The sequence below is a fragment of the Quercus robur genome, chromosome 8 (genome assembly GCF_932294415.1).
Source record: "Quercus robur chromosome 8, dhQueRobu3.1, whole genome shotgun sequence".
NCBI lineage: Eukaryota > Viridiplantae > Streptophyta > Magnoliopsida > Fagales > Fagaceae > Quercus > Quercus robur.
This window is the reverse complement of record NC_065541.1, coordinates 40,649,310-40,793,488: the sequence shown is the minus strand read 5'-3', so window position 1 is coordinate 40,793,488 and position 144,179 is coordinate 40,649,310. Positions and strand designations below refer to the sequence as shown.

Sequence of the window (144,179 nt, the reverse complement as noted above, 5' to 3'; positions counted from 1 at the left end):
TCAACTGGTAACTTTGTTGATAGACATAAACATAGGACACAAGAAAGATAGAGATAAGAAATTTTTTTTTGTAAATTTGTAACTTTTTTTTGGGCTTAAATCTTAATTAATTGGTATAAGATTTACAAAAAAATTGAAAATTGATTATGAATTTTGGTTTTTGGAGCTTATGTATAGATTGATCACTTGGAAATTTATTCACGTGGTTGATTTGGGATTTATCGGTGTTGAGGGTTTGGATTGAAAACTTTGTTATAAATTTGAGATTTCAAATTTATGGTTCTCGGAATTTTGCATTGAAGAATTTGGTTGAACCATAGATGTAGTGTTTATATACTTAGTTAAAGAAGTACTACGTTCACAATATTTTTACAACAAATCATAGATGGTAAGTTGTTATTGGTTCTAATTTGAATTTATAACTTAAATTACTTTTTTATCCACCTATAGCAACCAATAACAACCTATAATTTAGGATTTATTTTGAAAGTATTGTGGACATAGCATTTCTCTTATTGCTAAGAGTTTTATGACTTGTCTCTAAATATCATTGTATTTACTATTTACAACCTTTTGGTCTATGATTTGAAATCCATTTTGGTTAGTTTTTTGTGGGTGATTTTATTTGTATAAGTTCTGGTCAAATATTTTGTAGCATTAGCATCCTTACATATTTTTCTATTTTGTCTCAAGAAGATAAAGGAAGAAGATTGATGTGAAAATCCAACTCAAAAGAATGATTATGTATTTTTTCACTTGAATTATGGAATCATGTCCTCGACATGATAGATCACATTTGTATCATGCTTTAACCTTGTAATTCAATCCTTAGAGGACACCAATACTTCGGTCATAGATTCATTTTCCTCTCTCAATGTCCTCAAATAACTCTGTTATTTTCTATTGTTTTTAATTATCTTCTATAAGCTTTTAATTAAAGTCAAACGACACCGTTTCAGCTCTCTCCCTCTCTTTCTCTGTGAATTTGGTGGTGTTTTCTGATTTTTCTGTTGGGTTGGGTTGTGTTGTGTAAGAATGAGGGCTTATTTGTCGTCGTCGTCTTGGTCTAAGGAAAAAGAACTGTGTGTTCAGATCGCGGTGAGAACATTTTTTGTTTGTTGGTTGGGAAATATGATGAAAAGTCATTTTTCTAGATGAAAGTGGAACGTGTTAAATATCATTAAAATGCATGTAGGGATTGATGTAGATTATTGAAGAAGAAACCATATGGTGGAAACGTTGGATGGACGAAACAAAAATAAAATGGGACAATGAGAGAGATACCATTTTGAGGGGCTTATCCAAATTTTGAATGGCCTACCTATGGTTAGAATTCTATGCCATCATGGCCCCATTATTTGAATTTTTTCCTAAGATTTTTGTCCTAAGTTAAAATATCCAAAAACAAAAGGCTTATTATGTTGGGATTTAAAAGGAATATATAAAAATAAAATCGATCCCAAAAAAAAAAAAAAAAAACCGGAATATAAAAAAGTTGAAAGATTACAACTTGTACTTTTCGATTTGAGGGTACGTTGACAATGGACGGGTTTAAACTTTATCCTTTTGGTTGGATTTGAACTTATCTTATATTTTATACGGAGTATATTTTAATCTTGTCTAGTGAAAAAGAAAAAAGTAAAAGAGAAAAACAAACATTTTTTAAGTTGTTAAAATCCTTTTAAACCTTTCTAATTTATATAATAATTGATGATGCTTGAATCGTCAGTAAAGATGTTCGTCCAGACGGGGGTCATCCGCAGCTTATCTTGATTTAGATCTAGAGACAAGTTGAAAAGAAAATACGATCACCAGTGTGGCGCCTACCACAGAGCCTCCGATGCCAAAGTTAGAATAGTTAGAGTTTGAAGAAAGTAATGTGGATGTATTAGGAAGTTTTTTAGTGTACCTTTTTGTCAAGTTTTATCAATGGACATATATAGGAGCTCTCTTCTTAGCCGTTGGCTTTGCTTTAATGGGGGAATCATTGCCGAAGTTGTAACGCCCATGTGGGGTGTTAAATGGACGGAATGATCTTCCAACGGTACTGAAGACCATTATTTATCTATGTAACGCCTCGTCATAACTGAGGGACAATGGTTGAGTCTTTGTCAAGCAGTTCTTCCTGCGCTGGGCCGATTCCAGCGTCGTGCATTAATGGTTTTATGGCGGCGTGGCACGCATCGTGGCCATATGTCCTTTTCTGATCAGTGAGCAGTTCTTGTTTCCGGTGACTGCCTTTTTAGTTTTTCCCGCATTTTTCAAGGAAAACTTTTTAACTCTTTACCTTTCATTTTTCATCTTTTCACTTTCCTTTTGCGTTTGATTTCTTTGACTTCTATCCTTTCTCTCCACTCTCTCTGCATCTGATTTCTCTAAATTCACTGTTGCTGATGCGTATTTCGCTCCCAACCTTTTCGGTTTTCCTCCTTATTTCCAGGTACGTTTGCCTATTTCTACGCTCTTTCTCGTTTTGGCTGTACTGTATTCTTCTTTTTCACATTCTTATTTTCCTTTTTGGGATTGTGTATCTTTCCTTAATGGTGGATTATACTGAATTTAGGCATATTTCTCCCTCCATCGCCTTTCTTTTTGCTCGCTTGGGGGGGGGGGGGGCTGTTAGATTCTTCTGGAGACCGATACCCACAAATTGGGGGTTTCGTTGTAGGGGGTAGTAGCCTTGATTTAGTGTTAGGTGACCCCTATCCTTTGTTGCATTAGTCTTTGTTTTGGTTTAAATCAGTTCATGGGGTCCTTAGGAGGGAAAATATGGGATCTGAGTTGGGATCGAGTGATCAGGAGGGGGTTCGTCTTCTGGTGTGGTTACGGACAAGGCTATTAAGGACACAGCTACCTCCGTTCCTCCTCCTTTGTCTGTCCTTCCTTCTACTTCTGCAACTCCTCGTCCCTTTCATGCCTTCAAGGAAAAGTGTACCTTGAAGGTGGATGTCTTTAATAAGTTTAGGGATAGGTTTCAGTTTTCTGATGAAATTAGGCCCCGTCTTCCCAGGAAGGGCGAAAAGGCTTGTGCCTTTGCCCATGGTGAGGTTTGTTTTTACGAGGCTGCTTTCTCGTGTGGCCTGAGGTTTCCCGTTCACCCGTTCATTATGGAACTTCTAAATCACCTACATATAGCCCCCAGGCAACTTATGTCGAACTCTTGGAGGATCGTCATAAGTTGTATGGTGATCTGGATGACCATAGCGGATGGAGACATGATCACTCTCAACGAGTTTACTCATCTCTATCGTTTAAAAGAGTCCAAGGAGTTTGGATATTATGAATTTGTTCCCTGGGATAGGAGGTCTCGCCCATAGTTGACCTTCCTTCGTCCTTCCGTTATTGGAAGTCCAGATATTTCTTTGTGTCAGGAGATGGTTGGGAGACTTTGTCATATGACTTTTGAGGGAATGTCCCTAGGTTGTTGCGTCGGTGGGAGACCCCTCATATTGGTGCGTTTGCCTTTTATGTCTCTTTTTTCCGGTACTTTGGCTGATTTTGATCGTCCTTCTTACAATGTGTTTTTTTTTTTTTTTTTTGGTAGTGAAGGAGCGTCCTGATCTTGAGAGCCAGTTTGAAGAAAGAGTTCAAGAGGCGATTAAGTACGCAAGGACGATTGACAACTTTGACGAGCTGGTCGATCTGCGCACCTTGGCTCGTCATTGTTTGGGTCCAGAGATGTTAAGGATAACTGACAAAGAAAAAAGAGAAAGAGGCGGCTGAGAAAGGTTCGTCCACCCCCACTTTGGATGAAGGACAGACAGCTTCTCCTGCAATTTCTATTGAGGAGGTCCTTGCCCCAAAGAGGAGGAAAACGGGTACAAGGGCAAGGAAAAAATGGGTTCCACCATTTGAGCTGATGCTAAAGTAGCCATGGCTTGGGCGAATGAGTTCTTAACTCCTGAAGAAATGAAGGAGATTTCCCTGGTACCCACCCACGAGATGGTGAGTCAGCATGTTCAAAAGCTCGTCCAGGTAATCTTCCTCTTACCCTGTTATTCCTTCCTTTGTTGATTCAAGTTTTGACAGTACTCTTTACTGTTAGGTGTTGGGAGAGACGATGCATCTTACTACTCAATTTTTGGCGAACAAAGAGAAGGCTGTTATGGCCACTTCAAAAGTGGAGGCTTTGGAGGCTGAGGCTTCAGGGCTGCGGATGGACTTGATTGTTGCCATGGACGCACATAATACTTCCAAGGAGCAAGTCAAAGTTCTGATCGAGCAGCTTGGAGCCGAGAAGTTGTTGGTGAAGTAGAAGGACGAACTTCTCGCATCGACCGGCCAAAGGATGAAAGCCGCAGTCGCTAAGGCTATCCTTGCCTTCCAGACGACAGAAGAATACAACAGCATTTTGTTCCAATGGTACTTCAAAGGTTTCGAACTATTGAGAAGGTACTTAATGAAGCACGGACCAAGAATCGATCTGGAAGACTTAGATTTCGAAGCCGTGGATAAGGAGATTGAGTCGGACGAGGCGGCCCAAGTTGCTTAGGCTCCTGGCGAGGATCCCCCTGAGGCAGACAAGGGTGGTGACGATGCTCCTCCGACTTGACCAGGCTTCACTTTTAAGACTTTTTATTTTTATTTTTATGTGCCCTATATGTTTTGGGGCTTTTGGACTAACAATCTTTTTGTTCCCTATATGTTTTGGGGCTTTTGAACAATTTGCATCTTTTTATATATGATATATTTGTTGGTATTTTCCTTGTTTGTTTCAATTGTGGACGCATTTTCTTCGTCCTTATGGGGACTTAGGGAATTTTTGTTGAAGCAATTTCTTCGTCCTTCTGGGGACTTGGAGAATTTTTGTTGAAGTATTCTTTTTGTCCCTATGGGGACTTAGAGAATTTTTGTTGAAACATTTTCTTCGTCCTTCTTGGGACTTGGAGAATTTTTGTTGAAACATTTTATTGTTGTCGTCTTTACTTGGATGATGTACATCCATTTAAGGAATTTTATCATCTTCTTGGTTGGGACGATGTACATCTATTTAAGGAATCTTATCGTCTTCTGATTTGGATGATGTACATCCATTTAAGGAATTTTATCATCTTTTTGATCGGGACGATGTACATCCTTTTAAGGAATCTTATCGTCTTTCTAGTTTGGATGACCATTTTGGTCTTTTGAGGAGGAAATAATTAGAGCGCATGAATTGCTGGATAATATTTGTGAAATGTTGAATAACAACTTACGAAATTCTGAATAATCACTTATTACATAACTTGTATTAAAGAGCACGAAATCAAATTATGTTAACTACTTACAATCAGGCTATGATTCCCTTTTCATAATACCTCTTTAGATGTTCGACATTCCACAGACGAGGTAGCCTTTTTCCTTTTAAGTCTTCTAGGTGGTAACTTCCCTGTCGTGAATAGTGGACCATTCTATAGGGTCCTTCCCAGGTTGGACCTAGTTTGCCTTATGCTAGATCTTTTGTTGCAGGGGTCACCTTCCAGAGGACTAGATCCCGGATGTTGAATCTTTTTAGTTTTACTCTCTGATTGTAGTATTTGGCCATCTTCTGCTGGTACTTGATCATTCTTTGGGAGGCTTGGTTTCTGACTTCGTCCAGGCAATCAAGGTTCAGCTTCAATTGATCGTCATTGCATTGTTCGTCAAAGAACTCCCTCCTGAGGCTAGTGAGCCCTACCTCGACTAGGATGACTGCTTCTATGCCGTACATTAGATTGAAGGGTGTTTCTCTTGTTGGTATTCGTGTCGTTATCCTGTAAGCCCACAGGACACTCGGTAATTCCTCGGGCCATGCTCCCTTCGCCCCCACTAACCGGGACTTGATAATCTTGAGCAAGGTTCGGTTGGTTACTTCCGTCTGTCCATTGGCCTGAGGATGTCCTGGTGATGAGTATTTGTTTTTGATACCTAGGCTCGAGTAAAATAACCTGAACCCATGACTGTTGAACTGATGACCATTGTCTGAGATGATCGTCCTTGGTATCTCGAACCTGCAAACAATATTTTTCCATACAAAATTTTGTACCTTTGCCTCAGTGATCGTTGCAAGAGCTTCTGCTTCGACCCACTTCGTGAAGTAGTCGATTGCGACGAGTAGGAACTTCATCTGTCTCTTTCCCCGTGGTAGGGGGCCCATAATGTCGATCCCCCACTGTGCAAACGACCAGGGCGAGGAAATGGTCATCATTTTTTCCACTGGGACTCGTTGAACATTCCCATACCTTTGGAAACTGTCATATCTCTTCACAAAATCTGCTGCGTCTTGCTGCATCATGGGCCAAAAGTAACCTACCCTCATGATCTTCCTGACAAGGGACTTTGGCCCCATGTGATCTCTGTAAACTCCCCCGTGTACCTCCTTCAGGACATATCTGGCCTCTTCCTCTTCTATATATCTCAAGTAGGGTTGGGAGAAGCCCCTTTTGTAAAGCTCATCATTTAAGACTGTGAACCGGGCAACTCGCTTTTGGATCTTCTTTGCTTCTTTAGGATTTGGTGGTAATTGTCCATCTCAGAGGAACGACAAAGACTCATCCATCCTGAACGGGTGTGCATAGGGAAAGTTTGAAACTCTTTGATGCTAGGAGAGTTTTGTTCTTCCAGCCTCCAATCATTTATCTTGTCCTGGTCATCTGCTGACGTACTCCGTGCCACTTCGTTAGCTTTTGCATTTTGATCCCGTGGGATCTGAACAAACTCTGCGCGATGAAAATTGCTTACCAACTGATTTGTCAATTTGAGGTATTCTTGTATTCTTGTCTCTTTTGCTTCATAATCTCCTCTGACTTGCCCTATGACAAGCTTTGAGTTGCTCTTAAGCACGATATTTTCAGCTCCAAGTGCCTGAGCTATTCTTAGCCCTATCAATAAAGCCTCATACTCCGCTTCGTTATTGGTTATAGGGAATTTGAGCTGGACCCCATACTTAAGAACGTCCTCTTCAGGGGAGGTGATAACGACACCCGCCCCGCCTCCTCTTTGAGTAGACGATCCATCTATATTGATCGTCCAAAGGTCTTCCTGGTTGCCTGCATGCTATGAAATCTGCTAACGCTTAAGCTTTTACGGCCGTCCTTAGGCGGTATTCTATATCAAACTGGCTGAGTTCGATGACCCATTGTACCATTCGTCCCGTGGCCTCGGGTTTGCTCATTGCTTTCTTTATGGGTTGGTCCGTCATTACTATGATAGGATTAGCTTGGAAGTAGGGATGAAGTTTTCTTGAAGCCACTATTAGGGCAAAGGTGATCTTCTCTATGTGCGGATATCGGGCTTCAACACCCTGGAAGGCTTGGCTAACATAGTACACAAGGAGTTGTACCTTGTTCTCTTCTCTAATCAAAGCTGCACTGACTGCCGTGACAGATACTATTAAGAGTGGGGGGTTGCTTAGGTAGCGCTTCAATTCTTGAAAGGCTGTCTCGCATTCCTCTGTCCAAACAAATGCTTTCTTCAAAGTCTTGAAAAAAGGAAGGCATTTGTTTGTTGCCTTGGAGACGAACCTATTGAGGGCTGCCACTCTTCCTATGAGTGATTGTACTTCTTTGATCGTCTTTGGTGAGGACATCTTGAGGATAGCCCTCACTTTTTTAAGATTCGCTTCAATTCCTTTTTGCGATACCATAAACCCAAGGAATTTCTTTGAGGAAACCCCAAAAGTACATTTGGACGGGTTTAACTTTATGTTGTACTACTTGAGTGTGTTAAACGTCTCCTTGAGATCGTCTAGATGATCCTCTTCCTCTTTGCTCTTGACTAGCATATCATCAACGTATACCTCCACATTTCTCCCGATCTGTTTTTTGAACATCTGATTTACCAATCTTTGATACGTGGCCCCTGCATTCTTCAAACCAAAGGGCATGACCCTGTAGCAATAGAGTCATTGGCTAGTGATGAAAGCAGTTTTTTCTTGATCTTCCTCAGCCATTTGTATCTGGTTATACCCAGAAAATACATCCATGAAAGTGAGAAGTTTATGTCCGGCGGTTGAATCTACCAATTGATCAATTCTGGGTAAGGGAAAACTATCCTTCGGGCAGGCTTGGTTTAGATCCGTGAAGTCGACGCACATTCTCCATTTCCCGTTTTCCTTCTTAACCATGACAACGTTGGCCAACCATTTAGGATAGTAGACTTCTCGAATAAAATTTGTAGCAAGCAGCTTATTTACTTCGTCCATCACTGCTTTGTTTCATTCAGGGGCAAAAACTCTTCTTTTCTGTTGGATTGGCTTCTTCTCTGGGTCTACATTCAGGCGGTGTTGGATGATGTTTGCTGGGATCCCTGGCATATCCTCGTGGCTCTAAGCAAATACGTCGAGGTTATCTTTCAGGAAGTTGATGATCTTTTCCTTCATCTTTGTACTTAGATTCGTCCCTACTTAGGTCGTCTTTGCCGGACTTCCCTCGACCAACTCTATTATTTCTAGCTTCTCTACGATCTCGGGGGATTTATCTTCGATTATCCACGCGTGGTTCTCTTTTGAGGCCAGGACGGTCTGGTAACACTCCCTTGCCAACACCTAGTTTCCTTTAATCTCTCCGACCTCGTGTTTTGTTGGAAATTTTACCTTCAAACAGTATGTGGAAGTAGCAACTCTCCAGCGGTTGAGGGTAGGTCGTCCTATGGTCACATTGTAGGAGGAGGGTGAGTCTACCACCAGAAAATTGTGTTTATTGGTTACCTGGAGGGGGTATGAACCGGCCGTGATTGTCAACGTCACTATTCCCTGGGGATACACCTTGTCTCCGCTAAAACTGATGAGGGGTGACTCGAAAGGACGAAGCCTTTTAGGGTCCACTTTTAATTGCTAGAAGGCGAAAAGGTAGATAATGTCCATCGAGCTCCTATAGTCTACCAGAACCTTCCTTGTATTGAACCCCTCAATCATGATCAAAATGACCAAGTGGTCGTCATGAGGTTGTTTTACTCCTCTAGCATCTTCTTCTGAGAAGCACATGTCTTGGTTCATCTGTCTTTGTTTCAAGGGAGTTAGGCTGTGAATACTGTTTACCTGCCTTTGGTGTGACTTTCTGAGGGACTTGAACGATCCTCCTGTGGTTGGTCCTCCCGTGATAGTTTTTATCTCCCCTAGTGCACTCTATGGATGAGGTGGTGGGTGATCTTCATTTCTTTGGGAACCTCCGTGCTGATCCTTTTTACCATATTTGCTGAAATCTCCCATTTTCACATACTTCTATAGTTTCCCTTTCTGTATGAGTTCTTCTATCTGTTCCTTCAGATCTCGGCAATCCTCTGTGTAATGCCCATGGTCTTTGTGAAAACGGTAGTATTTTTTCTTGTCGCGCACACTAGGCGATGAGTGGAGTGGCCTGAGCCATTTAAGAGATGGTTCGTCTCTTATTTCTGTTAAGATCTGGTCAACGAGCACCACTAAAGGTGTGAACTTCATTGGTCGAGGATTTTTGTCATCTCTTCATCTACTTCCTTCGTCATTCCATCGGTTAGCTTAATCTCTTTTTTGCCATCTTCGATCGTCTTCTTTTTCCTTCTTCTTCTCTTTTGGTTTTTCTGCTCCATCTATGGCTGCTAGAGTGTCTTCAGCGTTCATATACTTCTGTGCTTTTAACAGCGCCTCTGCCATCGTTTTGGGTGGATTTTTTGCCAAGGAAACCACAAAATCTCTAGACTTTAATCCTGCCTTAAAAGTTGTAAGTTGCACCTTATCATCCGACTCGTCTACCTCCAACATTCCTTGTGTGAAGCGCGTTACATAGGATCTCAAAATTTCCTTTTCACCTTGTTTGATCGTGAGCAAATGATCAGCTGTCCTTTTCGGACGTTGTCCACCAACAAAATGACGAATGAACGAGTTGCTTAGCTGTTCGAAGTTATCAATGGATGACGTTGGCAATTTGGTGAACCATTCCCTGGCTGCCCCTTTAAGGGTAGTAGGAAAGGAGCGGTACAGAATCTCATCAGGAGGTTGCTGAAGACCCAGGGTTGTCTTGAATGTGTTTAGATGGTCTAACGGATCTTTTAATCCGTCAAAGGGATCGAGCTGAGGTAGACGGAACTTGGAGGGTACCGGGCACTCCTGGACTACTACTGTAAAAGGTGAATCTGTCTTTCTGACAATTCTGTCCAAACTTTGATCTGTCTTTCCCTTGATAGCGTTTCTCAGTTTGTCCATCTCCTTCCTCATTTCCCTAAGGAAATCTAAATTTGCTTCTTTTGGAGTGCTAGTTCGTCTCCTGTGACAATCTTCATCATCGTCCTTGTTGATTCCTGTGTGGTTATCTTCTTGCTGCAGCCGCTGCCTTATCTCTTGGTTTTGCTTGGTGAGTTCCTCCACAGTGGCTGCTAGTGATTGAATTTGTGAGGCCAATGCCGCAAGATCTGGGCTAGCGCTGGACTCCATCTGAACTTATAGTTTGGAATGGAACTGTGTTCTTGAACTGAGTGCTTAAGAGTCATTCCCCACAGACGGTGTTAAACTGATGATGCTTGAATTGTCAGTAAAGATGTTTGTCCAAACGGGGGTCATCCGCAGCTTATCCTGATCTAGAGACAAGTTGAAAAGAAAATACAGTCACTGGTGTGGCGCCTGCCACAGAGCCTCCGATGCCAAAGTTAGAATAGCTAGAGTTTGAAGAAAGTAATGTGGATGTATTAGGAAGTTTTTTAGTGTACCTTTTTTTCGGGTTTTATCAATGGACATATATAGGAGCTCTCTTCTTAGCCGCTGGCTTTGCTTTAATGGGGGAATCATTGCCGAAGTTGTAACGCCCATGTGGGGTGTTAAATGGACGGAATCTTCCAACGGTACTGAAGACCATTATTTATCTATGTAACGCCTCGTCATAACTGAGGGATGATGGTTGAGTCTTTGTCAGGCAGTTCTTCCTGGGCTAGGCCGATTCCAGCGTCGTCCTTGTCTATCATCCCTTTCGGGTGGACGAGTATATTTTCAGAACCATCAATAATAATAATAAAATCCTTATAAAATATCTATACATCTATGTAAATAATGAAAGTTCAGTTGCTTGTGTTTGATAAAAGGACTTATTTATGAAGGATTTAAACGGCAGGCTTTTATTTATATAAAACGTAATTATTTATTTATCCTTGAAAAGTAGTGAAGTCTTAAGTGTTGTTGGGTTTTTTTTTTTTTTTTTTGGTATTTTACATGTCAGCCCCATGAGACCACTGCGTCTTCTTATCTCTTTGTTAACTTTTTGTTCTACCAGTAGCTTTGTTAATAGACATAAACATAGGACATGAGAGAGATAGAGATAAGAAAAAAGAAAGAAAATTTGTAACTTTTTTTTGGGCTTAAATCTTAATTAATTGGTATGAGATTTATAAATAATTTGAAAATTGATTATAAATTTTGGTTTTTGGAGCTTATGTATAGATTGATCACTTGGAAATTTATTCACTTGGTTGATTTGGGATTTATCGGTGTTGAGGGTTTGGATTGAAGACTTTGTTATAAATTTGAGATTTCATATTTATGGGTCTTGAAATTTTGCATTGAAGAATTTGGTTGAACCATAGATGTAGTGTTTATGTACTTAGTTAGTATAACCCAAGTATTGAAATATATTTTCTTGTTGGTTTGTAGTGCTGATGGATATGTTGATTTGCAAAATATTCATTTTTGTTTCATTTATCATGAATCATAGCCTTACCTGATTGACATGGTTAATCAAAACCTTTAATTTTCAAGTTTTCTACACCTTCAGGTTCTTTTATTTCAACTTAAAATTTTTTTTTAAGTGATTTTTTAGTAATATATATATATATATATATATTTTAGGTGAAATAAATCCTGAAATCTTTACAGCAACGATTATTGTTAGAAAAGTGCTACGTCCACAACATTTTTACAACAAATCATAGGTGGTAAGTTGTTATTGGTTCTAATTTGAATTCACAACTTAAATTACTTTTTTATTCACCCATAACAACCTATCATTTAGGATTTGTTTTGAGTGTTGTGGATATAACATTTCTCGTATTGCTAAGGGTTTTATGACTTGTCTCTATCATTGTATTTACTATTTACAACCTTTTGGTCTATGATTTGAAATTCATTTTGGTTAGTTTTTTGTGGGCGATTTTATTTGTATAAGTTTTGGTCAAATATTTTGTAGCATTAGTATCCTCACATATTTTTCTATTCTGTCTCAAGAAGATAGAGGAAGAAGATTGATTAGAAAATCCAACTCAAAAGAATGATTATGTATTCTTTTCACTTGAATTATGGAAACATGTCCTCCACATGATAGATCACATTTGTATCATGCTCTAGCCTTGTAATTCAATCCTTAGAGGACACCAATACTTCGGTCATAGATTCATTTTCTTCTCTCAATGTCCTCAAATAACTCTGTTATTTTCTATTGTTTTTAATTATCTTCTATAAGCTTTTAATTAAAGTCACTCGTTCTAGAATTACAGTATTATTTATTATGAACCTTTTTTTATATAATATTTGTCACGTGCATTACACGTGCCTCAAAACTGGTTATTAATAAAAATCCTTTAAAAAAAATTATAAGATTCTAGGTTTTTACTATCACCCAGGCTTGATTTTAGTAGTAAATAAATGAATAAATTATATTATATAATTTTTACTAAAATATATCGACAGAATTCTATAAACTAATAAATATAAATAAATGGATATATATTATATATTTTTCACTAAAGCCTGTCCATGCCTGGATGGTTTCAAATAACACTCAGCATTTTTTTTAAAAATCAATTAAATTTTGTTTAATCATTTTTTAAATTGGTCCATTCATTATTGTTAACTAAAATTAACCAAACATCAAGTAATTTATGCTTGGCACTTATCCAAGCATTGACAGACCTGTTTCATGAACACAAGGTGATATTTTATTGCAGGAGAAGAAACTTGCAAAATGTAACCTTCACTTGTCTGGTACAATATTTTCTCATCATTTTAATTGAAATTTTTTAAAATTTGGGGTTAATTTGAACCAGTCTCAAGCTATAGAGAGAATTATGTAATTTTTCCTTAATAAATATTACAAATTTTCAATATAAAATGGTAATCCATATGAGTTATTTTTTATTGATAAGAAAGTAACACCTGACCCAACTTTCTATACACTACATTATTTTATAAGAAAACTGGAAACCCAGCTAAACGATCTCTGAATTGCATAAATCACATATCAATAATAACCAATATTCAATATACTAGCTAACATTAATCAATTTAAGTGCCTTCTTCTATTTTTATGTAGCCTACATACGCAACTATTAATGTTAAATACTATATTTGATTTCGTGCACTAAAGTTTAGTATGTTTTCAACCTCATTTTATGACTAAAATTATTACACTAAATGTACAACCAATTGTTTCCAAATTCTTATAGTCTTTATAATTCTTTTTAATCTTACTGTCACATTATTAAACTAAAAAAGTTTAAATAGAACCTAAATGAGGTTGAAAACATAATTTTAGTCATAATTTTAAATCAAAACTACCCAAGAACAAGACCCATAAATCCCAGACATAAGTCCAACTCGAGCTAGAAACCAAATGAAACCCAAACTAATAAACTATAATCAACTTGTTTATCCAAATCCCAGAACCCACTATTCAATCCCATTAGCTATAACCCAATACCTAGCAATAAACCAAGTCCAACGGTCCCAATCTACAAACATCCTAACCAAATACCAAAATATATACTACATCAAGCCCAATAATTAACTCAACTCATACCCATTAAAGAAAACTATTAGCCTAACACAAAACCCAATAAAGAACCCATTTTCATTTGTTGGATCTTTAGACTCTTGGGCCTTTTGCAACAATTGAGGGTTAAGGCCTACAATGCTATTTAACAATAGGTATAGGTTATACCATCAGTCTCCTCTTTCTGTTGACAGCTTATTTTCTTTCAATAGGAACTCCTCGATACAAGTATATTTATGCATTTGAGTCTGTTTAGTCGTGCCTATCCCCGAGAGTGACTCCTTCACTCACTTTATTTCCTTATTTGTGTGATTATGTGACACGTCTATCTTTGAAACTATTTCCATCAGCTAAAAGACTAAGGATAAAGGTGGGGTGTAACTAAACCGGCTTAGTTCTGAGAGTACTATGACCCCGACTCTGTTTATCTATCCCTTTCCCGACTTAGTTAAGGAGGATCGCTAACCCAACTCTTTGAATCTCTGACTAAGCCTGTTCCCCGAGTACTGCTTGCTAACTACACGGCTAACGGAACTTGGTAACCGTTTCCTGCTCTATCTCACCACCCCCTATCCCTACAGGGTTTGATAAACTTTTTAGATTTCACTCTTGCCTTTGGTTTATGCTTTCTAGTTCAGAGATCCATTTCTTTATCATACGAGATTTAGTAGGGCTAGGTTCAATAGAGACAATCCTTTTATTCATAGTAGCTGTCCAACGGGAAAGTGGCTACCTTCATTTCCTTTCTAAAGGTGCAGTAAGGGGCGGGTGAGTGCAGAAGGGCACCCTCGATTAGGTGCCCGAACGAAAGGCCGTCAAGAGCTACCGAAGGAACAAGCCAAGCCTAGCCGCTTTGCGGTCCAGGCGCCATTATAGGCACCTAGGTTCGGGCACCCCTTATTGAAAACGGCTGCGCATTAGCGCCCCTTACTGCAATCAAACTCAAGGAAAGCCTTTTGACAACCTTACTAATAGAAAGGTATGTAATTCTAGTGCCACACTCAAAACCACAACTTTATTCACAATTTTTATACGTGGCAAGCCATCTCACCACCTTGGGTCCACCAACATAACACAATACTTAAACCTCTAGTTATTTCAAATTTTCAATTATAAATCTCACTGTAACTTTACTTCTAGTCTTCTTCTCCCTCCCAAAACCAATATGTGAAAAAGCTTGAGCGCCAAAACAAATTGTAGTGACTGGAGTCCTAGAGTGACGGTGTAAAAAAGGAAAACTCACTCTGGAAAACACCATCCCATGCCGAAAAATAGAAACCCAACCTTGAGAAACATTATCTCTCCACCCAAAACCCAAAACCCACTGCTCCCTAAACCCACAAAACCATAGTTCGTCTCAAATTTGCAGCTGTTGGAGTACTGGCATGGTGGCTTGTAAACGGAAAGCCCACACCAGAAAACGCCATCCCACATCGGAAAATGAAAACCCATCCTTGTGAAACATTAACCCACCACCGAAATCAAAAACCCATTGCTCAATGAACTTACAAATCTTGTTTGTGTTTTAATTTCATCCAATGGACTTACAAATCTTTTTTGTGTTTTAAATTCCATCCAAGTAAAGGAATAACTTCAATTGAACTAACTTTTTAGCAACTTTTGGACAGATTGTTGCTACTCTTATGATCTTGACTAGGCATTAACAAGCTTAAAGGAAGAAAATGATTGCATATCATCTATAAGGTTGCTTTGGTATAAAAGGAAGTTGGATAAAATATTAAAACTTGTTCTTTGTAATTTGTAAAACATTCCTTTTGTTTGTTCTTTGTGTGAGGAGTTTATGGCTCAATTGCTTGTTGTTATGTTGATTTGCTCAAAGTGTTATGCCAAGGATGATGTACTATTGTGTATTGTACAAATACACAAATTGTTGTTGTTGACTGTCAATTGCTACAAAAGAACTTCAAAATCCTTAGTCCCTCTCTTCAACCTCAATTTTTTTAATAAATATAAAAATAAAAAGCTAAAATGCAAAACTAACATTCTAACTTTCTTCAGATTTCATTTCAGTCTTCTAACTTTGCTTTCATTCATTTTAGTCTTCTAAGTTTCAGATTTATTCAATTAACGTCTTTCCATTAACTTTTGTTAAAATTTTTTGAAAAAAAAAATCTGGAAAATATTTTTCAATCATTAATTGAATTTTTTTAATTTAAAATATTTGAATAAAAATTTATAAAATTGAAAAATTAATCACAACATATAACAAAAGTTGATGGAAAAGCCTTAATTGAATAAACTTGAAAGTTAGAGAACTGAAATGAACAAAAGCAAAGTTAGAAGACTAAAATGAAATCAGAAAAAACTTAGAGGGTTAGTTTTGTATTTTACCCAAAATAAAAACTCTCAAAAAGTTAATATAACACACCAAAGGCTCAAAACACCCAAAAAAAAAAAAAATGGTGAGATACTTGTTTGGAAAATGAAAATTTTTGTTTGGATTTATGAATTGCTTTCATTGAAACAAAAATAAGCAAATTACAATTGGAAACCAAAACCTTCTTCTCTTGAGTAATTTAAAAAAAAAAAAAAAAAAAAAACTTAAAATAAGGGAGATGGTAAAGGTTCCCACCTAATTACAAAAAGATACCCAACACATTATGATGAGGATAAAAAGGATGCAGAAGGTTTCACCCTACTACATCGGCTATAAGCAACGGTGCTTTAAGCTTAAAGTAATAAAGGGTGACGGTGCGCAAGGAGACGGACTCTCCATGACGTTTAGGTGAAAAGTAGACGGATACAAAGTGGACGATGGAAATGCCACGTGGCATCCACATGGCTTGAGTAACCCCTAAGGAAGCCTGAATGGAAATATCTTGCGCTCTATGATTGACCATAGTCAAAGAGTCTCTATATGGGAAGAATCCCACGAAATATGTACATTTATTAGGATTTTTCTCCATAAGGAAGTATCTTCTTGGCCAAGAAACAAAAGTCGGTTCTACTCTACTATAAAAACCCCAAGCCCTCAAGAAACGAAGTACGCATAATTCACCCTAGCTCCAGCACTCTAAAGTGGCGAAAAGGTTTCTAACTTAACCTTCAGAGGGACTTTGGCCGGTACCACACCGGTACTCTCCTAGGGTTTTCTTTGTTTTTGTTTTGTAGGTATTAACTCGAGCACGTGAGTACTGTGCGACTAACTGACGATTTTCAAAATCATCAAGTTACATAAGCACTCATGTTTTCATGTTTGTCAGGGACGTTTTTGCGACAAGGGTTGAAAATGCGAGAACGGCCCAAATTTCCCCTTGGGTTCTTTAAAAGTGTTTATTGTGGAGAATCAAGCCCAAAATTTCAAAAGTATAATAAACAAAAAGTTAATGGTGCTTTGACAAGAGAGAATCAAAATGCTAATAACAAAAGTGCAGAAAAAGCATAAAAATATAACAGGTCTAAAAGTTCGACCCACAGTCAGCGAAAAGAGAAAATTGAGAGAGGTTGTGAGGAAGAGAGGGAAGGTTTCCCTGTACCCATATTTCCACCCCTATGCTTCAGAATTGCGAGAATGTTAGCTAGCTGAATGGGCTTAACAAAAGGGCAGAAAAAGTATAAAAACATAACAGGTCTGAAAGTTCGACCCATTGTCAGCGAGAAGAGGAAATTGAGAGAGATTGTGAGGAAGAGAGGGAAGGTTCCCTTTACCCATATTTCCACCCCTATGCTTCAGAATTGCAAGAATGTTAGCTGGCTGAATGGGCTTAACAAAAGTGTAGAAAAAGTATAAAAACATAACAGGTTTGAAAGTTCAACCCACAGTCAGTGAGAAGAGGAAATTGAGAGAGGTTGTGAGGAAGAGAGGGAAGGTTCTCCTATACCCATATTTTCACCCCCTAAGGTTCAGAATTGTGAGAATGTTTCCTAGTTCAGTGGACTTTTGCTCTCAAGTTTCAGCTCCATGGGGAAAACGTGGTTCCTTGATTTTTAGGCTGAAGAGAGACTTTTATATTGAGTTTGGGGTGTTGCTAATGACAAGTTTTTGGGTAATGGAAGAGGCTTTTATCCTCCATGATACTAATTTAGTGTTTTGGCTTGGGTTGCTTTTATTTAGGGAAGATTTGGGTATGCTTTTAGCATGATTTTGAAAATAAAGTGGCTGACTTTATTAGCTATTGTTTCCTTGTCATTGTAGGCTTTTGACAGCTACATTTGGTGGCTACAATAGGCTAGCTAATTAGTTTAGGGTCAGCTATGTTTTTTGGGTGGTCAGCCAGAGCATAAAAGCTCTTTTGGGGTGAAAATTTTGGGTACAAGACCTCTTCTATGAGCTTGAGATGCTACCAGTGTCCTTTGTCTACTTGGTAGTACATATGTGTTAGATTCATGCAAAAGGTCTGAAAGGAATCGACCCATACCTTCTAAACCACACTTCCTCAATTTCCCCAATAAGTCGCATGGGCTTGAGCTATACTTAAAAGAATAAAATAAAATATAATACATTAATTGAGCCCACAAAGAAGTCGGGCTTGGTTGAATCGGGCTTGTAGAAAATATGTCGCGAAAATGGGTATCAACAATGTCTAAAATACTTGTACATAATTATGGTCCTATCTATTCAAAGCAAACTAATTGCTTCTACCTTTCCATGAGATCACCAAAAATTATATTGTAGTACAATGTCAGCTTGTATCGCATGAACCATCTTTGTGCAAGCTTGGATTTTGTTTCTCTTTTCACAAAATTCATACGAACCTCTTGATAATGAGGACTCTAAAAACTAAAAAATAAATAAAAATTAATGATAATATATATTACAATAAATACACTCAAATTTGCTATAAATTTATAAAATCTCTAAAATAGTTAAGGGGGAAAAATTATACCTAAGATTCGTTATCAAATTTTTCATGAGATTCATATCAACCTTTTGATTGTGATGACCATACAAAATAAAATGAATGATAGTATATATTATAATAAATACACTCAAACTTGCAATGTAAATTTCACTTAAAATTTAAAAGTAGCTAATTGAAAATGTGCATACCTGAGGTACATTATCATGGTAAAAAAAATGATTCATGCTAAACTTTTGACCAATCATACTTGTTTGAAATGGAAAAGTTTCTCCTTGTAATATATTTTATTGGCTAAAATATGGAAATATCCCAGTGATATTAAGAATTTCACTCATGTTCGGCCACACGAGCGATTGGGGAAAAAATTGACAAGATTGTGACTGATGCATTTCAAAATCCTACATTTTATATATAATATAATTAACATTTCAGTATACTTTAAACCTATTAGCAACATCCTAATAATAGAAAACAAAAGATTTTACATTAAAGTTAAAACTCTCATGTGTTTCAAGCATACCAAATCCCATAGTAGAATTTGTACTATACACATTTTTGACCTTGGTAGAATCCTACAAAAACACAAAGTACAAAAGTTAATAATAGTAATAATAATGATTAATTTTCCAAAAAATAAGCAAATAATATAATTATAGTCTAACCTTCTAAAAAATTCCTCAAGAATTGAAGTCTTAACTTGGTTAACTACATTCCCTCTGTTAGTTACAGTCGTCATTTTCATTTTCATTTTCTTTTCCTTTTCCTTTTTTTTTTTCTTAATAGCTTGTTTGACCTTTGACATCTTCCTTTTAAATGGTGGTCGCCCTTTTTAACAAACAACCGTTGGATCAAGAATATTTCTAGCATCTTTTAATATTACAAGACCATTACCACATGAGGTGAAATCATTATGAATATCTATAGAAATAGGCTTATTGCTACCATAAGCATTTCCCCCTTCCTTGAGCTCTCCTTTCATTTCACATATTTGTGTCATCACATTCTTATATGCATTCTCAGAATATGCTACAAAATTAGCAACTTTGTAAAAGGCATTACACATCTTTTCATAGCAACATGCTTTAGGTTTCAAAGACCAGTTGTCATAACTTATTCGAACTTTAGTGTGCCTCATTTTTACATTTTCATTCCATCTTTTTAAGATGTACTTGTCTGGTATTCAATAAATCTTCCTATGAATGAAAACTAATATTTGATGCCTGCCTACTATCCCCTTGAACTCAAACAATCGGTATTTGCAGTTAACTTTATTGTTATCCTCATTAAAATACACATGGAAAATTACACTCTACTGACCTTCTCCATATGATACGTCTTCACGTACTTCATACTCTAAAAAGTTGCCATGTTCCCTGCATGAAGACAAACTACAACAAATACTTCCAACTATCTCATTTTAGAAATCTATAAATTTTCCCAAAGTGAAAGCACTCTAAAATTGTTTCTCCATCTCATAAATAATTATACAGGAAATGCGTGAATTGAAAAAATTAAAATCTTCAATAGTTTTATTATGCACCTTTGCTGCCAAAACATTCTCATATTGTTCAACAAATTGTTATAAAGTAGTTTTCTTATTAATGTATTTATCAAAGAAAGCATTCATGCTTTCACTTTGCTGTATTGTTGACTTTCCTACCCAAAACATATCTTTCACAAAGGCAAGCACCCAACGATGCTGCTCATCATACAACCCAAGTAACCATTCATTGCTTTCAAGTTGGTATATCTTAATGAATTTACCTCAACTTTCTTCAGATTCTTCTTTTGTCAATGAATCATGAACAACATTTTTCATATAGACTTTTATTGATTCATAGTCTTTGTACACTTTAAATTTGTCAAGCGGCTTATTCATGATATGTCACAAGCACCATCAATGTTGTGCATTAGGGAAAACAATTTCTATTGCTTTTTTCATGGCTTTGTCTTGATTCATAATAATTGCATTGGGAGGACATTTAGACATATATGCAAGCCAAGATTTAAATAGCCATATAAATGAATTTGTCTTCTCTTAAAATCAATTTACATCCTAGCAATGTTGATTTCCCATTATGGTTCACCCCAACAAATGGAGCAAATGGAATTTCGTATTTGTTAACCATATATGTAGTATCAAATGTAACTACATCACCAAACTCTTTATACACTGCCTTACCCCTTGCATCATCCTAAAATACATTCTTTAACCGACTATCATCATCAAAATCCATTGCGTAAAAGAATTCAAAATTGTCACCTTACATTTTCAAAAAGTAATGGTGCATTGCACTAATATCTCCTTCCCTAAGATGTGAATGTCTAACTTTTTCAATATTATTTCTACAATCTTTTTTTTTTTCTAGAAAAGACAAGTTTTTATGTCCCCCTGCAACAACAACAAATGAATTAAAACTCTTGTTCATTCTAATACCAACTTTGTCGTTTAATTCAAACTTTTTTTCACATGTGATTCTACTATTCTATTGCACTTGTAAAATCAGGTCTTACTTGGACACAATCCATGATTATGGTCAAGGACCATGAATCTAAATTACCACTTTCCATTTGGACATAGAATCAACCAAAGTTGATCTTTGCAATCTATTTTTGCTTAAGGTTTCAATTTAATTGGATTGGTAGATCTAGTCCTTTTAATTCCAGGATGATTTAATCTAATCCTTGGCTTTCCAGCGTAACTACAAGCAATGGTCATATACCTCAACACCTCATCATCCCCATTTTTAGAAGTTCTTTTAGCTACCGCAAAACCTTTTTCTTTGGCATATCTTCTATAATATATCACAATATCAACATTGGAATTAAACATCATTCCCAAGGTCCTCTACTTTGTTTTCCACACTTTTTGTTTCTACCATTTCATTCCACTCCATTATTTCATTCTTGATATTATCTTCATTCGACTCCACATCCACCATATCATTCTCAATATCTTCATTTGAATCCCCCTCCACCATATCATTCTCAATATTATCTTCGTTTAATTTCACATGTGAGAAAACATTTGATATTTCATCTACCATGACTATACAATATAATTCATAACACATTATCAAAATATAAAATCATTTTAATCATAAGAAAATTAATTATTATAAATTAAATATTATAATTTATCCTTTCAAAATTTTGTGCTTCATATAAATGTGTTATTCACATTTATTTTGCAAAGCAAATGATGGATTACTTTTGTTGTCCATAGCCTTTGGCCATTATTACAAAAGAAAAAAAAATCACATTTCCAAATGCAATAAAAAATTGAAAACTCATTGATTACAAACACCAAATTCACAATTTCAAGATTGCATTTATTTTTTATTTTTTATTTTTATAGTCCAGTTTAAATTTCATTGAAACAAAATAGAGTACAACTGTACGAGAAAAGTTGAAGTGTTGAACCCCAAATATAAAAGAAATGGAGGACCCTGAAACAGGGGACCTCCCAGCAACAATTTATTTGTGAACACAACAAATAATTGACAAAGTAAACTAACAGCACAATAGTACAAAGTGAACTAATAGAAGTTCACAATAGTTTTTACTGAATGAAAGCAATAATACAAGGAAAACAAAAAATCAAAGACTAACATAGAAATATAGAGAAAATACTAGACAAAGCAGAATGAACTTATGTAGTTGCGATCACATCCTTGGATGGCAGATGGTGATTAGCTTGGAGATTTGGAAGATAAATTTTTTTTCCACAATAGATGGAGATGAGATGAATGATGTTTTTTGCAGGTTTAGGGAGCAGGGGATTTTGGTTTTTAGGTAGAGAGGTAATGTTTCTAAAAGTTGGGTTTTATTTTTTGGCGTGGGATGAGTAAGTTTTCCTTTTTTGCACCGTCATTCCAATACTCTAGCCGTTGCAATTTGTTCTGGCTCTCAAGCTTTTTCACATATGGGTTATGGGAAGGAGAAGAAGACTAGAGGAGTAAAGTTACGGTGGGATTTGTAATTGAAAATTTGGGATAATTAAGGTTTAAGTGTTGTGTTATGTTGGGGGGCCCAAAGTAATGAGGTGGCTTGCCACATATGAAAGTTGTGAACAAAGTTGTGGTTTTGGGTTTTATTTTTTGGTGTTGGATGAGTGAGTTTTCCTTTTTTGCACCATCATTCTAGTACTCTAGCCGCTGTAATTCGTTTTGGCTCTCAAGCTTTTCCACATATGGGTTATGGGAAGGAAAAGAAGACTAGAGGAGTAAAGTTATTGTGGGATTTGTAATTGAAAATTTGGGATAATTAAGGTTTAAGTGTTGTGTTATGTTGGGGGGCCCAAAGTAATGAGGTGGCTTGCCACGTATGAAAGTTGTGAACAAAGTTGTGGTTTTGGTTGTGGCACCAGAATTACTTGAATTCCAAATGAACCCCCCCACCAAACAAGTCATATCATTTCGAATCTTAAAACAACTAAACACTATTAAATAATTAGTTGAAGTAATTTATAATTTTCGGTTCCGATAGAGGCTTTCCTTATTGCATTAGGAAAATTTGTTGCAATAACTTAAAATGAAAAAAATTATTGCAATAACTTAATACCCATTATTTTTGCAATTTATTACAACGAAAATTTTAAAGTGATAGATTATTGCAACAAGGATATCATAGTAATAACTTGGTATCAACTATTTTACAATCTATTGTAATAACAAATATAAAATTGTAACAAAGATATCATTACAATAACTTGGTAGTAATCATTTTACAATTTATTACAATGATAAACATAAACCAATTATCTATTACAATGAAGATGTTGTTGCAATAATTTGACCCCAATTATTTTTGTTAGTTATTTACAACTTATTGTAATAAAATTCATGATGCGGAGCCAGGATTTGAGTTGAGGGGAGGCAAATTTTATATATGATACACGCACTTACACATATTATGTGAATATATAATATTTGAGATCAATTTGAAAAATTAAAAGTTATTCATATAAATACTAAGTGATATTTAATGTAATTATACACAAAAAAAAAAAAAAAAAACAACTCTACAAAAAATGCTTATTCATAATATTGTATTTATCTATTGAGATATTTCTCACATGAATGATCTATTTTTAATTGTTTTTAGAGCCAAAACTCAAGTTATGAATGAAACTATTAGTTGTTAGATAAATACTGATATATGTGAATTTCTATTATTTTGGTTAATGTGGACCCATAAAAGGTTCAAATTATAATATGGTAGGGACAAATTAAAAAATTCAGTGCAAGGCATGCTAGTGGAGGACTTAAGGTTCCTCAATGGTTCGTTTAGAAGTTGTGCTTTATTTCAAGACCAAAGAAACAGAGTGGCATTTAATAAACCCAAAAACAAACAGTAGGCAGAAGTATTTAATAAGTATTAGCTATAATAACTAAGGGTATTTTTTGGGCGGGTCAGGGGGGCAACTACCCCCTCTCCCCCCCCGGGACTCTGCCCCTGGAAGTAATAGTCTATTGCTACTATATATTCAAAGCTGTAAATAGTTTATGGACAAAGTTTAGCTACAAAATTGGTTGCACCCTTAGATTACAACCTTACTCAATATCTTTTTATTGGAGGTAAATTTTGACAAATCCACCATTAGATGACATCTTCTTTTTATATTATTCATGCTTACAAAATTTCTAAAAAATTAAATATCAATAGCTAAGTCATCAATAAATTGTTTAAATTGCAAGTTTTTGTAGTTTAAAATTATGCATAAAATATAAACTTATAGATCATATAGTAAATAATATCCGATCAACACAAAATTTTATATATATATTAAGAGTATAAAGAACATACAATTCAAAATGTTAGATTTTCAAAATATGTAGTAATATTTATTTTATTGAGTAAGGTTGTAATCTAAGGCTACAATCAATTTTGTGGCTAAACTTTGTCCATAGTTTATTATAATAACTTGTATATCATTGCAAGGGCAGAGCCATGGTGGTTGAGTGGGGGCAATTACCCCCCTTGACTACTCTTAAAGAAATTTATATCTCCTACTTTTTACCATTTAGTAACCAAGTCTTGAATGATTTGTCATTTGTCCTTTCTGTCATAGGAAAAAAGATAAATGGCATTCTCCAAATATAAGAAAACTTAATTGGCAACCAAAAAATGACGGAAAAGGCTTCCTAACTAACTCTATTAATGGAAAAAAGTTTCGTCGACCAAAGACTTTTTGAGTTTTATTTTCTTCAAGTTTTTTAGCTTTACAGTATTCACATAAAATCATCACAACAGTTATTTGGCAAGAATAGACATCACGACACTTTTTGTGTTTTAGTGTATATCCTTTTTTTTTGGGGGGGGGGGGGGGGGGGGCATTTAAAATATGGGTCCTGTTGATGCCGAGATCGTCAGTCAATCAGGTTCGTCTAGATAGGTCAGCATGGGCTTTGCCTTTGCACCTACAAGATTAAGAACAGAGTCCTCTTTGAGTGGTCACTGGTGTGGTGCCAGCCATGAAGTCTCTGATGGTAAAGTCAGTGAATGAAATTGGCAGAGAGGGCTTATGAGAGCTAGAGTAAATAATGAAAGTATCATTATTTCGGTGTGTCTGTACCTTGTTTAGTTCTGAAAGGTATATATATCTCATTTTCTTCTAGCCATTGTACCCTATTTATGATGGCTTTAGTGCCTCTTTTGTAACGCCTTTGGGCTCATTCAATGTGTGCTTTAATGGGCCTCCCAACGGTCTTCTGGCTGATTTGTGATTGTCTGAGATATTGAATGCTCCTTTATGGCTTCTTTTCCTTCGTCCATGCTGGGTCCGGTTGGACGAAAGTACCTAATGGGTTCGTCTGGACAATGACATTTATTGGGCCTATTAGGTCTTATATTTTACTCTAAATAATTATTATAAAAGAAACTACTAAATGTCTTTGTATAGAATTAAAACCATATAGCCACCGCTTTCTTTTTTTCCCCCAGCATTTCTTGACTTTTCCGTTTCAAATTCTGGAGTTTTGTTATAAATTCAAATTTTATAAACTTAGAAGAACAAAGAGAGAAATGTTGAGTTCTGCATTTTTTTAAAGCATACAAGGAGTGAGATGTGTATAGTGTATACAACTTTATAGGTATGCTTTTATACTCTTAATAATTTTAGATTGATCAATTCTCTCAATTTATTTTAAGAAATCAAATTAGATTTCTAAAATTTATGTATTTAGATTAATATCTTACTTTGATGGTTAATAATCATGAATGATTATTTTTTTCTTTATTAATTTATTTTAATGTTATGAAATTTATCCTGACCATGATAATGATATGAAATATATGTTGTTGTTTACAATTATATTAGATATGTATGACAATTACAATTGTTTATTCTGTAAGTTTATTATTATTTTTTTAAATATTGTCTTTTAATTTAGCCTTTCTTGAATTGAAATCCTGGCTCCACCATTATCTCATTATATCAAACTTGTCATTAAAATACCAAGAGTTTATTGCAACGAATTTTGTCGCATAAATTTATTATCTTAGATTTTATTACAACACCTTATATTTACTATTGCAAAAAGTTATTGCAATGATTTTTTTCCTCTATAATAAACATTTTTCTTTGATTTTTGATTTAGCATATTTGTGCAGTATTCCATGTTTCATTGTTTATCACATCTGTAAGGACGCAATTTGAGTCCTTTACCCAAGTGATGATAAACTTAGACCCACAAAGCCCAATACAATGAATTTGTAGAGAGTGGGTTGGAAAACTGGACTTTACTGAGTTGGACAACAAATAAAGTGGATTTAGATGACAAGAAAAGGAAGATAGATTGGTTTAAACTAAAGGAAATCGATCTCGGCACAGTCCGAGGAGATCAGTTCTTATATATTTCTCTCAAGTTTGATTACAAATACAATTCTTGATTGTTACAGTGTTTTTCCCTTCGTTTCTGGATCCCCCTTCTTAGAGTCTCTCTTCCATTTTATTCTATCTTTCCCTTTCATCTCTACCTTCCACGTGCAAATCAGATTGTAGGTGATGATCCTTGTCCCATCAGCACATTCATAAAGTCTTTAGGTAGTAGCTGTAAGGCTGAAAGTTATTGTTTAGGTATCACTTCCTCATCAATGTGGTCAGAGAGTTAGCTGTAAAGTAATTAATACAGTGGTAGCAGCTTTCCCTTGAGATATTTCATGACTTTCCTCTGTCCTGTTCCTTCCTGATACTTATCCTCACTCATAGAATGATCCAAAATGTTATTCTTGATGGCAGACCACACCCTTTGACCTCAGCCTTGCTTAGCCAAAGAGGGATTCTTTCTCAGACCACCCTTCTGGATGACTTTAATCGAATTTCATTTCTTCACTCACTAACACGGATCCTTATGAGAGTGTTTACCCATCCTCGGATTATTTAATCTCCTCGGATTGGGTCCTTGGCCCAATATATACATAAATATGGGCTCCTGGGCCTATCACCCCTACAATAGCCCTTCGAGATTCTCCTTTCTGACTCATCGGGAAGAAAGGAGGATTTCGATGTAATGATAGTTCATCCACGCCCATTTTACATCACCTCTGACAGTACAAATGCCTTTTTTAACTGCTTAAGGCCTGTTCCTGATGCATCGATATTCAAGACTCACCATCATTAAATTTTTATGGCTCCATGTTCCTTACATTCTACGGTGCAATGCAGATCCAACGGCTGAGGATTTTGTTGGAATCCGAGCAGGAATTCTCTTGCTCGTGACTTTATTTTTTGATATAAATATTGCCTGAATCAATCACTCATCTCACTTTAACATTCATTTCACTTTAGCGCACATGCATTGAACCTGCAAACTTCCCCAACTCACTCATGCCCTTACAAATGCCAAAAGCATATCCGAGGATACTTTTCTTCTTTTTGTAAGTCTTCATAAACCTTTTCACTTTATTTTTCCATATACTTTTCTTTTCTTTGTGTCTTTTCCTCCTCGGCTCTTCTTCCTTCTCATTATCTTCTTAGTATCTCCAAGTCTTTCTTAGGAATGGGTAGATTCTCTCATTTGGTGGACTCCGAGGAGGGAATAGAGAGTTTTAGAGCTTTGTATAGGATTCCTCCAAGAGCGTCCATTAGGTATTGTAAGGAAGGAGAATGGCACGAAAAAAGGCAAGAGGGAGAAGTGATAATCCCAATGATTGCCTTCATAGAGGGTGGGATGAGAATTCCTATGGGCACCGTAACCAGGGACTACCTTAGGACTTATAGGTTGGCTCCCACCCAGTGTGCCCCAAACATGTTCAGAATTTTAGGGAGTGTAGACACCCTTAATGAAAAAATTGGCTTAGGGTTGACCCACCACGACGTCAACTGGATTTACAACCTCCACCACCTAAAGGGGCAGGGATACTACCTAAAATCTAGATACCCTGAGGTTAGGCTTATCCAGTGCCTCCCCGATTCCAACAAGGGGCCTTAACAAGGACTTCTTGATTGTGTCCGGGGAGTGGCACGATGGCCTCCCCTGCCCAACGAGAGAGGGGACACCAGGTGGGGTCTTAGGTCTAGGTGATGTATTTGTACTTGAGCTTTCCTTTAATTCGCACTATTTCTTGCTGATGATATTTTTTGTTTTTCTTAATGGTTTTGTAGATAAGCAAGCTGTTGTTCCCAACTTTAGTCTTGTTATTCAGCTGAGTTTAGACAAGATACTGAAGTCCGAGGTATTCGTCCATAGTGACAGTCAACTTAGAGCGGCACACCTGATTCTCAGCTACACTCCCATATCCAAGACCTTTCAGGTGCCGAAGTGATAACGCCTTAAAATGTATACTTGTTATATATTTATATGGGCGTTATCTCCTTATTAGTATGCTTGATTTGTATAATTAAGCCATGATTTGCATTAGTCCCTATTATTTATCTTTACATAATTTCTTGAATAAGATGCTATTCATTATGTTTAATTTTCTACTTTCAGAAATCATGTGAGAAAGATGAGTTTACAGGAATTTATGAGAGAATGGAGGCCAAACTAGAATTAAAGTGGAGCTAAAGGACCATGCTTAAATGTCTAAGGAGGTGCAGCTGGAGTGCTTGGATCGTCTATCATGATTGGAAGCTCCAAATAAGAAAAGAAATCAAAGAGGCAGAATCTGAAAAGGAAAAATCTAATTTGACCACTGATCAGTATTTTGGACGTATCTCTCTCCTCAAAAATCCAATTGACACAAGGCCAGATGGGTTGGAACCGTGATTTAAATATCTACAACTTTCCAGTTTTGAGTTTTGTGAAATTCTCAATTTTTGTCGGCCTAAATTAACTCACAATTTACTGCTGTAAACCTGGACGGAAATTAAAATAGTAAATGTTTTATTTTCTTTGGACACTTAGAAGGGAGGCTGTGAGAACGAATTTTTGGAGAGCAAACCTTGTATTTTTCTTTCTCTAATGGCAGCCTAAACTCTTTTCTAGGGCTTGGGGTTATGTTTCTTCTATACGCTATGAATATTCAATGTGATTCTTTCTAGGATTTTATCTACAATATATTTGATTGTTCAATTAGATTTCTTTTAATGTATTAGTTCTTCCATGCTTTCAATAAGTTCAATCATGTTTTTCTTATTGTTTAGATGAATTTCTAATAGTTTCAAATAGAAATCAGGATTTAAAGTGAATGGGTTTTTTCTGAAAACTTTCTAACCGCATTATCAATTGAGGTTATCATGCGTTCTTGAATTGTCTCAGTTCAACCGAATCATAAGTTTTTAATTGTATAAGAACAATCAATTATGAAATAGATGTTTTCTTAGATCACAAAGAATTTCATATCGATATAGGGAAACACCCCGATGCCCTAGTATTTACATTATTGATTTAAATTAGTCTTTATTATTATTGTTGTTAACAATCACCAAGCAAAAGTATTTTTCTTCTTTACCCAAATTTTTTTTAATTATATTGTCTTTAAATCTATCTTGCTCCTTGTGGTTCGACCTCGGTACTCCGAGAATTATATTGCTACGATCTCCTGCACTTGGGAGTGAGCAAGCACGAAGTGCGTCATAAAAGCCAAGGCCCACATCTACATCGGATTAGCATTGCTGTTTCGGGTTTCCTTATCACTGGCGCTATCCCAGAAGGCACCTTCGCTACTGATCCCATCCGAGAGGGCATATCGAAGGTAGCACTACTGTTGCAACGCGCTACCGAGGAAGAGGCAAACCCGTCCTAGCCCATGGTCGAGGGAAAGGAAGAGTTTGTTAAAGTTTCTAGTTTCGAAGACTCTGAGGACGGTTTTGAAATTTTCAACCAACCTTCATCTACTGAAATCCCTTTTGGTGACCTCGGCCAACCTTTTCTCAAGTAAACAAGCCATGTCCAAGGAGACTCCTCCCAACCAAAAGATATGGGGATAAAGCGGAAGCAGAGGACTGGTCTCTTAGAAGTGATGGAGTCTTCAATGGGAGGCAAGGTGCCTAAGAAAACCACCCCGGCCCAACTCCCTCCCCCTTCATCGACTTAACCCCCTCGACCTGATCCTGCTGATCACAAGAGGAAAAGGGACCAGAAGGGCCAAAAAGCAGTAGAAGGGGGGAAGGGCCCCTTACCCAAGGAGGCTGAGGTTCATAGAGGAGCCAAATAGGCTAGGCTAGGACCAACTCCAGCAGATAAGAGAGTTGAAGCTTAAACTAGGGCGTCTGCCTAGACTTCAGCAATGGTACTGGACGGAGCCCCTCTCCTTGCTGATGCCTCGATAAAAAACTTCCAGCAAGGAAAGGCTAGTTACATAGCTGATGCAGTGGAGTAGGCCTTATTGCTACCCGAAGACATGGCCAACTTAAGGTCATGGAGGAAGCATGAGGTTTTTCTTAGTTTAAAAAGAGACCTTGCTATGGTAAGCACACTACCTACCCTCAATTTCTTTCAATATAGTAGTAATCTGCTCTTCTTTTCTTTCCTTCTTCTTCTTTTTACCTGTACTTATACTTTGCGCATTTACTGATAATTTATTCTCTCTCTTTTCTCTCTTGAAATAGGCCGTCCAGGCCGCCTATGTAGTTGAGGAGATAGTCATTAGCTCTTACAGGATGATGGAAGATAAGGAGGGCCAGTGTAATGCTACTGTGAAAGCCTTCGAGCTAGCAGAGAAGAAATTTCAAGAACTCAATGCCAAGCTACTCGAGGTGGATTGGGACAAAAAGAGTGCCGAGGCTTCCCTAGACGTGGCGGAGAGGCAGGCGGAGGCTCAACGCAAACAGCTCCGCCAAGCCAAGGACAACCTCTCTGCTGCCAAAGGCCAAATCAAGGTTCTAACTAAGAAACTGGAGGAGGTTGAGAAGGCCAAAGAGCAAGCTGAGCAAGAGGGTTATGATGTGGAGGTAATCGAGACCGAGAAGCCCTTAGGGCTGAGGTCACGCAAGTTTGCAGATTCTAATGCCTCCAAGTGTGGAACGAGGCTCTCAACCAGGCTGGGGTTGAGGCCTCTTTTGCCCTTAGGAAAGCATAGAATGTGTACTACCCCCAGCTATACGCACCTCAGGCTCCTCGGGCTCTAAGGCTGACTCGATCTCCTTGGAAGCAAATGAAGGTCAGGCCAGCCCATCCAAAACTCCTCCTGCATCTTACACCTCTCCCAAGGAAGCAGAGTAGTTCGAGGACACTGCAAAGCTAGGAGATATCAATAAAGAAGTGGTCCAAGGTGCTGCCTTACCTCCAATTCCCCCCACAAACCTTTCAAAGGAAAAAGAGGCTTCTCAAAGCATGGAACTTGTGTTGGCCACTCTTCCCATACCCTCAAAGGAGGATCCCAATGGCAAGACCCAAGTGTCTACCATGGCAGCATCTACCCAGCCTCCCAAGAATCCAAAAGATAAACTTGTAATAAAAATGAAGTCCTAGGTTGTCTTTTCCCTTCTTCTTTTTTGTTTTTGTTTTCGAGCTCTGTAATCATGTCAAGCTTTTGTAATCTACTTGCCTTTTTCAGAGGCTCAATATTAATGAAAACTGCAAGCCTTTCTTTTATATTTTTGATGTTTATATTGATCTAAACATAATCTTTATTTCATTCAACACTTGATAAAAATGTGATAATGAGGTATAACTAGACTTATTGATCTGCATAAGTGGCAGCATAATTCTCATGTATCACATGATCAGTAGTAAGACATATTAAACTTACCAAGTCCTCCATCTCGGTAAAGTATAACTTTAACTTTAAAAACAAACACATTGATGTAGTATACATATAGGTTTAACTCTACTCAATCCTCCATTCATTAGTAAGCTTAATGGGCTAGAGAAGCAATTAATTCTCAACAAACACAGATATTCTTGCAATTGCTTTAAGTGATGCTTATGAGCATTCCCCCCTTTTTTCTTTTTGAACATGTTACTACAGTAAAGATCTTTGCTATGCAGAGTGGTTGATTCTATTTGATATTTAAAGAATTAATAAGAAGTACTAATTTACTTTAGGCATGTAGTCCGAGGAGCCTGAAATATCTAAGGCTCTATTTGATATCTGGTAAAAGGATAGGAAGTGTTAATTTACCCACAGTATGTGGTCTGAGGATCCAAAAATGACTGAGGTTTTGTTTAACACTTAGAAATATGTCATTAAGTATTAATTTACTCAAAGCATGTGGTCCGAAGAGCCAGGCATATTTAAGGTTTTGTTTAACACTTAGGAAAATAGCTTAAAGCAAATTGGTATGTGGTTCGGGGAACCAGGCATGACCAAGGTTCTGTTTGACACTTAGATAAATGTTAGGAAGTATTAATTTACCCAATGCATGTGGTCCGAGGAGCCAGGCATAGCTAAGGTTCTGTTTAATACTTAGAAAAATTATTAAAAGATATCAATTTACCCAAGGTACGTGGTCCGAGGAACCAGGCATGACCAAGATTCTGTTTAATACTTAGATAGATGTGAAGAAGTATTAATTTACCCAAAGCTTGTGGTCCGAGGAGCTAGGCATAGCTAATGTTCTATTTAGTACTTAGAAAAATTATTAAAATATATCAATTTACCCAAGGTATGTGGTCCGGGAAGCCAGGCATGACCAAGGTTTTGTTTGATACTTAGATAAATGTCAGGAAGTATTAATTTACCCAAAGCATGTGGTCCGAGGAGCCAGGCATAGCTAAGGTTCTATTTAATACTTAGAAAAATGATTAAAAGATATCAATTTACCCAAAATATGTGATCCGGGGAGCTAGGCATGACTAAGGTTCTGTTTGATACTTAGACAAATAGTAGAACACATGACATGCGATATAATAAACCCAAACGTGGTAAAGAAAGCTTTCATTAATAATAATACCTCCTTAGGTTATTTACATTCCAGGGACGTGGTACAGCCTTTTCCTTTAGATCTTCAAGATAATATGCACCTATTCCAGCCACTGATGTGATACGATATGACCCTTCCCAATTGGGTCCCAATTTTCCCCATGCTGGGTTCTTTGCAGTTCCTAAAATCTTTCTTAAGACCAAGTCTCCAGGTACCAGTGGCCTTAGATTTACGTTGGCATCATACTCTTGCTTGAGCTTGTATTGATAGTAAGCCAATTGGACCATGGCATTTTCTCTTTGTTTTTCAATTAAGTCTAAACTCTTCTCCAATAGCCCATCATTGATGTTCGGAATGAAATAACTCATTCTCAGTGTGGGGAATCCAGTCTCCAGAGGAATAACCGCCTCGGCCCTATAAGTCATTGAAAAAGGGGTCTCCCCAGTGGACCTACGAGGTGTAGTCTGGTATGTCCATAGGACATGTGGCAACTCTTCTACCCATTTTCCCTTTGCGTTATCCAGCCTCTTTTTAAGCCCACTCACTATGATCTTATTGACAGCTTCAGCCTGTCCGTTCCCCTGTGGATATGCCGAGGTGGAATATCTATTCGTTATGCCCAGGTCACAGCAATATCTCCTGAAGGCCTTGCTAGGGTACGAGGGATTCCAAAGCGTGTGACAATATTTTTCCAAACAAATCTCTTGGCATCCACATCCTTGATATTTGCTAATGGTTTAACTTCAACCCATTTAGTGAAGTAATTCATGCCGACCAACAAATATCTCTTATTCCCTGCTACCTTAGGGAAAGGACCTACGATGTCCAAGCCCCATTGAGCAAATGGCTAAGGGCTGGACAGAGGATTAAGGACACCTCCTGGTTGGTGAATTCTTGGGGCAAATCTTTGGCATTGGTCACATTTCTTCACATTCTCTTATGCCTCCCTCTGCATATTTGGCCACTAATATCCCTGAGTAAAGGCTCTGTGAGACAAGGACCTGCCTCCTATGTGACTTTCATAAATCACCTCATGTAACTCTTTTAGGAGTAGTTCAACTGCTTCAGGGTGTATGCATAGTAAATACGGTCCAGAAAAAGATCTCTTATACAACTTCTAGTCCTCGAACAGCCAAAATCGATGAGCCTTTCTTCGTACCTTATCAGCCTCGGACTTAATCTCAGGCAGGATATCTTCCTTAAGGAACAGTACAATAGAGTCCATCCAGCTAGGACCCACCCTAATCTAATGAATATGAACCGCGTTTCTCCCTACTTTAGTAGGTTTACACAAGTCTTCCACAAGGATCACCCGAGGTAAACTTTGTGCCAAGGAGGTTGCCAGTGTGGCAAGAGAGTCAGCATGTGTGTTTCTACTTCTAGGGATTTGTGATAAGTTAAAAGACTCAAATCCTGACTGTAAATGTGTAACCTAGCTCAAATACTCCTGCATTTTGAGATCTTTGGCTTCCAACTCTCCCCAAACTTGGCCCACCACCAGCCTTGAATAAGAGTATATCTCCACTGCTTTTCCACCCATTTTCTGAATTATGGCCATCCCTACCAATAAAGCTTCATACTTAGCCTCATTGTTTGTGGCTGAGAAGCCCAATCTTAAGGATTTCTCAATTGTAATCCTCTCAGGAGATATCAGAACTAGCCTCACTCTAGATCCTCTGTGATTCACAACACCATCAACGTATACCTTTCAGGTTAAAGGTTCCTGTAAGGAGATTGCACCAACGAATTTTCCATCCATGTTGTGCTTCTCTACTCTTTCTTCTAATGGGGTTTTAGCAAACTCGGCCACCAGATCGACGAGGACTTAACCCTTGACAGAAGTGTGAGGCATGTACTTGATATCAAAAGCCCCTATGATCATGCCCCACTTGGCAATCCTTCTTGTGTAATCAGCACTCCGAAGTAGAGATCTAAGCGAAAGCTGGATCAGGACAACAACTGTATGTGATTGGAAGTAGTGGGGAAGCTTACGCGTAGCATGCACAACTGCTAAAATGGCTTTCTCCAATTGTAGGTAACGAATCTCGGCCTCATGTAGTGACTTGCACATATAATAAATTGGCCTCTATACACCGTTATCAACTCGAACAAGCACTAGGCTTACCGCATGGGAAGCTACAGCAATGTACACAAATAAAACCTCATCCACCTCGAGTTTGGACATAATGGGTGGTCAAGATAGGTACTCCTTCAGTTGCTGGAAGGCTAAGACGCACTCCTCGGTCCACTCGAATCCCTTCCACTTGTTTAACAATTAGAAGAAAGGTCTACACTTGTCTGCTGACCGAGAGATGAATCGGTTTAGAGCAGCAGTCATCCCTGTTAGCTTCTGGGCCTCTTTAGGATTCTGAGGTGACTGTAAATTGTTGATTACTTTAATCTAGTTAGGGTTGACTTCAATTTCACGGTAAGTAACCATGTATCCCAAGAACTTTCCTGATCCAATACCAAAAGAACACTTAGAAGTGTTAAGGCGCAGCTTATGTCTCCTTAATATCCCAAATATATTCCCGAGGTCATTAACATGCTCGGATTCTGCCTTACTCTTTACCACCATATCATCTATATAAATCTCAATGTTTTTTCCTAACTGCGGCTCAAACATCCTAGTCATCATCCTTTGGTAGGTTGCCCCTGCATTCTTTAAACCAAAGGGCATTACCTTGTAATGGTAATTTCCAATAGGAGTAACAGAAGCTGTCATCTCTTAATCATCCAAAGCCAAAGGTATTTGGTGGTATCCTTGAAAAGGATCCAAAAAGCTTATCTGAGGATGACCTACAATGGCATCCACTAGCTGGTCTATCTAAGGCATAGGGAAAGGATCTTTTGGGCAGGCCTTGTTCAGATCTGTGAAGTCCACACATACCCGCCACTTTCCATTTTTCTTCTTTACAACCACAGTATTGGCTAACCATTCAGGGTAGAACACTTCTTTAATAGCCCCAGCCTGCTTAAGCTTGTTCACCTCCTCTTTGATAGAATCAGAATGCTCTTTAGATGAGCGCCGAGGTGGTTGCTTCCTAGGGAGGACAGCCAGGTTAACATTCAGATGATGGCAAATGAAGTTTGGATCCACCCCAGGAGCTTCATAGTCATTCCATGCGAACACATCAATATTCCTTCTTAGAAATGCTAATAGTTATTCTTGCTCCCAAGGAGGCAACTAAGCTCCAATCTGAAAAAACTTCTCCAGATCACCGTCTATAGCAATTTCCTTCAACCTCTCACACTTTGCCTCTCTTGATGCCGCATCTGTAGATAGGACCGAAATCCTTGATTGCTATGAGCCTCCTTCAACAAAGGCCGAGGACTCAACTGCAAGTTGATGCATAATTGTAGCCACGAGGCACTGCCTACCCATGGATTAACTACCCACAAGCTCTTCAATCTGGTCCCCCGAGGGATACTTCACCTTCAAGTGCAGAGTTAAAGAAACGACCCTTAGGGCTTGGAGCCAAGGCCTTGCTACATTGGCAGTAAAGGGGAATTAGCGTCCACCACAATAAAGTCTACCTCTACCACCTCCAAACCTGCCTACACGGGTAATCTAATCTGAGCCCTTGGGATAACAACTTTCCCATCAAAACTTACCAAAGGTGAATCATAGGTCGTTAGATCCTTAGACTTTAAGTTCAGCCCTCTGTACAAGTTAGGGTATATAATCTCTACACCATTGCCCTGGTCTACCATCACCCTCTTTACATTATACCTCATATCCTGAAAGTGACCACTAAAGCATCATCATGTGGCTAGATGGTTCCAATCTTGTCCTCGTCCGAAAAACTCAACGCCGGTCGGACCTCTACTCTAGCCCTCTTCGGCTCAAAATTAGAGTCCTCGGTGGGTAGCCGAGCTACAAATATCACCCTAGAGGGATGAGAACCAGTTCTCCCAAGTGTAGCAAATATGACATTGGCTGTGCCTAACGGGGGCCTTAAAGAAGCATTTCCTTGATCCCCTGACCTTGCTTGGTCTCCTTACCCGTTGGGTCGATACAAAAACTGTTGTAACCTTTCCTCTCTGACCAGTTGCTCCAGATGGTTCCACAGAGTTTTGCAGTATTCGGTGGTATGCCTTCGCTCTTGGTGGTATTGGCAATGAAGACTTTGGTTGCGCCTTATGGGGTCTCATCCCATTTTGTTTGGCTATTTGAAGTATGACTCATTCTTAATCTTCTCCATGACTTAATGTACTGGCTCCCAGAATATTGTGTTTACCACTTGAGGAACTGTAGGCCCAGATTGTCCAGCAAAATCCCCTCTGGGCCTACTATTGTTGTATCTGTCCGACCTGAAATCCCTCATTTCCTAAGGCATAACCTTACCCTTTCCCTTACCTTGCTGTTGGTCTTCTTCGACCTGCTTGTAACCATCAATGTGATCCATAAGCCGATGAACACTCCTTACCAACTTCTTGGTCAAGGATTTTCTCAAATCATGCTCGGTGGGCAAGCCAACCTTGAAAGTCTTTATAGCCATGTCATCAAAATCCCCATCAATCTCGTTAAACATCTCCTAGTATCTGTTCGAGTACGTCTTTAGGGTCTCACCTTCTCGCATGGACATGGAAAATAGAGAATCTAAGGGCTGAGGAACCTTATTGCACGTAATAAAACGAGATCCAAAGGACTGAGTGAGTTCCTTGAAGGAATCAATAGAACTTGCTCCTATGCTATCAAACCACCTCATTGCCACAGGCCCTAAACTGGATGTGAATACCTTACACATCAAGGTCTCATTTTTGGAGTGCACAACCATTTTTTGATTGAAGTGGTTAACATGTTTCATAGAGTCTGTTCAACCATTATACATGGTGAACGTGGGCCGAGTGAACCGCCAAGGAAGTTTCCCTCCCTCAATTCTGCACGTGAAAGGTGATCTGGAAATCTGGTTGAGTGTTCTGCTCATCGCATCATTTCCCAAGCTTTTGGAAGATGAGCTCCTGTTTTTGCACTCATGGTGGTAGTCCTCATCATACGAGAAAGACTCATTAGAAGGAGTCCTTGACCTGCGCCTATAGCTACCATCCTCTTCATCATTAGAGGAGACGTCAGAATTGTAAGGAGTTCGCCTTTGCCGTTCATGGCGCAACCTCCTCTTCAAGTGATCAATCTTTAGCTGTATGGCTTTGGTGTGTTTCTCATGAGAGAGGTGGCTACCACCCTAAGAATGGCTCCTACTAGTATGGGTAGTATGCACACTACCCTCTTGGTCCATTCTTCACTCGAGGTTGACAAAATGATTTTTACGTTGGGACCCCATAGACTTTGCCTGGTGTGGACCTAAACCTACCATAGTTGAACGTTAGATTCACTATAACACCAGGATTTCCCATAGATGGCGCTAATTGTAAGGATGCAATTTGAGTCCTCTACCCAAGTGATGAATAAACTTAGGCCCAAAAAGCCCAATACAATGAATTTGTAGAGAGTGGGTTGGAAAACTAGACTTTAATGAGTTGGACAACAAAGAAAGTGGATTCAGATGATAAGAAAATGAAGATAGACTGGTTTAAACTAAAGGAAATCATCCTCGGCGCAGTCTGAGGAGATCAATTCTTATATATTTCTCTTAAGTTTGATCACAAATACAATTCTTGATTGCTACAGTGTTTTTCCCTTCGCTTCTCGATCCCCCTTCTTAAAGTCTCTCTTCTATTTTATACTATCTTTGCCTTTCATCTCCACCTTCCACATGCAAATCAAATTGTAGGTGTTGATCCTTGTTCCTTTAGCACCTTCATAAAATCTTTAGGTAGTAGTTGTAAAGCTGAAAGTTACTGTTCAGGTATCACTTTCTCATCAATGTGGTCAGAGAGTTAGCTGTAGAGCAATTAATGTGGTGGTACCAGCTTTCCCTCGAGATATTTCATGACTTTCCTTTGTCCTGTTCCTTCCTGATACTTATCCTCACTCATAGAATGATCCAAAATGTTACTCTTGATGGCAGACCACACCCTTTGACCTCGACCTTGCTTAGCCGAGGAGGGATTCTTTCTCGGACCTCCCTTTTGGATGACTTTAATCGGATTTCACTTTTTCACTCACTAACACGGATCTTTATGAAAGTGTTTACCCGTCCTCGGATTATTTAACGTCTGTGGATTGGGCCATTGGCCTAATATATACATAAATATGGGCTCTTGGGCCTATCACCCCTACAACATCTATTTATAGTATTCAATACTCTGATATATTACTAAATACCAAATAGAGTAATTCTTAGGTATGTGCGGAGTACGGAGAATGGTACTCCCTCCTCTCACATTCATGGTGAGGTTCACTCATTAAATTTATGGTGAGGTCCACCATGAATGTGAGAGGAGGGAGTACTATTTTTCCATACTCCGGAAATACCTAAGAATTTTCCAAATACCATTATTCAATATACTAGCGTTATGAAGCATTAATTTATTGTTTTGTTTTTCCATTTTTATGTTTCCTACATATGCGTCTATTAATGTTGAATACTATATTTAATTTCATGCACAAAAGTTTAGTATGTTTTCCACATCATTTTATGACTAACATTATTAGACTTTCATAAATAAATAAAAAATTATTAGACTAATTGTACAGTTAATTGTTCCCAAATTCTTATAGCAACTATAATTCTACTAAGTACTAACTGTCACATTATTAGACTAAATAAGTTTAAATAAAGCCTAAATGGAATTAAATTAAAAAAAGCCTAAGTTTGAATCAAAACTACTTAAGAATTAGACCACATAGAAATGTGATTTTTTCCATTGTTGTTTTTTGAATAAATATTCATACTATACTAATAGACCACGTAGTCCCACCCAAGCTAAATTTACCATATGGTCAACGTGCCTTACAATAAGATAACCCTAAAGTCTCTCACGCGAAGATTCAAAATATAATATCACTAGTCGCTAACCCGTGCGATGCACGGGATAGTTAAACAAAATTTATACACATTCACTTTTATTGGTACAATCATTTGAAAATAATTCTAACTAATACACTTAAAAGGGTTAGTAATTTATAGAACTTACCCCCCACTATTAGTATACAGACACCAAGTACGGTCGTCGTAGCCCTTTGAAAGAACCTTCCCCAATTGGACCCTATCAAAAAAAAAAAAAAAAAAAACACCCAATTAACAAAATTGATCCAAAAGGGTCTAAAAAGCACACAAAATCAATTCAAAAAACAAAAATATGAGACAAAGTAATTACTTTCCGCTACCAATGAAATCGTCTTTTGTATTGCTTTTCCAAACTGCAGCACTTATCTCTCTAAGGCCTTCAATTAACGAAAACACAAACTTCTCTTGGAATACCGGAGTATTATAACCATCTATACACACATACACAAAAAACAAAATCAGCATAACTCACTATAACTCTATAGAAGCCTAAAAAATATAAAGAGAAATTAAAGGGGTTGAATTTGATATTTACGTTTGGAGAGAGAGAGTTTGCAGAAACTATGGCTTTATATTTCTTAACTTGAGAGAGGGGTAAGGTTGCTAGGGTTTTGAGATGTTATAATGTTTTTGTTTTTATTTTTATTTTTTATTTTTTAAATATTGTGCTGACGTGAAAAATTGTGGTGCCAGCAGAGGTTTCGGTTTTATATATATATATATATATATATATAGATAATCCATAAAAAGGGTTATGCAACCTATCCGAAGACTTGACCTGCCTGAGAAACCTAATAGAATCGATCGTCTTCCGTTGAAGACCCGAGTTGATCAACCTCTCTTGTCATCGATAGGTTGAAATATGCTCCACCTGATCAGATCAGATTGAATACAGGTTGAGCCCAAACCTGGTCCGTCCCAAACACATGGACAACCTAGCCCATAAATATTAAATAAAAAAAAAATTAAAAAAAAAAGTCTAAAATCGTCAAGCAGTTCAATTTTACAATTAGATTGGGCTGGTCCGGGCCACGTATCAAATCTACACGTTGCAAAATCTTTTCAACGTGTAGCGAGCTCATGCTCTGATCAGTTCAGCTTTTCAACCCCGCTGACTATGTCGCGGTTCTAAGAAGTCAATCATCTACCTTAGCTCCTCCCTCTCTCTCTCTCTCTCTCTCCTCGTAACAGAGTCACTGACACTGAGTTTTGAAGCCCGAATTGGAGAAAATGGCGGACCGGTTCTTCCCAAACGTAATGCCAGACTTCGTAGCAGAAGCAACAGCTGAAACCCAAGACGAAGAAGGAAAAGAGCCAGCAGTTGTCACCCAAGATGCTCTCATGAAGCTCCTCTCCATGCCTTACTCTTCTCTCTCTCAGCGTTTCAAACGCGCCGCTTTGGACCTCAAAGAAACCGTATCCATCTCTTCTATTTACTCACTACTTTCTTTGTCTCTTATGCCTACCAAGTGTATGTGGATTTGTTTCAGATAACTTTGGAGACGTGGGGTATGACTGGGCAACAAGTTCAAGACTTTACGCTGTACTGTGGGACTCTTGGGACGGCTTTTTTCCTCTTCAGAGCTTACCTACTCACTAACAACCACAATGATCTTGCTCTCTCCTCTCAGATTGTTAAGGCTTGTGACACCGCTTCTTTCAATTCAAGGTACTCTCCTCACTTACTCTCTTGCTTTGTATGCACCTAATATTTCTAAGGCTCCGTTTGGGAGATGGGAATGGAATGAAATGGAATGGAATAAAATGAATATTTTTAGAATATTCTTCCCTCCTCTTGTTTGGGAGTTTTAACGGAGGGAATGGAATGTCTATTCCCTCGTTTGGGAGTTTAAGTGGGAGGGAATGGAATGGTTAGGAGGGAATGCTCATTCCTCCCTTTTCCTTTAAAACCTCAAATTTTTGTTCCCCTCAAAATTGGGAGGAATGGGAGAGAATGAATTTAGGTTTAATGAAATTTTTGTTAAAATCCCTAAAATACCCCTTTAATATCAACCTTTTTTTTCTCATTCAGCCGTAAGAAAAATAAAACTATAATACTTGCACAATATTGTCCGTCCTCTACAAAGTGAAGCTGCTACCGCTGGTCTTTTTTTTTTTTTTTTTTTTTGTCTGCTGCAATTTTCAGATATTGCTCAAACCAAGTATGTCTATCTTTTTCTTTTTCTTTTTGGTTGTTTGCTAGTCTTTTTTTTTTTTTTTTTTTTTTAATTTTTATGAACTATTTGCTAGTGATTCATGAGAGTGATATATAGTGTTTTTGTACACCTAAAAACCAAAACAAACTACATTTTGTATAACTAAAAACCTTGAAAGTGAAAAGAAACGAAAAAAACCTTGAAAGTGAAAAGAAATGAAAACTGCTGTTACCTGTATAGCTAAAAAAAAATTGTATTTAGAAATTTGAAAGTGAGAATTGCTGGAAAACTGATGTAGAACTGCTGTGAATTTGAAACTGAGAACCGCTAGAGAACTCAAATTTGCTTTTTACTCTGTTTCCTCTTTGATTCTTCTGTTATTTACGAAGCAAGTGGTGTGTTACGTACACTTGCAGTTTTAAGTCAACCATCCAATTAGTTAATAGCTCCAAGGCTTCACCACGTGTATGGTTAAGAGGAAATGTCTACAAAAGCTAGTGTACAAGTTTAGACAAAAGACAGGTGTGTGGTTAAGAAAAAAACAAGAGTAAAAAAAATTTTAAATGAGAAGAAATTAAAATGAAAAGTATTTTAATTAAAATAATAGTAGTTTAGAACTTTAATAAGTTGGAGTAGATTATTTTTAATATAAATTTTTTTATGCCTGAGGCCTACATATTTTTGATGGAAAATCCAACATATAAAGAGATGTTCTTTGGTTGTCCAGATCATGAGCGCAAATGTGTCTTATTGATACTGATGTCTAGGCCTAAAAATTAAAAAAGTGTGGGATTTTTTGGCCAACCTTAGTTTTGGAATTGATTATGTTATTTTGTTTTGTTTTGGCATGACTCATTACCGGAGTTTTTTTTTTTTTAAAGATATTTGTTTGCATTGTTAGACAATATTTATTTTGTTTAGAATAAATATGTGATGCGTGAATTGCTTTACAACATAGAAATATACATAACTTGTGTTTTAGCTACAATAATTTTTTTTTTCCTTAATGAAATTGGGAGATGGAGATGTATTAATTATTAAATAATCAAATCCATTGTAAAGCATACCAGCCAAAAAAGATCCAAACTAAAACTAGCAGCCCCTAAAAAAAATTTGCAAATTGAAATAAAGAAATTGTACTATTGTTAATTTTTCATACCATTATCTTCATCTGTTAAATTATTGATTAGCGTGATACAATCTATTCACCTTGACAAAACAATATTGTAATTCAATAATCTAACACAGACCCAATTGTGGCTAACTAGTTTCACATCATCCACTAAATACAAACATTTCAAAGTAATTATAAGTTCTCAATGATTATTTTTTATGTTCTTTAAAATGAGGGGTATAATAGTAATGTTATTATAAAATGATTCCATTCCATTCCTTTCAATGTCACTCCCAAACGGTGTTACTTACTTTCCATTCCATTCCATTCCTTTATTTTATAACATCCAAACAAGATTTTTAAATCACATTCCATTCCATTCCTTTCCCTACTAAATCCATTCCATTCTATTCTATTCCATTCCATTCCTTTAATGATCATTCTATTCCATTCCATTCCATTCCTTTATAAACTCTCAAACGGACCCTAAGGCTACGGACGCAACTTTTTTCATAACAAATTTCACTTTGCTCAAGTGTTTGGCTGCGAGTAGTGGACACAATTGATACTTATGAAAACTACTATTTTTTCTCCGCTACTCATAGTCAAACACTTATTATTATGGCTTTTTTGGGTGATAGCATGCTCACCTGAGTTAGGGTGCTTCGTGTGATGCATTGATGGTAGGGATGTGACTTTTCTATGCGGGCGAGCTGGTGTATGTGCTCTTGGGGCTGTGATGGCAAAGCATGCCGGTGATGAACAGTTGATAAATTACTATTTAGTTCAATTTAGAGAGGTATTATATTGGCATTTGTTAAATAACAGTTGCATTAATTGGTTGCTCAGAACTTGTTTATCGGTGTTAACTCATGGTTTGACTTATGAGTGTAATAGATTAAGCTTCCCAGAAATCTTCCTGATGAGTTGTTATATGGGAGAGTTGGATACTTATGGGCATGTTTGTTCATAAACAAACATATGGGCACAGGGACGATTCCTTCTACCTACACTGTAAGGCTTGCATCATGAGTTACTAAACGATCTTGGATATTGTTATTTGTTTCATTAGAAGTGGAACTGATATTCTGGTAAACATGTGTGTAGTGTTCAGTTGTGAATGAAATCATCAAGAATGGAAGAGAATTGGCTAAGAGTGGAAGATGCCCATTAATGTTTGAATGGTATGGAGAAAAGTATTGGGGTGCGGCACATGGATTGGCAGGGATAATGCATGTTTTGATGGACATGGATTTGAAACCAGATGAGGTCGAGGATGTCAAGGGCACTCTTAGGTACATGATCAACAATCGATTCCCCAGTGGGAACTACCCCGCAAGTGAAGAGGATAAAAAGAGAGATGTTCTTGTGCATTGGTGTCATGGAGCTCCTGGAGTTGCTCTCACACTCGTCAAAGCAGCTAGGGTAAGATCTCTCTGATGGGAAGTTCTTTTCTTTTTGTGCATACCATTTGTAATTTTGTTTCCCTGTATCCTTGGACTGTCAAAGTGCCATGTGTGATTACAGTCATTGGCGCAATTCATTGAACAACTTAAGGAAGTTCTCACAGTTCTGTTTCATAAGCTTTGCTTTCACTTTCCATAATCATAGGTTGGGTATCTTCAATAATATAATACCTAAAGCTAATCTAACTCTTTGTCTTGAACTTTTAAGTGGGTAAGTAATTATATGTTTTTTAAGCCCTGCAAAAAGAGGAAAGAGAAAAAAGGAGGGGGGGGGGGGGGGGGTGGGGGGGTGGAAGTTGGTCTGATTGGCTAAGAATCCATGGAGGAATGACTTCCATTTCTGACTAGAATTATTTCCAATGGCCTGATAATGCATAAAATGTGTTTCAACTTACAAAAGCATTATAATTGGTCATTTTCCCTCTAAAGTTCTCCTTAAGACAGTCCTGAGTAGAATGTGTTGAAATTTCTTTTCTGTTGAGACTTAAAAATGATAAAAGAAGAACCATTTTGTGTTGCATCAATCATGTGGTGACATGGGAAAAGGCGTGTACCTTTTTTTTTTGGATAATTTAATTAGAAAATGCTGAGGGCATGCAGCCCAAGTATGTCAGTTATATTCTAGGGAAGACTACTGTTGTAGTTAACTCAATTAAGAAAATGTGTACTGTTGTACTTCTCTTACTTAGTGAAACTAAATTCTCAGTGTCTTTACCATAGTTTTTTTTCTTTTCTCAGATATTTTTTCTTGATTGCGTGTATTGAATAAAAACTGTGTCAAATGCGCAGGTTTTTGGAGATAAGGAATTTCTGGAAGCAGCTGCAGATGCAGCTGAGGTGGTGTGGAACCGCGGACTGCTCAAGCGAGTCGGGATTTGCCATGGCATTAGTGGGAATGCATATGTGTTCCTCTCACTTTACCAACTTACAGGCAATGTAGAGTTCTTATACAGAGCCAAAGCTTTTGCTTGCTTTCTACTTGATAGAGCTCACAAGCTCATATCAGAGGGAGAGATGCATGGAGGTGATAACCCCTACTCATTGTTCGAAGGGATGGGAGGTATGGCTTATCTTTTTCTTGACATGATCGATCCCTCTCAGGGTAAGTTTCCGGCTTATGATCTCTGAAAATATTTTTACAATGGAAGGTTGGAAGGTAGGCCTTATGTATAAAAATTTATTGTGCTTAGAGTACCTCACATTGTGTAATGTTTTTGAGAATTTGCTGGCTTTCTGTTCCTATTTTGTCATTTCATACTGGGAATCTGACGATAAATTTTCTTCTTGAAACAAGCTGGTTTTGAGTTTTGTTTGGGAGGAGATGACTGGACGAATGACTTGACGAAACAACAATCAATATCTTACCATGTTAGTTTACACAATTCTAAGCTTAAGGTAGCAATTGCCAGTAGGCTTATAGTCTGATTAGCACCAACCTTGTCCCCTAATCTCATGTCATGGGTTCAACCTGCCTACTCCCTCCCTTACCCAAAAAGAAAAAAGAAAAAAGTAATTCTCCTTATCAGTGGGACTAACTTGATTGAATGAATTCCATTTTAACGATTTCGATAATGGTTCATGGACTGGCTTGGCCCACCAGTATCAGTGGGACTAACTTGATTGAATGAATTCCATTTTAACGATTTTGAAAATGGTTCATGGTCTGGTTTGCCCACCAGAATCAGTGGGACTAACTTGATTGAATGAATTCCATAAGCAGGAGTATATTAATCTGACCGAAATTGTCACTAAATGACAAATGCAAGAAATCCAGCTCCATATGTATTTAAAACCATTTGGAATATCTGTTAAGCTAAGCACATGGAGACGACAAAGTTGCACAAGAAAGATTTAGTCCTCGCTGCGCATGGATACAATATTTTCTAGCATAGATTTTTTTCTTACACCTGGGGTACTCGTATAGCACCCTCAGGCACTATGTTTTCCAAGGAAGGTGATGATGAACTCATTCACCTGATCTGGAAGTTGCTCTTGGATAAAATGGCTCCCTTCAGGCATGAATATGATATCTAATTCTGGTACAACATGTTTCATGGCTCCACTCCTTATGTAGTCCTCGATCCATGGGAATTTCCGTACATAATCCTTCTCCCCCATAATCAGCAGTGTTGGAGCTTTGACTATCGGCTCAGTTATTCCACAATCCACATTTAAAGTCCTGCCCAATGGACCAACCAGTCAAATGTATGTTTACCTCAAGGAATGTCATACTTTTGGAAGATCTTATTGGTTTCATCAAAACTTTATAGAGTTAGGTGATCTGTTTTCCTAGGAAAATTATACAATATTTTTCTAGCTCCAGAATGGTCTCTACTCTCACATGAATATTTAATTCTACCAAAAATTTAATTAGTGAAACATATTATTATATGAGAGGAGACATTAGTTTCTTAATATTGAATAGTTATTCATTTTTTAGGTGCATGTTGGGATGTTACTACAAAAAATAAGCCTCATACCCTTGGACTAAAATAATTTGAACTATTTGGTTGAGGTCATGCCTTACCTTACTTCACCCAAGTTGACTATTTACATTAATGGAAATCACTATAAGGCCAATTAGAGGATTCCTAATTCATTTTTCTTTACCCAGTATTTGGTTCTTGAATCATAAAGGGTTGGATGGTGTTAAAGCCAATTTCAAAAGTAAAAAAGAAGCTTTCACATTTCTTCCAGCAACTTGGGGGAACTTTTGTGTACCTGTATGGAACCTGCAATGCAAAACGGAATCCAGACTTCTCATATAAGGAAGCATAGACTGAGAGATCTTCCTCGGAGAACCATGGTGGAAGAGGAGCAGAAGGGTCAAACAAGTCCATGATTTCCTGATCCTCGGCTGCAACTGGGACCTCACTTCCTGAGAAGAGAGTGTAGATGTTCCTTACCACTGCTTTCGCATCAAACCGGCCAAAGTCAGCTTCTGCTCGCCCTGGCTCCTACATAAGATCCAGTAATAATACGATTAACATATAAATTGAGCATTATAGTGCCTGGGGAAATAAGAAAGTAGGAAAAATGCTATCAAGTAAATGACTATGTTTCATGTTTGTGTCAAAAATCAAAATCTATATTACCTGCCACCTAGTTACGTAGAAGCCTCGAGGAAGTTGATGATTCTGGATAGCAGAAGGACCAGGTAACATGAAAGGAACACCAAGTGTTATAACTCCTGACACCCTTTCTGGATGGACCGCTGCTACCATGTATGCTGGGAAAGCTCCGAAGTCCTTGCCAATAAGAAAAGCCTGGCGCCAAGAATATCCATGTTGATGTGGGAAATTTCGAATGCATTTTTATTATCACTTTTTAATGATTCAAACTTAACTAGTTGATAAGTATGGTCAATGGTATCAATGTAACCCAAATAGCATTCCATTCCTGATGGTGGCAAGAGACCATGGGTTTGATCCCACTCTACTATAGTGCGTTTGTTTTACCATGTCATAGCAAATAATAATAATAAGGAAATGCCACAAATAATATTCTTTTTTTTTTCTTTTTTTTTTAAAGAATCTTTATAGTTGACAAATAAAATATTAAATTACCGATTTTCTCAATAGCTTAAACTATTGAGAATTGATAAATTTAATTATTTAATCACATAATTTTAATTCTCCTCCTCACATGTGAGCTCAAACTACTTTTTAATAGGTGAGGTCTAACATGAGATTTTGAATAGGAGGTAGAGTAAAGGAAATATGGATGGAAGGTCGAGGTAAAGTGGACAAGGTTAATGAAATTGTTAGCTAAAATAGATGTGGAATATTGTACTTTGTGAAATTGTGGACTATCTCTTTTTATTTCACTTATATAAGGTTGTTGAGGTAGGAGTAAAAATCATTTATCTCACTTTAAATGTTTTAATTTAGAGAAGTATTACATTCACAACATTTTTACAATATTTTTAAAACAAATTATGTGATAGATGTTATTGGTTCTAATTTGAGCCCACAACTTAAATTACTTTTTTATTCACCCATAATAGTCAATAGCAACCTGTCACTTAAAATTTGTTGTGAAAATGTTATGTACACAGTATTTTTCTTTACTTTATGCTCCACTAATTATAATTTATTAAAAAAAAAAAATTCCTTTACAAAGTAATTAAAGTTTAAAAAAAAAAAAATTAAGAATGTAATAACATATTATGGTAATGGGGTAAGGCTTGGGTCCAATCAGGGGTAGCTTAATATATTTGAAGGCTTAAGACGAAAACTGAAAGTGAGTCATTTTATATATTTGTGGGGGAGGATTTGTTCCAAGCCCGCAAGCAGTTTGTCCACTCTGGGGCTGAAGGACCCGCACGACTTTGTTCTTTGCAAAAGGCGTGAGCAGTTTTTGAGACTTGTTCCCACATCGAAGAAAGATGCGCCCCACTCATGCCTTATAAGCCCTAGCTAAAGGCAAGAGTGTACCACTACAACACATGTGTTGTAGTGGTAGAGGCATGCCCTTCAAGGCAACAAACCCGTGCGGGTGGGAGCAAGGATCAACCCTACCCATCTCAAAGCAAACAATACTGTCTGATGGGCATTGCCCTCAAAAGCGCCTTTTTGTACAAAACTTTTTACACTTGTTGATGTGCCAAATTAATAGTGGTAAGTAAAAAAGTGATGTTAGTGGTGAACTTAGATAAAAACTAGTAAAAGTTTGTCAACTCAACTTGTGAAAAATGAAGTTTTTTATTTATTTATTTTTTTTAAAAGTTCTACATTCATAATATTTTCACAACAAATTCTAGGTGTTAAGTTGTTATTGGTTTTAATTTAAACTCATCATTCAAATTAATTTTTTGTCATCAATAATAGGCAGCAACAATTTGTCAATTAGGATTTATTGTGAAAAATGTTATGGATGTAGCGTTTTTTTTTTCTCATTTGATAAAAAATATGAATTTATTTTTTAGCTAATATTTGGGCTTAACTTAATATTATTATATTGAAAAAAAAAACTCTATTAGTTAAAATTTGGAGACTTTTTTTTTTTTTTTATTATTATTATTATTTTTTTTTTTTACTTAAAGCCTTAAGGGACTTCCCCATTTGCTTCTAATATAAAGTCGGCATTGGGTCCAGTGTCCAGCACTGAACCTATCCCAAGTGCATGTTATGAAGCATGAAGTGGAATAATAAATAAATAATAATAAAAAAGAGGATTCTTAGTGGTCGAGGCAGTATATGGATGCAAAATACTTTATTTTTTCCATGTGAAACTTTGTCTCACGTCTCACATAAATTTGTCGTATTTTTTAGGTAAAATAGATGAAGAATATTATTTTCTAATCCTATCTAGCTGTCTTTTAAGTCTAACCTAACCCGCTAACCGTCGAAATGATATATTATGTAAAATGGATATAAAATATTCTGTTATTGTCAAACTATCCTATTTATAGTCTCACCTGTCATATCTACATTTTTCCCGTTGGGACAAATCATTAGTCACATCCTTACAACTAAAGGTAACCCTTCAAAGTTTAAAGGTTCACTGGTAGTCCACCATGTGGGGCTAATTCACTGCTAATTCACTGGTAGTCCAATTTATAATTTGTTTACAATTAAGACCCCCCAAAAAGATAATGCTCTGATTTCAGGATACTGGATCAAATTGGAAGGATGGTGGACTTGAGTATTTGCCTAGGGACGACCTTATAGGTCTTGCCAACCAAAAAGCGTATCTGAAAGTTGGGCAACTGGAGGGTAGATCTGCTTAAACCAGGGCTAGATTAGAAGTAAAAATGTTTAAGCTTTGAAGAAGTCTTTGAAATTGAGCAATAGTAAGAGAGTGAGATGCGAAAGACAGGTGTGAAACGGAGAGATGAAAACGAGATTGTTGTTGAAATGGTAATTTAACAAAGTAGGAATGGGGTTGATCACCTACCCACTAAAGCCGAGAGACCAAAACTAAAACTTTCACTTTGATTAACATAGAAATCTTGCATTTTTTGAGTCATACATTCAAGCTGTATGTATATCTAAAGGGGAAGAGATTTGGGTGGCAAGTACTACCTTATTGATGCCCAGAGAGTCAAGAAGGCCGACAATATCATCAACAAGGTCATTGAAATTTGCTTTCTCTGGCTCCGGTGGCTGGTCAGACAGTCCATAGCCCCTGAAATCAATGGCTATTGCTCGGTACCCAGCATTTGCAACAGCAATCAATTGGTGCCTCCATGTATACCATATTTCAGGAAATCCATGCAGGAACACCACTACCTTATCACCTGCTCAAACATTCATGATTAGAGAAAGTAGAAAATCAAATTTCGGAAGGATAATAAGGAAAAGTTAAAAACCTATGGAGTGGGAAATAAAAGAACATGTTGGTATCAGATATACCACTTCGAATCTGGGCGACATGAAGCTTTAGTCCTCTTACTTCTACATGACTGTGCTGGATCTTTTCCATTTTGGAGAGAGGTGAGAAACAAGGGAGAGGTGGTTATGACTAATGAGAAAGTTAATTGTATTGACTATATAGAAAGGGCCAAAATGGCCAAATACCATCTATTTTTGAAATTTTTAGCAACAGAACACTGTTTCGGAAATTACCGGGGAATTACCACTTTTTCTGGTACTCGAGCTTGGTGAGCTATCCACTGTGGCACAGTAACATGGAAAGCTGGAATTAAAATATTCCGCTTGGTACTCGAGCACCTAAAGCTCGAGTACTGGTTGAACAGTACTCGACTCCTACATACTCGAGTACCATCTGTTCATTTGTGCACCACTTACTGACAGGTGTAGTACATGCATGACAAGTTTTTGCATTTATCAAAATCCTGACAGGTGTAGTGCATGTACTACACCAGGTTGTGTAGTACTACATCAGGTTTAAGAGAAGCCCATGCAAACTAACATTATGTTGCTGGTATAAAAAACAAACAAACAACAAGACAAACAAACATCCTTTCAATCTAATCAATTCTTTTTTTCAAACAATTATGTTTTATTTTTATTTGCCTCTTCATTTTTTTTTTTTTTAAGAAAAGGTATTACGAGAGAGAATATGGGATCAACGAATGTAAATATTTATTTTGTGATAAGATTTTTTTAAAATTAAATTTAGGGCGAAGATGAAAAAAAAATGGTAGAATAGAAAATAATGAGAAAAATAAAAAAGTGAAAAAATAGAAAATGTTTTAGTTTTCTTTGTGTGTATTTAGTTGATGGTAGAAAAATAGAGAGATTAAAAACTCTTTTTTTAGTAAACTATAATATTTATCAAAACACACAAAAATAATAATATTTGTGTTTTAAACCGGATTTATAATAGTGACTTATTAGACATCAATAAAAAAAAAAGTATTAAACTTTTTTTAATCACCACGAATAACTTTGAAAAGTCCACGTATTTCTCAAAGTTTAATATCAATCCATATCAATTTTATTTGTGTTTTGGTGCATATGTAATTTCCGCTTTCAGGTTTCTTGTGATTGCGTAGTGTTTTGGTACATATGGTTGTGCAATAAATGTTTTGCATGTATAATATTAGGTTTTGCTACACAAGTGGGTGTGCAATAAATGAACTACACCTGTCAGTAAGTGGTAAATGCAAAACCTGATGCAAAACCAGGTGTAACCTGATGTAGTACTACACAACCTGGTGTAGTACATGCACTACACCTGTCAGTAAGGGGTGTGCAATAAATGAACAGATGGTACTCGAGTATGTAGGACTCGAGTATTGTTCAACTAGTACTCGAGCTTTAGGTGCTCGAGTACCAAGCGAAATATTTTATTTCCAGCTTTCCATGTCATCGTGCCACGGTGGATTAAAAAATATGGTACTCGAGCTCACCAAGCTCGAGTACTAGAAAAAGTGGTAGATCCCCAATAATTTCCGAAACAGTGTTCTGTTGCTAAAAATTTCAAAAATAGATGGTATTTGGCCATTTTGGCCATATAGAAAGAGCTGAAAGGCTAAGGAACAATACTTATGGATTATTCAAGTTTTGGGGATTTTTTTTTTTTTTTTTTTTTTTTTTCAAAATAACACCTATTTTTAAACTATTTCGTAGACATGGCAAAACGAGCGGGTCGGGTCGGGTTGGGTTGGGTCAATCGGGTTTGCGGGTCAAATGGGTTGCGGGTCAAAACATGTCATTTTTAAACAGGTTAATTGGGTTTCGGGTCGGGTTTACCGTATTTTTTAAACAAGTTTTTTTTTTTTTTTTTAATTACAAAAACAAATCAATGACAACCTGTTTAGAGAGAATGAATAAAATCAATTAAGCAAATGAATTGCACTTAATGTCACTTGTTAATATCCTTCCAATTCTGATAGTTTTGAGCATGACAAAAATTATTTATAGTCATAAATTCATAATAGAAAAAGTCTTCAATGTTAATAGTTCATTGTCAAAATGCATATAATTACAAGTTTACATGGCTTTTGAGTGGAGTTGTGGTGTGTCTTTGTGTTAGAACTCATTTCCCTCTCCCTTGTGTGTGTATGTATGTTTGTTTCTCAAAAAAAAAAAAAAAAAAAAAAAAAAAAAAAAAAAAAAAAAAAAACTTCAAAAAGAGATAGATCTTAAAACAAACAAAATAATTAAGTCAGCAAAGTAGCAAGTTATTGGTCTTCTTAAATGCACATGTTCCTGTTGCATTTAAAATAATAGTAAAGTTAGATTACTTAGAAAGATAAACTAAACAAAAAAAGATTTAAAAATAAACATAACATATTAAGTAAAGAAGAATAAGGAAATATTTTATAAAAATTACACCTCAATCTCAATCTACTCAACGTTGGTAGCAGATTCAATACTACAAATATTCATACTTGCAAATTGTAGTTCAAATTGGCCAATTTTGTTAGCATCTTCATCTACAATACAATATTTTATTATAACTTAATGTACATGAAAACAAATCAATAAAGAATTAAAATTGTATAATTATGACCATAAAAAACGTAGTTTCAAATCCATATAACCAACTTTTAGTACACAACGTAGTTTCCACATTCTCAAATAAAAGACGTGATCGATACGGAGTAAGAATTTTTTTTCCAACTGGGAAAGGAAGCTTTGTGGTTCATTGGTTTGGTTTGACTCAACTTTTTCAGGTTTGCCATTTGTGGCTTTGTGCATTGTAACATTGTTCATTTGTTTGTGCTTTTGGCTTTGGAGTTTGGACAATGGACTACAGCTCAGCTCAGCTGAATGAGATTTTTTTTTTTTTTAATGATTGTCTACTTGTCTTGACTCTTGAGTCACTTGACAGCCTTGGCATTTGTGTTGTGTAACATGTTGAGGACCTTTTGTCTTGTCTGATGGCAATTGATTTGGCAAGGCAAGCACTAAAGCTAGGCTAGCAGCTAGCTTCTCAAAAAAAAAAAAGGAAAAAAAAGAGAGGAAGAAGCTAGGCTAGCTAACTTTTATTGGTAGTCATTCTCTCTAAGATATAATATATATTGATTATTAGTTTTGGTACTTTGTGCTTTATGCACTTAGTATCAGAACGTAATTTAAATATTTTTTTAGCGAATTTTTTTAACAAGTCGGGTCACGGGTTATCTGGGTCGGGTCACAGGTCAACACGTTTTTGTTTCGGGTCAAAAAAATCGGGTTCGGGTCAGGTATTTTTCAGGTCGGGTCGGGTCGGGTCAGAAAATTCTGACTCGTATTGCCATGTCTACTATTTTGTTAGTTAGCAATGTTTTTAAATTATTTAGGAAACTAGCATCTTGAGGCTCACAAACTCGATTTCACAATTGCGACTTGAGTCTCTGAGACTCGAGTTCCATGAAAAATCAATGTGGAACTCAAGTTTCTAAAACTCGAGTTCTAGACCGCCAAGACCCAAATCCAATCCACGAGTTCTAGTTTCTGCAGTTCATCAAACGAGTTCCAGTTTTTGCAATTCATCAAAAACCAAACCTTCACAACCCCACAAAGACCTAAATCCACGAGTTCTAGTTCCGCAGTTCATCAAAAACCAAACCAAAACACAGCCCCATGAAGACCTAAATCCACGAAGGGGGTTGTTTCCTAAAGAAGAAGAAGAATTTGACCAAACCCCATGAGGACCCATGGTAGTTTCGATCTTGGCACCAGCCTCTTAGATTGGGTTTGTTGATCCTGGCATTGGTGTCTCTCTGGTATTGTTGAATCAAACCAAGTGTCTTTCTGGTACCATAGACAGACTAACCCAAAGAACACAAAAAATGAATCAAGAGACAAACCAAACCAGAAAACAAACCTTTAGTGCTGAGATCAACAAACCCAAGCTGCTTCGGTGCTGAGATCGTCAAACCCAAAACACTCCGGTGTCAAGATCATCAAACCTAAGCCACTCCGGTGTCAAGATCATCAAAGCTAGTGCTTGGAGTTGTTGGTATTTCGTTTTTGTTGCTAGGAGTTAGGAGTTGTTGGTATTTTGTTTTTGTTGCTAGTAGATGCTAGGTTGTTGCGTTTTTGTTGTGGATCTGCTTTAGTGAACTTGAGTCTTGAAGACTTGAGTTCCGAGGAACTCGACTCTATCATACTCGAGTTCTAAGAGCAAAATCAAGTTTCTTAGATTCGAGATGTTAGTTTCCTAAATAATTTGGAAACGTTGCTAACTAACGAAATTGTTTGGAGATTGGTGTTAGTTTGCAATTTTTTCCAAGTTTTGGACTCACGCTAATGGTACAAAAAAACACATTGTTTCATATAGGGGCTTTGATTTGCTCAATTTGGAGCTGGTTTTTTTTTTTAATACAACTATGACAAATTTTCGTAATTATTGAGGTGTTAGTTCCTTATTTATTATCTATATAAAAAGAGCTGAGAGGCTAAGGAATAGTGTTTTTAGTTTAGGAAAGCTTTGGACTCATGCTCATGCTACTAAAAAACACATTTTTTTAATACTTATTCTGGGGCTTGGGTTTGGTCAATTTGGTGAGCTAGTTTCATTTTTCATTTTTCTTTTTTCCAAGTCAATAAGTTTGTATTTGTTTTCTTTTGTTTTTTTAATGGATAAGATTTATGTACAGTACTTAGATATTGTTCTTTATATTCACCTCTTAAGATTCTACTATGTGATTTTTTTTTTTCTCATGAAATGGAAGTGTATTTTTTAATGAAGTAGTTACATAGATGAATCTTAAGAAAAGAACCTAAGGAATAACACCTAAGGTACTATACCTAATTTTTGTCATTTTTTAATATTTATATGCTTATTTTGGTTTAGGATTTTTTTATACGGATACAACAAATTGTCACAATTTTTGAGGTGTCAATTCTTTATCTATTTCTATTTCTATTAACAAGAGAAAAAGAACCAAAAGGCTAAGATAGTATTTTGATTTAGTCAAGTTTTGGGCTTATGCTTTTGCTACTAAAAAACACATTGTTTCATACTTATTGGGGGGTTTGGTTTGGTCAATTTGGTGAGTTGGATTTTTTTTTTTAATATTTAAGTACATTAGTTTGTTTTTTTATTTTTTAAAGATTTTTAAAGGACAAAGTTTAGTTACAAAATTAGTTGTAGCTTGAGACTAAAACCTTACTCAATAAAATAAAAATTACTACATAGTTTGAAAATCTAACCATTGAATTATATGCTCTTAACACTCTTAATATATATGTTAAATTTTGTGTCAATCGGATATTATTTATTATATGATCTATAAACTTATATTTTATGCATACTTTTAAACTACAAAAACTTGCAATTTAAACAATTTATTGATGACATAGCTATTGATATTTAATTTTATAGAAATTTTACAAACATAAAGAATATAAGAAGAATATGTAATCTAATCAATAAAAAGATAGAGTAAAGTTGTAGTGTTAAACTACAACCAATTTTGTAGCTAAACTTTGTCCATATTTATTTGCTTATTTTGGTTTAGGAGTTTTTTTATATGGAAACAACAAATTGTCACAATTGTTGAGACTAAACCAGCCACAGCTAAAAATAAAGATATTGTGAAAATTTTATGACATAGGTTTTAGTTTTTTATAGATCAAAATAAAATAAAATATTAGACCATGATTTATCACAATTGAAAATAAATGTATGTTATTGTAAAAATATCGTGACATTTTGTTGTTATCACAATATTTTCACAACTACTAATGAAATCTTATGATTCATAGAATATTTTATTATGCAATGTCTAAAATACTTCCACTAAATTTTAATATCCCAAAAAACCAATTTTGTCTGTTTTGAGTATTATTTGATAGTCATTCTTGGAAAGTTCAAATGGTGGTATAGGGCGTTCTATTTATTACCTAGAGAAAGTTGATTTACTAAATTTAAACTTCTAGACCTATAATTTTATCTAATGGAAACTTCAATAATACGTGTCTTTTTTTTTTTTCTTTTCTTTTCTTACTTAAAAGAGTGTTCATAAAAAAACTAAGTTAAACATTATAGCTAGACTCATAAATGTAAAATGGTAACAAAGTAAGTATGAATAACAAATTCTTCATTATGAATAATTGCAGGTATTTGATGAAGACCTCCAATTATAGCATATGTCATCATTAATTATGATTATTTAAATATTGTTAGCAAAACTCAATTGCTTATTGTTGGAAAATGATAATATTCATCATCATTTTTAGAAGTTTTTAATGAATGAATATTGCTTTTAGCAAATAAATTCTAAGGAATTGTCATGTGATAAATAGATATTCATATGTTAAATAGTTATTCTAAGTTTAAGTACATGATTTCATTCTTCTTCAAATAGAAGTTCTATCTTAGTTTTCTCACTCAAGAAGCAGCATGTGACTTGCATGTACCACCCAAACTAGTAAATAAAATAAACATGATTCTTGTTCAGGGAAACTGTCTTTCTAATTCTAATAAGTCAAAAAAAGAAAAAAAAAAGAAAAAAGAAAAAGAAAAGGGACTTGAAATCTCTTTGCCGAAGAAACAAAGCCCATTTGGTTGCATGGTTTTCAAACTTAGACCGTTCACAAAACCAGTAAGGGGAGAGGTTCAAGGTTTTTAAGGTCGAACCGAGATTCGACTGAGGTCGAACCGCGATAATGTCATAATTACCTTATTAATTAATTAAATACAAATATTGATATTATATTTATAAAATTATATATATGGGAAAAATTAAATGATTTTGAAGCATATTTTAAAGAAATTTAATAAAAGTAAAATAATAAAGCATGAAAAAATACTTTAAAAGTTATAATTTATTTTTGAAGTATAAAAGTATGAATATATTTATATACTCCCTTTTAGAGATGGCTAATTAAAATATATAAATAATAAAATATTATGAATATTAGCTATAATATAAAATAAAAGTAGTAATGAAAGTTTATTTAATTATTGGTGTGAATTCTGTTAAATTTTATTTAAGTATATTTAGTTTTCACTTGGAGCATCAACACTCTAGTATAGCCTAGTGGTAAGACTCTAATGCTAACCCACTTCAGCCAAAGTCCTAATCCCGGTAACTGCACTTTAATAACCTTATTTGGTTGTACACGTGTACCGAAAATAAAATATGTTGTATAATTGCATACTCTTATTTTGAAATATTTTTTAAGATATCAAATCACTATTATTATTGTTATTATTATTATTATTATTATTATTATTATAGTTGGAGAAGGGGAATTTTCTTATTTTGAAATATTTTTTAAGATATCAAATCACTATTATTATTGTTATTATTATTATTATTATTATTATTATTATAGTTGGAGAAGGGGAATTTGAACTTTGAACTTTAAACTTTTGTTGTTTCAAAAAAATAAATAAAAAAACTTTAAACTTTTGTTGAAAATACTAGAAAGTGTCAGTTGAGGTACAAAACTATTGGCATAAACAATCATATAATGTCTCATATAATATTGTTGATGTATTATAATATTTAGGGAATCAACTAAATTTAATTATATTACATGTCAATAGAAAGAGATGTTAATCAAGATATAAACCAAATGCTTGAGTGAATTGCTAAATATATAATTATTTTTTCTAATTTGAGCGTAAAATTATCTTTTATATTCTTGATTGCTTGTAATTAAATTTGTCTTTATTTTTTTGCTGTTCTATGGTTCAATTGTTGCCAAAGAAGTCCAAATTTATTGCGTCTTATATAAATCATATGAAATTAATCATAAAAACTTATTTTTCATATTTGCACCACCTTTAAATAATTAATATATGAAAAAAAAAAAGTGTTTACCTTAGTAATACTCAGTTTAATTATATATCACAAAATTTAGACTACTACTGTGTATGTATTAATTGTCACTAGTGTGTAACCCCGTACATATGTACAGATACAATTAAAAATAATCACAATTATACAGTTCAAATTATTATTTTTTTTAGAAAACATTGAAATTATACATGATATTAGCTTAAACTTTTTTTAAAACCATACATTTCTAAAATATATAATAGTTTCTCATTATATATATATATGATTTAAAATTTAATTGGATTTTGATTTTTGCATCCAATAATTCACTTGCCACAAAAATTAAAAATTTAGATGGATACATGACAAAAAATTAGACTCCAATTGAAAACCAATTTAAAATCTAATTGGATTTGGACTTTTCGATTTTTATACTCAATAATTCACTTGACACAAAATTTAAATTTAAATGGGACACGTGACGCAAAATTGTGTAGCTCTGTGTTTATGCACGAATACAATTAAAAATAATCACAATTATACAGTTCAAATTAGTATTCCTTTTAGAAGACGCTGAAATTATACATGGTATTAGTTTACACTTTTTTTAAACTATACATTTCCAAAATATGTAATGGTTTTTCATTATATATATATATATATGTGATTTAAAGTTTAATTGGATTTCAAATTTTGCACTCAATAATTCACTTGCCACAAAAATTAAAAACTTAGATGGACACGTGGCAGAAAATTAGACTCCAATTAAAAACCAATTTAGACTCTAATTGGATTTGGACTCTTTGATTTTTACACTCAATAATTCACTTGGCACAAAATTAAAATTTAAATGAGACACGTGGTGCAAAATTGAGAATGTAATTAAAATCTAATTAGATTTTCTCTAAGTTTTGGCTATATATATATATATATATATATATATATATTATGTTTGTGTTGCTTGTTCCATTTAATAATATGTGTTCTGCTCAGTATTAAGTATCACTAGCATGTAACTCATGTATCTTCTAAAAAAAAAAGCATGTAACCCATGTAAATGCATAGATGCATTTAAAATTAAACACATTTTTTATTATAAAAATATATATAATTAGTCAAATTATTAAAAAAAAAAAAAGCATGTAACATGTGCATATGTATAGATACATTTAAATTAAACACAATTTCTATCATAAAAATATAAATAATTGGTCAAATTATTTTTTTTTAAAGTAAATGTAATTAGTCATATATTAATATTCTTACCCAAATTTAATACTACTTATGATCATTTTTTTTCTTCTAATTTTTAATAAGATAGAATGTGTGGTGATTTTTGTTGTGTGATGATTTGTATTGAGTATAAGTGATTAGTTTTTTTTTTTTTTAGTTCATTAATATTAGATTCTTAATATTTTTCTCTCAATAACTCACTTGGCACAAAGATTAAAAAACTTAAGTCGATAATTATGGTGTGGTTCCTACATAAATTTAGACACATAATGCAAAATTAGATTCTAATTAGGGATGACAATTTTTCCCTGCCTCGCTTAACCTGCCCCTCCCTGCTTCGCCTCGTGCGGGTTTTCCCCACCCTGCAAAGGTGGTGGGGCCAAGATGGGGCAAGATTTTAGCTCCGCATCATGGGGCGGGGCAGGGATGGGTTTAAATTTTTTAGACCCACCCCGCCCAGCCCCTCCTTGTCCCAGCCCTGCCCGCCCCACATTGTTAAAGGTTATAATTGTAAATTTTTCATAACCTAAAACTCTACTATTTAAACAAACATATAAATATTAGCTTATTTTATTCTACCCAATGTGGTTCTCTGCCTTTATTTTGTTATATGTTATACTATGAGAATTTTTTATTTTTTATGATTGCCTTGTTAAACACTTAGATATATTATTCAATTTTTTCTAAAAATTGATTTGATTTGATGGGATAAATTTTGTTGTAATTTCAAGTATATTTTTATTAATGAAATAGGTTTCATTAAAAAAATTTGTACAAGTTATAGGGCAAATTAACAAAAAGTAAAGTTTTACAGGGTGGGGCGGGGCTTTGCGAGGCCCCAAGGGGCGAGGATGGGGTAAGACAAAACAATGCAAGGCGGGAACAAAGACCCCATCCTTCGACCCCACCCCGCCCCATTGCTATCCCTAATTCTAATTTCGAATTCTAATTGAACTTTTTTTGAGTTTTACCTTTTAATATATATAGATTAGTTGGATTTAGAAAATGAAAAATGTTAAGATTAATATAATAAAAAATATGAATATATTGCTTTAGTAAGTTCACAAAAATTTAATTATTTCAACAAATTTAAGCATAATTTTTTTTTAATTTTTTTTATTGCATGAGTTATTAAATTTGATTTTACTTTTTGATTTTTTTTCCCTTTTTTTATTCAATTCTTGCATGAGGAAGAAAGTAATATTCTAAATCAATTATACTTCTCCATTTCATAATAAGTATTCATATATAAATCTTGGAAAAATAATCATTGATTATTATTATTTTACTTAATCAATGTGATATGCTATAGATACAAGAAAATAATTAACATAGTTTCAAATGGTTTAAAAACTACTTAGATAAAAATCCTACTACTAAGAATTCTAGATTTTATTGAAAGAAGTTTCATTATTTATTTCATATAGAAAATATGGAATTCCCTTGAAGTTTTGAGTGTAACATTTTATCCCTTGTGGTTTTTTCATAAAACACAAAACCCTCTTAAGCTTTTGATTGTAACAATTAACCCCTTGATATTGTTTTGTGTAAACCATTAATTGTGAAAACTTAATCCCCTAGGGTTCAACTAAATCATAATAATAATTTTCAAAACAATTTGATTATGTTTGTCATGGTGAGTTCAATTGAATCACCAAGTAGTAGATATACTATTCTTTTTAAATATAATTTTGTGTCTTCGATTTGTAGGTTAACTTGAGAGAGAAGGTACAAACCCTAGATATACATGAAATGCTCTCACTTCTGTTGTTTAGTCAACCCCTAATGGGACTGATTAAGAATCATGTATCTTGATTCTCGATCAATCGACTAGTTATCGACAGCAAGGTTTTTAAACGCAAATCGGACCGTACGGTCCAACCGGGAAACCCTTGAACTGTTCACTTTCATGATCCGTTTAAGGTGAAGAACCGTTCCATGCGAAAAAAGCATGGACCCGTCCGGACTGCGGTCCGACCGTCCAGTTCTGTGAACTGTGACTGGTTCACACGATTCAAATGGTTGCCTTGTTTCAAGCCTTAAAATGGCGTCGTTCCATCTTTTTTCCCCCCCTATACGGCGTCGTTTGGAGCATTCTCATTGAACAAATTTAACCCTAAAAACAAAAATCACTCTCAATCACTCTGAAACCCTCGCCTCATTCTCTCAATCACTCTCTGCCTCTTCCTCACTCTCTCAATCACTCTCTTGTCTCTACCTCTCTCCCTCGTCGCCGTCGTAGCTCAGCCCAGATCGCAACTCAGCCCAGATCTCTTCCTCACTCTCTCAATCACTCTCTCGTCTCTGCCTCTCTCCCTCGTCGCCGTCGCAACTTAGCCCAAATCGCAGCTCACTCTCTCAATCACTCTCTGCCTCTCTCTCACGCTCATCTCTGCCTCTCTCCTTCGTCGCCATCGCAGCTCACTCTCTGCCTCGTCGCCGTTGTCGTCGTTTGGTACTTTATTACCTCTAATCTGCTTTTTCTTTGTTAATATTTGCAAGTTGATTGTGGATGATGATATAGATCTGAAGTGGTGGTGTGTAAATTGATTTGGGTCAATTGAAAATGATTCAAAGTTGGATATTATTAATGTTTATGAGCAAATAAATCTGGAGTGTTGGATATTAAAGTTCTTTTATGTTGATTTATATTTTTTGTCCAATTTTTGGTACTTTCTCCATCTATGGTACTTTCTCTCTAGCAGAATACTAGGATTATTGATTGGTTCATGAAATATATGTTTCACAACCATTTACATTAGATCCTTGTTTGTTGTATTTAAAAAAAAAAAGTAAATTTCGACAACCTCATTCGATGTTTTCATTCGACTAATAATGTTTTCAAGTTCCGTGTTGAAAACATTATTGGTAAGCTGATGGGTTGGAATTTTTTTTTATTTGGTTTAAAGCTTGGGTTGGGTCAGGATTCGGGTCGACCAAAATTTCAAAACTGACCTAAGATTTGACAGTTTGATTTGTTTTATATTTTGGGATTTATTTGTTTCAATTTGTTATTTTGATGTCTTGAGAATTACTTGTGATGAAATTGGAGTATTAGGATTAGACCCAATTGTGTAAATTGTAATTATTTATTTATTAAATAATAGACTTTTAAATAGTTGAATGAAAATGCAATTTATTTATTTATTTATTTATTATTAAGCTTAATAAAATGGCCTCAAAGCAATGACTAAACCCAACTCAATTTGCCTCTATGGGAAATGGGATTGGGTTAGGTTGGTTGGATTAGAGATTTCTAAACCCAAGGAGGTAAAGTTGGGATTAAAATTATCTTGAATTCAATCCGATCCAACCTATGCATACCCTCTTTGAGTTCATGTGTGTATAAATTGTAACAAAATCAAGTTTCTTTGACTCTATGACTCTGTGTATATTAGTTTGTTAATTTGACTCTGTGTATGAAGTTGTGATTCTTTAACTATCTGTATTTCAAAAATTGATGGGTCTATGCGTGTTTGATTGGTTGTTTAGTCTTTTAGATTAAAATGGAAACAGAGACCGGGTCTACTCCATCACATGAAGTTGATTCCAATGTAGTGGAGTATAGCTCAAGAGTAAGGGAAAAGGTTGATCCGGCTTGGGAACATTTTAGCCTTAGGGCGGATGAGAAGGGACGGAATACTTTTACATGTGTGTATTGTAGGCAAACATATAAAGGTGGGGGTATTAATAGGATGAAAAACACCTTGCGGGGATAAAAGGTGATATTGGATCGTGTAAAAAGGTTTCTCATGATGTGAGATACCAAATGTTGGAATATGTGAAGGAGTTTGAGTTGAGACAAAAGCTGAGAAACAACACCAAGAAGAAATGTTTAGTGTGCCTTCCACAAATAGTGATATGCAAGAAGATGAAGATGTTCAAGAAGTATTTAGTAGTGGGTTGCCTAAAAAACCCGTTTTAGGTAAAAGAAAGGGTATAAAGCCAGTGGATAATTACTTTGCTCCAAGAACTACTCTAGGAGCTCAACCTGGTCTTAAAAGTGTGTTCCAAAGTAAAGAAAGGGTGAGGCAAGTTGATATGGCTATTGCAAGGTTTCTGTATGACAATTACATTCCTTTTAATGTAGTGAATTCAGTGTACTACCAAAGGATGATTGATGCCATAGTTGCTGCTGGTCCTGGTTACAAAGGTCCATCTTATCATGTTGTACGGGTCCCTTTGTTAAGGGATTAAAAGAAAGAGGTTCAGTTGTTGGTTGAGTCACAACATAGGCATTAGGCAAAAGTTGGATGTACACTTATGGCTGATGGTTGGACAGATACTAAACATAGGTCATTGATTAATTTCCTTGTTTATTGTCCTAGGGGAATGGTATTTGTAAAATCAGTTGATGCCTCAGATATTGTGAAGAGTACTAGAAACTTGTTTAAATTTTTTGATGAAGTAGTTACATGGGTTGGTCCAAAAAACATAGTTCACATGGTTACTGATAAGCTTCCAATTATGTATCTACTGATAAATTGTTGTGTGAAAAGTATAAAACTATTAGTTGGTCTCTTTGTGCAGCACATTGCCTGAATCTTGTGTTGCAGGATATAGGAGACATGCCTCATGTAGAGAAACTTGAAAAACGTGCATCCAAAGTTACAATTTTTATTTATAATCATGTGGCTTTGATTGTTTGGTTGAGGAAGAGACTTGGTTGGACAGATATCGTATGTGCAGGAGCAACAAGATTTGCTACTACTTTCCTTTCATTTGGAAGCCTTCATGTGCATAAGCATGACTTGCAAGCCTTAGTGACTAGCAAGTTCTTTGTGGACAATAGATTGGCAAGAGAGTCAAAGGCAAAAGAAGTAGTTTCTATCATTTTGGATAATTCTTTTTGGGATGATATTAATGTTCTTGTCAAGATTTCATTGCCACTCATTTGTTTGTTACGAATTGTTGATTCTGATCAAAGGCTTGTAATAGGATATGTGTATGAGGGCATGCATAGAGCACGGTTGGGAATTAAGAAGATCTTTCGAATGAAGAAGCACTTGTACAAGCCATACACCTCAATTATAAAAAACCGTTGGGACAAACATCTGCGTAAAGATCTTCATGCTACTGCATATTGGTTAAATCCCACTTTTCAATATGATGAGGAGAATTTTTGTCGGAAACCAGTAGTAAATATGGCTGTTTTGGACTACATTGGGACAAAATATGATGGTGACAAAGAAAAGGTAATTAAGGAAACCCAATATTTTCGAGACCTTATTGGGAGGTTTGATAGAGATCTTGCATTGTCTACAAGCATGACTACTCATCCAGGTGAGAAGCAATTAGTTTACTTTAATACTATAAATAAATCTTAATTTTTTTTGTTCATGTTGAAAGCTAGTTTTGTCACTATAGTTAGAATAACTGAAATGATTATTCAATTGAAAGTTTGTTTGTTTATGTTGATTAATATTTGATTACGTTGTGTTATGAAAATCAGATGAATGGTGGGAGTTGTGGGGTGCTGATGCTCCAAACTTGCAAAAATTGGCAATTAGAATCCTTAGCCAAACTTCCGCCTCTTCTGGATGTGAGCGTTGTTGGAGTTTATTTGACCAAATACATTATAAGAGGAGAAATAGGTTGGAGCATCAAAGGCTCAATGATCTTGTGTTTGTTCATCATAACTTGCAATTGAGACATAGGTAACTAAATGCTATATCTTGTCATTATATTAATTTTTAAGAAGTCATTTATATAATGTAATTGTTAGTTACTAATTATGTTCAAATTCCAATAATGAGTATGACATTTTATGATGCAGGCTTTACAACAAAAAGTTTAATTTTGACCCCATTGATTATGCAAGTATCGACAAAACTAATTTTTGGGTATTTGTGGAAGAGGTAGACCCATATCTTAATTATGAAGAGTTGGAGAATGCAATTTATGAAGAGGGTGCATATCCAGCAAGTGCAGGGCCTTCTTCTAATATTGCAGGTTAGTTTATATGTAAACAATTTGATAACCTATAGTGATTTTTCTTTTATTTTTTTCAAACTTGTGTAAACATTATAATGATTTTTCTTTTTATTTTGTTCAAACTTGTGTGTAGAATCTATAAATGATAGTAGTGAGGTTGAAGGAATTGATTTGGGAACACTTGGACAACCTATTGGCCCTCCTCCTGGATTTCTAGGGAATGATGATGAGCATGATAACTATCATGACATTGATGATTTATGATTATAATAATTTTGTTTGAACTTTGAAGTTTTATTTTGTATTTTAGAGATAGTTTCTATATCTTTTTGTCAGACACAGTGTGTAACTTGGAGTTTGAAGTTTTATTATTGTTTTTTAAAAATAAGTTTTTATGTATTTTTGGAAGAAACAATGTGCAGTTGTGTTTGTGTACTGTAACTTGGAAAACATTATTATGAGAAACAAGGTTGTACACACACAATGTGTAGTTGTATTATGAGAAACAATGTGTAATTGTATTTTGGATTAACAAACACTATTAATGCACACAGTTTATGCATATAGTGTTTGTATAGTTTATGTTTGGATTAACAATGTTTTATGCACACAGTTTATGTTAATCCAAACACAAACACAAACACAAACACAAACACAGTTTATGCACAGTTTATGTTTAAATTAACATTGTTTTATGCATACAGTTTATGCATATAGTTTATGCACACAGTGTGTAGTTATGAGAAATAATGTACAGTTTATGCACACAATGTGTAGTTGTGTACTATGTTTTTGTAAGTTTTATGTATTTTTTAGAAATAAGCTTCTCTAAATGAATTAGACTATTTTAGTTAGTTTTTCTATTTTTTATTAATTTAATGTTTTTATATATATTTAAAATAATTATTAAATTAATTATGATGTCATCACAATTCGACCCCGGTTCGACCTCAAAAATCTTGAACCTCTCTCTTTTACAGTTCAATGAACGGTCCGGGTCTAAAAACCATGGTCAAGAGGCCATAGCAATTAATCTCGATGGATTGACAAACTATCGACAAAACTGTCGAGAATCCAATTACTTCCTTTCTTCTTGAGTTATTCTAGGACTAAGGGTCCGTTTGGGTACAACTTATTTTTGTTGAAAATTGAAAACACGGTAGCAAAATAATTTTTAAATGTGTGAATAGTACCGTGGGACTTATTTTTAATGAAAAAGTAGCTGAAAAGTGAAGTTTGTGGGACCCATGAACAGTGCACGGGTGCACTGTTTACACGAGAATAGTCAAAAGTTGCGGCTTGAAAAAAAGAAAAAAAAAAAATGCAGAAGCAAAACACAAATGTGAATCCAAACAGATACTAAGTCTTATACTTAAAAACACATTGATTAACACATAAAACACACACACTTTTGTTCACGATTTCCCAACCTAAAAATATCACCCTTTGGCAATCAATAAAATTAAAACCATTACGATTATAATCCCAAGATTAAAATGATATAACATAACTAAATGAGACAAGACTAAACGATTGACAACTGGTCCCCAAAAATTACTATCTGAACAAGAACCAATTGTCTTTGATTGTTTTTATACATATCATTCTTGAAAGCACCTTATAGAGATATTAACCCTGAAGTCTCTCATGTGGAGATTCAAAATCTAAAATCGTCATCTATAAAAAGGGCTATCCAACCCACCTGAAGACTTGACTTCCTGACAAACTCAAAGGAATCAACCGCCATCCATTGAAGATCCGATTTGATCAACCTCTTCGATCATCGTAGGTTGAACTATGCTCCACCTGATGAGGTTGGATTAGATGCAGGTTGAACCCAAACCTGATCCATCCCAAACACATGGACAACCTAGCCCACAAATATTTAAAAAATAAAAAATAAAAAGGAAAAATTCTAAAATCATCAAGCAGTTCCGACTACAATTAGATTGGGCTGGTCCGGGCCCTGTATCAAATCTTTTCGCGAGAAGACAAAAAGAACCTCGGAGGTGAGAAATCTTAAAGTCTGCCACGTAGTGCAAACTCTTTTCAACGTGTAGCGAGCTCATGCTCTGATCAGCTCAGCTTCTCAACCCCGATGACTGTGTCGCGGTTCTAAGAAATCAATCACCTACCTTAGCTCCTCAACTCTTCACCTCTCTCTCTCTCTCCTCGTAACGGAGCCACTGACACTGAGTTTTGAAGCCCGAATTGGAGAAAATGGCGGACCGTTTCTTCCCAAACGTAATGCCAGACTTCGTAGCAGAAGCAACAGCTGAAACCCAAGACGAAGAAGGAAAAGAGCCAGTAGTTGTCACCCCAGATTCTCTCATGAAGCTCCTCTCCATGCCTTATTCTTCTCTCTCTCAGCGTTTCAAACGCACCGCTTTGGACCTCAAAGAAACCGTATCCATCTCTTTCACTCACTACTTTCTTTGTCTCTGTGTGTGCATGTACGAGTTTACTTACTCTTACGCCTACCAACTGTTTGTGGATTTGTTTCAGATAACGTTGGAGACGTGGGGTATGACTGGGCAACAAGTTCAAGACTTTACGCTGTATTGTGGGACTCTTGGGACGGTTTTTTCCTCTTCAGAGCTTACCTACTCACTAGCAACAACAATGATCTTGCTCTCTCCTCTCAGATTGTTAAGGCTTGTGACACCGCTTCTTTCAATTCAAGGTACTCTCCTCACTTACTCTCTTGCTTTGTATGCACCTAATATCTGTAAGGCTACGGACACAACTTTTTTCATAACAAATTTCACTTTGCTAAAGTGGTTGGCTGCGAGTAGTACGTGGACACAATTGACACTCATGGAACTACTATTTTTTCTCCGCCACCGCCACTCATAGTTGAACACTTATTATTATGGCTTTTTTGAGTGATAGCATGCTCATTTGAGTTAGGGTGCTTTGTGTGATGCATTGATGGTGGGGAAGTGATTTTTCTATGCGGGCGAGCTGGTGTTTGTGCTCTTGGGGCGTTGTTGGCAAATCATGCCGGTGATGAACAGTTGCTAAATTACTATTTAGTTCAATTTAGAGAGGTATTCTAATGGCATTTGTTAAATAACAGTTGCATTAATTGGTTGCTCAGAACTTGTTTGTCAGTGTTAACTCATGGTTTGACTTATGAGTATAGATTAAGCTTCCCAGAAATCTTCCTGATGAGTTGTTATATGGGAGAGTTGGATACTTATGGGCATGTTTGTTCATAAACAAACATATGGGCGCAGGGACGATTCCTTCTACCTACACTGTAAGACTTGCATCGTGAGTTACTAAACGGTCTTGGATATTGTTATTTGTTTCATTAGAAGTGGCACTGATATTCTGGTAAACCTAAACATGTGTGTAGTGTTCAGTTGTGAATGAAATCATCAAGAATGGAAGAGAATTGGCTAAGAGTGGAAGATGCCCATTAATGTTTGAATGGTATGGAGAAAAGTATTGGGGTGCAGCACATGGATTGACAGGGATAACGCACGTTTTGATGGACATGGATTTGAAACCAGATGAGGTCGAGGATGTCAAGGGCACTCTTAGGTACATGATCAACAATCAATTCCCCAGTGGGAACTACCCTGCAGGTGAAGAGGATTTAAAGAGAGATGTTCTTGTGCATTGGTGTCATGGAGCTCCTGGAGTTGCTCTCACACTCGTCAAAGAAGCTAGGGTAAGATCTCTCTGATGGGAAGTTCTTTTCTTTTTGTGCAAACCATTTGTAATTTTGTTTCCCTGTATCCTTGACTGTCAAAGTGCCATGTGTGATTAAAGTCGTTGGCACAATTCATTGAACAACTTAAGGAAGTTCTCACAGTGCTGTTTCATAAGCTTTGCTTTCGCTTTCCACAATCATAGGTTGGGTATCTTCAATAATATAATACCTAAAGCTTTTCTAACTCTTTGTCTTGAACCTTTAAGTAGGTAAGTAATTATATGTTTTGACACCTGCAAAAAGAGGAAAGAGACAAAAAAGGGGGGGGGGGGGGTGTTGGAAGTTGGTCTGATTGGCTAAGAATCCATGGAGGAATGACTTCCATTTCTGACTAGAATTATTTCCAGTGGCCTGATAATGGATAAAATGTGTTTCATTAGCTTACAACAACTTTATAATTGGTCATTTTCCTTAAAGTTCTTCTTAAGACAGTCCTGAGTAGAATGTGTTGAAATTTCTTCTCTGTTGAGACTTGAAAATGATAAAGAAGAACCATTTTGTGTTGCATCAATCATGTGGTGACATGGGAAAAGGCGTATATCTTTTTTTTTGGATAAGTTAATTAGAAAATGCCAAGGGCGTGCAGCCCAAGTATGTCAGTTTTATTCAAGGGAAGACTACTGTTGTAGTTAACTTAATTAAGAAAATATGTACTGTTGTACTTCTCTTACTTAGTGAAACTAAATTCTCATGCTCTTTACCAAAGGTTTTTTTTTTTTTTTTTTTTTTTTTTTTTCAGATCTTTTTTCTTCATTGCGTGTATTGAATAAAAACTGTGTCAAATGCGCAGGTTTTTGGAGAAAAGGAATTTCTGGAAGCAGCTGCAGATGCAGCAGAGGTAGTGTGGAACCGCGGACTGCTCAAGCGAGTCGGGATTTGCTATGGTATTAGTGGGAATGCATATGTGTTCCTCTCACTTTACCAACTTACAATGTGGAGTTCTTATACAGAGCCAAAGCTTTTGCTTGCTTTCTACTTGATAGAGCTCACAAGCTCATATCAGAGGGAAACATGCATGGAGGTGATAACCCCTACTTATTGTTCGAAGGGATGGGAGGTATGACTTATCTTTTTCTTGACATGATCGATCCCTCTCAGGGTAAGTTTCCGGCTATGATCTCCGAAAATATTTTTACAATGGAAGGTTGGAATGTAGGCCTTATGTATAAAAATTTATTGTGCTTAAGAGTACCTCACATTGTGTAATGTAATGTCATGGGTTCAACCTGCCTACGCCCTTCCTTACCCAAAATGAAAAAAGAAAAAAGTAATTCTCCTTATCAGTGGGACTGACTTGATTGAATGAATTCCATTTTAACGATTTTGATCATGTTTCATGGTCTGGTTTGGCCCACCAGAATCAGTGGGACTAGCTTGGTTGAATGAATTCCATAAGCAGGAGTATATTAATCTGACCGAAATTGACACCAAATGACCAAAATACAAGAAATCCAACTCCATATGTATTTAAAACCATTTGGAATATCTGTTAAGCTAAAGCACATGTAGACGACAAAGTTGCACAAGAAAGATTTAGTCCTCGCTGCCCATGGATACAATATTTTCCAGCATAGATTTTATTCTTACAGGCACCTGGGGTACTCATATAGCATCCTCCTCAGGCACTATGTTTTCCGAGGAAGGTGATGATGAACTCATTCACCTGATCTGGAAGTTGCTCTTGGACAAAATGGCTCCCTTCAGGCATGAATATGATATCTAAATCTGGTACAACATGCTTCATGGCTCCACTCCTTATGTAGTCCTCGATCCCTGGGAATTTCCGTACATAATCCTTCTCCCCCATAATCAGCAGCGTTGGAGCTTTGACTATCGGCTCAGTTATTCCACAATCCACATTTAAAGTCCTGCCCAATGGACCAACCAGTCAAATATATAGTTACCTCAAGGAATGTCATACTTTTGGAAGATCTTATTGGTTTCATCAGAACTTTATAGAGTTAGGTGATCTTTTTTCCTAGGAGAATTATACAATATTCTTCTAGCTCTAGAGCAATGCTCTCTACTCTCATGTGAATATTTAATTCTAACATAAATTTAATTAGCGAGACCTATTATTATATGAAAGGAAGACACATTAGTTTCTTAATACTGAATAATTATTCATTTTTTAGGTGCATGTTGGGATTTTACTACCAAAAAATAAGTCTCATACCCTTGGACTAAAATAATTTGAACTATTTGGTTGAGGTTATGCCTTACTTCACCCAATTTGACTATCTACATTAATGGAAATCACTGTAAGGCTAATTAGAGGATTCCTAATTCATTTTTCTTTACCCAGTATTTGGTTCTTGAATCATAAAGGGTTGGATGGTGTTAAAGCCAATTTCAAAAGTAAAAAAGAAGCTTTCACATTTCTTCCAGCAACTTGGGGGAACTTTTGTGTACCTGTATGGAACCTGCAATGCAAAACGGAATCCAGACTTCTCATATAAGGAAGCATAGACTGAGAGATCTTCCTTGGAGAACCATGGTGGAAGAGGAGCAGAAGGGTCAAACAAGTCCATGATTTCCTGATTCTCGGCTGCAACTGGGACCTCACTTCCTGAGAAGAGAGTGTAGATGTTCCTTACTACTGCTTTCGCATCAAACCGGCCGAAGTCAGCTTCTGCTCGCCCTGGCTCCTACATAAGATCCAGTAATAATACTATTAACATATAAATTGAACATTATAGTGCCTGGGGAAATAAGAAAGTAGAAAAAATGCTATCAAGTAAATGACTATGTTTCAGGTTTGTGTCAAAAATCAAAATCCATATTACCTGCCACCTAGTTATGTAGAAGCCTTGAGGAAGTTGTTGATTTTGGACAGCAGAAGGACCAGGTAACATGAAAGGAATACCAAGTGTTATAACGCCTGACACCCTTTCTGGATGGACCGCTGCTACCATGTATGCTGGGAAAGCTCCAAAGTCCTTGCCAATAAGAAAAGCCTGGCACCAAGAATATCCATGTTGATGTTGTGGGAGATTCGGAATGCATTTTTATGATCACTTTTTAATGATTCGAACTTAACTAGTTGATAAGTATGGTCAATGGTATCAATGTAACCCAAATAGCATTCCATTCCTGATGGTGGCAAAGAGACTATGGGTTTGATCCCACTCTACTATGGTGCGTTTGTTTTACCATGTCATAGCAAATAATAATAATATATATATATATATATATATATATATATATATATATATATTTTGATAAGAAAGATAAGAATAGCAAATAATAATATGGAAATGCCACAAACAGTATTCTTTCTTTTCTTTTCTTTTTTTTTTTACGTTAATTTAAAGGAATCTTTATAGTTGAGAAATAAAATAATAAATTACAAATTCTCTCAAAATTTTAAACTATTAAAAATTGATAAATTTAATTATTTAATCACATAATTTTAATTCTCCTTCTCACACGGAGGTCAAACTACTTTTTAATAGGTGAGACCTAACATGAGATTTTAAATAGGAGGTAGAGCGAGGGAAATATGGATCGATGATCGAGGTTAATGAAATTGTTAGCTAAAATTGATGTAGAATATTGTACTTTGTGAAGTTGTGAACTCTTTTTATTTCACTCATATAAGGTTGTTGAGGTAGAAGTAAAAATCATTTATCTCACTTTAAATGTTTTGATTTAGAGAAGTGTTACATCCATAACATTTTTACAACAAATTATACAGTAGTTGTTATTGGTTCTAATTTAATCCCACAACTTAAATTACTTTTTTATCCACCCATAATAGCCAATAGCAACTTGTTAATTAAAATTTGTTATGAAAAATGTTATGAACATAGTATTTTTTTTTTTTGATAAAATATATGATTTTATTTTTTTAGCTAATATTTAGGCTTAACTTAATATTATTATATTGAAAAAAATAACTTTATTAGTTAAAATTTGGGACCTTTTTTTTACTTGGGCCTTAAGTGACCTCCACATTTGCTTCTAATATAAAACTGGCATTGAGTCCAGTCTCAAGTGCACTGGACTAGTCTCAAGTGCAAGTTATGAAGCATGAAGTGTAATAATAAATAATTATAAAAAGGAGGATTTTTATTGGTCGAGGTAGTATATGGATGCAAAATACTTAAATTTTTCCATGTGAAACTTTGTCTTAAAGTCTCACATAAATCACTATAAAAAAAAAAAATAAATAAATAAAGTCTCACATAAATTTGTCGTATTTTTTAGGTAAAATAGATGAAGAATATTCTTTTCTAATCCTATCCAGCTGTCTTTTAAGTCTAACCTTACCGTCGAAATTATATATTATGTAAAATGGATATAAAATATCCTGTTATTGTCAAACTATCTTATTTATAGTCTCACTTGTCATATCTACATTGTTCCAATTGGGACAAATCATTAGTCACATCCTTAAAACTAAAGGTCTCTAGTAAGTCTACCATGTGGGGCTAATTCAATTGGTGGTGGTTCAACCAAAAAAATAAAATCAATTGGTGGATGTAGTACAATAGTGGTGATCACTGATCATATATGACAATTTGGCAGGCTAGTTTTTGTTTGCATCCTTCAAAAAAATAAAAAAATAAAAAAAAGGCTAGTTTTTGTTTTGTCGGTCATAATAATTTTGAAAATCATTTACATTTGAATAAGCTAGTGTCATACATTTTGATATAACAAATGCCACAACTCACTCATGTGGTGAGTTGTGACATCTCTTCACTAACTAGAACTTGCTACATAAGCAAATTGTGATATTTATATTTGAATAAGTCTAGTGCTACACATTTTGACACAACAAATACCACAATTCACTCATATGACAAGTTATGACATCCCTTCACCTACCACAATTCGTCCATGTGACGAGTTGTGACATTTATTGTGTCAAAATGTGTGGCACTAGACTTATTCTTCACATTTCCAAAATGACTCCGATTTATAATTTGTTTACAGTTAAGACCCCCCAAAAAGAGAATGCTCTGATTTCAGGATACTGGCTCAAATTGGAAGGATTGTGGACTTGTGTATTTGCCTAGAACAACCATAGGTCTTGCCAACCAAATAGAATATCTGAAAGTTGGGCAACTGGTGGGAAGATTTGTTTGAACCAGGGCTAGATTAGAAGTAAAAATGTTTAAGCTTTGAAGAAGTCTTCGAAATTGAGCAATAATAAGAGTGAGATGCGAAAGACAGGTGTGAAATGGAGAGATGAAAACGAGATTGTTGTTGGAATGGCAATTTAACAAAGTATGAATGGGATTGATCACCTACCCACTAAAGCTGAGAGACCAAAACTAACATAGAAATCTTGCATTTTTTGAGTCATACATTCAAGCTGTATGTATATCTAAAAGGGTAAGAGAATTGGGTGGCAGGTACTACCTTATTGATGCCCAGAGAGTCAAGAAGGCCGACAACATCATCAACAAGGTCATTGAAATTTGCTTTCTCTGGCTCCGGTGGCTGGTCAGACAGTCCATAGCCCCTGAAATCAATGGCTATTGCTCGGTACCCAGCATTTGCAACAGCAATCAATTGGTGCCTCCATGTATACCATATTTCAGGAAATCCATGCAGGAACACCACTACCTTATCACCTGCTCAAACATTCATGATTAGAGAAAGTAGAAAATCAAATTTCGGAAGGATAAAAACGAAAAATTTAAAACCTATGGAGTTAGGAAATAAAAGAACATGTTCGTATCAGATTCCTATGTCATATATACCACTTCCAATCTGGGCGACATGAAGCTTTAGTCCTCTTACTTCTACATGACTGTGCTGGATCTTTTCCATTTTGGAGAGAGGTGAGAAACAAGGGAGAGGTGGTAATGACTAATGAGAAAGTTAATTGTCTTGACTATATAGAAAGAGCTGAAAGGCTAAGGAACAGTGCTTATATTAAAGTTTTGGGGATTTTTTTTTCCCCAAAATAACACCTATTTTCATACCATTTCATTAGCTAGTAAACTAACGTTTTCAAACTATTTAGAAAACTAGTATCTCAAGGCTCACAAACTCAACTTCACAGTTGCAACTCGAGTCTCTACTCGAGTTCCATGAAAAATCAATGTGGAACTCGAGTTCTAGACCACCAAGACCCAAATCCAATCCACGAGTTCTAGTTTTTGCAATTCATCAAAAACCAAACCTTCACAACCCCATGAAGATCCAAATCCACGAGTTCTAGTTCTGCAGTTCATCAAAAACCATACCAAAATACAACCCCATGAAGACCTAAATCCACAAAGGAGGTTGTTTCCTAAAGAAGAAGAAGAATCTAACCGAACCCCACGAAGACCCACTGTAGTTTCGATCTCGGCACCAGCCTCTTAGATTGGGTTTGTTGATCTTGGCACCGGTGTCTCTCTGGTATTGTTGAATAAAACCAAGTGTCTTTCTGGTACCGCACATAGACCAACCCAGAGAACACAGAAAACGAATCTAGAGACAAACCAAACCAAAAAACAAACCTCCGGTGCCAAGATCGTCAAACCCAAACCCCTCCGGTGCCAAGATCGTCAAACCTAGTGCTTGGAGTTTTTGGTATTGCGTTTTTGTTGCTAGGAGTTGTTGGGTTGCTACATTTTTTTTGTGGATCTACTTTAGGGAAGACTCAAGTTCCATGGAACTTGACTCTATCATGCTCAAGTTCTAAGAGCAAAATCCAGTTTCTTAGACTCGAGATGTTGGTTTCCTAAATAATTTGAAAATGTAGTTAACTAATGAAATTATTTGGAGATTGGTGTTAGTTTGCAATATTTTCCAAGTTTTGGACTCATGTTAATGCTACAAAAAAACACATTGTTTCATATAAGGGCTTTGATTTGGTCAATTTGGTGAGCTGGTTTTTTTTTTTTTTTATATCAAGTACAACAATTTTTGAAAAATATATTTATATGCTTTTTTTTTTTTAGTTTTATTTTTTAATTAAGTAGTTATATGGTTGAATCTTGAAAAGGGAATCTAAAGAACAATATCTAAGGTACTGTACCTAATTTTTGTCATTTTTAAATATTTATTTGCTTATTTTGGTTTAGGATTTTTTTATACGAATACAACAAATTGTCACAATTTTTGAGGTGTCATTCTTTATCTATTTCTATTTCTATTAACAATATTAGAAAAAGAACAAAGAGGCTAAGATAGTATTTTGATTTAGTCAAGTTTTGGACTCATGTTTTTGCTACTAAAAAACATTTTGTTTCATACTTATTGGGGGGCTTTGGTTTGGACAATTTGGTGAGTTGTTTTTTTTTTTTTTTTCTTTTTTAAAAAAGATATTTACAGGACAAAATTTAATTACAAAATTGATTGTAGCCTGAGACTACAACCTTACTCAATAAAATAAACATTACTACATAGTTTAAAAATCTAACTATTGAATTATATGTTCTTAACACTCTTAATATACATGTTAAATTTTGTATCAATCAGATATTATTTATTATATAATCTATAAGTTTATATGTTATGCATACTTTTAAACTATAAAAACTTGCAATTTAAACAACTTATTAATGACATAACTATTGATATTTAATCTTATAGAAATTTTGCAAGCATGAAGAATAAGAGAAGAACATGTAATCCAAGCAATAAAAAGATAGAATAAAGTTGTAGCCTTAGGCTTCATTTGGGAGTTTATAAGGGAATGGAATGATCAAAAGGCTTCGTTTAGGAATTCATAAGAGAATGAAATGGAATGATCATACGGGAATGGAATAGAATGGAATGTATTTAAGTAAGGGAAAGGAATGGAATGGAATGGAATTAATTAACTTTGATTGAATGTTTTAAAATAAAGGAATGGAAAGGAATGTAAATGAATGAAATGTAAGTAATCTTGTTTGGGAGTAATATGAAGGGAATGGAATAGAATCATTTTATGACAATATTACTATTAGACCTCTATTTTAAAATAAAGGGTTGAATATATAGGGGTATTTTGGGAGTTTTAGTAAAAAAATTCATTAAATCTAATTTCATTCCCTCCCATTCCTCCCAATTTCGAGGGAAATGAAAATTTGAGATTTTAAGGGAATAAAGATAAATGAATGTTCCTTCCTACCCATTCCATTCCCTCCCACTTAAACTCTCAAATAAGGGATTGACTTTCCATTCCCTACATTAAAACTCTCGAACAAGGGAAGGGAAGAATATTCTAAAATTATTCTTTTTCATTCCCTCCTCCCAAACAAGGCCTTAAGCTACAATTAATTTTGTACTTAAACTTTGACCATATTTATATGCTTATTTTGGTTTAGGATTTTTTTTATATGGATACAACAAATTGTCACAATTGTTGAGGTGTCAGTTCCTTATATCCCAAAATAAAATAGTAAAATATGATACTAGACCAACCACAGCTAAAAATAAAGATATTGTGAAAATTTTATGACATAGGTGTTAGTTTCTTATTGATCAAAATAAAATAAAATATTAGACCATGATCCACCATAACTGAAAATAAATGTATTTTATTGTAAAAATATCGTGACATTTTGTTGTTATCACAATATTTTCACCACTACTAATGAAATCTTATGATTCCTAGAATATTCTATTGTGAAATGTCTAAAATACCTCAACTAAATTTTAATATCCCAAAAAACAATTTTGTCTATTTTGAGTTTTATTTGGTAGTCATGCTTGGAAAGTTCAAATGGTGATATAGGCTGTTTTATTTGTTACCTAGAGAAAGTTGATTTACTAAATTTAAACTTCAGGACCTATAGTTTTATCTAATGGAAACTTCAATAATACGTGTCTTTTTTTTTTTTCTTTTTCTTTTTTTTCTTTTCTTACTTAAAAGGGTGTTCATAAAAAAACAAAGTAAGTTAAAAATTATAGCTAGACTCATAAAATGTAAAATTATAACAAAGTATGAATAACAAATTCTTCGTTATGAATAATTGCAGGTATTTGATGAAGACCTCCAATTGCATCATATGCCATCATTAATTACGAAAATTTAAATATTGTGACAATGTCTTAGCAAAACTCAATTACTTAGTGTTGGAAGATGATAATATTCGTCATCATTTTTAGAAATTTTTAATGAGTGAATATTGTTTTTAGCAAATAGGTTCTAAGGAATTGTCATGTGGAAAATAGATATTCATATGTTAAATTGTTATTCTAAGTTTAAGTATATGGTTTTATACTTCTTCAAATAGAGGTTCTATCTTAAGTTTCTCACTCAAGAAGCAGCATGTGACTTGCATGTACCACCCAAACTAGTAAATAAAATAAACATGATTCTTGTTCAAGGAATCTGTCTTTCTGATTCTAATAAGTTAAAAAAATAAAAATATAAAATAAAAAGAAAGAAAGAAAAGGGACTTGAAATGTCTTTGTCGAAGAAACAAAGCCCATTTGGTGGGAAGCTGAATAGTGTGCTGGCAGAACTGTGGGCTCTCCAGGACAAGCTAAATCTAGTAGCAGCAGAGAAAATCCCTAATCTAATTGTTGAACTTGATGCTTTAGCTATTGTTCACCTGATGCAAAACTCTAATTCCAACCTCTCACTTGAACCCTTACTCACTGATTGCAGCCTCCTCTTGAAGAAATTCCCCAACCTGTGAGTAGTGCATGTGTATAGGGAAGCTAATCAGTGTGCGGATGCATTGGCACGAATCGATAGTGCTAGTGATGTTCCCTTTATTTTGTTTGCTCTTCCACTGCCTGTGGTGGATCAACTTTGCACCCTGGATAAGGAAGGGGCATTTTGTAAAAGACTCATTTAATTTCTAATGCATTTCATTCCCCTTTACCCAAAAAAAAAAAAAAAAGCGCATTTGGTTGTACACGTGTACCAAAGACAAAATATCATGCTAGATAATTGCATACTCTTATTTTGAAATATTTTTTAAGATATCAAATCACTATTATTATTATTATTATTGGGAGAGGGGAATTTGAACTTTAAACTTTTTGTTGAAAATACTAGAAAGTGTCAGTTGAGCTACAAAACTATTAGCATAAACAATCATATAATATCTCATATAATATTCTTGATGTATTATAATATTTGGGGAATTGACTAAATTTAATTATATTACATGTCAATAGAAAGAGATGTTAATCAAGATATAAACCAAATGCTTAAGTGAATGGATAAATATATAATTATTTTTTCTAATTTGAGCGTAAAATTATCTTTTATATTCTTGATTGCTTGTAATAAAATTTGCCTTTATTTTTTTCTGTTCTATGGTTCAATTGTTGCCAAAGAAGTCCAAATTTATTGCGTCTTATATAAATCATATGAAATTAATCATTAAAATTTATTTTTCATATTTGCACCACCTTTAAATAATTAATATATGAAAAAAAAAGTGTTTGCCTTAGTAATACTTAGTTTAATTATATATCACAAAATTTAGACTACTACTATGTGTGTATTAATTGTCACTAGTGTGTAACCCCGTACATATACATAGATACAATTAAAAATAATCACAATTATACAGTTCAAATTAGAATTTTTTTAGAAGACATTAAAATTATACATGGTATTAGCTTAAACTTTTTTTAAAACCATACATTTCTAAAATATATAATAGTTTCTCATTATGTATGTAAGGGCACGTTTTGCTCCCAAAGCCCATATGAAATGGACAAAGGCCCAAAGAGCCTAAAATAATGAATTTGTAGAGAGTGGCTTAGAAACTAAACTTCAATGAGTTGGACAATGATCACAATAGGCTAATTGTTGCTTGAAAGCATAAACAAACAGTTTTGGATAAGGAAAATCCTCCTTGGCAATGTCCGAGGAAGGTTGTTCTTATGTATTTCTCTTAGACTTAACCACAATTACAATTCTTGAGTGTACAGTGATTTTTCTACAAATTATCTGATGACCCTTTTGCAATGGGATCTTTCTTTTTTATATTCCCCTTCCTTACTTCATCTTTGCCCTCGATGTGTAGATCAGATCGCTGGCTTGGATACTTATCCCATCAGCACCTTCTTGAAGTCTTTGTAGGTAGCTGTAAGGCTGAATGTTACTGTTCATGTATTACCTTCACATTAATGCGGTCAGGAGGTTAGCTACAGAGCATTCAATACGATGGTACCAGCTTTCTTCTCAGATATTTTCCAACTCTTTTTTGTCTTATCCCTACCTGATGCTTCTCCTTGCTAGTATGATCATCTTTTACCTTGATTTTGATGAAAGGTCGGACTTATGACCTCTACTCTGTTTAGCCGATGAGGTACTTCTCCTCGAACAACATCTCTAATTCCTCATGACCAAACACCTTCCACGGATCATTGTCCTATAGACCTCTGTCATTATTACCTGTCTTCGGACTACTTGATGTCCTCGGACATGGCCCAATACTCATATTTGGGCCCTTTATCATTACAATATATATATATATATATATATATATATATATATATGATAATACTCTGAAAATCAGTAGGCTGGATGCTTCAGGCTTGAATGATTTAAAGGGCCTGAAAAAGAAAAACAAAGAATCAAGGGAGACTAGGGTTGACCGGCCACAAACCCTTCAATGATAAAGTTAGTTTCTCTCTTCAAATTCCAAATTTTTGGAAATTGTGTAAAAGGGAAAAACTTACCTTATTTTTACGTAGAGGAGTGTTTATATAGTACACGAGGCGATTACTTGTCTGATAAATTCCCTTATCATTGAGGAGGTCGGAAGATTCAGAATTAACTTCCATAACTGCCATGGAAGTTACATTGTTTGATCTTATTTTCTATAACCGTTATTGGTAGCGGTTCGTAGTAATGAACCTCAATTTTTACTTGTGCTCCAAAATAAGAATATGGAGCTCGTCTAAAACTTGTATAGAGTTGGGACGTATAGAGGTTGTCCAAACATTTTTATGGACGAACGACCTTGTCATGGACGAGTACTCCATTCAAAGCTCATTTTTTATATTCTTGCCCTGGATGACTTTTATGGACAAACTTGGAGTTGGTCTATTTTCTAATACACTATCAGTTGCCCCCTTGTCCATGGGTCGTCTAGGGAGATGTACAACTTGATGCCATTCTTTGGACGTATGTACTTATGTCAGCCTAGGTGTGCCAAGTGTCATGATTCCATTGGTGACAAGTCCCGCCGATTCATTTTTTCGAGGAGTATGCCACGTGTCACCTCTTTGTTGGTAGTGTCGTTTCAGATGCTAAAGGCCATTGCCTATAAATAGTGGAATTCCTCTACTACCCTTTACATTTCTTAAATTTCCTTCTTTGACATCCCTCATCTTAGCATCTCGTCTAGAAGTTTCCTGCGTCTATAGTCTCTCTTCGTCTAGATCCAAGTATTTTCCTTACTTACGTCCTTAGGTTTCAAGTTTTCTTTAAAAATGTTTGAGGTTGTCCTTTCCTCGTCTAGTAATAGCGTAGATAAGGCCATAGATGAGTATCACGACCCTAGCAGTTTTAGTGGTTCTAATGATAATAGTAGTAGTGGTAGAAATAGTAGCAGTGGGGGAAACACCATGGACGAATACATGTCCGGTCACTTCTAAGACAGACAAGAAAAGGTTGGACTCCCTTAAGACTTGGTACCAAATTCCTGAGGATCTAAATCCCAGGTTACCTATGAGTGGGGAGTGGTGTTTTCAACCCCGTTTTGGTGTTGGCATTTATGTGGCTTATCTTTTAGGTGGTTTGAGTTTGCCTCTTAAAGCCTTTGCTAGGGAGTTGCTTACTAGATTAGGTTTAGGTATATGTCAATTCAATCTCAATGCATGGAGGCTAGTTGTCTCAATGCAAGTTTTGTGGAGGGAGGTGTTTGAGGGGGATTGTCCTCTTATAATGGATGAGTTTCTTTACTGCTACAAGCCTTCCGAGATTAACCAATCCCTTGACTTCTACCAATTCACAGCCAGAGGGAAAGATTATAGGCTAATAAAGTTCGTAGTCACCTCAGATAGGAACTAGAAGAAAGAGTTCTTCTTCGTCTCTGGTTTTTGGGCTAGACACCCTGTTGAGGTTGGCAGGGATCTATTTGCTCCCTATACAAGAGAGTTAGGGAACCTTTGTCCTGAAGGTACGCTTATGGTTATCGTTTTATCATTTGTTATATTTATTTTCAATTGTAGTCGTCTTAACAACTCTGCTCTCTCTCTCTCTCTCTCTCTCTCTCTCTCTCTCTCTTTTAGTTGTTAGACAACCTCATTTGAGCAGGTTTTATATTGAACGAGTCCAAAAGGCTTGTCTATACACTGATAGGACTTTCCATTCTTTGGTAAGCCTTCAACGTCTTGCTACTTGGGGGTTAGGCCCTAAGCCATACACTAAAGCAATTGCCCACGAGCTTACTGTCTGTAGACATAAGTTCTTTTTTCTCTCTTCTTTCTCTTTTTCATTTCATTATTTTTTTTTTCTTTTTAAGGTGACTAACATCTTTCTTTTCAAGGATGGCAACAATGAAAGAGAACAAAGGTAAAGAAGTGATGGACGGGGTAACCGGGCAGGGGGTACGATCCCAGCCTCGTCCATCTATAGGTGAAAAAAGGAAAAGTTCGTCAAAAGGAATTGACTTGAGAAATCTCCTGAGTAGACGTCAGGAGAAAAAGGCCAAGCACAAGTCGTCTTAGTCTGGGGGGTTTAAGCCTGGTCTTCCCATCCTCCCTGTTCAAGATCCCTCCGTCCAAATTCTCAATGTTGACTCCGAGGCTAGAGATCCTCCATTCGTGCAGATCCCGTCCAAAATCCATGTGCCTGCCTCATCCCAACCTTCTCGACGAGCACCTCAAAACCCTGTTGAAAATAAAGACTTAGCTTGGGAAAGGTTTGAGAAGGTTGTGACAGACAAGGACGTGGCGGCATGCTACGACATGTCTTTGAAGGACTTTGAGTACTTTGGTGTTCATGACCTTTTCAAGGTATGTGAACTCTTTTTTATACCTCGTCCTATTAGTAGTGTATACATGTGTACTTCGTCTAACCAAGTTTTAATTTATGTAGGCAATGTTTAAGTTCATCGTCGCGTCCAGGCAGGCAACAAAGCTGGACAAGACGAGGATCCGGGAGGTTAAGGACGAGTTTAAGAAATGGGCTGAGGTGGCAGCTAAGGCCAAGGGCGATGCCAAAGAGCTGCAAAATCATGTTGAGGAGTTGAAAACTGATGCCATAGAGAAGGATACTCATCTTGATCACCTCTAAAAGAAGAATGACGAGTTGAGTGCCCTTCTTGAAAGAGCAAAAGGAGATGTGGTTTCAGAGTTCAAGGTATCCAAGCAATATACTAACTTATTGGACACCAACTACACAGTCGAGTTCGAAGATTTTAGGATGGACGCTATGGAAAACTTCCCTGAGGTTAAATTTAGCTCCATCAAACTCAACCTTGTTAGTGCAACTACAAGCTCCCTTCTCCAGAGGAGCTCAAAAGATATTAACATTGAGGACGATGCCACCACCCAACCAACTCAGGACGACCCTAATGCTGACGCCCCTCCTTCTTGAAGACGAGACTTGGACTTTTGTTTACCCTTGTATTTTTTTCTTCTTTTTTCCTTTTATTTGTTTCGTTGTTGTTTTGGAGTTTTTAATGTAACTCAAGTACATTTACCTCATCCACAGTTTTAGAATGAGTTCTCAAACAATTACTTTGTTAAGCCTTACTTTTATAAGGGTTTTTGGACGTAGGTCGTCCACCCTTTAATTAATGAATGAATGTTTATCTCATTTTATTTTACTTACTAAACATGTTGAATGGATGAATGCTTTATGTACCCAAGATATTGATTTCAACCTTGGCTCGTCCCTGATAAGATATTCATGTTCAATATTTTTCACCATTCAAATTTTTGCAAGTATAACTCGTCCATGAATGGTGTTTCTTTTGTTAGTTATATTTGTTTATAGCTTTCATTACCTGTTGTCCATAAACTTGGATGATTTTTTACTCGTCTTTGGGTAAACTACCATATTTTTCTCGTCCAAAAATTGATTGGTTATACAAATTCCTTTTATGTACGGAATATTTTTGCATGCATGCTTTGTCTTGTCCATTGGTTGGACGAATGTACCTTAGGCTTTACCTCGTCCATTGATTAGACGAAGACGCCTTAGGTTCATTTTCCTTTGTTTTATCCTTATTAAGGAAAGCTTATAGACATTACATCCCTACGTCCAGAGAATTTACTTGTTTTGGGCTTTTAGCCTTCTTGTGGATCAATTTGAACGAAAACAATATGAAAATTGGGAATTCACATAATTATTATGTACATAACATAAATATCATTCATAGACGTGGCATATGCTTAGAAGCTAATGCCTTTACGGAATTTGACAAATACAAATACTACAAATCCACAACTTCATCCATAGTCCACACCACATAGTTTAGGAACTAACATAACCTTAAGGAGTTAATTCAACATATATAATGCTAACAGTACGTAGATAAACAACACACTTGGGCTCGTCTAAGATAATGCTCGTCCAAGCTGATACCTTGTTGATAATACCTTCTTAGGTGTTCAAAATTCCAAGGATGCTCCAATTTTCTCCCGTCCAAGGTCTCCAAGTAGTAGGATCCTTGCCTTTTGTAATTGATAACCTTATAGGGTCCTTCCCAGTTAGGTCCCAATTTCCCATGAACTGGGTTTTTGGTTGCCAAAGAGACCATTTTCAAGAGGAGGTCTCCTATGTTGAAACACCTATGTTTCACCATTGCATCATATTACCTAGCCATAGGTTCTTATACCTTGTTGTCATTTGCTCTGCATCCATCCTCACCTCGTCTATTAGATCCAGGTTTAGGCGGAGTTGTTCCTCGTTATCCTTGTCATGATACTTCATTATCGTGTGATTAGCCATATGTACTTCTGCAGATATAATTGCTTCACTTCCATAGGCTAGCTTGAAAGGAGTTTCCCCTGTAGGGGTTCTGACCGTCATACTGTAGGCCTATAGAACACCTGGTAAATCATCTGGCCATACTCCCTTTGCCCCCTCAAGCCGAGTCTTGATTATCTTTAACAAGGATATGTTTGCTACTTCTTCTTGACCATTTGCTTGAGGGTGGGCGGGTGAAGAATAATGATTCTGAATTCTGAAGTGTTCACAGAAGTCCTTGAAAAGTGCGTTATCAAATTGCTATCCATTGTCTGATATCAATACCCTGGGTACCCCAAACCTGCACACAATGTTCTTCCAGACGAAGTTCTTGACATTTTGTTGCGTGATGTTTCGGGCTTGAATGATTTGAAGGGCCTGAAAAAGAAAAACAAAGAATCAAGGGAGACTGGGGTTGAGCAACCCCAAACCCTCCAATGATGAAGTTAGTTTCTCTCTTCAAATTCCAAATTCCTGGGAATTGTGTAAAAGGGAAAAACTTCCCTTATTTTTACATAGAGGAGTGTTTATATAGTACATGGGGCGGTTACTTGTCTGATAACTTCCCCTATCATTGAGGAGGTCGGAAGATTCAGAATTAACTTCTAAAACTGCTATGGAAGTTACATTGTTTGATCTTATTTTCTATAACCATCATTGGTAGCAGTTCGTAGTAATGAACCTTAATTTTTACTTGTGCTCCGAAATAAGAATGTGGAGGTCATCTAAAACTTGTATAGAGTTGGGACGTATAGAGGTCGTCCAAACATTTTTATGGACAGACGACCTTGTCATGGATGAGTACTCAATTCAAAGCCCCTTTTTTTATATTCTTGCCCTGGACGAACTTGGAGTTGGTCTATTTTCTAATACACCATCAATATATATATGATTTAAAATTTAATTGGATTTTGATTTTTGCACCCAATAATTCACTTGCCACAAAAATTAAAAACTTAGATGGACACGTGGTAGAAAATTAGACTCCAATTGAAACCTAATTTAGAATTTAATTGGATTTGGATTTTTCGATTTTTACACTCAATAATTCACTTGACACAAAATATAAATTTAAATAGGACACGTGGCACAAAATTGTGTTGCCTCGTGCATATGCATGAATATAATTAAAAATAATCACAATTTTACAGTTCAAATTTTTTTTTTTTTTTTAAGAAGACGTTGAAATTATACATGGTATTAGTTTACACTTCTTCTTTTTTTGGAAAAATTTCACTTTTTTTAAACCATACATTTCTAAAATATGTAATGGTTTTATATTATATTATATATATATATATATATATGATTTAAATTTTAATTGAATTTCAATTTTTGCACTCAATAATTCACTTGTCACAAAAATTAAAAATTTAGATAGACACAGGACATAAAATTGGACCTCAATTTAAAACCAATTTAGACTCTAATTGGATTTGGACTCTTCCATTTTTACACTCAATAATTCACTTGGCACAAAATTTAAATTTAAATGGGGCACGTGGCGCAAAATTGAGAATGTAATTAAAATCTAATTAGATTTTCTCTAAGTTTTGGATATAGATATATATATATATATATATATATATATTATGTTTGTGTTGCTTCTTCCATCTAATAATAAGTATTCCACTCAACATTAAGTATCACTGGCATGTAACTCATGTATCTTCTAAAAAAAAGCATGTAACCCATGTAACGCATGGATGCATTTAAAATTAAACACAATTTTTATTATAAAAATATATATAATTAGTCAAATTATTAAAAAAAAAAAAAAAAGCACGTAACATGTACATATGTATAGATACATTTAAATCAAACACAATTTGTATTATAAAAATATAAATAATTAGTCAATTTTTTTTATAAAGTAAACGTAATTAGTTATATACTAAAATTCTTATCCAAATTTAATACTACTTATGATCATTTTTTTTTCTAATTTTTAATAAGATACAATGTGTGGTGATCTTTGTTATGTGATGATTTGTATTGAGTACAAGTGAATATTATTATTATTATTTAATTTTATAGTTCATTAATATTATATTCTTAATATTTTGCACTCAATAACTCACTTGGCACAAAGATTAAAAAACTTAAGTGGATAATTATGGTATGGTTTCTACATAAATTTAGACACATAACGCAAAATTGAATTCTAATTTCAAAATCTAATAAAAATTTCTCTGAGCTTTACCTATCTATATATATATATATAATAGATGAAGCTGAAAGAAAATCCAATTAGATTTCAATCGAATTCTCAATTTTGCGCCATGTGTCCTATCTAAATTTTTAAAATTTTTGTGCCAAAATAAATAATAGATTAACACCTGATACAAAAACCAAGACCACAAAAATAACCTAAACAAGAACATTTCACCTGGACACTTCTATGTAGACTCTCAAGCTCCTCTCTCCCTCTCTCTTAAATGTTTCTCTAAATATAATCTCAACCCCTAACTACTTGCTGCCATTGTTAAACAACTCTTAACAACACACCGGCAAGCCCCCAATGTACAAAAAACAAATTTGTAAGTAAACTTACAGCCCCTTTTCTATTCATATTCATTGACTTATGAAACATTGTCAATTCCTTTTCTCACATTTTTTTTATGGTTAACAGCGCTTTTGTTTCATAACTAACCATTGAATTTAACAATTTCAATATTCAAATGTATAAATGAAACTTAAATCCCGTATGAGGATTAAAATAAGCAACCATACAAATTTGAAAAATATGGTTGTTGGAAACAATACTTCATTATAATGCTATTTGGAGATTTTATTTATTATTAATTTTGTTGTTGTCATATGCCTTTTTTTTTTTGGGTTGCATCTCAACAATAAGCAAAGACAGTAATCCAATTATTTGTGGTAAGAATATAAGGGCATGATTGGGCAAGACCAGTAGTTTTTTTTTTTTCCAAGTCCAATGTACATGACTTATTTTTGGGAGAGGGGAGAAGGTCTTAAATATTTTTCATATTGCATGAGATAAGATCTATAATGAAAAAATATATAGTTGAATTTAGTTATACAATTAGTAACAATGACCAGACTTTAATACAAGTTTTTTATACAGTTAGGTAGATGAGATTTATCGATTAAAAATTTAAAATATATTTAGTTTCTCAATAGGTAAATATAGAGAGATAGTATTTACTTAGATCCAATATGGGGGATGGCACTCAAAAGCAGTAAATATTCATCAATAGCTAAAATATAGCATTCCATATGAGTGTTGTTACTTATCTTTGAAAAGATCATATCCAAAAACAAACAAACCAAAAAAATAGGAAAATTATAAATTGTGGCCATTTTCAGAGAAATTTGTTTAGTTTATGAGCTTTTATAATAGGGTTTTTTTTTTTTTTTTTTCATAGTTTGTAATGTTGTTCAAAGTATATACTTGTTATGTGTGACTTTTAATGAAGCTATGCATTACTAAAAACAATGGTATCATATTGCAGAAAATACAGTGAAACAAATGAAAGCTCTCAATGAAAGCTATTTATTTGTCTTAATTCGTGAGCGAATTTTGGTTTGGAAGATTCACATATGGATGAATCTGGAAATATTTCATATGAGAATCATTTAGCATAATATAATAGTGGCTGAATGCCATGGTTGAGAGAGAAGATACTTTAAAGTTTGATTTGTGAGCTAGAGGATAATAATGGGTGCATGTCATTTGATAATTGTATCTTTGACCTTAAGCTTCACAAATCAAATGTACATAACTTAACCTTGACTCTTGAGGCATTCTCATTGTCCATAGTTCAAGGCAAGCTCTGAGTTTTAAATTTTTTAAGACAAAACTTTTTCTCCTGAATGTTGTCATTCATGGTCATTTTATGTCATGTTGAACTTGATATCAAAATCATGTATCAAGCATAGCTCCTACATGCACCCATGGAATGTGGCTTATAGTGTAGCGTATTCAAGTGAAAGCCAAAGTTTTTTTGTGAGCAGTGGAATTAGCAGGTCAAAAGGAGCTTTAGAATGCGGTAATTGAGGGTAATTCCAAAATTTGAGTTAAGGTAGTGACCAATAGATCCAAATTAGTGCATAGAGAATTGTTAATTTTGTTATTGAAGTCAGGTTGTTATATGCAAGATTTGACCGACTGGAGTTTAATTGGATGTATATGAATGCTAACAAAGCTACATGTCTTAGCAAGATGGTCTTTGTCAAACTCTTTTTCAAGTTATTTTGGTGAAGGGATTGGTCCCTTAGGAAATGTTGTCTTGGCATGACTAATTCCCTTTTTACGTTTATTATTCTAAATGTTAATTTCAATTTTTTTAATTCATAATTAATAAGGAAACAATATATATATATATATATATATATATATATATATAAATAGATTAGTTGAATTTAGAAAATGAAAAATGTTAAGATTAATATAATAAAAAATATGAATATATTGCTTTAGTAAGTTCACAAAAATTTAATTATTTCAACTAATTTAAGCATAAAATTAATATATTTTTTTTTATTGCATGAGTTATTAAATTTGATTTTATCTTTTGATTTTTTTTCTCTTTTTTTTGATTCAATTCTTGCATGAAGAAGAATGTAATATTCTAAATCAATTATATTTCTCCATTTCATAATAAGTATTCTTATATAAATCTTGGAAAAATAATCATTGATTATTATTATTTTCCTTAAGCAATGCGATATGCCATAGATATATGAAAATAATTAACATAGTTTCAAATGGTTTAAAAACTACTTAGATAAAAATCCTACTACTAAGAATTCTAGATTTTATTGAAAGAAGTTTCATTATTTATTTCATATAGAAAATATGGAATTCCCTTGAGGTTTTGAGTGTAACATTTTATCCCCTATGGTTTTTTCATAAAACACAAAACCCTCTTAAGCTTTTGATGGTAACAATTAACCCCTTGATATTGTTTTGTGTAAACCATTAATTGTGAAACACTTAATCCCGTAGGGTTCAACTAAATCATAATAATAATCTTCAAAACAATTTGATTATGTTTGTCATGGTGAGTTCAATTGAATCACCAAGTAGTAGATATACTATTCTTTTTAAATATAATTTTGTGTCTTTGATATGTAGGTTAACTTGAGAGAGAAGGTACAAACCCTAGATATACATGAAATGCTCTCACTTTTGTTGTTTAGTCAACCCCTAATGATCCCGTTTATTCTCTAACAAGTAGGGCTTAGATTCCAACTCGTGGGTCTACTTAATGGGACTAATTAAGAATCATGTATCTTGATTCTTGATCAATCGACTAGTTGTCAAGAGGCCATAGTAATTAATCTCAATGGATTGACAAGCTATTGACAAAACTGTCGAGAATCCAATTACTTCCTTTCTTCTTGAGTTATTCTGGGACTAAGTGTGATGCCCCAATTTGATTGATTGTATAATGCGTGTGAGTGTCTGATGAGTCCCACATCGGGTATTTATTGGGTTGAACTAGGCTTTATTAACAACTGCAAGGAGCCTCAATTGTGACTAGTTCTTTTGAGGTATAGCACAAATGTGGCTAATGCTTTTCCTTGGGTCGTTACATATGGTATCAGAGCCATCTCAGTAACCTCGTGTGGGCTCAGAGACACTATTCCACAAAGTGGGCCCTAACGAGGACGTTAGGAATTTAAGTGGGGGGAGATTGTGATGTCCCAAATATTTGATTGATCGTGTGATGCATGTGGGTGTGTGATGAGTCCCACATTGGGTATTTATTGGGTTGAACTAGGATTTATTAACAACTACAATGAATCTCAATTGTGACTAGTCCTTTTGAGGTATAACGCAAATGTAACTAACGCTTTTCCTTAGGTCGTTACACTAAGTCTTATACTTAAAGACAAATTGTTTAACACATACAACACACACACTTTTGTTCAAGATTTTCCCACCTAAAAATATCACCCTCTAGCAATCTGTAAAATTAAACCCATTACAATAATAATCCCAAGATTACAATGATATAACATAACTAAATGAGACAAGACTAACCGAATGACAACTGGTCCCTAGAAATAACTATCTGAACTAGGACCAATTTTCTTTGATTGTTTTCATACATATCATTCTTGAAAGCATGTTACAGAGATATTATGCACACCATTTGGAAAAAAATTGATGGATAATTAAAAATTAAAGCTTCTCCCCTCTCCTCACGTGTATGTTAAAAATACTTAGTATTGTCAAAAAAAAAAAAAAAAAAAAAAAAAGCTCTCAAAAAATACAAAGAACAAGGTTCACAATGCAAAAGATTAAGCAATTCAACACAAGCAAGTTAATCAAAAAATAGATACCAATTGTTAACATATCATCATGAAAACTCAAAGGCACCTCAAACGGGTACAAAACCCAATTGTTCAAACAAAAATTAAAGCTACCAAATGGAAAATATGATCAAAGAGTTTCAAAATAAAAGTAAATTGTTTTCCCTTTGAAACAGATATTAACAAAATAAATTGTTCTTCCCTTGAGTCATTTCCTATCTCTCTCCTACTTTACTTACTCTCCCTTTTTGTCATGAAGGGCAAAGGTCTCATCATAATCATCAAATAGTAGCATCAGGAGGAAGTGTCAATTAACGCTCAATCTTGGAAACGCAAAGTCGAATTTCATCTACATCATTTGTGGATGCCTTATTTTTTATTCCTTAGTCCTTACGACCTAAACCCTCATTTCCTAATGACGAGACCTTATAGGACCAATTCTTAAGATTTCATGGCCAAGAAAGAAGGGTTTAAATTGAGATTTTTAAAATAGATGAAAGAGCCACTGAAAACCCTAACTTTACGCACACAAGCTTCAATTGTTGCGTACGTAGCCTCAATGCTGTGTTTGTACTGTAGAATATCGAGCTCGCATACGTAGGCTGGAGTTAATGGAGCTTTGTATGAAAATTTTATTGTTGAAAATGAAGCAAGACTGATCTTACATTGACTAAGAACAACCATACACCACATCTTGAGCACTATAAAAGCCCCATAGGCACAATTATCAAAACACTCTAGAATCACCACCAAAAAGTGATGCAAGAGAGAAAGTGATGAAAGAGAGAGTTCTGTTATTCCTTTAAGTTTTATTTCCCTCTAGTTTAAAAGGTCATAAGCCTCTAGGTTGTGTTGGTTTTGTTTAGATTGAGTGAGATAAGTAGTAAAGAATCAAGGTTCAACTTTGAGTGAGGTATGTTTTTATTTTTTATTTTTTATTTGAATATTTTCTTGTACTTTAGCTTTGTTTTTTATTTATTTAGTAGGAACATGCTCTACAAGTAGAATAATTGTAGGTTCTAGGGATGCACACGCAGGATCACCTAGAAATATATGTTTGATTATTTTCTTGTTTCCTGTTTGTTCAATCAGTTTTGTTTGATGCTTAGTAAGTAGTAACATATTTAGGATTTTGTGATAGCCTAGAAATATGCTAGGGTACTTTGATTAATGTAAACTCCCCATTTTCAAATGAGGAATCCTTAAAACAGGCTAGGGTACTTTGATTAATGTAAACTCCCCATTTTCAAATGAGGAATCCAGTAAGGGTAAAATAGTCATTTTCAAATAATTCAAGAGTAAAAATGTCATTTGAACCATCTAATGAACTTGAACATCACTCTAAAAAATAAATAAATAAAATAGTTCACCATGATTAAAACGACATTAAAAAATGGCAATCAGACCATCCAATCAAAAGATCAAACCACATCAAAAACTTAATGGTTAATATCCATTATAACATTTCATGGCACAAAATTTGTGACTATGGGTGATTAATTTTGATTGGTCCTTGATTGGATTAATTTCATGTCCAAATCTCATAGGTTTATTTTTTAAGACAAGAATATAATTAAAAATTATCATAAATGATTTTTTAAGCCCTGATTTTTATTTTTAATTTTCCAGGGAAAGTTAGAGGTCAAGAGATAGGATCATTAAGATAATGTTTTGATCATTTAGTGGTTTAAAATTCGTAATTATCCTCAAACAAGTCAGTAAATGAGCAAAACCTTCCAAAAGAAAGACAAAGTAGGAGCCAAAATATGCCTAGGACACTGGTGCCGATTGGCACCTTGTCACAGAAACTTGGATCTTGATAATGATCAGCACTCATGCCTTGATTCTCACCAAATCCGAGTTTTGTGATACTTTATCAGCTCCGAAACCAGATTCAAACGCGTCTGGGATAAAAATAAGTTCCAAACTCCTAGTGGGAAATACTGGAATAAAACTAAGCTATCTATTCCATTCTCCTCCTATAAATAACACCCCACCATCAAGTTAAAGGATTCCGGAGTTCCAATTTCAAAAACCTTCTACAACGGTACAAGTACAACCATATAGTTATTGAAAATGAGAGTAGTGAGGTTCAATAGAAATTCTGAGAGAAAGGCTTAGAGGTTATATTAGGTTGCTCTTGCAATATCATTTCTTTCTAGCCTTCAAATACATTCATATACAAACATTCTACACAACGAATTCTTCATCAACTATTTCAAAAACCGCTACATGCAAGCCATAGCACAATGGACAACATTTCACAAGCATTCACACAAGCGCAATACTTAAATAAAATACATTGCAAAAATTTCAAATTTACCTTTAAGATTTGATGGAAGCCAAACCTAGGATCAATTTTCTTGATATATTTTGGCTACTGTGGCCTGACAATAGTAACTAGAGGATGTGGGAAAATAATGATGGTGGTTGAAAATAGTTGGCTATGGAGGGAGTGCGAAAGGTTTGGAAACTACTATTGTCATGCCCCAAACCCAATCAGTGCCTAGAGGGCACTAGAGAGATTGAATCCTCAAATTTTCTAACCTATATATAAAATAAAATCTTCCCAACCACAACGATAATGAATTCTTCTGACCCAAAGGAGATTCCAACAAAAACAATCCATTTCCATAGAGTCTAAATTTCTCATAGACTTTTATTACATCCATAATTCTCCAAAATATAAGGTCCTTTGCAAAGACACAAAATTAAAATTCCTCAAACATACAATCAGAGCTCGATAGTAAAGGTTCTAATCTCAACATAACTGCAACCACCTTTACCCTAGAACTCTCTTATTCACGATTGCTTCAAGAATTTGAAAAGAGAATATAAATAGGGGTGAGATAACTTAATAAGTGGGAAATTAGCCATTTTATTACAATATTACATTTCTGATAAATTCACTACTTTGCAAAAACATATAAGATTTCAAATAGAATTATTTCTAGAACAACAGTGTAGGTAGATATCTCAAAACATCAAATATAGATAAGAAAATATCGTTTTCTGTGGGCAATAGCATTAGTTAGGATATAACTCTCCCTAACCTCACCCCTCTTAAGAGTTAAGAGATCTTTCGGACTTTCAGTTCACCACAATGCAATTACATCATAATAAATTGAATAAAATCACATAAAACAGCCTAAGCCTTTGTACTTGTGGTCAACATTGATGCTCCTTTGGCAAGGTTGTGCAGTCCCCTCTTAATTTGAGACTAGGACCCCTTCTTTGAGGGCGGTTCCCTCTTTGGAACCTAAAGTTGGCCAGACTTCCTCTTTTGAACTACGACTAGTAAACCCCCCACTTTGGAGCTACCAAAGGTGCAATGTCCCCCATTTAGAGCTACCAGTGAGTCTAAATTTACCTTCAAAATTGTCAACAAGTTGTCATTTAAGGAGGGAAGGGTTGTGCAGCGTGTGAGATGAGTAAGGGAAAAGGGAAGGGGCTGCTATGGGTGACAGCTAAATTGTAGGGGGCTACCTAAAAGTTTTGTTTTAATTAGATTATGGGTTAGGGTGTTTTTAGTCTATCAAGCCCCATTTATTTATTTATTATCTCTTGAGTTACTTTGCCCAAAAACTAATTACTTCATCTAAACTCTTGGACCCAAAATTTTCTCAAGTAAATGCACAATAGGCCTCCTGCCTTTTAATTAAAAATAAATAAATAATTATAATCCCCTTTTTATGTTGTGCGGAATACATGGTTGATTAGATGATACTCATGGCTTCAAAATTTGCTGTGTGTTACGACAGAAGACTGGAGTTTTTATGATGTGGGGGAGACAATGCAATTTAAAATTTAGGGCTATATATACTTATGTATTCAAAGCATGACCCTTCTAGTTTAGGATTTACAATCATGCATCTAACAACCTATGAACCATTCAGCTGTGGTAAATCTATGAGCCATGCAGTATTGGTTCCTATGTAATGTTATTCTCAAAATAAATCTACGAGCTTAGGGTATTCACGAGTCAATTTGGATCGAGTTTGTACCCAACTCACAACCGACTCAACTAAATCAAAATTGAGAAGTTTCAGACGAATTGTCGACCGATAAGGAATTCAATTTGGATAGGTTGGATTATGGGCAGTGTGGCGATTGGTTCGATCAAAACTAGCAACAACAAAAATTTGTCCAGATCTAACGGAGATCTAATCGGATTTGGTGGATCTCCACTGAATTGTCACCAAAAAACGCATAGATGTCGTCATATTTGGTGGTTTTCACAGTTAAGTTGGGTGGCTCAAGTTTTGAATGATGAAACCCACCAACCTACTTGCTAGGGTCAGTTTTTAAGGGCGAGGACCCACTGCCAACCGCCAAAGTAGTCGGTTTGAGTGGTGGATCGTTTGGATCCGATAGGGTGTGGCGGGTGGGTATTGTATGGCTTCGACACACCTAACAATGTGTTACACTTACTCTTTTTCTCCCTCATTTTTTATCTCTACCTTTACTTTCTTGCCTCTCTCGCATTCTTTCTCTTTGTCACTTCATGGATACTGCTAGAAGTAATGCCTTAAAATTCAGTTTTGCATCATTCATTATTCACGCATTTGGTTTGTAGGTTATTTAATAATGTTACTGATTTCTTCTTATTTATGGTCTTGCCTATTGAATCTACATGTATTCTTGTTTGTGAGATTTGTATGTTGCTTTTGTTTTTTGTTTTTTTTTGTTTTTTAAAAGATAATTACAATATACTGCTAACCCTGCAGTTCGAACCCTTCCCTCTAAACTTCCAAGCACTTTGTACATGAGGAGGTGCCAATTCAGCTACAAGACTTTTAGTTATGTTGCTTTTGTTTGCATAATCACAAAAATAGATTATTTTTCTGCAATATAATCTTAAAAAATATGTCTTGTGACAAAAGGTGAGGGGACCAGGGTTTGATGTTGTGGCTGATGAGGATTCAGCTATGAAACAACAATTTCTTTGCACAACAAATGGGTCTTTAGGCATGACACGGGCATTCCAAACGAAAGAGGCCTTATTGTTCTCTCTCTCTCTTTCTCTTTCTAATAAATTTTCTTTACTATAATTTATAATAAAAAAATATTTACGATTTTGTGGATGATTTTTGTTTTTCGTCAGATTCTTTAGCATGTGTCTTAAAAATTTTCCATATATTTTTAAAATTTGTATAGCTTTACTTCTAAATTTATTGAAGAATTTATAATAATTTGGAGATGGTAATCTCATTCTGATTTTAGAATTTCATATTGTATTATATAACTTATACTTAGCTTTATGTGTTATTTTCTAGTCCATAAAAAAAAAAAAAAAAAAAAAAAAATGATAGAGGTTTACTTTATTTGTTGGTTAGAATGGGTTTTTTGATTGTAGAGATGGGGATTGGGGTTTGATTGTGGTTGATAGGCTGAAAGGGGCTACACTGGCAGTGACGGTTGGTTCGGTTGTTGAACACCATATAACTTGTCTCACCCTCCCTTAAAAGTTACCATGACTTTTTAGTGGAATTGTGATGTACCTTTATGTTATAACATTTTTTCCCTCTCCCTTAAAAGTTGTCGAACACTATTCAAACAAATTATTATTGACGGGAATGACGACTCTACATCCCACTGACGAAGATAACATTAATGACGGGAGAATCATCTATGACGAGGTAATCAGAAACAACGAAGAAAGCCATCATCACTGACGAAGGCAGGGAGTTATTCAATGCAGCCAATCAATGATCCGAGCAGTTACCAAATCGACCAAGCAGACCGTTGGAGAGCCTCTTAAAAGTCTCATTACTGACCAGGTGCGTTACTAAAGAAAGCATTAACAGCTCCAACGGCTAGCCCGTAAGGCCTCAGGTATAAAACTTTCACACAACCAACAGAAGAGGATATATGCAAAAAATACTCTGAAACTATCTTTTACTTCTTTGCTGTGTTTAATTGTGATCCTAACTTTGGCATCGGAGACTTTGTGGCAGGCGCCACACCGGTGTCCCTCGTCGAGCAAACCTTCACATTCCACGAGTGATTCCATCTGCTCACTCACTGACGGATTTGTGTTCCATCAGTTTGGCGCCGTCTGTGGGAACGAGTTTTCAGATTTACATTCGAAAACGTAGTTTCCATCAATTCACCATATCCAGATGGAATCCAACCCAGATTCAACGACCTTGGCCCAGCAAGTTCAGGCCCTGGCAGCCACCATTGAGGAACTCACCAGGCAGAACCAGGAAATGAAGCTGCGGCTCCAGCAGGTTCAACAAGCTCAACAGGAAGAAAACCGGTCCAAGGGTAACACGGAGGGAGAGGGGGATAGCCAACAGAGGGAAACCCCCCGGAGACCAACTACTCCGGACGAACAGAACTCAGATCTTCTTCGGGAAATGAGGAAAGAGATGGACGAACTAAGGAGCGCTATCAAGGAAAAGACAGACCGGAGTGTAGACAAGATGGTAAGGGCTACAGATTCGCCCTTCACTGCAGCGGTACTTGATTGCCCCGTGCCGTCAAAGTTTCGCCTGCCTCAATTAGAACCCTTCGACGGACTCAAGGACCCTCAGGATCATCTTAATACCTTCAAGACGACTCTGGGCCTTCAGCAACCACCTGACGAGATATTGTGTCGTTCCTTCCCTACGACTCTCAAAGGAGCTGCAAGAGAGTGGTTTACTAAGTTGCCAAACTCGTCCATAGACAACTTCGATCAGCTAAGTAGTGCTTTCCTGCGTCACTTCATAGGGGGACAACGCCCAAGGAGACCAGTAGATTACTTACTCACCATAAGACAGGGAGAGAAGGAGACTCTGAGGTCATATGTCAAGCGGTTCACCCGGGAAACTCTGGAGGTGGACGAAGCTGATGACAAGGTGCAACTGACGACCTTCAAGGCAGGGTTGAAATCCAGAGACCTTGTAGCCTCTCTTGCCAAAAACCCCCCGAAGACAATGGTTGAGATGCTCCTGAAGGCCCAAAAATACATGAACGCGGAAGACACTCTAGCTGCCATAAAATATACCGAGAGGCTAGGAGACAAGTCCAAGAGGGAAGACGACCGCAGAGGGCAAAAGAGAGACAGACCAGAACGTCGGAACAGTGACGGGAATAGAAGGAGAGATGACAAAAATCCTCGTCAGGTAAAATTTACTCCTTTGGTTATGCCTGTTGACAAGATTTTCACGCAGATCAAGGACGAGCATTATCTCAAATGGCCCAGGCCATTACACTCGTCCCCCAACGTACGTGATAAGAACAAGTATTGCCGGTTCCACAGAAACCACGGCCACAACACAGAAGATTGCAGAGACCTGAAGGAACAAATAGAGGAGTTAATACGGAAAGGAAAGTTGCAGAAATATGTAAAGAAAGGAGAATATAGCAAGTTCAGAGACGACAACAGGACCCAACATGAATCCTTCACTCGGGATGACGACCATACATCCCAACCTCCACGCAAAGTGATCGGGGAGATAAACACGATCACGGGAGGACCATTCTCAGGAGGGTCATTCAGATCACTTAGAAAAGCATACCACAGACAGGTAAACAGCGTCCACGCCATTCCTCCGTCCAAGTACCGACGAACATACCAAGATATGTCTTTTAATGAAGGAGACGCTAGGGGAGTGAAGCAGCCTCACAACGATCCCCTGGTCATAGTGCTGAATATAGAAGGGTTCAATACCAGAAGAATCCTTGTTGATAACGGGAGCTCAGCGGATATCATCTACCTCCCAGCCTTCCAGCAGTTGAAGTTAGATCCAAAAAGGCTCCGTCCTTTCGACTCTCCGCTTGTCAGTTTCAGTGGAGACAGGGTCTACCCCAGGGGTATAGTGACTCTGACGGTGACAGCAGGGACCTATCCGTTGCAGCTGACCAAACAAGTAGACTTCCTGGTTGTAGATTGCCCCTCGTCCTACAATGTCATCATTAGGAGGCCTACCTTAAACAAGTGGAAGGCGGCAACGTCAACTTACTGTTTGAAGGTGAAATTCCCAACAGACGATGGTGTGGGTGAAGTGAAGGGTGATCAGGTCCTGGCAAGGGAGTGCTACCAGGCCGTACTGGCAAGAAAGGAGAACCACACGTGGACGATAGAAGAAAAAGAGGAAGATGGAGTGGAGATCTTGGAAGCCGTGGAATTGGTAGAAGGAAATGCGGATAAGACAACCAGGATAGGGACGACGCTAAGTCCTGAGATGAGAGCGAGACTCATAAAGTTCCTAAAAGGGAATCTAGATGTCTTTGCATGGAGTCACGAGGACATGCCAGGCATATCTCCAGAGATCGTCCAGCATAGACTGAATGTGGACCCCAACAGGAAGCCCGTTCAGCAACGACGAAAAACTTTCGCTCCAGAGCGAGATCAGGCAGTAGCCGAGGAGGTAACCAAACTCTTGACGGCTGGATTCATCCGGGAGGTATACTACCCAGAATGGCTTGCCAACGTCGTCCTGGTAAAGAAACCAAATGGAAAGTGGAGAATGTGTGTAGACTTCACCGACCTGAATAAAGCATGCCCAAAGGACAGCTTCCCTCTACCAAGGATAGACCAGCTCGTGGACTCTACCGCTGGACACAAGTTGTTGACGTTCATGGACGCCTTCTCAGGGTACAACCAGATACAGATGGCTGAAGAAGACCAGGAGAAGACCGCCTTCATCACCAGCTAGGGACTCTATTGTTACAAGGTGATGCCTTTTGGGTTGAAAAATGCTGGAGCTACATATCAGAGGATGGTAAACAAAATGTTCAACCAACAAATTGGCAGAAACATGGAGGTATACGTAGACGATATGCTCGTCAAGAGTAAGGAAGAGCTCGCTCATCTGGACGACCTGGAGGAGACTTTCGCAACCCTGAGAAAACACCAGATGAAGTTGAATCCAAACAAATGTGTTTTTGGGGTAGCCTCGGGAAAATTCTTGGGATTCATGGTGTCCCAGAGAGGAATAGAAGCCAATCCAGAAAAAGTACAAGCTATCATTGACATGGCCCCACCCAAGACCGTCAAGGATGTACAAAAACTTACAGGAAGGATAGCAGCTCTAAATAGGTTCGTCTCTAGGGCCACAGACAAATGCCTGCCCTTTTTCAAAACCCTCAAGCAGGCTTTTGCTTGGACCGACGAATGCGAAGCAGCGTTCCAAGAGCTGAAGCGATATCTGAGCAGTCCGCCTCTCCTGAGCCCGTCCAAAGGAGGGGAGAACCTATACTTGTACCTGGCGGTGTCAGCCTCGGCAGTAAGCGCAGCCTTGATTAGAGAAGAAGGCAAGAAGCAACTCCCAGTGTACTACGTCAGTCAAGCCTTTCAAGGAGCTGAGTTCAGGTACCCAAGGATCGAAAAGATTGCGTTTGCGCTTATAGTAGCCTCGCGCAAGCTCAGGCCGTATTTCCAGTCAAATCCTATCCTCGTGATGACGGATCAGCCAATTAAGAAATCAATGAGCAAACCGGAAGCAGCAGGGAGAATGGTCCAATGGGCAATCGAACTCAGCCAATTTGACATCGAGTACCATCCAAGAGCAGCTATCAAGGCACAAGCTCTGGCTGACTTCATCGCTGAATTCACTCTTCCAGACGAAGAAGGAACTACAGACGAAGTTGATAAATGGACAATACAGACAGATGGTTCGTCAGCTCAAAAGAGGGGGGGAGTAGGGGTCGTCATAACCACCCCCGACGGAGAAGTGATGAAATATGGAGTTCAACTGGATTTCCCAGCCACCAATAACGAAGCCGAATATGAAGGAATATTGACGGGCTTGAGGCTTGGAAAAGCTCTTGGTGCCAAAAACTTGCTGATCCAGAGTGATTCAAAGCTGGTAGTCGGACAGATCAGTGGAGAGTACGAGGCAAAGGAAGAAAGAATGCAGAAATACCTTAAATTGACGAGACAACTAACTCAGGAGTTCGACACAGTGGATTTCGTCCAGATACCAAGAAACCAGAATATTGGAGCTGACGAAGTGTCGAAACTAGCGTCGTCAGAAGCAGGAGGGACGAGCACAGACGTGGCAATAGAAATTCAGAAATACCCAAGTATTGAAGAGGTGACGATGCTCACCACCCAGAGCACAGACACCTGGATGACGCCCTTAATGTCCTTCCTCCGAGACGGACACCTACCTCAGAATACTGACGAAGCCAAAAAGGTTAAGAAGAGAGCAGCCAGGTTTACAATCCTGAATGACGTCTTGTACAAGAGAGGCTTCTCCATGCCTTATCTAAAGTGCGTCGACAAGGACGAGGCCAAATACATCCTGGAAGAAGTACATGGAGGAATCTGTGGCGACCATGCCGGCTCCAGATCCCTAGTCAACAAGGTGATAAGAGCGGGGTATTTTTGGCCAACCATGTAGGGGGATGCTGCTGACATCGACAGAAGGTGCGACAAATGCCAGCGGTACTGGAATGTGCAACGGCTTCCAGCGGAGAAAATGACGACCATAGCCTCCCCATGGCCGTTCGCACAATGGGGAATCGACATCGTCGGTCCTCTGCCTCAAGGTAAAGGTCAGGTAAAATTCCTTCTAGTTGCTATTGACTATTTCACTAAATGGGTTGAAGCAGAGGCCTTAGCAACCATCACTGAGGCTCGGATCCGGAGCTTCGTGTGGAAAAACATAATCTGCAGGTTCGGGATTCCTTTGACGATCATATCTGATAATGGGAAGCAGTTCGACAGCCAAGGCTTCAGAGACTTTTGCTCGGACCTCGGGATCAAGAATCAGTTCTCATCTCCGGGACACCCCCAGGCAAACGGACAGACGGAAGTAACAAACAGGACGCTGCTCAAGATAATCAAAACCAAGCTGGACGAAGCAAAAGGTGCCTGGCCAGAAGAACTACCTAGTGTCCTCTGGGCATACAGGACTACAGCCAGAACCCCGACAGGAGAGACACCCTTCAGGCTTACCTATGGCACGGAGGCAGTGATCCCAGTAGAAGTTGGAGTAACAAGCATCAGGCGAGGAACTTTCAGAGATGGACTCAATGACGAGGAACTGCGGTTCAACCTGGATTGCTTGGATGAAGTAAGAGACAATGCGTCCAGTAGAATGACGAAGTATCAAAAGAAAATGGCCGAGTATTACAACAAGAGGGTCAAACTCAGGCGTCTGGCCATAGGGGACCTTGTCCTTCGCAAAGTCACCATAGCAACTAAAGACCCTACTTAAGGGAAGCTAGGCCCTACATGGGAAGGGCCATATCGCGTCATTCACTACTCTAGGCAAGGAAGTTACCATCTGGAAACTATGGACGGACAAAAGCTCCCTCGTCCGTGGAACATTGAGCATTTAAAGAAATACCATGAGTAAATGTAACACACGAATACATACGTTATTGAAGTTAATAAAAGTATTATTCCTTTGACGTTTTTACGCAGGCAGTACAGGTCGACCATGAGGCCTATAAATCACTAAGTAACAAGATTCCGTCTTGACGGATGTAAGTTACTGACGAATATCATAAGATGGTAAAAAAGACTAAGTAACAAGATTCCGCCTTGACGGATGTAAGTTACTGACGAATATCATAAGATGGTAAAAAAGACTAAGTAACAAGATTCCGCATTGACGGATGTAAGTTACTGACGGTCATAATAGTATGGTTAGAAGATTAAGTAACAAGATTCCACCTTGACGGATGTAAGTTACCGACGACCATAATAGTATGGTTGAAAGACTAAGTAACAAGATTCCGCCTTGACAGATGTAAGTTACCAACGACCATAATAGTATGGTTGAAAGACTAAGTAACAAGATTCCGCCTTGACGGATGTAAGTTACTGACGACAATAATAGCAGGGTTAAAAGATCAATTGACAAGAGTCCGCCTGGATGGACATAAGTCGCCCATACAGCACTCCCAAAAGTCACAAATGGCAGAAGTCAGTTGACGGAGAAAAGAGCGCAGTGCATTAAATCAACAACTAATTAACAAAGCACAAAAATGGTGGACGGATGTAAATCAGCCAGAACATCAAGAAGAAAAGTAAGTACGATTCATTCCAGCCCATAACCACTGGGCCAATATCATTGTTTTCAAAATAAAGTTAACTGTTTTGAAATTTGATTTACAAAAAGAAAGGCCCAAAACAAGACGGGCACCCACCATAAAACAAAAAATTTTTCTAAGTATTAAGAGTCAAGCATCAGTTGTGCCTTCACTGGCCGGTACGTCAGCAACAGGTTCAAGAGCATCATCACCATGGGCAGAGGATGAAGCCGCCTCCTCCAGAGCCATTTCCTTGTCAACTTCCTCCAAATCCAGGCTCTCCAAGTTGACTCCAGAAGGATGCTTGATCATGTACCTCCGGAGAAGCTCAAAACCTTTGAAGTACCAACTGAAGAGCACGGTATTGTACTCGTCAGTGGTCTGGAAAGCCTCCACGGATCAAGCCGCGATGGTCACCAGTTTCTCCTTGGCTGCTTGAAGCTGCTCGTCCTTCTCGAGAGTCAACCCGCGCTCAACTCTGAGGTCGTCCTCCAGCACCTTGACCTTCTCCTTCAAGGTCGTTGCCTCGTCCATGGAAGTGATCAGGTTCGTCCTCAGGTCAGAGTTCTCCTTCTCCAAAGCCTCCATCCGGGTTGCCAAAAACGCCACCTTGGCCCCTTGAGTGAGGTACTCAGCGGTGATATGGAGACTCTCTCCCAACACCTGGAGGAAATTATGAGGTCGTCTATTTAAAAAAAACTAAAAAAAAAATGATGAAGAGGGAAGAACCCCACACCTAGACAAGTTTGTGGACATGACGAGAGGCCACATCGTTTAAGGACAAGTCAGAGAGAGCCTTCAAGTCCACCGAAGTAATGACCTCGTGAGCCCTTTCTACGGCCAATGACTCGTCATCCCATATTGTGGATGAACGAGCATCAGTCTTCTCCTTCCCTTTGCCAGACACACGCGGCCTTTTGGAGCCAGGAGTAGGAATCTCTTCTATTGAAACGGTCGGGGAGGCAGTCCTCGTTGTTTCGGAGGCTATGGAAGGAACGATGCTGAGCGGGATGGAGGCAGGACCTTTCCCGGTGACTCGCACTGTCTTCTTTCCCAGATTGGACAAGGGTTCGTCCTTCTTTGACCTCATCTTTGCATACATGTCCTTGTTGAATTTTGTCGTCATCTCTACAAGAAGAAAGTGTGTCAAAAAATTGCTTAAGTATACATAAGAAGAACCAGCATTGACGAAGTTAAAACTTACTCTTTTTGCCTTCAATGCCAAGCTGACGAAGAACGAAAGGAGATGGGTCAGGACCAAGGTTGTAAAATGCAAGAGACCGGGGGTCAACCAGTTCGTCCCAACTCTCAATCGTCTCAGCGTACCCGATGGCGGTCTCTATGCGTTCCTTATACCGTCTCTTCAGGCCAGGCCGTCTCTTAACTGTACCAAACGAAGAAACAAAGAAGTCAGCAAGATCAGAACCTCAAAATTGGCAAGATTGAAACAACGGGGAGAAATACTGACGCACCTAAGGTCGGGGTTCCCCACCGACGGAGCAACCTCAGGATATCACCCCAATCACTGCTGGATTGAGTCTCGAAGTCGTCCCTAGACACAAAGAAAAAGCGCGACTTCCAATACCTGAATGACGAGAGCAATCCCTTGACGATCCTAGTCTTTCTCTCCCAAGGGACTAATTCATAATACCCCCACTCCTTAGACTCTTTCAAATGATACAGGTAGGTGAACTCGCCTATCCTGATCATATCCCCGTTGGAGGCCAACCATATTTGCATACAATTGATGACGATCCTCCACGAGTTAGGCATGAGCTACCCAGGAGCTATACCAAAATGATCTAAAAGTTCCATCAGGAACGGGTGGACGGGGAACCTAAGCCCACAGGTGAAGGTTGACTCGTAAAAGCATATTTCGCCTGGAAAGAAGTGACAAGCCCTATCTTCTTCCCTGGGTCGACGAACACGAACCCTAGACGGAAATTGAAACCTATCCTTAAACCTATTCACGGTCTCGTCATCCAGACCACAAATCTCCCTAAGGGCATAAAAAGCCCTAACCTCTCGAGAACCAGAGACGGCTGTATCTCCTTCAGCCGGGCCACCACTGGACGATAGCCCAGTCTCGAGGTCACTAGACCTAACCTCAGACATTAATCCTCTCCCTCCTAAACCCTCAAACCAATTTAGCGATTGACGGAGCAAGGGCAACAATTCACTCAAAACGACGCTCAGACTATTGCCTTCGTACACAAAATTTTCTAAAAAAGGGTAAGTACCCAAAGACCCCCCTAGACGTGCAAAAAGGAAGGAGATCGACGGGCAAGCTGTCCTAACCTCTAAGCTATCAACCATGGAAAATACAGAAATAGAAAGGCAGAAAAACAAGGTACGAAACTGAAACCCCAAAAGAAAAACAAAAACCAACACCAGAATAGAAGCGAAAGGGAATAGCAAATCAGAAATTACGCTACAGTAAAAGAAGAAAAAGAAGAAAGAAAAAGGAAAGAAAAACGTACCTCCAATGGCGGAACGGCAGAAGCACAGCGCAAGGCAAATCGGAGAAGAAAGGAAGTCTCAAAATGTTCAGAGTATCACTAAAAAATTGGTTTGCTTTTGCTCTCTGAGAAGTAGACGAAAAATTGAAAAGGAGAAGTTTTAAATGTGGGCCAAAAACGATTGAAAAACCAGCGGGAAACCCAAGGGTCATGCCATTAATTCCACAGACAATCACGCGCCACGTGGCCATGATTGCGTGTAGCGCCGCCACCAAGCATTAAAAGCGGAACAAAACCCCAAGAGTCACAAGAAAAACTTTTCATCTTCTGTGATCGTCATGACGGGTCACCGACGACCCCAGAACCTGGGGGGCAACTGACGGGAATGACGACTCTACATCCCACTGACGAAGATAACATTAATGACGGGAGAATCATCCATGACAAGGTAATCAGAAACAACGAAGAAAGCCATCATCACTGACGAAGGCAGGGAGTTATTCAATGCAGCCAATCAATGATCCGAGCAGTTACCAAATCGACCAAGCAGACCGTTGGAGAGCCTCTTAAAAGTCTCATTACTGACCAAGTGCGTTACTAAAGAAAGCATTAACAGCTCCAACGGCTAGCCCGTAAGGCCTCAGGTATAAAACTTTCACACAACCAACAGAAGAGGATATATGCAAAAAATACTCTGAAACTATCTTTTACTTCTTTGCTGTGTTTAATTGTGATCCTAACTTTGGCATCAGAGACTTTGTGGCAGGCGCCAACCGGTGTCCCTCGTCGAGCAAACCTTCACATTCCACGAGTGATTCCATCTGCTCACTCACTGACGGATTTGTGTTCCATCAATTATTATTATTATTATTATTTTACAATTCTTAATTCTTATTGAGATATACGACAATAGCCACATGGTCCACCGAAGTTGATGTCTTACAAGTCATGTACAATAATACTCTATCAACCTACTTTTAATGCCACATTAGGAAGTGAGTGTGCCACATTATAAAAACACTAGTTACAAACCCGCATGATACACGGAAAAAATTGATATCTTATTCTTTTATGTTAAGTAAAAAATGAAAAAAGTGATTAAGACTTATAAATAATAGTCCCAAACCTATCTCACAATAATGTGATTACACTATAATATATAATATATATTTTGTAACTAAAGAAGTCCTTATCTTGATTTTTTGTATACATATATATATATATATATATATATATTTTCCAAGGAAACATGTTGCATTTTATTTTTAATTATTATATATGACAAAATATTTTGTAATTAATATGTTATAATATAGTGAGATATGCACCAAAATGCAACACGATAAAAAATATACATTAAAAAAAAAAAAGAGAGAGAAAGAATGTATAATTTTTATTAGAACATGAAAATGAATCTTGATGATTTCATATGAAAGCTAACATTATTTTGTATTTTTGGAGATGTCAATGAGCAATTTATCCAAACTTTGTTTTCATTTTTTCGCATAAGAACTATTAAACAAAGTTATAACAATTTATATTTCGATAATCACTAAACTCATATATGAGAATCAATTATTACAAAAAAATTTCTCCCCAAAACATATATTAATTGATTCATATTTTTCCTTTACACACAATTTAATTTTTTTGAAAAACTAAGGAAGCTAAATGTGTAGTTGATTTTAGTCAATCAATAAAAAACATAAAAGGGGTAGATAAAGGCAAACATATTCATGATATAATTGTTTATACATGTCCATATTTGTTTTGTTATACCATGGAATTACCTCATTATGTTAAACTATTGAGAAATTTATACATTTAATACTCATGTTCTCTAAAAGATTCATGTAGTAGTTGTACAACTATATCTTGTTTGATCTCTCCCAAGTCTTTAACTTTAGCCCAGCTCACAGCATATTAACCAATGATCATGAAAAAAGAACCTAGCAAGATGAAGCCAAACACAATTTCTAAATTTTAAAAAATTAGCCAAGAAAATAGTAGGAAAAGATCTTGAATTATAAATTATCATGTGTTAACAAACAATGCAATAATCTACAATTATACTGCAAGAGTAATGCATTGATGATTGTAGAATTGCTAAGGAAATCATCCAAGTAGATGACTATATATATATATGGTCAGGAAAACTTGCTAAAAAGTGTGACCTATGTGAAAGTAAAAAAAAATAAATTAGTAATACAAAAAGTGAAATAATGTAAGAGAATTTGATTATTAATACCAGCATATAGACAACCTAACAACCATTAATCATTTAAGCTATGTTATTCAAATTGCTTTACTGACAAAAAAAACTATTGTTATTATCTTGACAATACTTATCAATCTTCATATATTAACTTTCTCCATTCTAATTAATCCAAGAACTTCTAGAACTTGTAAAATGCCTATAATAAAGCGTTAAAACAAATAGAATGTCAAGATTATAGAGAAATCTAAATGAGAGAGAGAGAGAGAGAGAGAGAGGTACCTTGATATGTAGTAGATATTAAAAAAAATGTATTGATAATTGAAATTTTTCCATCACAAATACTAAGCTTATTGGTTTTAAAAGAGATAAAAAGAGAATTTATATATATATATATATATATAATGTGTAAAGGAAGGGGAAAAGGTATAAATGATACATAAGTGTCGTGGGAGGGGAAAGGTTAGAGAAGAGGAAGAGACCTTGTATATTTTGGTAATTAAAAATTGTATTTGGAACTGCTAAGTTGCATATATGGGCGTTTGTGTGTATCTATATATATATTGTATGGCACCAAGATCCCAAGACCTAGATGGGCCCTGGGCTTAGGCCCAATGGTATGGCCCCATCACCCTAAGCCCTTCTTGAAACTGCCTTCATAAAGAACGAGTTTTGGGCCTCGAGTTCTAAACTGTGCTCGGCATAAAACTTCCAGAACAATCAGATAAACCTTGTCCGGGAGAACCATGGGATGCTCGGGGAACATCATTACCGAGCAAATTCACCTGAGCTGGAACCAAGTTCCAAGGCCATAATCGTTACATTCCACTCTCACCTAAACACCCACTTAAAACAGATAATATTGGACCTTCAATTGCACTAACGATGGCAATAATCATGATCTCCCCACTAACTTGAAGCTATAAATAGAAGAAGTTGGGGAAGAGGAAGGGGTTTAGAAAAAAGGAGAGAAAAAACAGTGATTGAGGAAGAGAGGAGGAACATTACTTTGAGTCTCTGTGCCAAGAAAGACCCAAAGTAGGAAATCTTGAAGCCCACTTTATAAATAAATTGTGAGCTCAAGTGAGTTCGAGCCCAACAGTCTCATTTCAGGCGCGCACAATTGGTGCCCACCGTGGGGCTCTCCTACGAAGCTGTGGTTCGACTGAGACTCAAATAAGGGAAATGTCCGAGGGGCGTTCGGGAGGGCGTGCCCAGAGCGGTTTTGTAGGATCTTCTCGGGGATCCACGTGGCAGGAGAGAAGGCAAAAAGGGCGCGAGGATAGGGAGCGCCTGCGAGGAGAGGAAGAGTCTGGCCTGGAAGAAGGGTCTAATTAAACCCACGGAACGGTGTCGGGTGTCTCCGGACACGGGCAGTATGATGATAGAGACCGAGAGCTGGAGCGGTTACACAGACTGGTAATGGATCTAAAGCTGGAAGCAAGGAGTCGACGCCAAGAAAGTGACCGCAACCGCTAGTAAAGGAGAAATGATAGCACGAGAAATTAGGGCGAAGAGGGCTCTAGCCAATCCGGTACACAACGATTCCAAAATCGATCACCCTTTCAAGAATCACGCTTGCGTAGGAATCACTCACACTCTCGAGAGACACGTCATCACCGAAACCGTTCACGGTCGCATGGATACGATGACGAAGGAACGGATTCGCTAGAGGAACGGCGACCTCACAATGCTGCCATGGATGCCATGAGCTGAGCCTTACGAAGGGATGCTCGGTCACCATTCTCTGAAAAAATTGAACGGGCCCCTATGCCGAGTAGATTTACACGACCGCCATTCAATTCCTACGATAGGAAGACGGACCCTGTGGAGCATGTCAGTCATTAGATCCACATGATGTCCTTGCATGCACATAATGATGCGTTAATGTGTAAGGTATTCCCCTCTAGTCTCGGCTCCACGGCCCTGGAATGGTTCAATGAGTTACGAAAAGGCTCCATTCGTAGCTTTGCCAAGCTGATCCAAGAGTTCGGCAGTAGATTTGTGACATGCAGCCAAGTGCCGCAACCGGTGGATGCGCTACTTTCCATAAAGATGAGGGTCGGTGAAACCCTTCGAAGTTATGCCAGCCGGTACTGGGAACTCTACAACGAGATTGGTGGAGGAAATGAGAAGATAGCGGCAAACACCTTCAGGATGGGGCTCCCCGAAGATTCTGAATTACGGGAGTCATTGACCAAAAGACCTCCCGAGAATATGAGGTAACTTATGAGACACATTGAGGAGTACAAACGCCTGGAAGATGATCGGCTTCAGAATAAGGGGAAAGCACCGTTACTCGGGAGATCTTGGCAGGGCATTATGCCGGCAAGACCAAAAAAAGATTTTAGGATGCAAGAACCAGAGGTGCAAATTGAAGGAGTTAATGTGGCGTTCAAAGAGCCTGTGCACAAAATCCTAGATTGGATTAAGAACGAATCGTTCTTCAGGTGGCCAAACAAAATGGGGGGTGACCCATCTCGGAGGAACCAAAACCTGTATTGCACATACCATAGGGACAAAGGGCACACCACCGAGTAGTGTCGGGTACTAAAAGATCATCTCGGGCAGCTAGTAAAAGTAGGGTACCTGAAAGAGTTTGTAGTGGACTCCGCTGACCTAGAGGCTGGCCAGGGTGTTCAACAGAAAAGGAATCCCCTCCCACCACCGCTGGGAGTGATCGAAGTCATCCATGCTGCCCCGAGAGGTACGGCAGCAGCTAAAAGGGTAATGACAGTGGCTTGCATGGAAAGAGAATCACCCGAGAAGAGGATGAAAGTTGATCGGCTAACCATTTCTTTCGGTGAAGAAGACTTGGAAGGGACGATCCAACCTCATGATGATGTGTTGGTAGTAAGAGCTCGAATAAGTGGGTTCTTGGTGAAAAGAGTGATGATAGACCAAGGAAGCGGGGCTGATATTATGTACCCGGATCTGTTCGAAGGGCTCGGATTGAAGGGTCAGGATTTGGCGAAGTATGACACGCTGCTGGTCTCGTTTGACAGGAGAGTCGTGATTCCCGAAGGTCAGATTTCTCTCTCGGTGGACATGGAAGGCAAGGAAGTAATAGTGACCTTTATAGTAGTCTGATCATTCTCACCGTACACTGCAATCTTGGGAAGGCTGTGGATTCACGCAATGAAGGCCGTTCCGTCCACCCTGCACGTGAAAGTGAAATTTCCCACCGAGTATGGAGTCGTTGTGGTACGAGGGAACCAACGAGTGGCTAGGCAGTGTCTTGTCGCCGCGGTTAGGTGGAAAAGTGAACAGCTCAGACAAGCGGATGAGACCGAAAGAGAAACTTTATAGCAATTACAGAAGCCCCGAGGGGAAATGGGGGCGGACGTTGCCGAGGAGGTTTTGAAGGTTAGAATTTTTCCGAATACTGACAGGTATTTCCAAATAGGCACAAGCATGAATGACTGAGAAAAGGTAGAGATGTTGTTGTTCCTTTTGCAGAACGTGGATGTTTTGCTTGGAGCCCGTATGAAGTGCGTGGCGTAGATCCCGAGTTCATTGTCCACAAGCTTAACGTGAACCTATCATTCCCCCCGAAAAAGGAAAAATCGAGAAGAGCATCGAAAGAGCATGTTGACGCGGTGAACTTGGAAGTCCAGAGGCTGAAGGAAGCAGGAGTAATAAGAGAAATATTCTTCCCGAGATGGTTAGCGAATACAGTAGTAGTGAAGAAAAAGAACGGTAAATGGAGAGTTTGTGTGGATTTCACAGACTTGAATAGGGAATGTCCCAAAGATCCGTTCCCAATGCCCAAGATTAACCAACTAGTAGACGCTACGTATGGGCACTCGAGGATGAGCTTCTTGGATACTTTCCAAGGATACCACCAGATTGCCTTGGCGCCCGAGGACTAAGAAAAGACAGCATTTATCTCCCCGAGTGCAAACTATCACTACGAGGTCATGCCGTTTGGATTGAAGAACGCCGGAGCCACATACTAGTGTATAATGACGAGGATGTTCCGAGAGAAAATTGGGTGCACAGTTGAAGTATACATTGATGACATGGTGGTAAAAAGCAGAAAGGAGTCGCAACATACAAAAGACCTCCGGGGAGTATTTGAGATACTCCGGCGGCATAAGTTGCACCTGAACGCCGAGAAGTGTACTTTCGGTGTGGGGGCTGGCAAGTTCTTGGGTTATCTGATTTCTACTCAGGGGATAGAGGCCAACCCCGACTAGATAGAAGCCGTGAATCGCCTCAGACCGCCAAGCAATCCCAAGGAAGTGCAAGTGCTAACCGAGATGTTAGCTGTCCTAAGCCAATTCATCTCCAAATTTGCTAATCGCTGCAGACCGTTTTATCAACTTCTGAAGAAGTGGAAGGGGTTTCATTGGGACAAGGAATGTGACAAGGCTTTTCGAGAGCTGAAAGAATACTTGGCAAAAGCGCCCATGTTAATGGCCCCGGAATCCGGGGAGGATTTGTTTATGTACCTCTCGGTGTTCGACCATGCCGTAAGTGCTGTGTTACTAAGGGACCAAAGAGTACAGATGTCAGTGTATTACATAAGCAAAACCTTAGTAGATGCCAAGACGAGATACCTACCCCTGGAGAAGTTAGTTTTAGTACTGGTACACGCCACGAGGAAGTTGCCATATTACTTTCAAGCTCATATGGTATTCATCCTCACCGAGTATCCCCTACAGTCGCTGTTAAAAAGATCGGACTTCACGGGCCGAATTGCCAAATGGGGGACCCGGTTGGGTTCGTTCGACATAAGGTATCGACCGCGAAGCTCGGTGAAGGGACAGGTTCTTGCTGATTTCATTGCAAAATTTACCCCTAAGAACGACGGGAAGATAATATGTAATGTAGAAAGTTGTCTGTGGAAAGTATTTGTAGACGATGCTTCGAACGCTATGGGGGCCGGAGCTGGTATTGTTATAATCACTCCGAAGGGCATACGACTAGAACACTCCTTCAGATTGGGATTCAAAGCCTCAAACAACAAAGCCGAGTACGAGGCCCTTCTGGCCGGGTTAAGGGCCGTATTGCATTTGGGCATAAAGGATGTTGAGATTTATTCAGACTCTTGGCTGGTCGTTTATCAAATCGTAGGAAGCTTCGAAGCTCGAGACTCTCGGATGAAAGCCTATCTAAGTGCAGCTAAGTAGATTATTGGTCGGTTCGGGACAGTGAAGGTGGCCCAGGTAGGTCGAGCACAAAATAGACATGCCGACTTGCTTGCCACGTTGGCTTCACCCACCACCGAGGATACACTACGGCTAGTCAAAATAGAGCTTATAAGGGAGCCAAGCATCAGTATGAAAAGTGATTATGACCAAGCCAGGGTTGAGGTTGCCACGGTGTCAGTGCCAATCCATGCTGGATGAACCCGATCATAGATTTCCTTGCCGAGGATAAAGTTCCAGACGATGAAAACTAGGTCAAAAAGATTCGTCGGGTGGCTCCACGGTACTGGCTGTCGGCAGACCGCAAACTGTACCGAAGGTCTTTCGCAGGCCCTTACCTTTTATGCTTACATCTTCAGAAAGTGAACGAACTTCTAACCGAGCTGCATGACGGAATGTGTGGTGGCCATGTCGGGGGACGGTCTTTAGCACACAGGGAAATGACCCAGGGGTTTTGGTGGACACAGATGCAGAAGGATGCCGCGGAATATGTTCGGAGGTGTGAACAATGCCAAAAGCACGCCCCTCTAATCCATCAGCCAGTAGGTCGTCTAAACCCCGTCAGCAACCTATGGCCGTTCGCACAATAGGGGCTAGACATCCTCGGCCCTTTTCCCCGAGCAACAGGTAACCGCCATTTTGTATTGGTGGCAGTGGATTACTTCACGAAGTAGGAAGAAGCCGAGGCCCTAGCCAACATCCGAGATATCAACGTGAAAAAGTTTGTATGGAAAAACATAGTCACAAGGTTTGGGGTACCAAACTCGCTAGTATCAGACAATGGGCTACAGTTCGATAGCAAAGCTTTCCGGGCCTTCTGCATCGATCTCGGCATTAAGAACAAGTATTCAACTCCGGCATACCCTCAAAGCAACGGCCAAGCTAAGGCAGTGAACAAGACGATTTTGATCGGGTTGAAGAGGAGGCTAGACGGGGCAAAGGGGAGATGGGTTGAAGAGCTACCTAACGTTTTATGGGCTTACCGTACAACTCCCAGAAGGTCCACGGGTGAGACCCCTTTCTCTTTGACATAAGGGGCAGAGGCCGTAATACCAACCGAGGTGAGCTTGTGCAGTGCACGGGTCGCAGGGTTTGACCTCACCTAGAATGCTAACCTGATGATGGAGCGCTTGGACTGGTTAGAAGAATGCCGAAAGGCCGCAACCATACGGCTCGCGGAGTATCAGCAAAAACTAGCCTAGAGATACAACCGAGATGTAAAGGGGAGGGAATTCAGCGCCAGGGAATTGGTGCTAAGGAGGGTCGTGGGAAACATACGAGACGTAGCTACAGGGAAGCTTGCTCAAACGTGGGAAGGGTCGTACAGAATTACCGCCATCGCTGGCACGGGGGCTTACTACCTAAAAGATCTTGACGAGAGGCCGCTCCCTCGGCCAAGGAATGCTCACAACTTAAAGTTTTACCCATGACCATCCATATACTGAAGTGTAAGTTAAAACTTTGTACTTTGTTAAAGTCAAGATAATGATGAAGTTACTTGTCTAAGCTGTTTTCGATCCTGTCATTGCACATTAAGAGAATTGCATGTTTTGTACAAAAAAAATTCTAAGGACAGAAGCCTCATCCTCGGTTTGATCAAAATCGCCAAGTAGGTGGAAACCTTATCGTTACACAAAAAATTCTAAGGACAGAAGCCTCATCCTCGATTCGATCAAAATCGCCAAGTAGGTGGAAACCTTATCGTTACAAAAAAATTCTAAGGACAGAAGCCTTATCCTTGGTTCGATCAAAATCGTCGAGCAGGTGGAAACCTTGTCGGTACAAAAGAATAAAAACTCTAAGGATAGAAGCCTCATCCTTGGTTTGATCAAAATCGCCGAGCAGGTGGAAACCTTATCGTTACAAAAAAATTCTAAGAACAGAAGCCTCATCCTTGGTTCAATCAAAATCGCCGAGCAGGTGGAAACCTTATCGTTACAAAAGAATAAAAACTCTAAAGACAGAAACCTCATCTTCGGTTCGATCAAAATCTCCGAGCAAGTGAAAACCTTATCGTTACAAAAGAATAAAAACTCTAAGGACAGAAACCTCATCCTCGATTCGATCAAAATCGCTGAGCAGGTGGAAACCTTAACACCCTTACAAACACTAATTGCAATTTCATTCTCGAATTATCCAAACACCGTGCAACAGGTTTTGGGGCATCATGCCATTTACGGTCGGGGAAAACTAAACCCCATTGTATGAACGCGATATATTAAGGCATGATTTAACCAAATTGGCAGCTCTCGGCCCGACTTACTACAAAATAAGAAACCACAGACATAGTCTAAGCAAACACACAAATGAATAGAAAGTCATTCAACAAGTTAAAAGCAAGATTAAAAAGCAGAGTTAATATCTCATCGCCAAAACTCGGCAACCGTTTACAGGTCATCCCCGCGAAGTGAGAAAATTGTTCAGTCACCACAACCCAGTGACATAGGCAAATATACCAATAATAAAATAAAGTAAAAATGCTATCAAAATAAGTAAAAGCATGAAAAGCTAGACGGCAGATAATCAGGTGGAGGGCCGGGTTGGATCTGTCACTTCTTGCAGGTCGGTCATGGGAAAATGCAAGTCTTCACCGAGAAGGTCTTGCACAGTTGGGATGCTGGTGGCCTCCATTTCATCTGGCTTGGCATGAGCATCAATTGGTTCCACCAGCTCCCTCATGCTTGCCGTTTCTTCCTCCTCAGCAGCCAATGATGGATCCTGCACGGCAGTAACGAGGCTCGGGAAGGGAATTCGACCGGGGTCTCTCAGGGGGGAATTCTCGGGAACTCCCAGAGCTTGAAGAGCGGCAAACCACCCAGCCTCAAAACCCAGCTTCCAAGCCTGGGCCACCACCGGTTCCGCAGATTTCTCAGCATCGGCGAATCCCTCGTTGTACCATTTCTGCTGGCAGGCTTCCAGGGCTGCCCTCAGGTCAATTAGCTCCTCGAATTGAGAGGTGCTGAGGCTAATGGCTTCAGCTAGCTTCACGTTTGTCTCGTTCTGCTTAGCCAGGAGCTCAGCACATCTTTTCTCCGCCAGCGCTCTATTCTTCTCCGCGGCAGCGGCCTTCTTCTCGGCGGATTCAGCTGCCTTTAGTTTTTCCTTTGCTGTTTTGGCAGCTGACTCCCGTGCTCCCTTCTCATGATCGACCTCCTCGGCAAGATCTCGTGCACGGCCAGCCAGTATGTGAGCCAATTGAGCAGCTTGGCAATCACAGAAGTTAGTACGGAAGTAAAAATAAATGTATGGAAAGTAATAGACGAATAAGGAGTTACCGCAATAGTATGCCACTCTAACTGGCGCCCCATGGACTCCTCCGACCCCTCCTCGAAGGCATGCACGTTGTCGGGAAGAAGAAGACCCTCGGCCAGGGTCTGGGCAATGCGACCACCCTCGCCTTTCTCCCACATCCGCACACAGGCGGTTGAAGGCAAAGGCTTGCGGTCCAGCAAAAATTTGGGCTTCCACGTTGGTGCGGCTTGGGAGGAGGACGCAACCCCCGGACCGACCTGGGTCTGCGGCTCGTGAATGACGATGCCCCCTGTTGGCTGGGGAGGAGTCTGGACGGTAGCGTCTCCCGGACCCGTAGATGGTTGGTCGGCAACCCTCTGTTTCTTCCGGGCTCATCTAGCTTGAGAAGAGAGTGGAGGGTGAGGCACCTGGCTCCGACCCTGAGAAGGTGGGGGCTGGGTGGGTTGCCGTGCACCGGGCACAAAGCGATCAATAGTCATAACCCTTCTCGACACCATGTTTTCGCCAGGGTGGGTATCTGCAGCCGACAAGCCGGTCACTTCAATCGTTGGATGCTCGGGCTCCACAACAGGGTTCTCGGGCTGCGCTTGCTCTTGAACAGGGTCCTCTTGTTAAATAGCCTCGTGAGCTAACTCTCGAAGACGCCGAGACACGAGTTTCACAAACTCGTCCCGTAAAGGAGCTAGCTCGTCCGAGCAAGTGTAGCGCCTTCCGAACTCCCTCGCCTCCCCGGTCGTAAGCTTCGGCGGCAAGAAGTTCACGTACCGAACATCAATATATGACAGCAGTGGACTATCAACCAATAGTGCCTGCATGAAGGACTGCCAGGTAGAATAAACAAGCTCTACTCTGAGGATCAGGTGCGATGTCCGGAGCTGTTCGTCCCAGTGCATGAATATCTCGGAACGGAAGGTAAAGTTCAGGTCCTTTACGTGGACTATTCTGATGTCCGGAACAAACACTTTGCCGTCTGCAAAAGAACAAGTGTTATATCAATATCCGATAACGAAGATCTACTTCAATAAAAAGGAAAGAAAAGGAAAAAGGAGAGGGGGAAGAATAGTTAGATCAAGAGATTGGTACAAACCCACTTCACGCTATGAAAGAGGGCAAGGGACTTCCCCGGTAAACCAGTTGCCGCGCACCCGGACAAACTCCCTAACGGAGTTCCTATTCGAATCAGGTAGGCATGATATCAACCGTACCCGATTATCTCTAGTTTTTAGGTAATAGTTGGTAGCTTTGTTCCCACAGAGGCTATACATATGGTTAATATCATGGTAATCTAACTGTAAATCAAAGATGTGGTTCAACCTACTAACGCAGCTAACTACTCGGTAAAAGTTGGGGGGGAAGCTAGTTGGGACACAGCCCGTAGTACCTAAGTGTGTCTGTCAAAAGGGGATCCACGGGGAACCTAACCCCACCCCCTAGAATTGCCATTAAAGGAAAAAAGGATGTGCCTTGTCCTCAGTGGAGAGTGATTTCACTCTCGTGGCAGTAAGCCACTTCCACGTCATTGGGAATATTAAACTTGCGCCTAAAGGTGGCCAAGGCAGCTGGGGCCTCCAGGAGATAAGAGTAACCCATCTATGACAATGCTATGAAAGGGAACTTGAAGAAATAAGCTGAAGGAATAGGAAGGGGAAGAGAACTTACTTTGGGTTCTAAGGGAGAAAAGAACTCTGGGCAGGTGAGTAAGCGCACAAAGAAGTGGTCGGCAGAGAGCAAGCTCAAAAGATCAGAGGTGGAAAAAATGAAAGAATGTTTTGAAGAAAGCTATTTATAGGATCAGAAAAGGGTATGGGAACGTTTAATCAAGCAATAAATGGGTGCGATTCACGAACGACCCTGTGAATGCCAAAGATAACCGACACGCGCGCCGCTTCGATTCGCGAACCGTCAGGCAATAATGACAACTGAACCTAGCGCCGCGGAACGGTGCATCTTTTGAGAAGAGCATTAATGAGAAACCATAAATGCATGAGTCCCTGGCCATAGGACTTTCGAGACCAAAAGGCTCGGCTGACTCCTTGATTCTTCTCGGCAACCGGGTATGAATCAAGGGGGGCTAATGTACGGCACCAAGATCCCAAGACCCAGATGGGCCCTGGGCTCAGGCCCAATGGTACGGCCCCATCGCCCTAAGTCCTTCTTGAAACTGCCTTCATAAAGAACGAGTTTTAGGCCTCGGGTTCTGAACTGTGCTCGGCATAAAACTTCCCTAACAATTAGATAAACCTTGTCCGGGCGAACCATGGGATGCTCGGGGAACATCATTACCGAGCAAATTCACCTGAGCTGGAACCAAGTTCCAAGGCCATAATCATTACATTCCACTCTCACCTAAACACCCACTTAAAACAGATAATATTGGACCTTCAATTGCACTAACGATGACAGTAATCATGATCTCCCCACTAACTTGAAGCTATAAATAGAAGAAGTTGGGGAAGAGGAAGAGGTTCAGAAAAAAGGAGAGAAAAAAAACAGTGATTGAGGAAGAGAGGAGGAACATTACTTTGAGTCTCTGTGCCAAGAACGGCCCAAAGTAGGAAATCCTGAAGCCCACTTTATAAATAAATTGTGAGCCCAAGTGAGTTCGAGCCCGACAGTCTCATTTCAGGCGCGCACATATATATATATATATATATATATATATATATATATAAACTCATCAAATTTAATGTGGTAACATAATAGCAAATCTGAATAGAGAACTTTTGGACTATCATATTGGTTTATGGAAAATTAGAGACTTTCTATATTCATTATTTTTTTTCCCAAAATTTTTTATGTGAGAATGAGATCACATCGAGGAATATGCTTCAAGTAAAAGTAATGGATATTAGTATTATCATGGAAAATATAAAGCAATAGTTAAACATTGTAAGCGTCCCAGAGTTGTTTCCTTAAAAATTATAATTGGTAAGAATTTTTTTTTTTTTTTTGAGATGATAAATGGTAAGAATTAGAGATTAGATCTTAAAAAAAAAAAACCGTTCGTATGTATGACTTGCCATAAAGTTATTTACATCGTAATGTTAATGAGAAAACCATACAAAGCTAAGTTATAATCTCAAATACAAAGAAAAAGATGAACACCATATGCTTTATACCTATTGATCATAATATGTAGAAGATCTTGTTTCTTCTTCCAAAGTATCTTAAGAAGTTAGAAGTTAGCATAGATTTAGATGAGACTAAAGAAAATTAGCAAGAATTTATATAGTAAACATAAATAGAACAAATAACAAAGCCATTCAAAAAATAAAATAAATAAATGGGAGGGAAATGATCATGTACTAAATTAATAAAACGCATTCCAATTTTTTAGACTATTTTAATGGTTAAAATGCAATTATGTATAGGAAAATTTTAAACATGAATATAAAGAAATAGACTAACAATTCACAGTTGGAAAAAAGAAAAAAGAAACAATGTATTACGACATCTTAAAATATATATATATATATAGTACAAACCATAAAATTTGCAATTGAAAAGCAAAGAAATTGAGGGGGAAGAAAAGAAAAAACTGAACTCAAAGAGAGTTTATAATTCTATTTGTAATTTGGTGACTTATGGGGTGGAAAGAGAGCAATTCAAAATTTATATTAAAAAAATTAAATCAGTGGGTTTTAAATGCAAAAGGAGGCAAATGAATGTTTTGATGGGGAGAGAAGCCGTTTTAAAATGGCTGCCATATGTTAATTAATGACTCCCTTACCTTAATCAATTATTAACTTTTTTATTTTCCTCTTCTAAAAATTAAAATATAAATAAATAAATAACACTCTTTATTAGCTAGTCCGTTAAGAAAGCTCCTTCAATTAGGATAATATTGATGAACAAACACCATAACATTAACATCAATGCATTAAATGATTTTTATTGTGGAGGAGGCTAGAAGAAAGGTTAGTTTGCCATAGATTTATAAAAAAAATGGAACCATTAAAACTATACTCTTTATTTTCTATCTATGGAATCCAGACATAGTACTAACAGACAATACAAAACAAAACATTACCAAACCAAAAAAGAGCTTAATTGTTTTACATGTGCTAAATCAATAAAATGCATTCCAATTTTTTAGGCACAAACAATTTTAATGGTTAAAATGCAATTATGTATAGAAAAATTGTAAATATGAATATAAAGAAAAAGACTAAAAATTGAAAAGTGAAAAAAAAAATACTGTATTATAACATCGTAAAAAAAAATCTAGCACAAACCATAAAATAAGGAGATGATAAGTCAAAAAGAGAGAGAGAGAGAGAGAGAGGATTGATTGTTGAATTTAAGACAATTGAGATTTAATGATGAAGTCATTAATAGGAGAAACATTAGCAATTTGTTTGGTAGGAAGATGATGTTTTTTTTTTTTTTTTTTGAAAAGAGGAAGATGATGAGTTGAGAGAGACATAGATAAGAAGTAGGCTTTATGGTGGAGATAAGGAGATTATAAGTCAAAAAGAGAGAGAGAAAGAGAGAGGATTGATCATTGAATTTAAGGCACTTGAGATTTAATGGTGAAGTCATTAATAGGAGAAATATTAGCAAGTTGTTTGGTGGGAAGATGATGTTTGTGTGTGTGTTTTTCATTTCTTTTTTTCTATTTTTGAGAAGAGGAAGATGATGAGTTGAGAGAGAGATATATAGATAAGAAGTGGGATTTATGGTGGAGATAGGGGTGGGATTTATTTTATATTTTTTAGTATTTTAAAATTGGTAGAAATTATTTTTAAATTGTTGGACAAATACAAAAAATATGATGAAAATGACATGGTTGCTGACGTAGTTCAACATAAGCGTAGCAACATTAAATGCTACACTTCAGCTTTTAGTATTATATAAATATAGTTGACACCTTGTAAAATTTAAAAACCTTACTTGGATTACATTGTAATGGTTTACAACAATATATGAAAGCTTATTGAGGATAGTAACATAAGCGTCAAATTGAAAGCACTAGGCACTAGCAAATATATACAGGCTAAAAGGTTATTTAATCCAACTATAATTAAGGTAGAGATAAAAAAAAATTTTAATTTAAAATTTTAGTTTCCCTAAAAGGTAAAAACTAAGGTTGTTAGTAATAGGTCAGACTATAAGAAAAATCCTTACATAGCTGAACTGGCCAAAAAATGGGAAAAATATTTAGAGATTTTTTTTTAGTTAACTTAAAAAAGAGAAATCAGTATTTTATAAAAGTGGTACAAATTTATTTAGCATCTTTTTTTATTCTAATTTTGAAACGACTACTTAAATATAAATTGTTATTGCAATACTAACATTCTTGTAGAAGAAACAATGTTCAACTATGGCGAATGAAAATTAGTGATTCACAGTGAATCTTTTATGGCTAACCTAATAATAGAAAATTTAAGTGTATTATTTTTCTATATATAAGAAAATTGATATGTTTTTATTGTGTACCAAATTGAGTGATTTAGAAAAAAGATTTAGACCTATGAAAAGGTCATGGTTGCTCAGAATAGTTTTTTTTTTCTTTTTCTTTTTCTTTTTCTTTTTCTTTTTCTTTTGTATGCACATTCTTGCAGGGAGAGAGAGTATATGATCAGTTTACCAAATCTAAATTCAGAGCTAGCTCTGGATTTTGCATATAATAGAAATCTCAAAGTTGTTTGGCATACTCTCCATGATTTTTGGTTTGCTCTTCGTGCATTCCATGATGTTTCATATGTTCTTCATAACAAATTATGAATGAAACAAGTCTCCAAACGAAAAGGTTTAAAAGGTTTAAAACGACACTTACTGATGCAAGATTTTATGCACCCTATTGCGACATTGACCAGTGGGTGGTCAAAAGACAACTCGTGCTCATACTTGCAGTCTTCAAATTTCCGATAAGCACAATCAATAAGGGAAAACAAATGTTCGGAGAAAATGAGCTTTTGCTCTTCTCTTCTTCTTTTTTTTTTTTTTTTTTTTTTTTTTTTTTTTTTAAATCTATCATTTTACTCCCTTTCCTAAACTAATTAGGAAAATATCCCTGTTTTGAAACTTGATTTTCGAAAAATCGAGTTTCAATTTAAAACTCGATTTTTAGACAATCGAGTTATAAAAAACTGAAATTAAAATAAATAAATATATATATATATATATATATATCTCTGGAGCCCTATAGTGGCGTTTTGGAACTCAAGCTCCATGAACTCGAGTTCATGCAATTTTTTTTTTTTTTTTTTTTTTAAAGTTTGATCACCCCATACCTATAGTGGCGTTTTAAGGAGCCCTATAGTGACGTTAAAACTCGATTTTGAGAAAATTGAGTTCTAAAATAGGGGTATTTTCCTAATTAGTTTGGGAAATGAGACAAAATGCTGGATTTTTTTGCGTGAAAGGGGCAAAGGCCAATTTTCTTCACAAATGTTCCCTATAAAATTCATGACAATACTCAAATTTTAGTACAAGGCAATTTATAAATGTTATTTGAACAATATCGAGTTTAGAGGGATGGCTATGGGTAATTCTAAGATTATTAGCATGCAATGCAACAAGAATAAGGATAACCAACTTTATCATCATCACCATAAATTTTCTCAAAAAATCTCCTAAACATCAATTTTGTTCCGCATTAGAAAGTTTTTCATATTTAAGTTAATTTCAGAATAAAAATTGACGTTTAAACCCTTGTGCCTTATATAAAATTGAATGATTAGACACCTTTATAGTAAATATAATTTAATATATAAACTAATTTATTCTTAAAAACTTTTTTTTTTTCACAAAAGGTGTGGTTTAAGCTTTAAGGATGGTCAATTTTTGAGGTATAAGAACATTTAAGTTACTTTAAGTTTAAGTAATGTCTTTTAGCTAAGGTCAGAAAGTTTCATTATAAATTTTATTTAAATGTGATTGTTCACAAAACTCAAGTATACTCAAAAGAGTTCAAAATGTGAACATATGAGGAAGGATGATCTAATCGTCATAATAGTATGCTTTGAAAACCACGACAAACATGTTTTATTAGATTATATCCAGTCCAAATTGTCCTACTACTCATTTATGAAATTATAATATATATGGTCAGAATATTATGTGGAATTTATTGTCCAAATTTTGATTTTTTGGAGAAGACGAGTCATAGAACGAAAATAGATTCTTGCAAATTAAAATGAGACATTTTAAATGTAGCTTATCTAATTGATGATGCCAAAAATACCACCAGTAAGCCATACGGTCCTCGCGCGCCCCAAATAACACCTGCACAGCGAAAAGAAATTACCTAGCAGAGAGTACCGGTGTGGTACCGGCCAAATACCCTCCGAAGGTCAAGTCAGAACTATTCTCACTACTCTAGAGTGCTAAAGAGGGTAAATTATGCGTACCTTGGTTCGTGAGGGTACTTGGTTTTTATAGTAATAGGGCTTGACCCCTTTTCCTTGGAGTAAAAGTCTTTTCCTTATAGGAGTCTCCTTGGGCGTAATTCGCGGGATCCTTTCCATATAGGAATCCCTCTTAGGTTTCACGAAACATGGAGAGCAAGTCATTTACTTATACACGCGAATGTGGTTAGCAAGCATTCTTTGACTAGTGCCGTCGGTCTATGTTGTGCCTTCGGTCTACATATCGTCAGCTTCAGGATGATCTTCAGCCTTATTATCCCGTCGGCCTGTGGAACTCTTCACTTCATCGCGCCGTCAGTCGTTAAACAAAGGCTGACGACCCAGTAGGTACCGTCACCCATATCCCATATTTGACCACTCTTTTATCTTTATCAGTTGCCCCCTACTCCATATCTTCGTCACTTTGTATACTAACGGGTTATGAAGTACATGTTTTTGTCAATTGCGTTATTTTTAAAGAGGCGGGAAAATTATGTACAAGGGTTTCCTCAAGCCGCCGCGCATTTAATGCTTTGGACAGGTGGCATGTTCTTAGTGGCTTTGCTTCTGACGAGGGCATCGCTTCGTCTTCCACGCCCTTCTATCCCATATATAAGTAGCACCTTCTCCCCATTTTCCTCTATTTCATTCTTGCTGATCTTTGAGAGAGAAACCGTCGCCCTTATTTTCGTCAACGCAACCTTTGCTTCCGTCAACTTATCCGTCGCTATCCTTGAAGCAGTTACTTCTCCAGAAGGTCACCTTACCAATAAGTTCCATCTCTTCCCCTTTTTCATTTTTGTCTATTTCATTTGTGAGGACATCAGCCTAGGTACTTAGATTGGATCCGTCACTTGTAGGTAGTCAAATGTCAAGTGACGTGTCTTGTGAGGAGTCATCAGTCCGCGAAGGAGCGGGCTACGACGAGACCTTTGGTTCCGGCGATGAGTCAGAGGACTTCTCGCCTTCGTCAGAGAGAGAGTCGTCGGCCCGATCTCCTGACAATGATGAGAGTTACACTAAGGGAGATAAGGATGAAATAGAAGAGGGAAGAGGAGAGGATGAATGTGAGGGGGGTGATATAAACGTTGACGGCGATTATAGCGACGGAGGTGATAGTGACGGGGATGAGGAACCAAGTGAAGGAACTTCAGAGGGTCCTGGAGATAACCGTCCTTTCATTCTCCCTAAGGATTGGGCCGTCAATAAATTTTTACCTAGGATGAGTGATAAGGTTTTTAGGGAGTTGCGCACTCATTACCAAATCTCAGACCATATCCCGATCCGTCTCCCTGAGGAGAATGAGAGTTGTTACTCAGGGAGAACAACTGACGTGGGCATGTATGATGCCATGTTTGCTGCGGGTCTGAGATTACCGTTAACGGCCCTACACCGTCAGCTAGCTAACTTCCTGGGCTTGTCCGTCACTCAAATTGCCCCAAATGCTTGGAGGACTTTCATAGGAGCTGAGGTCTTATGGGGCCGTCTAAGTGGAGGAAACCGTCAGCTTACCTTAGACGAATTCTTTTACTGCTATAGGCCCCATCATATCACCTCGTCTAAGGGGACATACCATTTTAATGTCTGGGAGAAAAATTTGAGGCTGGTATCAGATATGCCAGATTCCAATAGGAACTGGAAAAGTAGGTATTTTTTTGTTGAAGGGACGGCTTGGGTTTGCCGTCAGGAGGAATGGGCGACGATGCCCCATGGTTATTTTGACAATACTTGGGCTTTTGTCAGAGATTAAGGTTAATCCCGTCAACTATGTTCCTTCTGTTTTTGAAGTGACGCTACTAACATTCCTTCTCTTTTTCCTTTTCAGCTTATACCCGTCCCCATATAACCGACGAGCAGGAGGAGTTCATCCGTCGGGTTCTGGAAATCCCTTTGGAAGAGCGTAAGTGTAGGGATTTGATCACCCTTAACACAATTCATTTATATTGTGGGGGTCCAAAGCCGTCAGCTGACGCTTGAAAGTTGGAGGAATTCTCTCGTCGACGTGAGTAGATTTCTTATTGGTTTCGTCAGTTTATTCCTCCGTCTCTTATCCTGACGACTTCTTTGTATTGTAGAGATGGAGTCTGCCAAACAGAGGATAAGGGCTGCCGCGGCCCATCAGAAAGAGGAGAAAAGGGCAAAGGAGGCGGGGGGTGAGACCTCGTCAACCCCTAAGGTCGTCAGTAAGCAAGCAAAGAGGAAGCCCAACAGGAGTGATGGCCGTCCATCCAAGAAGGCCGCCGTCACTCTTGGGGACGATGCTGCAAAGGAGAAATCACCCCCTAAGCTGAGCCATGGTGCGGGTAAAGGGGCAATGACCTCATTGGGTCCCGTCAGCGAGGGCCCTTGCCGTCTCCTGACCCATAAGGACTATGCCGTCGGGGAGGTTAAGTTCTTCATAAAGCCGACGGATATAAAGCCTTGTGACCTGTTGGAGACGGAAGATTTAGGGGCGTTAGCCCCTTTTGATCTCACCAGGGTATGCTTGCTACCTCTTGGTCGGATTTGATTTTATTTTTCTTTGAACTTTGACTGACGGCTATATTCTTTCCTTAGGCCTTGGTGCGTGTTACGGCCCTTCAAGATCGTTGTGTTGCAAAGGAGGGAGTCGTCACTCGGGTCCAGAAGCACAATACAAATCTGATGAATGAACAAGCCCAGTACAAGGATGCTGTCCGTACGCTGAACCAAGAGTTGAAGGAAGTCAGGGAGAAGCTGGTGGAGGCTGAGCATCAGAATGACAAGCTTAAAGAGGAGGTGACGGATCTAGGTCAAAGGCTACAGACGTGGTTCGAGACTTTAAAGCGACGCAATCGTTTATTGACTCCTGTGCCGAATATGGCACTGGTTTTGACGATTGCCTTAAGCAGGTCGCGTCAGCATTTCCAGAGTTGAACCTATCTGGAATTATAATAGATGATGGAGGTGACGGCTCCTCTCAGCCTACTCCAACTCCTGAGTCTGACGGGATTGTTGTCCTGGCCCAACTTGTTACAAACCCTTCTCCTTCTGCTTCCAATACCTCAACTGTGACTGTAAACGTTAAAGATCAGCAAGCTGACGGGAACCCTGCTGACGCTCCTGCTCCTTAGTTGTCTTTTATTTGTACTTCAACCTTGTATTTCAATTATTTTGCAAACACTCGTTGTATTTTAATTATTTGGCAAACAATTGTTTAAGTGCCCTTTTGGTTTTCTTGGGCTTTTGTTTATATACAGCTGTGTTTATGTTTATTTCCGTCGCTTTTATATCTCTTAATCAATGATTGCGCCATACGAAGTCTTGGTAAACATTCCCGTCTGTTTGGGAACCCGTCAGTTTTTGAACTATTGGAAGACTCCGTCAGTATGACTAACGTGTATATTCTTCTTACCTCGTCGGTTTTACGGGTTTCCTGTTGGATTTTCAGCCTTGTTCATCATTTTCCAAGGTCTGTCAGCTTAGTGGCATCGTCCAAGTATTGGTTCCATCTGTTGGAGCCCGTCGGTTTACAGCTTTGCCCGTTGGTTGCACTGTTTTTTATGGTCGTCAATTTCATAATTTTTAGCCACTTTACGGGCTTAGTGTAAGTCCGTGGGGTCTATATCGGCCCAATCTGTTTGGTGAGACCGTCAGTTTTTTCGTTTTTGTTTGTTATGGGCTTAATGAACTTTCACCTTTGTAGGCCCGTGGGTTTTTGAACCTTGTCCGTATGGTGATAGCCTCACCCCTTAGGACCGTCAGCTTTTTAGCTTTGGCCTTGATGACCTTGTCATCTTTGTAGGTCCATTGGTTTTAGGACCTTGTCCATACGATGATAGCTTCATCTATGGGACCGTCAGCTTTTTAGCCTTAGCCTTGATGACCTTGTCATCTTTGTAGGTCCGTTGGTTTTAGGACCTCGTCCACATGATGATAGCTTCATCCATGGGACCGTCAGCTTTTTAGCCTTAGCCTTGATGACCTTGTCATCTTTGTGGGTTCGTTGGTTATAGGACCTCGTCCACATGATGATAGCTTCATCTATGGGACCGTCGGCTTTTTAATCCGTGTGTTATGGACTTGGTCGTTTTGGTTGTTCACTTTTGTGAACTTAGTTGCCCACTTCTGTAGACTTTAAACCGTAGATTTCTAAAATAGATACTTCAGCAATTTTGAATAAACTCCTTTTATTGCCATGCATTTGTAAATAAAAGTAATTCTAAAACCGAATCCTGCCTCTTGGGCTTAAAACAAAAAAGAAGTATTGTTGCAAAAAACTAAAGTAAATGATAAATCTGAGGAGTAAATGATACGTCAGCTTTTTAGCCTTAGCCTTGATGACCTTGTCATCTTTGTGGGTTCGTTGGTTATAGGACCTCGTCCACATGATGATAGCTTCATCTATGGGACCATCGGCTTTTTAATCCGTGTGTTATGGACTTGGTCGTTTTGGTTGTTCACTTTTGTGAACTTAGTTGCCCACTTCTATAGACTTTAAACCGTAGATTTCTAAAATAGATACTTCAGCAATTTTGAATAAACTCCTCTTATTGCCATGCATTTGTAAATAAAAGTAATTCTAAAACCGAATCCTGCCTCTTGGGCTTAAAACAAAAAAGAAGTATTGTTGCAAAAAACTAAAGTAAATGATAAATCTGAGAAGTAAGACTAAAATTTGCTGGAATGTAAATAAAAAGGGTAGGTCTTCATGCAGTCGCTCCTACTGGTAATACTTTCGTAGGTGCTCAGTGTTCCATGGGTGTGGCAGTTTCTGTCCTTCCAACATCTCCAGGTGGTAAGTGCCTTTCCTCTGCCACGACGTAACTTGGTAAGGTCCTTCCCAATTAGAGCCGAGTTTCCCTTGGGTAGGGTCCCTAGCGGCGCCCATGACCTTTCTAAGAACAAGGTCTCAAACTTGGAAGTCTCTGTGTCGGACCCGAGAGTTGTAGTATTTGGCCATGCGGTCCTGGTACCTAGCGAGCCTCTGTTCTACTGTTGCTCTGATCTCGTCCACTAGGTCGAGCTGTAGTTGCATAGTCTCGTCGTTTTTGTTCTCATCATGGTTATGCACCCTGTAGCTCGTGAGCCCAACTTCGGCCGGGATGACCACTTCGCCTCCATACGTCAGTCGGAATGGTGTCTCTCCTGTGGGTCTCCTTGCCGTCGTCCTGTATGCCCATAGTATGCTTGGCAATTCTTCAGGCCATATACCCTTTACCCCTCGAGCCGAGTCTTAATAATCTTGAGCAAGGATCGATTCGTGACTTCGACCTGGCCATTAGCTTGAGGGTGGGCGGGGGAGGAGTAGTGGTTCTTTATTCCTAACTGCGAGCAAAAATCCCGAAAGAGGTCGTTGTCGAACTGCCTCCCGTTGTCCTAGACAAAGACTCTAGGAATGCCAAACCTGCATATGATGCATCTCTAAACGAAGCTTCGCACGTTCTTCTCTGTAATTGTGGCCAAAGTTTCAGCTTCCACCCATTTTGTGAAATAGTCAATGCCCACCACCAGGAACTTCAGCTGTCGTACTGCTGTAGGGAATGGTCCCATAATATCTAACCCCCATTATGCGAACAGCCATGAGGCCGTCATCGGGGTCATCTCTTCGGTTGGTTGTCTAATAATATTGCTGAACCTTTGGCATTTGTCACAGGCCCTGACATAGGCTTCGGCGTCCTTCTACATGGTGGGCCAATAGTATCCCGCTCGTACAAGCTTGTGTACCAATGATTTAGACCCTGAATGGTTACCACAGATTCCTTCATGTACCTCTCTCATGACGTAGTCTGCCTCTTCCGTATCCAAGCATCTCAGATATGGTCAGGAGAAGCCTCTTTTGTACAGGACGTCTTTTATTCGGACGAACCTTACCGCCTGGACCTTCAGTTTTCTTACAGCCTCCTTTCCGTCCGGTAATACCCTGTCTTTCAAGTATGACATTAACGGCACGGTCCAGCTACTGTCAGAGCCTATTTCCTGCACGTTGCTGGGGTCTATTAGCGGAGAAAGCTGAACAAAAGAGAGTACATTACCAGGGATGACCATATGTTCTGCTGAAGCGGCCTTTGCGAGGCGATCTGCTCACTCGTTTTCTCCTCTGGGAATTTAGACGATCTTGGCTTCTAGGTCGTCCATTCTCGCCCTTATTTGATCAAGGTACCTTTTCATCCTTTCGCCCTTGCATTTGTAGTCTCCATTTATTTGGTTAGTAATAACCTGAGAGTCACAGTATATGACTACCCTTGTAGCTCCTGCGGCTTTAGTGAGGTCCAGTCCTGCTATCAACGCTTCATATTCTGATTCATTGTTAGTAGTAGGGAAGTCGAGACAGACCATACATTCAATGGTGTCTCCTTCGGGCAATAGTAGCACGATGCCAGCTCATCCGGCTTGTCTGTTGGACGACCCGTCCGTATATATGCTCCAATGAGGGGACTCTTCTGCCCCCTTATCTTCGTCATGAGTGAATTTGGCTATGAAAATCTGCGACGATCTGTCCCTTGATAGTGGTACATGGGCGGTACTGGATATCGAATTCACTTAGTTCTATAGCCCATAATGCCAATCGACCAATAGCCTCAAGATTGCTCATCGCTCGTCGTAAGGGCTTATCAGTCAGGACGTTCACCGTATGGGCTTGAAAGTACGGTTTGAGCTTGCGGGCCGCCGTAACTAATGCAAAGGCAAGTTTCTCCATGGGCGAGTATCTTTCTTCAGCACCGCGAAGCGCTCTGCTTGTGTAGTATATGGGCTTTTGTACTTTCTCTTCTTCTCTGACTAAGGCAGCACTAACGGCTACGAGGGAGACGGCTAGATAGAGAAAAAGCTCTTCTCCTGGCTTTGACGAGCTCAGCAGTGGTGGGGAGGAGAGATAAGCCTTCAACTCCTTGAACGCTTGCTGGCATTCGAAGGTCCACTCGAATGATCTCTTCAGCATTCGGAAGAAGGGCAAACACTTGTCCGTCGCCCTTGACACGAACCTATTTAGTGCCGCTATTTTTCCGTTCAGGCTTTGCACCTCCTTCACATTCCTTGGTGGCGCCATCTCCATAATGGCCCGGATCTTGTCCGGGTTTGCCTCGATCCCCCTCTGGGACACCATAAATCCTAGGAATTTTCCCGCCGTCACTCCAAAGGCATATTTTCCTGGATTGAGCTTCATGTTGTAGGAGCGAAGGGTGTTGAATGTTTCTTTGAGATCTTCCAGATGATCTTCCTCCCTCTGGCTTTTTACTAGCATATCGTCAACGTAGACCTGGACATTCCTCCCAATCTGTTGTGCGAACATTTTGTTCATAAGCCTCTGGTATGTTGCGCCTGCGTTTTTCAGGCCGAAGGGCATCACTTTGTAACAGAAGAGGCCCTGGCTGGTCACGAATGAAGTTTTTTCCTGATCAGCTTCATGCATTCGGATTTGGCTGTACCCTGAGAAAGCGTCCATGAAGCTCAGGAATTGGTGTTGGGCTATTGAGTCTACTAGGACGTCGACCCTTGGGAGGGGGTAGCTATCTTTGGGGCAAGATTTGTTAAGGTTGGTGAAGTCCACACACATCCGCCATTTCCCCCTAGCTTTTTTTACCATTACCAAGTTCGCTAGCCAGTCGGGATAGTATACTTCCCTAATGAAGCTCGCTTTCTGTAGCTTTCGGACTTCTTCTGCTATGGCTCGGTCTCGTTTGGGGGCGAACACTCTCTTCTTTTGTCGGATAGGTGGAAAGGCGGGCGATACGTTCAACCTGTGCACCATGACTAAAAGGTCTATTCCTAGCATATCTTCATGACCCCAGGTGAATACGTCTCGATTGCCTCTAAGGAAGGTTATGAGCTCCTGACGGATCGCGGGGTTAGTGAGTGTTCCAATTTTGGTCGTTCGGCCAAGATCGAAACTGTCAAGGGATATCTCTTCTAACTTCTCTACTAGCTCCGTTACCGTCCGGTGCTCTTCTATGCTTAAAGTCTGAACCTGATCCTTCATTTCCATCATGGCTACATAGCATTCGCACGCGGCCATCTGACTTCCGCGCAGCTCCCCTACTCCGTAGTTAGTCAGGAACTTAATCATCAAATGGTAGGTGGAAGTTTCTGCCTTCCATGAATTGAGCGTGGGTCGTCCGAGGATAGTGTTGTAGGCAGACGAGCAATTGACCACCAAGAATGTCACGTCCTTGATTATCTGCTGAGGGTAATCGCCTACTATCACTGACAATGTGACCGCGCCCAGGGGGAATACCCGGCTCCCTCCGAAGCCAACGAGCGGGGCATTTGTTGGAAACAATCGCTCCCTGTCAATCCTCATCTGCTGGAACGCTGAGTAGTATAAAATATCTACTGAACTGCCATTATCGACCAACACCCGGTGCATGTTGTAGTCTTCTACCCGCAAGCTGACGACGAGCGCATCGTCATGTGGATGGTGAAAGCGTCATGCGTCCTCTTCTGAGAACCCGATTATAGGGACTTCTCTTCGTGCTACTTTCGGCACAACTCCCGTCAACTGAACATTTTGTACCATCCGAAGGTAGGTCTTGTGGGCCTTCTTGGATGACCCGGCGACAGCCGTTCCTCCTACGATCATCCTTATGTCCCCTATCGGGGGCCTTGGTCGCTCATTATCTCGTCGGGGGTGTTGGTCTTGTGCAGGTGGATCCGCTTTCTCCTTGCTAATGAACTTCTACAGTTTTCCTTGTCTGATAAGGGCCTCAATCTACTGCTTGAGGTCATAGCAATCAGCCGTATCGTGACCATGGTCGCGGTGGAAACGGCAATACTTATCCCTGAAATGTTTGTTGGGATTACTCTTTAGCTTTCTCGAGAACGTCAGAGCCTCCTCGTCCTTGATTTGCATAAGGACTTGATCTATTGAAGCTGTCAACGGAGTGAAGCTCGTGAATCTTCCTCCCAGGGGCTTAGGGCGCCTCTCGTCCCTTCGGTCTCCTGCTCTTGCCTTCTTTCGGCCTTAATCCTACCGAGTGTCTTCCTGCGTCTCTCTTTTCCTTGGCCTCTCTTCTCAGGCTAACAGCGCATCTTTAGTGTTCATATACTTTGTGGCAAGTACTTCCGACATGGTCTTTGGGCCGTTTTTGTATAGGGAGAACAAAAACTTACCCTTCTTCAAGCCATTCGTGAATACCGCAACAAGTATCTCATCGTCGGCTTTGTCGATCGAGAGTGCCTCCTTGTTGAAGCGGGATATGTAGGCTCTTAAAGTTTCATCCTCTCGCTCCTTTATACTCATCAAGCAAGCCATAGACTTCTTGTACCGATGGCCTCCGATGAAGTGTGCGGTAAATTAAGCGCTGAGTTCTTTGAAGGTGCTGATGGAGTTCTGTGTCAGTCAGCTGAACCAAATTCTCGTTGCGCCCTTCAGCATTGTAGGGAAGGCCCTACACATGATCGCGTCTGCTACTCCTTGAAGGTGCATTAGGGTCTTGGAGGTCTCCAGATGGTCCAGAGGGTCCCTGACCCCGTCATAACTGTCTATCTGTGGCATGCGGAACTTACTCGGTAGGGGGAAGGAGTTGACGGTGGCGGTGAACGGCGAGTCAGTCCGGTTGACAAGGTCGTCAAGATCACTGGACACTCACCCTTTGAGAGCGTTCATCATAACCTCCATTTGTTCCTTCATGGCCTGCATCTCTACGATAATAGGTGGTGGAGTTGTATCTACCAGGGAAGGGAGGCTCACGTTCTGTCGCTCCGGTTTGCTCGAGGCGTTGCTGGCCTGGGGTCCCTCCTGGTTTCTTCTGTCGGCGCTGGTTCCTTCTTGATCAGCTCCTTGGTTGTCTGGTGCTGCGTTTTTTTGGCGTAGCTGCTCTTCCAGGTCGCAGTTTTGTCAGGTGAGACGTTCCACGGCCGCGGCGAGAGTCTTGACTTGCTTCTCGAGGGCAGTCATGGGTGGTTCTTCTTCTTGAATGTCGTTAGTGGTTGCCATTGAGCAGGTGAGCACCATGTGACTTTTGCCCGAGAAGCGGTAATATGACTTTACACTACACGTTTCCCACAGACGACGCCAACTAATGATGCCGAAAATACCACCAATAAGCCACACGGTCCTCGCGCGCCCCAAATAACACCTGTACAGTGAAAAGAAATTACCTAGTAGAGAGTACCGATGTGGTACCGTCCAAATACCCTCTGAAGGTCAAGTCAGAACTATTCTCACTACTCTAGAGTGCTAGAGAGGGTAAATTATGCGTACCTTGGTTCATGAGGGTGCTTGGTTTTTATAGTAGTAGGGCTTGACCCATTTTCCTTGGAGTAAAAGTCTTTTCCTTATAGGAGTCTCCTTGGGCGTAATTCGCGGGATCCTTTCCATATAGGAATCCCTCTTAGGTTTCACGAAACGTGGAGAGCAAGTCATTTACTTATACACGCGAACGTGGTTAGCAAGCATTCTTTGACTAGTGTCGTCGGTCTATGTTGTGCCTTCGGTCTACATACCGTCAGCTTCAGGATGATCTTCAGCCTTATTATCCTGTCGGCCTATGGAACTCTTCACTTCATCGCGCCGTCAGTCGTTAAACAAAGGCTAACGGCCCAGTAGGTACCGTCACCCATATCCCTTATTTGACCACTCTTTTATCCTTATCAATAATAATTATACTCAATCATATAACAATATGATTTAAGATGGAGGAAAATGCATTGGTTTAATTAAGGAAGGCAAAATGCTATATGATTCCCTAAAATAAGCTTTATTTAGTTGAAGAGTTGTTTATAATTGTAACTTAAGATAAGTCATATTAAGTGATTTTTTTTTTTTTTTTTCTGGATTAACACCAATTACCACCTGTGGTTAAATAGTTATGTAATGTAAGGCAGGTCAAGACAGTACAAGGCTTGCTTCAAGTCAGGTAGTTAACACCTAAAAATGGATGTCAAATGTAGACTTGCTGTTAGAAGGTTTAGAACTCCATTCAAAACAGAGATCTTTGTAGTCTTGCAGCTCGAGTTGCTTTTATTGACAAATGTGTTTCTTGTGCTTTGTTTTGAATGAAATATCTAATTTATTGAAAAAATGGAAAAACTCAAAAATTAGGAACTAAAGAACCACACATATAACTTTACTCAGTCGCAACTGCTATTATTAGGTTTTAAGTTTGTAATGTTGGCAAACCATGACAAAAACTAAGTCTCATTGGTTTAGAATGGTCTAAATTGAAGTCCAAGACAAAAAACTCAAGTTCGGGATTAAAAAAATGAGTTACAAGTTGTTTCATTCAATTGGTACTAGATCAATCGAAAGTCATTCAATTGGTACTTGATTGATCGAAAGTTGCATATCAACAAAAAATTAGCAAACGTAAAAAACCCATAACTTGACCGTTTGAAGCCCAAATCGCAAACCTTTTTTTTTCAATATTTAAAGGACATTATAAGCTAACCCTAATGTGGGTTTTCAGAGTTTTTTAGAGAGATTAGAATGCATCTTGTGCCTCTTTTGTAGATCTAGAGTTTTGTACTCAAAAGCTCTCTAATGTCTTCTATCGGTGTTATTCCTTGTAGAATCTCAAGATTTGGTGTTGTAAAAGTTGTTGCATACAAGATCAACGTCTAAGGAGATCCAAAACCTTTGAGTGGAGTCTCAAAGTCACAAATATGGGTGCTTGTGTTGCAAAGGCCTGATAAAGAAGGAGTCCAAGGATTCAGAGCTTACACCTGGTCGTGTCAATAAGTTCTACACATGGTAGTAATAGGATGTTAGTGGTCTAAGTTTTATTGTAAACTTTGATTCTCTATAGTGGATTTGCCTTTTACCTTGAGGATAGCTAGGTTAAATCCTCCCCAGGTTTTTTACCGGTTTGGTTTTCCTGGGTTATCATATCGTTATGTTATTTATTTTTCCGCCGCTTTACATGATATGAATTTATTATTTTAACCTAGATCTGAATAATAAACTTAAATATTCACTTGATTAATTAATTATGATAAACAATCTAGTTTACAGGATCTTACAGCTATCATTTTCTTGGCAAAGAATATATATGGCTTTAGGTAATTAGGCTGCTCCGGAAATTGTCAAGAAATCTACTTCTATACCGAGAATCAACGGTACATTATTAAAATACCGTATTGTTTTGAGACTTGTTTTGTTGAATACTCTAGGATTGATAGTTTGATTCCCCAAAATCTGAAAAGAAAGCCAAGTGGCAAGTTCCTAAACTTGAGGAAGCCAACTAGGTTCTCACTAAATACAGAAATCAAATAATCCCAGTGATACATTATGATTTTTTTTTTTTGTGAAAATGCACTTTTGGTCCCTACATTTTGGGCCTTGTTACAATTTGGTCCCTAAATTGATTTAGGTCCTAGGTCAGTCCCTAATTTTCAAAAATCGTTTTTAAAATAGTCCCTACCGTCAACCAAGTGACAGAAAATGCTGAGGTGGCAAACGGCGTATCCTACTTGCTGACATGGATATTAAAATATTATTAAAAATACCACGTCAGCATCCATGTCAACGTTTTAATGACAAGTCAGCATTTTAATTAATAAAAAAATAAAAATAATTTTAAAAAAATTAAACTGAAAAAATTCAAAATCAAAAACAAAAAAAGAAAAAACTTTTTTCAGATTCTCTCTACCTTATCTTTCTTCTTTTCATTTCCTTTTTTTTTTCTTTTTTTTTTTTCAGATCCTCTCTTTCTCTGTCTCTTCCATTCTCTTTCTCTGTCTCTTCCATTTTCAAAAAAAGAAAAAACTTTTTCAGATTCTCTCTGTCTTATCTTTCTTCTTTTCATTTCCTTTTTTTTTTTTTTTTTTAGATCCTCTCTTTCTCTATCTCTTCCACTCTCTTTCTCTGTCTCTTTCACTCTCTTTCTCTGTTTCTTCCATTTTCTCGTTGGCCACGCGGACGATGTGAGAACGAACTCCGACGAGACCAATGACGGACTCGGTGGTCCCCAACAAAACATCTAGCCGGATCGAACAGCGGATCGCGACGATCACGCGCTTGTTGTTCGCGTTGGTTATGCCGGAATCTCTGAACCCGGCCGACCTCGTTGTGGAGACCAACGACTGAGCCGAGGCGAGGTCTTTGCACTCCACGGCAACGATGAGCGGTTCGAAGCTTTTTTCTGGGTTTCTGTAGGGGTGGGTGGTCTCGTGATTTGTCACTTTTTCTGGGTTTCTGTCGGTGTCTTGGTGAGTTTGGTTTCGTGTTTGTGGTTTTGATAACGCCTTAAAATGTATACTTATTATATATTTATATGAGCGTTATCTCCTTATTACTATGCTTAATTTGTATAATTAAGTCATGATTTGCATTAGTCCCTATTATTTATCTTTACATAATTTCTTGAATAAAATGCTATTCATTATGTGTAATTTTCTACTTTCAGGAAATTATGTGAGAAAGATGAGTTTACAGGAATTTGTGAGAGAATGAAGGTCAAACTAGAATTAAAGTGGACCTAAAGGACCATGCTTAAATGTCTAAGAAGGTGCAACTGGAGTGCTTGGATCGTCTACCATGATTGGAAGCTTCAAATAAGGAAAGAAATCAAAGAAGCAGAATCTGAAAAGGAAAAATCTGATTTGAGCACTGATCAGTATTTTGGGCGTATCTCTCTCCTCAAAAATCCAATTGACACAAGGCTAGATGGGTTAGAACCGTAACTTAAATATCTACAATTTCCAGTTTTGAGTTTTTCGAAATTCTCAGTTTTTGAAGGCCGAAATTAACTCACAAGTTACCGCTGTAAACTTGGATGGAAATTAAAACAGTAAATGTTTTATTTTCTTTGGACACTTAGACATTAGGGTTTTAAAGGGAGGCTAGTAAAATGAATTTTGGCAGAAAAAACCTTGTATTTTTCTTTCTCTAATGGCAGTCTAACTCTTTGCTAGGGTTAGGGGTTATGTTTCTTCTATACGGTACGAATATTTAATGTGATTCTTTCTAGGATTTTATCAACGACATATTTGATTGTTCAATTAAATTTCTTTTGATGTATTAGTTCTTCCATACTTTCAATAAGTTCAATCATGTTTTTCTTATTGTTTAGATGAATTTCTAATAGTTTCAAATAGAAATCAAGATTTAAAGTGAATGAGTTTTTCTGAAAACTTTTCTAACCGCATTATCAATCGAGGTTATTATGCGTTCTTGAATTGTCTCAGTTCAACCGAATCATAAGTTTTTAATTGTATAAGAACAATCAATTATGAAATAGATATTTTCTTAGATCACAAAGAATTTCATATCGATATAGGAAAACACCCCGATGTTCTAGTATTTACATTATTGATTAAAATTAATTTTTATTATTATTTTTGTTAACAATCACCAAGCAAAAGTATTTTTCTTCTTCACTCACATTGTTATTTAATTATATTGTTTTTGAATTTACCCTGCTCCTTGTGGTTCGACCTCGGTACTCCGAGAAATATATTGCTACGATCTCCTGCACTTGGGAGTGAGCAAGCAGTTTTTTTTTTTTTTTTTTTTATATTTATTTCTTGGATTTATTGAGTTTGATTTACTAGAGGTTTATGGGTTTGATTTCTTGGATTTATTGGGTTTGATTTACTGGATGTTTATGGGTTTGATTTCTTAGATTAGTTTATGAGTTTGATTTCTTGGATTTATTAGGTTTGATTTATCGGATGTTTATGGGTTTGATTTTTTGGATTTATTAGATTTGATTTGGGGAAGAACATGAAGCATGAAGTTCATGTCCTGGGAAGAAGAAGAACAATGTTCTTTCGAAAAATAATGAAAAATAAACCCATTTTTTAATCTCAAATTTTTAAACGGAAAAAACTTTTTTTTTCTTAATTTAATTAAATTACTGTTTATTTATTTATTTATTTTAAAATTTCTGACCTGGATTTTTGGTTTAATTTTTTATTAATTTAAATTTGATGTGGCATTTCAAAAATGCCGAATAAGTTTTTTTAATAATATTTTATTATCCACGTCAGTGCCATGTCAGCAAGTAGGGCACGTCGTTTGCCACCTCAGCATTTTTTGTCACTGGGTTGACAGTAGGAACTATTTTAAAAACGATTTTTGAAAATCAGGGACTGACTAGGACCTAAATCAATTTAGGGACCAAATTGTAACAAGACCCAAAATGTAGGGACCAAAAGTACATTTTCGCCTTTTTTTTTCTTAAATATTTATTGAGCAAAAACCAAAAAATTAAAATGTAAGAACAGCCATAAAAATAGCAAACTGGAGATCTTGCAAGTAGATAAACAATAGTAGTAGTAATTTACTTCTGTTGCACAATCCCTCCTTATGGCTTGTTTGGATGGAGGGGGAAGGAAGGGAAGTGGAGGAAAGAAGAGTAAAGTTAGTTAAAAATAAACTAATTTTGTGCTAAATCTACTCTACTCTCCCTCTTTCTCCCTCAATCCAAACGAACCATTAGCTTTCATCCCTTGAAGGGTACACTTTATTAAGATTTATGTATACATTTCTAGTATTAGTAATAAAGGCAGCAAAATCAGATCAGCTTAATCTCCCAAATCTGAATACAATTATCTCATGGTTTCTAAGGTAAATTAATCAAACAAGAATAGATGTACATTCATAAGCTCTCAATACACTCTTCAGCAGAACAAGAAGAATAAATTTATATAGTGTGGTAAGTACTCCCTTCGGTTGCTAACTGATAGATACTGAATTTCCCTTGATGCAGAGGCTTATTCATGCCAGAAAAGGTTCCACTTTGAAAACCCACATCCTGCACAAATTAACACAGCAACAATTCCAGTAGTTATTGGAAGATTCCGATCACATGGAAATCGCTCCTCATCCTCATTCAAACCAGTTAGTCAATAGACCTCAAAGATTTTGGATCATCTTGTAAACCTCCTCAACCAGTCATTCTTTCTGCACAAGATTCTCAGCATCTCCCATCTCCACTTCACTTCCTTGTTCTTTCCGCACAAGATTTTCGGCATCTCCCATCTCCACTTCACTTCCTTGCCATTCATGTTTATCCTTAAATAGCAACTCAATCTGCTCCAATGATTTTCCTTTAGTTTCTGGAACAAAAGTGTAGACAAAGAGAACAGAAAGAGCAGAAGTTGCAGAAAAGATGAAGAAGACTCCGGCCACAGAAATTGCACGGGAAACAGAGAGGAAAGACATGGCAACCAGGCCACTGCACACCCTATTTCCCACAGCCCCAAGTGCAGCTGCTTGGGAACGTAGTCTTAAAGGGAAGATTTCAGATGTCAAAACCCAGCAAATAGGGCCAAGTCCCACTGAAAAGAAAGCTACATTCCCACAAACAGACAAAATTGACAAGGCAATCCCAACCTGTCCTTGCCCCAGTAAAGAGAGAGAGAGTCCCAAACTAAACAAACAAATAGTCATTCCAATTGTGCTCACATAGAGCAGGGGCTTCCTCCCAAGTTTGTCAATAAGAAAAATAGCAACCAATATAAAAACAGTTTTTGTAACACCAACAGCAACAGTAGCAGCAAGGAGATTTGTGTTCCCCTCAACTCCAGCAGCTTTGAAGATTTCAGGACTGTAATACACAGTTGCATCAATTCCTGAGATTTGTTGGAAACATTGGATCCCAAAACCAGTGACCAGCATCCGGCAAACTGAAGGAGAAGGGCTCAACAGTTCACGCCATACAGCTTTCTCTTCGTGATTTTCTACATCAGCAGTTCCAGCAGCTAGTTGTATTTCTGCAAGCCTCTCTTCCACCTCTTTCTCATTGTCATTAGTCTTTTGCAACACTGATCTTGCTTCTTCAACTCGGTTCTGAATCACCAACCACCTTGGTGACTCAGGAATTACGAAAAGTGCAAACCCAATGAAGACTGAAGGCAGGATTCCCACAGCAAGCATTATCCTCCAATTTATGTGTGCCGGAAGCCCAGAAAATGCATAGTTTGAGACATAACCAAGTAGAATTCCAAAGTTTATAAAAACCTCTGGGAATGAGGTTAGTGAGCCTCTAGCAATGGTGGGCGATATCTCAGCAATATAGACAGGGGCAATCATGACTCCAAAGCCAATCCCAATCCCAGCTAGGAGTCTTCCAATCATTAGTACTTCGAATGAAGGAGCAAGAGTCATAATGACTGCTCCAATTTGAAAGATGACAGCAGCTAAAGCCATTGTCCATTTTCTACCAATAGCATCTGATGTTCTACCACCGGCTAAACTTCCAAAAAGTGAAACAACGCTCAAAATTCCAACAAGTACTTCCTCCTGCACCTCAGTTATCTTTAGATCTTCTTGAATAAATATAATTGCTCCACTCATGACCCCTACATCTACATATTGACAAAAACAATGCATAAATACATGCCATCAATTGTATGAATGGGACAGTACTATCTGCAAAGTCCCTAATTGGTTCTTGCACTTTACCACAAAATTGTAATTATCATGAAAAGCATAACATAACTTAAAGCAAAACTTGGATTGAATCTTATATTTATTTACCAAAAAAGAATATATGCAAGTAATTTAATTGTCCTATATAAGATTCAATCCTAATTAAACTCTTTTTATTTATCAAAAAAGTAATTTAATCGTATTGTCCTATATAAAATAAATTATATATATATATATATATATATATATTTTGGGCTTGATCATTTTCCACTCCTGTTATATCTAATCACTTCAAAAGGTTCTTATTCCTATGGGCATCAAGGTCTATAAATATGTGCAATTAATTTCTGAAATCCATAGAAAGCATGGCTCATGCAAAATACCAGATTAATTTTCACTACTCACCTATATAACATGTTTCAGATTATCACTAGTTAAATGAAATACCTATAAAAAAAAACCAGTTAAATGAAAAAATAACAAGGGTTGGTCAGTCGCATTCCACCACTAGCCCTGATTGAGAATTCTAAATGAATCCAAAAGCTAACCAATTTTTTTTTTCTTTTATTTTGATGCACGTGCTTATGTAAAATTAAGAACAATGAACCATCAAAACAACAACCTTAATAATTTCAAATTTACACAAAACGTGATACAGAGCAAAACGTGATAAAGAGCCCTCTTTGTGTTCCTTAAATTGATTGGCAAAAGAGCAAAAGATATGATATAAACATTGGAATCATATAAAGATGTTATCTTTGGATTGATCATCGTAGGATACCAAGGTCAACGTTCTCTGCTAATCCATAATTTCTCTTTTAATCATCCAAAAATCAAAAGCGAAATGTTGAGCCAACCTCATCCACGGCACTTGCTGATTATCATTATCAACAGTCTACAACAGAAGCCAAATCTCCCTCCAAAAGGGTTTGACAGCATTTAGGATTTTGTCATGTAATTCAAATACATTAGCATAGTTATCTCTTTTCTGTAAAACAAATCTTATCTGCACTGTCTGTATAGGAAGCAAAACCAAAACACAAAATCTTATTTATTCTCTTATGGTATCAGAGCCATAGATTCACGTCAAATATGTCTTCTACTTCTGCAACAAATTCAACTATTATGTCTCATCCTTCCCCCTTTCTTACTCCCTCAAATTATCTCTCCTGGATAACTGCCATTATCCCCTACATCAATGGCAATAAGATCTCCCACCACAAATATTATTTAATATTTTACTAAATATATTAAAAAGAAAATCAAACAAAGCACATATGACTGATTCTAATTAAATTTACGTGTTATAGACGAGTCTGTGGCCAAATAAGAGAGACGGTCAACCAAAAATAGCAGATCATAGCGAGAATTCATAAAAGAAACAACAACAAAAACAATGTCAAACAAAACCTTACCAAAAGTTATGCGAAATTTTCGCAGCAAAAAATGGTTGTGCTGAATTTCTAATAAAAATAAAAACTTGACTATACAACAAAAAAAAAATTTAAAAAAAAAAAAAAAAAAAAAAAACCCTACTCAGAGTCAGAGATAAAAGCATATATACCATAGCCAAGAAGAACGGAGTTGAGAGAAGCAAAGACAGCACAAGCCAAAACATATTTCCTGGTACCATTAGTCCTGTCCTCTTGATGTTGTTGGTGTGAAGCATCATCGTTATCCTCGCTGAGCTCAGAGTTCATCCTCCTATACTTATTCTTACTCCCCAATGGAAGACTAGACAACCCCATTTCTACATTCCCATTTTCTTGAACACCCACCAACCCCATCTCACTTTTCTCTGTTTCTCTGCCTGTTTTTCAATCAGAAAACAGAAAAACAAGACAGACCCAGAAGTTGTTTTTGGTGGAGGTTTTTGACTGCTAAAACTATGTAAGGTTAAACCATGGATTGGGTTTTAGATCTGAGACAGAGCAGAGGGAAGAAGAACTAGAAGAAGACTAAAGAATGTGGGACCTTTCCTTATGTCACGCAAGCAAACCCACTTGAAATATTATTTCCATGTGTAAACGCTAGGCATCACCGAAACCTTGACGTCCTACTTAATAAGCTTCGTGGTTCTTTCCAAGGTAACACCTGTTGTGTCTAATTTTGTTATTTAAAAATAGAAGTCAAAAATCACAATTTATGGCCAATAAATTATTCTCCTTTTCTTAAGGAATGATTTGAGTTTTAATGACTTCTAATTTGTTTTTTGTTTTTTTGTTTTTTAGCGTGAAAGGTTTGGAAAGTTAATTAATAAAGTCTTTTTTCGATTAATCTTTTTTACTACATTTATTTTGGAATATAATAAAATAATACTTCCACTTCTCACCATGAATAAGAGATGAGGAAGTATTATTCACCATGTTTCATATATATATATATATATATTGTTTACTTTCCTTATTAAATATCCAAATTATAATTGATAGAACATAAAATAAAATATAAAAAATAGTATGAAAATTTGTATTTAATCGGTAAAGTATAATGCGGTATACCAAAAAACCATAGAAGATTTGTGTTGATTAGTTAATACTTTAGCATTATATTGTTGCTAGTTTTAACCTAGTACTCTCCATCAACAAGTCCTAGTTGATAATAGAAAATTACAAGTCTATGGTAAAACTTGAAAGGAGGAGGAGATAAATTTGGTGGGTTCAAGATGTGTTATTGTGTCACTTCTCTGACAATGAAATGAGTCTCTACTAATTTGTATATATATATATATATATATATATATATACAAGATAGAAATTCTACTCTAAAATAATATAAGTGTATATGTATATAAATCTTTTTTCTAGAAACTTTAATCCTAACCCTTACCCCCACACCTCACAAACACTTATACTTGTGAAGTGACCATCGCACCAAAAGCGTGCTGAGCCTCCACTAATTTTTAAGATAATTAGATGCTTTTATTCTACTGAATCGATGAGGTTTGAGTTAGAAGAAAATTTT

General features: G+C 37.5%; 4 protein-coding genes and 1 pseudogene across 6 annotated transcripts; 2 read left to right on the top strand and 3 right to left on the bottom strand.

Moving 5' to 3' along the window:
* The first annotated feature begins 40,454 nt into the window (after window positions 1–40,454).
* On the top strand, window positions 40,455–70,758 carry LOC126695508 (lanC-like protein GCL2; annotated as a pseudogene).
* LOC126695506 (lanC-like protein GCL2) lies at window positions 40,832–45,699 on the top strand. Its single transcript, XM_050392272.1, has 6 exons — window positions 40,832–41,086; window positions 41,161–41,339; window positions 43,628–43,739; window positions 43,838–43,954; window positions 44,048–44,365; window positions 45,196–45,699. Exons 1-6 carry the CDS (start codon window positions 40,901–40,903, stop codon window positions 45,532–45,534), a joined length of 1,251 nt encoding a protein of 416 aa, XP_050248229.1. The 5' UTR covers window positions 40,832–40,900; the 3' UTR covers window positions 45,535–45,699.
* LOC126695507 (uncharacterized) lies at window positions 46,167–75,298 on the bottom strand. 3 transcript variants are annotated; one of them, XM_050392273.1, is made up of 6 exons: window positions 75,140–75,298; window positions 74,796–75,010; window positions 72,215–72,385; window positions 71,841–72,076; window positions 71,092–71,296; window positions 46,167–46,380 (listed from the first exon to the last, which is right to left on the bottom strand). In XM_050392273.1, the coding sequence occupies exons 1-6, from the start codon at window positions 75,207–75,209 to the stop codon at window positions 46,336–46,338; spliced, it is 942 nt and encodes a 313-aa protein (XP_050248230.1). In that variant the 5' UTR covers window positions 75,210–75,298; the 3' UTR covers window positions 46,167–46,335. The 3 variants fall into 3 exon arrangements, with proteins under 3 accessions (XP_050248230.1, XP_050248233.1, XP_050248234.1); XM_050392276.1 differs by lacking the exons at window positions 71,092–71,296; window positions 71,841–72,076; window positions 72,215–72,385; window positions 74,796–75,010; window positions 75,140–75,298 and adding exons at window positions 47,128–47,363; window positions 47,502–47,672; window positions 50,433–50,647; window positions 50,763–50,917 and having other exon boundaries at window positions 46,167–46,585; XM_050392277.1 differs by lacking the exons at window positions 71,092–71,296; window positions 71,841–72,076; window positions 72,215–72,385; window positions 74,796–75,010; window positions 75,140–75,298 and adding exons at window positions 47,128–47,363; window positions 47,502–47,672; window positions 50,433–50,647; window positions 50,720–50,881 and having other exon boundaries at window positions 46,167–46,585.
* Window positions 75,299–130,361: 55,063 nt separating this feature from the next.
* Window positions 130,362–132,266, bottom strand: LOC126696292 (uncharacterized). Its single transcript, XM_050393055.1, has 2 exons — window positions 131,490–132,266; window positions 130,362–130,994 (listed from the first exon to the last, which is right to left on the bottom strand). The coding sequence occupies exons 1-2, from the start codon at window positions 132,264–132,266 to the stop codon at window positions 130,362–130,364; spliced, it is 1,410 nt and encodes a 469-aa protein (XP_050249012.1).
* Window positions 132,267–139,342: 7,076 nt separating this feature from the next.
* Window positions 139,343–143,295, bottom strand: LOC126695505 (probable polyol transporter 4). The gene is made up of 2 exons (XM_050392271.1): window positions 142,780–143,295; window positions 139,343–141,151 (listed from the first exon to the last, which is right to left on the bottom strand). The coding sequence occupies exons 1-2, from the start codon at window positions 143,000–143,002 to the stop codon at window positions 139,737–139,739; spliced, it is 1,638 nt and encodes a 545-aa protein (XP_050248228.1). The 5' UTR covers window positions 143,003–143,295; the 3' UTR covers window positions 139,343–139,736.
* Window positions 143,296–144,179: the final 884 nt, after the last annotated feature.

Excerpts from the sequence above, each read along its gene's own strand:
- LOC126695506 (XM_050392272.1), top strand. The coding sequence starts at position 40,901 with ATGGCGGACCGGTTCTTCCCAAACGTAATGCCAGACTTCGTAGCAGAA. Across the intron at positions 41,340-43,627 it reads ACCGCTTCTTTCAATTCAAG|GGATGTGACTTTTCTATGCG; the intron begins GTACTCTCCTCA and ends CATTGATGGTAG. Across the intron at positions 43,955-44,047 it reads CGATTCCTTCTACCTACACT|TGTTCAGTTGTGAATGAAAT; the intron begins GTAAGGCTTGCA and ends ACATGTGTGTAG.
- LOC126695507 (XM_050392273.1), bottom strand. The coding sequence starts at position 75,209 with ATGGAAAAGATCCAGCACAGTCATGTAGAAGTAAGAGGACTAAAGCTT. Across the intron at positions 75,011-75,139 it reads TGTCGCCCAGATTGGAAGTG|GTGATAAGGTAGTGGTGTTC; the intron begins GTATATATGACA and ends ATGTTTGAGCAG. Across the intron at positions 72,386-74,795 it reads ACTCTCTGGGCATCAATAAG|GCTTTTCTTATTGGCAAGGA; the intron begins GTAGTACCTGCC and ends TCTTGGTGCCAG.
- LOC126696292 (XM_050393055.1), bottom strand. The coding sequence starts at position 132,266 with ATGCACCGGGTGTTGGTCGATAATGGCAGTTCAGTAGATATTTTATAC. Across the intron at positions 130,995-131,489 it reads CCGACTGGCTAGCGAACTTG|AGGGGGATCGAGGCAAACCC; the intron begins GTAATGGTAAAA and ends ATGGTGTCCCAG.
- LOC126695505 (XM_050392271.1), bottom strand. The coding sequence starts at position 143,002 with ATGGGGTTGGTGGGTGTTCAAGAAAATGGGAATGTAGAAATGGGGTTG. Across the intron at positions 141,152-142,779 it reads CTCCGTTCTTCTTGGCTATG|ATGTAGGGGTCATGAGTGGA; the intron begins GTATATATGCTT and ends GTCAATATGTAG.